The sequence below is a fragment of the Neomonachus schauinslandi genome, chromosome 11 (assembly GCF_002201575.2).
Source record: "Neomonachus schauinslandi chromosome 11, ASM220157v2, whole genome shotgun sequence".
Lineage (NCBI taxonomy): Eukaryota > Metazoa > Chordata > Mammalia > Carnivora > Phocidae > Neomonachus > Neomonachus schauinslandi.
In genome coordinates this window covers 76,763,133-76,907,311 of record NC_058413.1, presented here as the reverse complement: position 1 = coordinate 76,907,311, position 144,179 = coordinate 76,763,133, and positions in this window count along the sequence as shown.

Sequence of the window (144,179 nt, the reverse complement as noted above, 5' to 3'; positions counted from 1 at the left end):
GGTTAGGTTGTATACTTGAGACCTTTCTTGCTTCTTGAGAAAGGCTTGTATTGCTATATACTTTCCTCTTAGGACTGCCTTTGCTGCATCCCAAAGATTTTGAATAGTTGTGTTTTCATTTTCATTGGTTCCATGTATTTTTTTAATTCTTCTTTAATTTCCTGGTTGACCCATTCGTTCTTTAGTAGGATGCTCTTTAGCCTCCATGTATTTGAGTTCTTTCTGACTTTTGTCTTGTGATTGAGCTCTAGTTTCAAAGCATTGTGGTCTGAAAATAGGCAGGGAATGATTCCAATCTTTTGGTACCGGTTGAGACCTGATTTATGACCTAGGATGTGATCTATTCTGGAGAATGTTCCATGGGCACTAGAGAAGAATGTGTATTCCGTTGCTTTGGGGTGGAATGTTCTGAATATGTCTGTAAAGTCCATTTGGTCCAGTGTGTCATTTAAAGTCTTTATTTCCTTGTTGATCTTTTGCTTAGATGATCTGTCCATTTCAGTGAGGGGGGTGTTAAAGTCCCCCACTATTATTGTATTGTTGTCGATGTGTTTCTTTGCTTTTGTTATTAATTGGCTTATATAATTGGCTGCTCCCATGTTAGGGGCATAGATATTTACAATTGTTAGATCTTCTTGTTGGATAGATCCTTTAAGTATGATATAGTGTCCTTTCTCATCTCTTATTACAGTCTTTGGTTTAAAATCTAATTTGTCTGATATAAGGATTGCCACCCCAGCTTTCTTTTGGTGTCCATTAGCATGGTAAATGGTTTTCCACCCCCTCACTTTCAATCTGGGGCTGTCTTTGGGTCGAAAATGAGTCTCTTGCAGACAGCATATCGATGGGTCTTGTTTTTTAATCCAGTCTGATAGCCTGTGTCTTTTGATTGGGGCATTGAGCCCATTTACATTCAGGGTAACTATTGAAAGATAGGAATTTAGTGCCATTGTATTGCCTGTAAGGTGACTGTTACCGTATATTGTCTGTGTTCCTTTCTGGTCTATGTTGCTTTTGGGGTCTCTCTTTGCTTAGAGGACTCCTTTCAAGATTTCCTGTAGGGCTGGTTTTGTGTTTGCAAATTCCTTTAGTTTTTGTTTGTCCTGGAAGCTTTTTATCTCTCCTTCAATTTTCAATGACAGCCTAGCTGGATAGAGTATTCTTGGCTGCATATTTTTCTCGTTTAGTGCTCTGAATATATCCTGCCAGTCCTTTCTGGCCTGCCAGGTCTCTGTGGATAGGTCTGTTGCCAATCTAATGTTTCTACCCTTGTAGGTTACATATCTCTTCTCCCGAGCTGCTTTCAGGATTTTCTCTTTGTCTATGAGACTCGTAAGTTTTACTATTAGATGTCGGGGTGTTGACCTATTTTTATTGATTTTGAGAGGGGTTCTCTGTGCTTCCTGGATTTTCATGCCTGTTTCCTTCCCCAAATTAGGGAAGTTCTCTGCTATAATTTGCTCCATTATACCTTCTGCCCCTCTCTCTCTTTCTTCTTCTTCTGGGATCCCAATTATTCTAATGTTGTTTCGTCTTATGGTATCGCTTATCTCTCGAATTCTGCCCTCGTGATCCAGTAGTTGTTTATCTCTCTTTTTCTCAGCTTCTTTATTTTCCATCATTTCATCTTCTATGTTACTGATTCTCTCTTCTGCCTCATTTATTCTAGCAGTTAGCGCCCCCATTTTTGATTGCACCTCATTAATAGCCTTTTTGATTTCTACTTGGTTGGATTTTAGTTCTTTTACTTCTCCAGAAAGGGTTTCTCTAATAACTTCCATATTTTTTTCAAGCCCAGCTAGTATCTTTAAAGTGATGATTCTGAACTCTAGATCTGACATTGTACTAATGTCCGTATTGAGTAGGTCCCTGGCAGTCGGTACTACCTCTTGTTCTTTTTGTTGAGGTGATTTTTTCCGTCTTGTCATTTTGTGCACTGGAGAATAGATTAATGAGAGAACAAAATGCTAGCAGAGTAACAACGTCCCCAGAAAATATACTCTAAACAAATCAGAAAAAACCTGAAGCAGTGGGAAAAGAAAGGGAAAGAGAGAAAAAAGAAAAAGAAAAAAAAGAAAAAGATAAAGATAAAAACAAAAACAAACAAAACAAAACAACAACAAAAAAACCAGAATGTGATCAAATATGATCAGTGCCACACACTAGATTTGGGGTGTATTTTGGTCTTTTAGAAGAAAGTGCCTCCCAAAATTTTAAAGAAAGAAAAACTTATATATGTACAAAAATAAGGGTTGATATGATGAAGGGATGGAATATGACTGTAAAGATGGAAATTATAAAAAATTTTATAAAAGGAATTGATAAGAAGTTGTTTGAAAAAAGAAAGAAGAGGATTTAAAAAAAGAAAAAAAAAAGGGAGAGGATGTGATCAGGCAGGGGAACAGAAAACACCATATACTAGAGATTTAGGGTATATTTTGATCTGTTAGAAGAAACTATCTCAAAATTTTAAAGAGAGAACAACTTATATATATAAGCCAAAAATATGGGTAACTACTATGAAGGGATAGAATATGACTCTAAAAATGAAAAATAAAAATGTTTTTTTTTTTTAAAAAAAAAGGGATTGATAAGATGTTGGTTGAAAAAGGGAAAAAGAAAAATTCAAAAAGAATAAAAAAAGAAAAAAAGACAGTTAAAAAAAAATTAACTTTGAAAGACTACAGAATCATGGTAAAAAAGCCATGAATTCTATGTGCAGTAGTCCCCTAGAGCTGGAGTTCTGCCGTTCTCATTGATGGGTAAACTTGGTCTTGGCTGGCTGTTCTCGCTGATCTTCTGGGGAGGGGCCTGTTGCCGTGGTTTCCAAATGTCTTTGCTGGAGGCAGAATTGCCCCGCCCTTGCCCCCTCCCAGCTAAGTAATCTGCTGGGGTTTGCTCTCCGGGGCTTTTGTTCCCTGCGAGCTTTCCGTACAGCTTTGGAGGCGGAGAGTGAAAATGGCGGCCTCCCAATCTCCGCCCCGGAGGAGCCGAGAACTCGGGGCCCGCTTCTCAGTGAGCCCCCAGAGAAAAGCCGTCAGTCACTCCCGTCTCCCCGGTCTCCAGCCGCACTCCGTGCTCACCCGGCCTGTGACCGCGCGTTTCTATCTCTGGCACCCGACCCCGGGTGGAGTCTCCAAACCCAGCAGATCCCTGCGGTGCACTCCCGCGCGGCTCCTCCCGGGGGAGGAAGGTGAGTGTCCCCGGATCTGCCGCTTGTTGGGTCCCTGCTGGAGGAGCAGGGGCCCGACTGTGCCGCGGATCACGGTTTATGGCAACCCCGAGCTGAGAGCCCGCGCCTGGGCTCCGCCTCTGCAGCCGGCCTCCCTGCTCCGATACCTGGGAGCTCTGCCACACTCAGGCACCCCCAGTCTTTCTGTGACCCGTGGGTCCTGAGACCACACTGTCCCGGAGGGTTCCACCCCCGCTTAGCCACCAGAGTGACGTCCCTCGGCGGAGCAGACTTAAAAGTTCCGATTTTGTGCTCCGCGGCTCTATCACTTGCCAGAAGCGGCCGCCGGAGGCCCCTCCCCCGCCGTCTATCCTCCCGAATATCGCCTCGGATTCACTTCTCCGCACGTCCTACCTTCCAGAAAGTGGTCGCTTTTCTGATGAGAGAGTTGTTGCTCTTCTTTTCTTCGATCTCCTGTTGAGTTTGTAGGTGTTCAGAATGGTTTGATCCCTATCCAGCTGAATTCCTGAGAGGAGACGAAATCCAGGTCTCCTACTCCTCCGCCATCTTGCTCCTCCTCCGCTGAAATGGTTTTAAACAAGCATTGAATGAATTTCTTCCAAATTGATGGAAACCAAAATCTAAATTGTAGACAAGACTTACAACTCTAACTCTACATGACCTGAGGATGAATATTTATCCCCATCATAATGTGAATCTAGCCATCATTTTCACTAAGTCTTCATCCATGTCTTCAAAACAACTTAATTTTCCCTACTCTTTGTATTCAAGGAAACATTTTTATTATATAATAGAAGTCAGTCAGGAAAACTATTATAATTTTTAAAAATTTTATTGTTGAATGGGTTAGAGGATACAGGTTTTGTACAAAAAGATTATCTAATATGCATAAGATTTTTTCCCAAGACCATTTATGATACTATTGATTTTTATGAAAGCTTCAAATAAAGAAAGAAAGAAGCAAGGTCCATTTTCTTCATCACAAAATTGCAGCCATCACTGGGATAACATGTAGCAGCTGCTTAACAGCTCTGCAGACTGGAAACTACAGGGAGAAATTTGGCAGGTGGAAAGCAATTACCCAAACTGGACCTTATCCAGGTATGTAAGGCAAACACCCTCCTACTCATACAGATTGCTTTCAAATCTTTAATAATCATAAAAAGATTAGTGACTCACTTTTTTTGTCTCACTCAAAATATATCTAGCTTAGTCATATTGAAAGAAAATTAAAATTAGTTGTTTTGTGCTAAGAAATAAGACTAGTAATACTATTTTACTGTTGGAGTACACTTACATAATGAAGAGTACACATGTGTTATACCTCTAATTAATACTGATTCTCTCTATATATATATACATATATGACACATACACATATACACACACATATACACATACATATACATTTTCTGTGTATATAAATAGTATATATAGCATATAATGAATTACATATATGCTCTCCATATAAAGACATGATGAATTACAAAGAAAATTTCTTTTTTTTCAGGTTGTAATATGAGCTATTCAAAAAAGTCATTACTTGCAAGGGATATAGTTATTCACCTGAGATGAATATAAAATAATGTGTTTTAACGTATGTATTTTATAGTACAGTGGGATATTAATTTGTTTTTTTTTCTTTTTCTATTATGTTATGTTAATCACCGTACATTACATCATTAGTTTTTTTTAAATTTTTTTATTGTTATGTTAATCCCCATACATTACATCATTAGTTTTAGATGCAGTGTTCCATGATTCATTGTTTGCGTATAACACCCAGTGCTCCATTCAGTATGTGCCCTCTTTTTTCATAGCTTGATAGACTGTTCATGGCTTTATAATCAATTCTCCCCTTATGTACTGAGTATTAGTGTAATTCTAATTTAGGAAGCAAATCTCTGATGTCTGGATTTTGGAAGAAAATGTACTTTTAAAAAAAGATTTTATTTATTTATTTGAGAAAGAGAGAGAGCACAGAGGGAGAGTGAGAGAGAGAACCTGACTCCCCACTGAGCAGGGAGCCCAATGTGGGGCTCAATCCAAGGACCCTGGGATCATGACCTGAGCCGAAGGCAGATGCTTTATCAACTGAGCCACCCAGGTGCCCTGAAAATGCACTGATTTGATGCAGCTTCTGCCACAATGAGACAGGGATAGATTTTTCACATTTCCTTTCTTCTTTGCCATGCCACCTCCTACATGCACTTTCAGACTCTCATTTTATGTTCTAAATTTGATAACTTGCCTATTATCAGAGGAAGACAGTCAATATATTTTATTCATTTTGATTTTATGGGCAACAGTAAATAAGTATTTGTGTTCAGTAGATTTTTAAAGTATTCTTAGAAATTACAATAAGGAAAGATTTCATACAGATATTAGTTTCAGGATGGATTTAAAATCAAGTTGTTCTCTTTGTCTTTTTTTAAAAATTTTTTTCTCTTACATAATATCTTACTTGTCTGACCATACCTTATTTCTTCAGAGTGTCTTGTGCAGCTTTTTACCCCTTGTTTTATGCTCATTTAAATTTATGTTTCACATGCTTTATTAACTTGTACTTTCCCAATCTGAATTTCATTTTGTTCCTGTGATTGTATTTGCTATTTTTAGACATACTTACATCATATTTTTGTCCATGTCAGTGTTCTTATTTCTTCTTAATTTAATACTGTCTGAAATTTGAGACAGGCTTTTTATATTTCCAGTTTATTATAAGAGGCTGGAAGTAAGTGCAAATTTGATATTATCACATCAGCAACTTCCCAAAAACTTCCTAAATTGACTTCATTTATAGGCATTATTATTTCTTGTTTATATTTTAATTCTACTTCTATCTCTAAAGGTATAATTTTTAATGCGGAAGTTATTTTAATATCTAGAATGATAACTGTAATATTCAGAGTAAATGCATTACAATGTAAACACCATGAGAGTGGATGGGATGGTATTTACTCTGTTTAAATCTATTCTGCTTCTGTACCTGATACCTTTGTCCTATCTCATTCTTTTCTTTTTTTCAGTGATTTTATTTATTTATTTCAGAACAGAGAAAGAGAGCATGGTGAGGGAGGACAGGCAGAGGAGAAGGAGAAGCAGGCTCTTCATCAGGTGCCCCTTATCATATTCTTTTCTTTTTTTAAATTTATTTTATTATGTTATGTTAATCATCATACATTACATCATAAGTTTTTGATGTAGCATTCCATGATTCATTGTTTGCATATAACACCCAGTGCTCCATTCAATACATGCCCTCTTTAATACCCATCACCAGGCAAACCCATCTCCCAAACTCTAGAACCCTCAGTTTGTTCCTCAGAGTCCATAGTCTCTCATGGTTCGTCTCCCCCTCCAAATTCCCCGACTTCATTTTTCCCTTCCTACTATCTTCTATTTTATTTAAACATATAATGTATTATTTGTTTCAGAGGTAGAGGTCTGTGATTCAACAGTCTTACACAATTCACAGCATTCACCACAGCACATACGCTCCCCAATGTCTATAACCCAGACACCATCCCTCCCACCCTCCACCACTCCAACAACCCTCAGTTTGTTTCCTGAGATTAAGAAGTCCTCCTATCAGTGAGATCATATGATTCATGTCTTTCTCTGATTGACTTATTTCACTCAGCATAGTACACTCCAGGTCCATCCATGTCATTGTAAATGGCAAGATTTCATTTCTTTTGATGGCTGCATAATATTCCATGGTATATATAAGTATATATACCACATCTTCTTTATCCATTCATCTGTCGATGGACATCTTGGCTCTTTCCATAGTTTGGCTATTGTAGATATTGCTGTTATAAACATCAGGGTGCATATACCCCTTCAGATCCCTACATTTGTGTCTTTGGGGGAAATACCCAGTAGTGCAATTGCTGGGTCAGACAGTAGCTCTATTTTCAACTCTTTGAAGAACCCCCATACTGTTTTCCAGAGTGGCTGCATCTGCTTGCATTCCCACTAACAGTGTAGGAGGGTTCCCCTTTCTCTGCATCCCTGCCAACATCTCTTGTTTCCTGACTTGTTAATTTTAGCCATTCTGACTGGTGTGAGGTGGTATCTCATTGAGGTTTTGATATGGATTTCCCTGATGCTGAGTGACGTTGAGCACTTTTTCATGTGTCTGTTGGCCCTTTGGATGTCTTCTTTGGAAAAATGTCTGTTCATGTCTTCTGCCCATTTCTTGATTGGATCATTTGTTCTTTGGGTGTTGAGTTTAAGAACTTCTTTATAGATTTTGGATACTAGCCCTTTATCTGATATGTCATTTGCAAATATCTTCTCCCATTCTGTTGGTTGTCTTTTGGTTTTGTTGAATGTTTCTTTTGCTTTGCAAAAGCCTTTATTTTGATGAAGTCCCAAAAGTTCATTTTTGCCCTTGCTTCCCTTGCCTTTGGCGATGTTTCTAGGAAGAAGTTGCTGTGCTGAGTTCGAAGAGGTTGCTGCATGTGTTCTCCTTTAAGACTTTGATGGACTCCTGTCTCACATTTAGGTCTTTCAATCATTTGGAGTCTATTTTTGTGTGTGGTGTAAGGAAATGGTCCAGTTTCATTCTTCTGCCTGTGGCTGTCCAATTTTCCCAACACCATTTGTTGAAGAGACTGTCTTTTTTTCCACTGGACATTCTTCCCTGCTTTGTTGAAGATGAGTTGACCATAGAGTTGAGGGTCCATTTCTGGGCTCTCTATTCTGTTCCATTGATCTATGTGTCTGTTTTTGTGCCAGTACCATGCTGTCTTGATGATGACAGCTTTGTAATAGAGCTGGAAGTCCGGAATTGTGATGCCGCCAGCTTTGATTTTCTTTTTCAACATTCCTCTGCCTATGAGGATTCTTTTCTGGTTCCATACAAATTTTAGGATTATTTGTTCCATTTCTTTGAACAAAGTTGTTTTTTTTTAAGTTGATGGTATTTTGATAGGGATTGTATTAAATGTGTAGATTGCTCTAGGTAGCATTGACATCTTCACAATATTTGTTCTTCCAGTCCATGAGCATGGAATGTTTTTCCATTTCTTTGTGTCTTCCTCCATTTCTTTCATGAGTATTTTATAGTTTTTGGAGTACAGATTCTTTGACTCTTTGGTTAAATTTATTTCTAGGTATCTTATGGTTTTGGGTGCCATTGTAAATGGGATCAACTCCTTAATTTCTCTTTCTTCTGTCTTGTTGTTGGTGTATAGGAATGCCACTGATTTCTGTGCATTGATTTTATATCCTGCCACTTTACTGAATTCCTGTATGAGTTCTAGCAGTTTTGGGGAGGAGTCTTTTGGGTTTTCCACATAAAGTATCATATCATCTGCAAAGAGTGAGAGTTTGACTTCTTCTTTGCCGATTTGGAAGCCTTTTATTTCTTTTTGTTGTTTGATTCCTGTGGCTAGGACTTCTAGAACTATGTTGAATAGCTGTGGTGATAGTGGACATCCCTGCCATGCTCCTGACCTTAGGGGAAAGCTCTCAGTTTTTCCCCATTGAGAATGATATTTGCTGTGGGTTTTTCATAGATGGCTTTTGTGATATTGAGGTATGTACCCTCTGTGCCTATACTCTGAAGAGTTTTGATCAAGAAAGGATGCTGTACATTGTCAAATGCTTTTTCTGCATCTATTGAGAGGATCATATGATTCTTGTTCTTTCTTTGATTAATGTGTTGTATCACATTGATTTGCAGATGTTGAACCAACCTTGCAGCCCAGGAATAAATCCCACTTGGTTGTGGTGAATAATCCTTTAAATGTATTGTTGGATCCTATTGGCTAGTATTTTGGTGAGAATTTTTGCATCCGTGTTCATCAGGGATATTGGTCTGTAATTCTCCTTTTTGATGGGGTCTTTGTCTGGTTTGGGGATCAAGGTAATGGTGGCCTCATAAAATGAGTTTGGATGTTTTCCTTCCATTTCTATTTTTTGGAACAGTTTCAGAAAAATAAGTATTAATTCTTCTTTAATGTTTGGTAGAATTCCCCTGGGAAGCCATCTGGCCCTGGGCTCTTGTTTTTTGGGAGATTTTTGATGACTGTTTCAATTTCCTTAGTGGTTATAGGTCAGTTCAGGTTTTCTATTTCTTCCCGGTTCAGTTTTAGTAGTTGATACACGTCTAGGAATGCATCCATTTCTTCCAGATTATCTAATTTGCTGGCATATAGTTTCTCATAATAAGTTCTTATAATTGTATTTCTTTGGTGTTGGTTGTGATCGCTCCTATTTCATTCATGATTTTATTTATTTGGATCATTTCTCTTTTCTTTTGATAAGTCTGGCCAGGAGTTTATCAATCTTATTAATTCTTCCAAAGAACAAGCTCCTAGTTTCGTTAATCTGTTCTACTCTTCTTTCAGTTTCTCTTTAATTGATTTCTGCTCTGATCTTTATTATTTCTCTTCTTCTGCTAGGTTTAGGCTTTATTTGCCGTTCTTTCTCTAGTTCCTTTAGGTGTAAGGTTGTGTTTTGAACGGTTGTGTTTTCATTTTGATTTGTTTCCATGAATTTTTTAAATTCTTCTTTAATTTCCTGGTGGACCCATTCATTCTTCAGTAGGATGCTCTTTAACCTCCATGTATTTGAGTTCTTTCCAACTTTCCTCTTGTGTTGAGTTCTAGTTTCAAAGCACTGTGTTCTGAATATATGCAAGGAATGATCCCAATCTTTTGGTACTGGTTGAGACCTGATTTGTGACCTAGGATGTGATCTATTCTGGAGAATGTCTCATGGACACTAGAGAAAATGTGTATTCTGTTGCTTTGGGATGGAATGTTCTGATTATATCTGTGAAGTCCATTTGGTCCAGTGTGTCATTTAAAGTCTTATTTCCTTCTTGATCTTTTGTTTAGATGATCTGTCCATTTCAGTGAGAGGAGTTAAAAATCCCCTACTATTATTGTATTACTGTCGATGTTTCTTTGCTTTTGTTCAGAATTGGCTTATATTATTGGCTGCTCCCATGTTAGAGGCACAGATATTTACAATTGTTAGATCTTCTTGTTGGATAGACCCTTTAAGTAGATATAGTGTCCTTCGCATCTCTTAGTATAGTCTTTAGTTTAAAATCTAATTTGTCTGATAAAGGGATTGCCACCCCAGCTTTCTTTTGGTGTCCATTAGCATGGTAAATGGTTTTCCACCCCCTCACTTTAAATCTGGAGGTCTCTTTGGGTCTAAAATGAGTCTCTTGCAGTCAGTATATCGGTGGGTCTTGTTTTTTTATCCAATCTGATAGCCTGTGTCCTTTGATTGGGGCATTTAGCCCATTTACATTCAGGGTAACTACTGAAAGATATGAATTTAGTGCCATTGTATTGCTTGTAAGGTAACTGTTACTGTATATTGTCTGTGTCCCTTCTGGTCTATGTTGCTTTTAGGCTCTCATTGCTTAGAGGACCCCTTGCAATATTTCTTGTAGGGCTGGTTTCATGTTTGCAAATTCCTTTAGTTTGTGTTTGTCCTGGAAGCTTTTTATCTCTCCTTCTATTTTCACTAACAGCCTAGCTGGATATAGTATTCTTGGCTGCATATTTTTCTCATTTAGTGCTCCTAATATATCCTGCCAGTCTTTTCTGGCCTGCCAGGTCTCTGTGGATAGGTCTGTTGCCAGTCTAATGTTTCTACCATTGTAGGTTACAGATCTCTTATCCTGATCTGCTTTCAGGATTTTCTCATTGTCTCTGAGACTTGTATGTTTTACTATTGGATGTCAGGTTGTTGGCCTATTATTGATTTTGAGGGGGCTTCTCTGTGCCTCCTGGATTTTGATGCCTGTTTCCTTCCCCAAATTTGGGAAGTTCTCTGCTATAATTTGCTCCAATATACGTTCTGCCCCTCTCTCTCTTTCTTCTTCTTCTGGGATCCCAATTATTCTAATGTTGTTTTGTCTCAATTTATCACTTATATTTTGAATTCTGCCCTCGTGATCCAGTAGTTGTTTATCTCTCTTTTTCTCAGCTTCTTTAATTTCCATCATTTGGTCTTCTATATCACTAATTCTCTTCTGCCTCATTTATCCTAGCAGTTAGTGCCCCCATATTTGATTGCACCTCATTAATAGCCTTTTTGATTTTGACTTGGTTAGATTTTAGTTCTTTTATTTATCCAGAAAGGGTTTCTCTATCATCTTCCATGCTTGTTCAAGCCCAGCTAGTATCTTTAAAATTGTCATTCTGAACTCTAGTTCCAACCTCTTACTAATGTCCGTATTGATTAGGTCGTTGGCAGTCGGTACTGCCTCTTGTCCTTTTTGTTGAGGTGATTTTTTCCTTCCTGTTATTTTGTCCAGAGGAGAATAAATGAATGAGAGAACAAAATGCTAACAGGGTAACAACAACCCCAGAAAAATATATACTTAACAAATCAGAAGAGACCTGAAACTAGGGGAAAATAAAGGGAAAGAATGAAAAAAGAAAAAAAAAGGAAAAAGATAAAAAAAAGAATATGATCAAATATGATCAGGCTGGTGAATAGATCAGTGCCACATACTAGATTTTGGGTGTATTTTGATATGTTAGAAGAAACCCCTCCCAAAATTTTAAAGAAAGAAAAGCTTATATATGTACAAAAATAAGGGTAAATACAATGAAGTAATGGAGTATGACTGTAAAGATGAAAATTATAAAATACTTTATAAAAAGAATTGATAACAAGTTGGTTGAAAAAAAGAAAGAAGAGAAATTAAAAAAAAAAAAGAAGGAGAGAATGTGATCAGGCAGGAGACTTGATCAAAGCCATACACTAAAGGTTTAGGGTATATTTTGGTCTGTTAAAAGAAACTGTATCCCAAAATTTTAAAGAAAGAACAACTTATATATATATATACCAAAATAAGGTTAACTACTATGAAGGGATAGAATATGTCTCTAAAAATGAAAAATAAAAAAGATTTTTTAAAAAAAAGAGATTGATAAGATGTTGGTTGAACAAGGGAAAAAGAAAAATTCAAAAGAAAAGAAAAAAAGAAAATTAAAAAAATTAACTGTGAAAGTCTAAAGAATCATGGGAAAAAAGACATGAGTTCTATGTGCAGTATCCCCCTAGTGCTGGAGTTCTGCTGTTCTCATTGATGGGTAAACTTGGTCTTGGCTGTTCTTGCTGATCTTCTGGCAGAGTGGCCTGTTGCCATGGTTCCCAAATGTCTTTCTCGGAGGCGGAATTGCCCCACCCTTGCCGGGGCCTGGGCTAAGCAATCTGCTCTGGTTTTTTCCCTTCAAGCTTTCCGTACAGCTTTGGAGGATGAGAGTGAATATGGCAGCCTCCCAATCTCCACCCTGGAGGAGCCAAGAACTCAGGGCTCCACTCCTCAGTTAGCCCCTAGAGAAAAACAGGCAATCACTCCTGTCTCCCCGGTCTCTGGGTGCACTCCGTGCTCACCCAGCCTGTGACCACGCATTTCTGTCTCTGGCACATGACCCCATGTGGGGTCTCCAAACTCAGCAGATTCCTGTGGTGCCCTCCCACGCCACTCCTCCTGGGGGAGGAAGGGGAGTCTCTCCGGATCTGCTGCTTGTTGGGTCCCTGCCAGAAGAGCAGTGGCCCAACTGTGCCATGGATCACAGTTTATGGCAACCCTGAGCTGAGAGCCCACTCCTCAGCTCCATCTTTGCAGCCAGCTTCCCTGCTCCAATACCTGGGAGCTCTTCCTCACTCAGGCACCTCTGGTCTTTCTGTGACCCCGAAGGTCCTGAGATCACACTGTCCCAGCAAGGCTTCCACCTCCTACTTAGCCACTGGAGTAATGTCCCTCAGCAGAGCAGACTTCTAAAAGTTCCATTTTTGTGCTGTGTTGCTCTATCACTTGCCAGTAGCTGGCTGACGGAGGCTCCCTCCCCCTCTGTCTATATTCCAGAATATTGCCTCAGATTCACTTCTCCACATGCCCTACCTTCCAGAACATTGTCACTTTTCTGTTCAGAGAGTTGTTGCTATTCTTTTCTTCTATCTCCTGTTGGGTTCATAGGTGTTCAGAATGGTTTGTTCTCTATCTAGCTGAATTCCTGGTACCAGACAAAAGTTAGATCTACTCCTCCACCATCTTGTTCCTCCCCCTATTATTTTCTTATCTATTAATATCTGCATCACATAGACATTTTTTTCCCACTAAAAAATGAAACTGGTTGCAGTTTTGTTAATTGTCAACATTATGCTTATTTCTGAATTTTCAAATTTACCTCAGAATTATATTAAGTGGTTCAAGGTGTTTACTCATTCTCTTAATTTCCTAAAAATCTTGTCATCTGGACCTGGTGAATTGCATATGTTAAATTTCCCAAGTATTCCTTTACAGGATTTTTTGTCAAAGCTGTTTTGCAAAGTCTTCATTATTCTCTAATTGCTTTATTTTTTTCTTAGTTATTGTCACAAAATTGAATTGGCACAAAGTCATCATTTTTTCCAATCCTAACATCATCAAAATAGCTTTTATAATGCAAACTCATTTATGAATAATTGTAAATAACAATATTTTGTTTTTAAGTGACAACCTTTGAAAAATGATGAAGGTAAATGATTTTATATTATCATTATCTTATGAAATGTTTAGAAAATATTGACCAGACCACTTTGGAATGAACTTTTCATTTAATGAAATATGGAATTACATTGTATACAAAGAAAGATCTCTGTATCATAGAAATATTCATTTAAACACTTGAATTGGGGTAATTTAAAAATACACCAAGTTACCTGTTACATTCTGTAGATTGATGAAGATACTGTCATTTATTTAAAAAAAATCATTTTACTGTAGAGGGTCTTACAGGAGCTTTCTGCTTATGAATAATTAATAAGTTAAAGATTTATTATTATCTATTTAGTATATTACAAACTTTCTACTAGTAATAAAGACTCATCATTGAAGAAGGCAAACCATTTTTTTCTTTATCCTATAGCTTTCCTTCTCCTGGATAGAACAAATAATTAATAAATAAAAAAATGACAATATGAAGTTATATATGATTTATGTATGTATGTAACTATATCTATGTCATTATTAACATGTGACTGTTACACAAAATATCATTCTTTCAGATAGTGTATCAGGGAAGGTCTCCCTGAAAAGATGTTATTTGCCTTGATGTTTTAAGGGATAGATGGAGGTTTTGAGATAGTGGAAATATACTGAATGTTCCTGAAATAGGAAAGAGTTTGATGTGTTCTCAGAACAATGGAGATGTTGGATATTGCTGGAGCTTAAAGTGATTGAAAAAAACAAATTTTGGAGAAATAGGCAGGGACAGATCAATCGACTGATTTGTATTTTAAAGTTAATTTTAACTACTCTTAGAAGATAAATACTAGGGAACAATAATTGAAGAGAAAAAATAAATTAGAAAACAGTGTAATCCAGATGAAAGTTTACTGTAGCTTGGACTAGGGTAAAAAATAATATGGATATGAATTGGACTGGCAATTCTCTCTGGCAGTGGATAAGAGTACAGTGGCCACTACCATCACTTTTATTCATAAGTACTGGAAATTCTAGCTAGAGCAATCAGACAAGTTAAATAAATAAAAAGCATCCACATCAGAAAGGAAAAAATAAAACTCTCTTTATTTGCACATCATACAACCTTGTATGTAGAAAATCCTAAAGACTCAATTAAAAAAAACTGTTGAAACTAATAAATGAATTCAGTAAAGTCATAGGAGGTAAAATCAATATACAGAAATCTGTTGCACTTCTGTGCACTAATGATAAAATATCTGAAAAAGAAATAAAGAAAACAATTTCATTCACATTAGTTTTAAAAATAAAATACTTAGGAATAAAGTTAATAAAGGAAGTGAAAGATCTTTACAATGAAAACTACAAGACTTTGATGAAAGAAATTGAAGCAGACAAAAATAGAAATATATCTCATGTTTATGGACCAGAAGAATTAATATTATTAAACTGTCCAGACTACTCAAAGCCATTTTATAGACTTAATTCAATCTCTCAAAATTTCAATTGTTTTTCATAAAAATAGAAAAAAAAATCCTAAAATTTTTAGTAAACTACAAAGACTTCAAAGCAACTCTTAGAAAAAAGAAAAAAGCTGGAGACATACCACTTCCTGATTTCAAACTATACTACAAAGATATAGTAATTAAAACAGAATGGTATTTTTTTTTAACATATAATGTATTATTTGTTTCAGAGGTACAGGTCTGTGATTCAACAGTCTTACACAATTCACAGTGCTCACCATAGCACACACCCTCCCCAATGTCTATCACCCAGCTACCCCAAAAGAAGATAGTAGGAAGGGAAAAATGAAGGGGGGGATATTGGAGGGGGAGACGAACCATGAGAGACTATGGACTCTGAGAAACAAATTGAGGGTTCTAGAGGGGAGGGGGTTGGGGGGCATGGGTTAGTCTGGTGATGGGTATTAAAGAGGGCACGTATTGAATGGAGCACTGGGTGTTATACACAAACAATGAATCATGGAACACTACATGAAAAACTAATGATGTAATGTATGGTGATTAACATAACATAATAAAACAAACAAACAAACAAAAAACCAGAATGGTTATTGACATAAAAATAGACATATAGTCAAATAGATCAGAATAGAGAGTCCAGAAATAAGCCTACGCATATAAAGTCAACCAATATTTCATAAGAGAATCAAGAATACCCAACCTGGAAAAGATGGTCTGTTCAATAAAATGTATTGAGAAAATTGGATAATCACATGTAAAAAATTTAAACTGGCTTATCACCACTCACAAAAATTAACTCAAAAATGGATTAAAGACTTAAACATAAGAATTGATACTATTAAACTCCTAGAAAAAAGAAAAAAAAAAAACAGGGAAGCGTTTTCTTTACATTGGTTCTGGCAAAAAAAAAAAAAAAATGATTTGTCACCAAAGTACATGCTACAAAAGCATACACACAGAAACATAAAGCTTCTGCACACTAAAATAAACTACCTACAAAATGTAAAAGCAGTCTGTGGAATGGGAGAAAATATTTGCAAACCACATATCTCATAAGGGGTTAATATCCAAGATACAAAATACTCATTCAATTCAGTAACAAAGAACCGAAAAAATGTGATTTAAAAATGGGCAGAGAAAATGGATAGACATTTTTTTTTTCAAAGAAAGCATACAAATGGCCAACAGGTACATAAAAGGATGCTTAACCTCATTAATTATAGGGAAAATGTGAATCAGAACTTCACACCTGTTATTATGGTTATCATCAAAGACAAGAAATAGCAAGTGTTGGCAAGATTACCAAGAAAGGTAAACCCTTGTGCACTACTGGTAATAATGTGAATTGGGTCAGCTACTATGGAAAACAATATGGAGTTTCCTCAAAAAACAAAAAATTGAACTACCAAATGATCCAGCAATTCCACTTCTGGGTATATATCCAAAGGAAACGAAAACAGGGTATTAAAAATATATCTGCACTCCTATGTTTATTGAAGCCAAAATATGGAAACAATCTTAAAGTCCATCAGTGGATAAGAAGATGTGGTATACATATACAATGGAATATTATTAGCCATAAGAAAGAAGGGAATTCTTCCATTTTGGACAACATGGATGGATCTTGAGGGCATTATGCTAATTGAAACAAAGAAAGACAATTACTATATGACATCACTTATATATGGAATCTAAAAAAACACCCTCAGGGGCACCTGGGTGGCTCAGTCGCTAAGCGTCTGCCTTCGGCTCAGGTCATGATCCCAGGGTCCTGGGATCGGGTCCCACATCAGGCTCCCTGCTCCGCAGGAGGCCTGCTTCTCCCTCTCCCACTCCCCCTGCTTGTGTTCCCTCTCTCGCTATCTCTCTCTCTGTCAAATAAATAAAATCTTTAAAAATAAAATAAAATAAAATAAAAAATAAAAAAACACGCTCAGAAACAGAGTAGAATGGTAGGTAGAATAGGGATTAGGAGAATTGAAGAGATGTTCAAAAGATAAAAATTTGCAGTTAAGAAATGGATAAATTCTGGAGATCGGATGCATAGCATAGTCAACAATAGTGTATTCTATAATTCAAAGTTGCTAAGAGCCTGGATCATAAATATTCTCACTTCAAAAAAAATAATTTTATGATGTGATAGTAATGTTAGCTAACAGTATGGTGGTAATCCTATTGCAACAAAAAAGCATCAAATCAACATGTGTCCACCTTAAATTTACACAATGTTATATGTCAATTCTATCTTCAGCACACACACAGACACACAGACACACACACACACACACACACACACAACAGGGGTTAAATGGATTTGCCATCCAATAAATGAATCTCAATGAGAAAAGATGCCACATTTAGATGTGTTAGTTGAGGAGACTTTAACAAGCATTTAAAAGGGTGTGGACAGTGTTAAGACAAATAACAAGGATGCTGTGGGACTCCAAGGTTAGAAATGTTGGTGAAACTTTACCATCACTGGAGGGCCTACGGAAGCAGTAGAGGCAGTATACTATATACAGAGTTGTAGCTGTAGGAAGCAATTTCATGGGAAATGTAGCTTAGGTAGAGGAAAGTAGTCTTAAGTAGAAGACTGCATACTAGGGAGAGTCCGGGAGAAACACTTAGTCTGTCCTCTCTTCTCATATTCTGATCTTCTTTCTATCGTCTTCCAATGGCTAACCTCAGACACCAACACTGAAAATAGTTCCACAAATAATATGCATTTTTAAAACATTAAAAATTATAGCCTCGGGGTGCCTGGGTGGCTCGGTTAAGCGACTGCCTTCAGCTCAGGTCATGATCCCGGGGTGCTGGGATCAAGTCCCGCATCTGGCTCCTTACTCAGCGGGGAGTCTGCTTCTCCCTCTGCCTGCCACTTCCCCTGTTTGTGCTCTCTCTCTCTCTCCCCCTCTCTCAACTAAATAAATCAAATTTAAAAAAATAAATAAAAATTATAGCCTCACTCTACTTACTGGATTTTGCCCCTAGTTACTATATCTATCTTATTTCAGGTATCAACCCTAATTCCAAGAATGTTCTATAGGTTGTTGATTGACTTTATAAATTACCACAAATCTTGAGACTTTTAGCAGTGTTACCTTTTATTATATGTTCTCAACAGATAGAGCCATCCTTCCCTACCTTTTTTTCCTTTTATCTCTTCCTCTATCCTCTTTTCTCTCCTTCTTCTACCTCTACCTTTTCTTTTTTTTTTTTAAAGATTTTATTTATTTATTTGACAGAGAGAGAGACAACGAGAGAGGGAACACAAGCAGGGGGAGTGGGAGAGGGAGAAGCAGGCTTCCCGCTGAGCAGGGAGCCCAATGTGGGACTCAATCCCAGGACCCTGAGATCATGACCTGAGCCGAAGGCAGTTGCTTAACCAACTGAGCCACTCAGGTGCCCCTACCTCTACCTTTTCTATCTCTTTTTGTCTTATCTTTGTTTTTCAGTGTGAGGGAGTAATGTTAACCATAGGGAGTGATTGAAAAAATTTGAATATTATAGGACTCTGAGAAAAAAAAAAATGGGATTTTTTTTTTCCTGTAAGTCTGTCAAACTACAGCCATGGAAGTAATAGGCACCAAGCCTTCATATTTTTTACTGTACAACCATTTTCTGATTGAGCTAATGGAGACTTTAGAGTGATGGCTTCTTAGATGAGTATATTCTTGCTATGTGTCAAGTCATTTTTATTCTCTAAAAATGCTACAGATTAGTCATCCAGTTTCATTTGTAAAATCAGTGAGAGGAGGAATGGTGATAATTTTGATTCATACAAAGAAAAAAGGATATGAATATGTAATATAGCAAGCTGACTGTGATATCCTCCCTCCAAAAGAGAAATAATGTAAATATGAAGCAATCAAATTAAAGTTGAAACAAATTTATCTCAACCATATTAAATAAAAATTCAAAAATCAAATATGTATTTTTAAACATGATATCAAAGTTTCTCTGTGCCTAATGTTTTCCACAGGACTGAACCTTGGTTGGAATTCTCCCTCACTGTGTAATTTTTTGAGAATAGGGTCGTGGCTCAAGCAAGTGTAAATGATTATCTCATCTCATGAAGCATCATTTATAGAAAAGTCTTCTTAAGATATCTTAATATAAAAACTTAACATGTATATTTTGTGAGTTCAATCCAAATTATAAATTAGCATTTATTTGTGTTGTCTCTAATTCAAGCTAGTGTTCAATATATTATTACCAATCTGGGTAACTGAAGAGTCTGTATGGGTAAAAGCACAGGAAATAATTAGCAGTGTCAGTGCTCTGACTCCTTCTCCTACTCCCCATAAAACCTGCCTCAATACCTCTATGTTTTTACCTGCACTGAGAGCACACAAGATGTCTACTCACTTCACATTGTTCCTCCTGGTAAATAAATAACTAACCTGTTTTTGTTTTTCTAGGCTGGTTTCCTAATCTTTACCAAGTCTCCAAAATCACTTCCATATATGAAGAAATAAAATAAAATCACCAATAAACTTTAAAACACTCTCTTGAAAAATAAACAAGTAATTTTTATTCCATGTAATGTTATAATACGGCCTAACATTTATAGTTAACTGTTCACTTGCCTACTAGATTCATTCACTATATGTATACTATAAAAGAGACCTCATGTTAGGTACTGGTCAAATTTATAGACCAGAATATCCAATTGCATAAAAATGGAATCTTGATCTCTTCTTCTCTCCTTCTTTCATCTAATAAACTGAACTTGAAGGCTAACAAAAACCTTTGCTTGTACCTCTAGTTCCTAAAAATAAAGATAGGGCGCCTGGGTGGCTCAGTCGTTAGGCGTCTGCCTTTGGCTCAGGTCATGGTCCCAGGGTCCTGGGATCGAGCCCTGCATCGGGCTCCCTGCTCGGCGGGAAGCCTGCTTTCTCCCTCTCCCACTCCCCCTGCTTGTGTTCCTGCTCTCGCTATTTCTCTCTCTGTCAAATAAATAAATAAAATCTTTAAAAAAAAAGATAAATATAAAACTAAATTACTGAATTCATGTACAATATCACCTGAATTATCTACCATTTTTAAAGTTTTTATTTAAATTCCAGTTAATTAACATACAATGTAATAATAGTTTCAGGTATACAATAAAGTGATTCAACACTTCCATACAACACCCAGTGCTCATCACAGCAAAAGCACTCCTGAATTCCTGTTACAGATTTCATCCATCCCCCCACCCAACTTTCCTCCAGTAACCATCAGTTTATTTTCCATAGTTAAGAGTCCGTTTCTTGGTTTGTCTCTCTCTCTTTTTATTCTATTCTCATTTGTTCTGTTTCTTAAATTCCACATATGAGTGAAATCATATGGTATTTGTCTTTCTCTGACTTATTTTGCTTAGTGTAATACTCTCTAGCTCCATACATGTAATTGCAAATACCAAGATTTCATTCCTTTTTATGGCTGAGTAATATTCCATTGTACATACCACATCTTCTTTATGCATTCATAAGTTGATAGACATTTAAGGTTGTATCCATAATTTGGCAATTGTAGATAATGCTGCTATAGACATGGGGGTGCAAGTATCACTTTGAATTAGCATTTTTGTATTTTTTAGGTAAATACCTAGCAGTGCAATTGGGGTTATCTACTGTTTAATGCTTATACAAGGATGACTGGAATTCTGACTTCATGGTTTTGGGACATATTTTACTCTCCTGGTATCTCCTAAGTCTGGGGACAATTATCTTAGCTAATTCTGCAGTCTAAGTTCCAGCTTTCCTTAAATTAATTCTATTTATGAATCTTCCAATAATACCAGTTTTGCTGCCATTGCTCTGTTTTGAGTAGATCGATACCTTTCTTTAGTATCCCTATTTAATAAGCCTCAATCAAGACAAACTATTATATCTATGTGATAGCTTTACATTATAGAAATGAAAGAAACTTTATATTCAGGATCAGATATACCTGTTTCTAAATGATTGTTGGACTGTCCCATCAGCAAGTGTTCACTGGCTTCCCATTTCATGTTATTCCTCTGCTTTTCTGTATTAACCCTTCACCTTTTCACTATAACCATGCATCTTACTTTTCAGTAGCTTATCCTGACATATCCTAGAGAAAATTACTTCCATCTCACTCTAATTTGAAAGTTCATCCAGTTTTCTGTAGTCTCTAATCCAAAACACAGATTGAGGGACATATTTTTTTATAACTGAAATCTGCCAACATGCATATCTCATACGTAGCTAGCAACAAAAAGTAGCAGCAGAAACCCAGAAATTCCACTAACAGTATTTTTTGCATTACATGTAATAAGTAGCCATAAGAATTGTTAGACTCAGAATAATAGCTTTAAAGATTGATGCTGATTATCTGTCACCCAAATCTATTCTTTACACACTTTGCCTATTCCATGATTGAAATCCTATGAAATATGAATTATTCTCCTATTCATTCATTTAACAGATATTAAAGTGTGCCATGGCCAGACTATTAGGCCAGGAACTAGTGGAGTATAATACAGATGTAACACTATACAAATGCATTAAATCTAAAGAGAAAGAAGGTCATCAAACCAGTAATGAGAAGCTGGATGAGGTTTCAGAGACGAAAATAAAGTCCTAAGGGAGTGTGTACAGGCACTTAACCTACTCTAGAGGTCATGGAAATCAAGGGAGATAGACAGCAGGGTCTTTTTTTTTTTTAAAGATTTATTTATTTATTTGAGAGAGAGCGTGCACGCATGAGCACACAAACAGGGGAGGGGAGGAGGGAGAGGGAGAGAGAATCTCCAGCTGACTCCACACTGAGCATAGAGCTATGGAGCTCAATGCAAGGCTCAAACTCACTCATGACCCTGAGATTATGACCTGAGCCAAAATCAAGGGTTGGACACTTAACCAACTGAGCCACCCTGGTGCCCTGCACTGGTCTTTTTATTAGGTGGAAGAACATAGAAAATGGTGATAGCTGAGTTTTCCAAATGTCAATTATTTGAGCAGCATCTTCAAAATTATTATATAATTATAATTTTCCTTATTATTTAATATTTTATTTAAATTAATGGACTTTTAAATTTTGTTTTATAGAAAGCCATATTATCCGTTAAATCATGAGAAACAAACATTAATTTTTGCAATAAGATGATTATATAACCATTAAAATAGTTTATCTGTGAAACTACTGAAAGTATTTTTTTTTGAAGATTTTATGTATTTATTTGACAGAGAGAAAGTGGAGGAGAGAGAGCACAAGCAGGGGGAGCAGCAGGCAGAGGGAGAGGGAGAAGCAGACTCCCTCTGAGCAGGGAGCCCGATGTAGGACTTGATCCCAGGACACTGAGATCATGACCTGAGCTGAGGGCAGATGTTAAACTGACTGAGCCACCCACCCAGGCACCCCATAAGTACTAAAAGTATTTTAAAATCACAATTATTACTAGTGCAAGAGAGTAGTAGATTATATTGTAGGACAATATGGTTGGTGTCTGACTGGGCTTAATGCCCTCTTGCTCCTGAACCAAGAATCAGAAGACAAACAGAGGACAAGTCATTAAAGGAGCAGAATAAATAGTTTTGTCACTTCTCCACTTAATATTTCCCTACCTAACATTTATGGTCTGTACACCTCTGGTAGGCCATGAGATATCAGTCCTCCTTGATATAGAAAAAAATAGAGTTCTTTGCATGAATTCTATAATTACCTTTCCCTGGTAAACCTGTTAATAAGTTGAGTTCAGAAAACATCATGCCTGGGGCACCTGGGTAGTTCAGTCCGTTCAGAGTCTGGCTCTTGATTTCAGCTCAGTTCATGATCTCAGGGTCATAAGATCAAGCCCCCATCTGGCTCCATGTTCAGTGTGGTCTGCTTGAGATTCTCTCTCTCCCTCTGCCCCTTCCCTGATTTGCACTCTCTCTCTCTCAAAATAAATAAATAAAATCTTTAAAAAAAGAAGAAAAGAAAATATCATGCCTGAGGTATGTATCATTAGTACCCATAGGGTATAGTTCCTAAGCAAAGATCCATAAGACAATCTGAAAAGGCCAAAACACTAAATAATCATTACAAGTATTAACAGAAGAGACAAATTAAATTGCAGGCCATGAAACTTGACCAACAATCCAAGAATCAGATCAACCAAGGTGTCAATAGTGGAGCTGGAACTGGAGCAAACTTTAATTTAGAATATTGAACAGGGGAAGTCTGAACCTGTAGGGAAAGATTAAGGTACCAGTACATTAATGAATCATGCAAGTGCAAGATTTATGTTGCTACTACTGATTTATAGAGACTTTGGTATTCTAGACCTTAAGTTGGAAATTTACTTGTGAATAACTGAGTAGGGAGAGGGAAATTATTGCACAAATGAAGTCTTCAAGCAACTACAGGCTTTGAGATTGGAAACAGGATTGTGTTCTTCAAAGCAGACTAATGAGTTTCATGTGAAGTATGTGACTTGGAGCAGAGTTTCAGGAGCACTCAGTAGGCAGAGGAGGTTTAGTTTTGTTTTGTTTTGTTTTTAAGAATTTATTTATTTGAGAGAGAGAGAGATAGTGAGAAAGAGCACGAGGTGGGGGCAGAGGGAGAAGCAGGCTCCTGGCTGAGCAGGGAGCTTAATGCGGGCTCAATCCCAGGACCCCAGGACCACGACCGGAGTCGAAGGCAGAGGCCCAACTGAATGAGCCACCCAGGTGCCCCAGTGGAGGTTTAGTTCTAGGAACATTTCTGCATACTGAAATGTTTCTGTGAACTCTCAAGATTAACAGACTGGGAATAGATATAATAATACAAAACATATTGAGTAGCCTTGATGGTAATGGCTTTACCTGAACTTGCTTATCTTTCCATCATCCTTAAGTGGTTGACTATTACACATTTTGTTTATTGAGACTCTGATTGCTCATGTGCTATTTATCATGTATGCCAGTGCTAACTGCTCCTTGCCCCAATTGAGAATATGTTTCTTGAGGGACAGGGTACTCACATTTACATCCCTTTTGCTAGAGACAGTGCCTGCATTTATTAAAAATGGTAAATATTGAAAGAATGGTTTTGAATGCATGACAGAATTGAATGTTAATCCTACAACTGTTTCAATTAGGAACAGATCTGCCATTACATTTTGTAGGTATTTTTTTTTCTGAATTCAGAGGAAATAAATGGTATTTTAGGCATTTTAAGACAATTATTTTAATCTGTTTCATCTCAAGAAAAATGAGTTTAACATTTATTATGAAACATTGGATTTTATAAAATAAATACTGAAAAAAGCACTGTTCATGTGAATAATAAATTTTCATATTCATATACTACAGATATGATACTAATGTCAAATGGTAGGAGACTTTATTAGAATGGCTTAGGTAGTATTCTCAAGGTGATAATGGTGAAACCAGGACTCAGATGCAAGTGTGTCTGACTTCAAAGAGTATGGACTACTACGTTCCTGGTATGTTCAGACTGTTTTAGATATAGCAAACAACATTTGTATAAAAATAAAGAAATGGTTCTATGTAGATCTCCTCATTTATTGAATGATATTTGTTATAACTTGCCAGGACTTTGCTGTCTTCAGGAGGTCAGAAGCTCTCCTCTGAATATATTGTATCACTTTAGAACTATAGATTTCTGTAGCTAGTAGCTATATGAGAACTTGGATGAACAAATTATTTAATTTGTTAGTCTCTAGTTTCTTCATCCATAAACAAATATAACATTCATTAGAAGTGTAGTATATGTACATATCAATATAAATATATATACTCCTTTCTAATTCTTGCTCTTTCTCTTATATCACTTCTTTGTATTGAAATGAGTATTCTTTTTTCCTCCTATTTTCACTATTCTTTTGTCAATGTTATCCAGGAAATAGGAAAATAAGGAGACTAGTTATAATTATCAATGAAAAATTAGCATTTTGTGTGTGTGTGTTTATAGCAGCGATCAGTATGTAGCTAGCAGTTGAGTCTCAGACTTGTGATTCTTGGAATTGTATGTACCTCACTTAAATATGCTAATGGCTCATAATGCCATGAATCTGAGCAGAGTAAGTGATGTCAATAGGTAGAAAACATGGACAAAAATCAACATTATTCTACCTCTCAAGTATATTAATGAACAAAGAATACTTTTTTCACAATTTCCTGTTGCCATATAAACACACACACCCCTAAAAAATTGTGAGAAAAAAATAAATTATTTAATAAATATATATTTAATATATAGGATAATACTATGGAGTAGAAATTATGATCTTTCTAGTTCACTTTTTAAGATTATACCAGTATAGTTCTAGAAAAATTTAAGATCCTCATGCAAATTCTGTGCCATAATGTTGTTTGATCTGACGAAAGGAGATATGACTTAAAATATATTCATGATAAAAATTATATCCATGACCAATTATATTCCTTAAAAAAAGAAAAAATAAAGAGAAATTGAGTAGATAAAATAAAAATATGAGAGCAGTTAAGTCTTAATCTGGAAGTTGGATGAATTTTTATATGACTGAAGCTCAGGCTGATACAAAACTGGAAAAGAACATCCCATGGGACTGGAAAAATATATTTTTACCTTTCTAAACACATAAAATTGAAACAAATATAATCTGTTCTTTCCTTTCCCCAGGAGTGGTGAAAACTCTGAAAATGCTAAAGGGTAAAGAAAGTATATAATATATAAATAAATGATATATAATATATGGGAAATATATATATTTATAATATAATATATATATTCCCAAGGTAAGGAAAAATAAAACACAAAGGAGAGAAAATCACCAGAATATTTAGAGGTAGAAAATAGGTAATAACAGCTTGAACATCTCAGGAATAGGTAAAACTTATGCATCCAGTGAGGGATTCTAAAAGCTGATGGATTCACACCGTAAGACTTCAAATGGCTTTAGCAATTTAAGAAATCTAGAACTTCTGAAAATAGGAGTGATAAAACTGGGGAAGTGTATTTGTACGTCTATAAAGGAAGTATCAGAATTCAGGCAGATTCTTCCACACCCTCTGTACCTGCATGACTACTTCTTATCTTGGAAGAAACAAGGTGTTTGGTCTCTGGAGAAGTGGAACATGAAGGATTGGAGGAATATGAGAGGAAAAAACACATGAGTACATCTGAAGGCTATGTAATCTTCTGGAAATGAACACATCAATCAAACCAAAGGATGTAGTTTTGGCCTGTGTCCTTTCTCCCTTTGAGCCCACTCATCATACACCCATCTATGATCAACTGATGTGAACTGCCTACCAAAGCTATCAGGATATCTTTATATTTGAAATTTCTTTCAAGTTTTTTATCAAAAAGTTTTTACTATTGGATTTATTCACCTTACATTTATTGATCACCTATATAGGCAAAACTGGATAAAGAGATTTGTATTATAAAAAAATAAAAATCATAGGACATGATAGAATGTGATGTTTTGTCCTTGTGATTCTTAAGATATAAGTTAGAACTTAGGGAATACTAGTGTTACAAGTGTGGAGTGAATTTAAGAAGAAATTTCCTAACAGTATTTGATCTCTTCTAAAGAAGGTATTCAGGAATTCATCCTAAACATTCCATTTTAAAATTCCTTTTAAAAAGAACAGGATATGGTCAGTAGCTTAGAGCCCCACAAGCATCCAGAAGTCCAACCTTTCCAGCAGCAGTCACTGAAAGAGAACATGTCAGCATGGGAAATCACTACCTTCCTCTCAGTGTGGCTGTGAACCTAAAACATGTCTTAAAAAATAAAGTCTTTATTACAAAAAATTAACAAGTAAAGAGAAATTCTAGTGAACAGAATTCTATGAACAGAAAGAATAATGTACAGAGAAAAAAGGAATAATTACAGCATAATGAATTGATAGCAACAGAGTTTATATTAGGAAATACTGAGGGTTAATGGAGTCTTCTTTGCTGGAATGTTGCTTACTGTGGTAGAAAAACTGAAGTCTCAAGGTACCTGGGTGGCACAGTGGGTTCTGAGGGTCCCACTCTTGGTTTCAGTTCAGGTTGTGATCCCAGGGTCACAGGATCAAGCTCGCATTGGGCTCCACATGCAGCACGAAGTCTGCTTGAGACTTCCTCTCCCTCTGCCCACGCCTACCCCGAGCACTCTATCTTTCTCTCTCTAAAATAAATAAATAAACCTTAAAAAACAGAACTGATGCCTCACTAACAACTTTTTTCTCCAGAAAAACAAAAACAAAAGCAAAAAGTTAGCAAAGATTTGATGTGTCCACCAAAGTCCTACATATTTAATTTTACATCAGATAATAAGACAATGTACTCATAAAGTCAAATTGCAAATTTATAAAAAATAGTTGGAAACAACCCCTAAAAAATACTCTCAACAGGTTTTTGGTCCATGTATATATTGTTTATAGAACACATTTTTTAAATGTTATAATTATTTCCCCTCCAGCTAGAATACTATCTGGATAATAGGAAAAATGCTTAATGAGGGATGAAAAGAAAGTATTAACCATATAGCCACATGATTATCTGTCCATCCTGCTTTGGCAGCAAGTGAAAAATTTCAGTCCTCTGTATTCAACAACCTTAGTATGTCAATATGTGTATGTGAGTACTTTCAGAAACAAATCTCCTTCAGTTTGGGAAATGCATAGAACTTTAAGGTCATGCAGAAGACACTCTGATCTTTTAACTCTGAGTTTATAAGTTATATGATAGCACTTGAAGCCAAAAAAAAAAAAAAAGATGATTATTTTTAATCCCTTGTGTAGGAACAATGAATCTCAAGGGAGGAAAATATAGTCTTGTTCTGTTTCCATTGTTGAGGAAAAAATAAAATGGCCATGCTAATAATTCCCAAAAGAATATTGCAGTGTTCCACTATATAGAAGCTAATGAACTCAAGAAGAAAACCCACTGGGTGTTATACGCAAACAATGAATCATGGAACACTACATCAAAAACTAATGATGTAATGTATGGTGATTAACATAACATGATAAATAAATAAATAAAAATAAATAAATTACAACACATAGCTAAGGTCTACATCAACTTGGCTGTATCTCATAAAAAAACCCCTTAATATTAATAGTTGTTATTCCTTCAAGGAAATGGCTCAGCCACATCACAATACAGCACATGATAAACCTGATGTATTCACACAAAGCATTCATCCAAATATCACCAGCCATTTAAGAAATGGCATTAACATCAGAAAGAGAGTAAAAGAAACAAAAGTGGACAGGAAAAAGAAAAAAAATAAACTTGAAGGAAATTTGCACATTGAAACAGAAAAGGTTGAGGAAACATGCTCTCTCATTTAAGAAATGACAAAATGGAGATGCTGAAAATCTCTCTCTCCAAAACAAAACTAAATGTTTTAGATAAAGTGACCTTCAGTGACCTTTAGATAAGTGACCTTCAAGAAAATAAGGAATATTCTTTGAGGTTAAGAAAAGAGGAGAAGTAAAGAGTCCAGAAATGATAGTACTAAAGTTTTCAGATGTTTTAGGAGCAACTAAGAAATTTTAATGCCTAGAAGTTGATAAGAAATTCTATGTCTTTTGTTTCTTTGTGGTATATTCAGAGGAGAAAGCTTGTTTTAAGGAAAAAAAAAAAACCCTCCAAAAAAACAAGATACAGGATGGGATATGCTTTCCTGAAATACTTTGAAATAGATGGGGAATACTCCCTAGAGATGTGCTACAAAGAAAATGTCCTGTCTTGGGTTTGGCTCTGAGAGGAGTTACACAAATGTTTTTCATGATAATTCATGAACACTGTGGATTGTGTAGGTAGTTTTGAAATTGTCTACAAAAATTTAAGAAGAGGAAAAAGGGAATATTTGTTTGGACTAACATGTAAAAAATTAATAATTGATTATAAGAAGAGAAAAAGCCCTAGGACTTGACCAAGTGTGACATCTATTTTTAACAAAAAATCTTAGCAAGTGAGCAATAGAAGAAAACTTTCTTAATCTGATAAAAGCTTTCTCCTAATAGACCTTAACACTTAATGGTGAAATATCCAATTTTTCTCCCTGAGATCAGGATGAGGAAATCATGTCAGCTATCACAGTTTCTATTAGCAATGTATTTGAGATCTGAGTCAGGGAAATAAACCTTCATTATGCCTTTGAGGTAGTCAATATAACTTAAATGAGACACATAGAGACACATGTATTCCTATACACCTGCATAGATCTACTTAAAGACTAAAGAAGAGAAATAAAATCTAGCTATTCAAAGATGACATTATTTTATATGTTAAATGTCCAAAAAGAATATATGGGAGAGCTATTAGAATTAATAAATATATCTAACAAGGTCAATGAGTACAGGTAGTTTTCAAAAATAATTTGTAGTTTGGTATATCATTAACAAATGTTTATAAAACAACTTTGTACAGACTATATCATTTAAAATAACATCAAAATATTACATGCCTAGGAGTAAATTAAATACCTAGGGAAATATGCTGAAGGCCTCTGGGAAGGATTAAAATGGCCACAAATTATTTTGATACTTTTCCTATTAAGAGATGAGTTTATGTCTCCTCTCTTTCATTCTGAGCGTGACTGCTTTGACCAAATAAATTTGACAGAAGTGACATTTTATTAGTTTCCAGACTCGGGCCTTAAAAGACTGGCAGCTTCTAGTTCTTGTCTCATGGAACACTTGCTCTCAGAATCTAGCTGCCATGCGGGGAGAAAGACACAAAGCCCTACTCATTTAAAGCTGAAAGTAACCAGAATCATAATTTATAACATCTTAGGTTTGTGTTGAACAATTTTAATCACTAAATAATGGAATTGTGTGTCTTGATTTTTAACTGAAATTGTACTGAATTTATAGATCCATTTGGGAAGAATATTGTTATGATATTGAATCTTGAAATGTTATTTTTTCTAGTTATCTAGTGCTGCATAACAAATTACAATAATTTATTTTGCTATGAGTTTGCAACTAGAGTAGGGCTTTGTGAATACAACTTCCTTTTCCTCAGTGCAGCTTCAGTTGGAGCCACTTCCAAAATGGTTTGATCACATTGTTAACAAGTTGTTGATAACTATCAGCTGAGTACTTGGCTAAGGTTCTTGGCTCTGGGCCTCCGCATGGGGCTGCTTGGTCTTTCTCCTGAATAAGAGCTACACAAATGTTAATTTTATTATTTAGTGTAATTTTTCATAATATTAAAACATTTCATAGTTAAAAAAAAATGAGATGAACCTGGGAACTCAATGTTTGAATTGTCAAATAATTTCAACTAACAAACTTGGTGCATTCTCAACTCTAGCCCTGAATTTGAGTGCCCATTACTATATTACACACAAATCTTTATAAGTTAGACAGCTGGCAATACTATAGTAGATCTCATAGATCTTGAATTTCTTTATTTTACTGCTGTGACTGAAAAAGGAAGAAAAGACCAAGATGGAAGGTGTCTAGATAGCTTCATTCTCTCAATCAGCTTGACTAGAATCCTTCCACTGTCCTTTCTCTGTCGAAAATGAAAGAGAAGAGACTATCCAGACATACTTCTCAAAACAGGAAATTAGTAGCCTTGTGCTGTTTTTTTTTTTTTTTTTTTATGATCTGGAAGACAATGTTATTTTTTCTTTCTTTTTTTTTCAATTTTTTAAATTTAAATTCTAGTTAATTAACACTGTAATATTGGTTGCAGGAGTAGAATTTAGTGATTCATCACTTACATGTAACACTCAGTGCTCAACACAAGTGTTCTCCTTAATACCCATCACCCATTTTGCCCATCCCCCACCTACCTCCCCTTCAGCAACCCTCTGGTTGAGTTTCTTATGGTTTACTTTCCTCTTTTTTTTCCCCCTTACCCTATGGTCATCTGTTTTGTTTCTTAAATTCCACATGAGTGAAATCATTTGGTGTTTGTCTTTCTCTGACTGAGTTATTTCACTTAGCTCCAACCACATTGTTGGAAATGGCAAGATTGGTGGATTTATTCCTGGGCTGCAGGGGTGGTTCAATATTCTTAAATTGATACAACACATTAGTAAAAGAAAGGATAAGAACCATATGATCCTCTCAATAGATGCAGAGAAAGCCTTTGACAAAATACTGCACCCATTCTTTTTTTATCCATGCATTTTATTTATTTATTTATTTATTTATTATTATGTTAATCATTATAAATTACATTAGTTTTTGATGTAGTGTTCCATGATTCATTGTTTGCGTATAACACCCAGTGCTCCATGCAGAATGTGCCCTCTTTAATACCCATCACCAGCCCATCCCCCCACCCCCCTCCCCTCTAGAACCCTCAGTTTGTTTCTCAGAGTCCATAATCTCTCATGGTTCATCTCCCCCTCCGATTCCCCCCCTTCATTTTACCCTTCCTACTATCTTCTTTTTTTTTTTTTTTTAACATATAATGTATTATTTGTTTTAGAGGTACAGGTCTGTGATTCAACAGTCTTACACAATTCACAGTGCTCACCATAGCACATACCCCCCAATGTCTATCACCCAGCCACCACATCCCTCACACCCCCAACCACTCCAGCAACCCTCAGTTTTAAGCTGGATAGTGGTAGGATCAAGAGATCACATTGGTTACTATATGAAAATAGTGACAAGTCCTTTTTTTTTTTTTTTAAGGTTTTATTTATTGAGAGAGAGAATAAGACAGAGAGAGCATGAGGGGCTGAGGGTCAGAGGGAGAAGCAGACTCCCTGCCGAGCAGGGAGCCCGATGCGGGACTTGATCCCGGGACTGCAGGATCATGACCTGAGCTGAAGGCAGTCGCCCAACCAACTGAGCCACCCAGGTGCCCCGAAAATAGTGACAAGTCCTAAATGGTACAGAATGCTTGAGAGGTGATGTAAGTATCTAAGGGTGATCATATTCAGAAAGCAGATTTTTTTAATTGACTCCTGTTAAATTTACTTTTCTATTGTTCTCCTCTTATTTTTTTCTGTTATTATTTTTTTCTTTTCAGTTATCAACAGCTTGTCTCACTCCATACAAAATTACTATTAACACATAACTAAATATTAGCAGAAACAGTGTTGAAAGCCTAAGCATGCAAGTCCCCATTACTTTCAGCATGAGCCTAGTTTTTTTATAGATCCTTCTAAAATCTACCTTTTCAGCATATGTGGTTGTATATAATTCATACAATGTAATATAATGAAAATGTAAGCAATGCTTGTCATATCAGGTATTGAAATTCACATTAGTTTTTATTCTTTCCTAAACATAATGAGAATAACATTGGGAAGTCAAATCAAAAGAGACTGCTTTAAAAGTCATCCTATCATAGGTAGCCTACCAATCAGAGGTTTACTACACACTTGTCAGTGGTACTAAAAGGATTAGGTCAATGTAATTTGATTTTTCTCCAGGCTCTTGACCAGATATCTGCTCTAGATAAACCATCAACGAGAAAAGAGCTTCCTCCTAAGAAGTGTTCAATGCTCCAGTGGTTGGAAATGAGTATAATGAAAACTAGGTCAATTTGAGGGCTTTTGTTTGCATTTAAAGCATATTTAAGACTTACACAAAACAGCATTTTATATAAGAATTTAGCATCTCAGGATTATTTTACTAGAGCTCACTTGAAAAAAAGTGATTCACACAAAATATTTTTTTTTTTAAGATTTTATTTATTTGTGAGAGAGAGAATGAGAGACAGAGAACATGAGAGGGAGGAGGGTCAGAGGGAGAAGCAGACTCCCTGCCGAGCAGGGAGCCCGATGTGGGACCCGATCCTGGGACTCCAGGATCATGACCTGAGCCGAAGGCAGTCGCTTAACCAACTGAGCCACCCAGGCGCCCCCAAAATATTTTCTTGATACAAAATATGTAATTCAAATTACATACCCACATGTATCTTGTAATTGTTATAACTGGTTATGTATAGGGTTCCTTTCATTATCTAAAATATAAATATATATATATGTATTTATATATATAAAATATAAATAATTTATAATTTTAAATTATGTCATTGTTATAAAATTATTAAATGTATACTTTTATATTATGATAGTCATATAATTTTTAGTTTACTAAAATAAAATGCCCCACAAATCAAACTAGAAATGACTAAATGAGCAAGGCAGTAATGTTTTAACTTATATTAATTGTTCATCTCCCTCACCCAGCCACCCCATCCCTCCCACCCCCCACCACTCCAGCAACCCTCAGTTTGTTTCCTTAGATTAAGAATTCCTCATATCAGTGAGGTCATATGAGACATGTCTTTCTCTGACTGACTTATTTCACTCAGCATAGAAAAACAAACAGGGTTCTAGAGGGGACGGGGGGTGAGAGGATAGGTTAGCCTGGTGATGGGTATTAAAGAGGGCACGTTCTGCATGAAGCACTGGGTGTTATGCACAAACAATGAATCATGGAACACTACATCTAAAACTAATGATGTAATGTATGGGGATTAACATAACAGTAACAATAAAAAAATATTAATTGAATACAAAATAGTTTAAATATACTAAAATATTCAAATTAAACATTTCTCAAAGAAAGTTTTTATGTAGAAAATAGCACAGATGTTATTGTGAATATATTGTACATACCTGAAATTTCTAGGCTGTTCACACAACATAACTTTTTCTACTATTGAATTTGCCTTCAATTCAGACTTCTGCATTTTGCTGTTTATGACCAAATGATTTCCCTTTACTTCCACATACAGTTAAATGTGTGGTAATAAAATGTAATGAGGGAAGAGCATGGTAATTATGAATGAGTAGATGTAATAGACAAAGCAACTAATTGCATATGTATTTAAATGGATTATAACCAGACATGCAGTAATATAAACAGTTACAAAGCACTTCTAAAAAACTCTCTATAGATATTTGTATACTTCTCTGAATCAAAAACTATTCGATTTATTACATTTATCATGAATTTACGGAGATTGTCATATGTCTTCCTTTTCCTTTATTATGCTCAATTTGATAAAAGTTATAACTTCATTTACTCATAGTCTTAAACCAAGTTGATCTAAAGTGGTGAAATCTGAAGCATTTGTTTTAATCTTTTAAGCTGAATCACTCAATACTCTGTTTAAATATTTATGAGGTACATAAGAACAGTGTTTCATTAGTAAAATAATTTTTCCATTGATATCTCTATGGATTTACAACTTGGGAATGCTGTAGAAAAGGTAATTGGTTCTATGCTGAATCTCAGGTGATTAAATATCAAGATTTTGGTGACAGATAAATCCAGGTTCAAATTTCCATTTCTTCATTTTCTACTGTGTACTCTTTAGCAATTTACCTAAATTCCTTTCCTCATTTTTTCATCTGTATAAACAGTGTACATCCTAGATAAAGCAATAAGTGAGAAAAAAACATTAGGCATTCATATAGGAATGGAAGAAATGAAATTATTTCTTTTTTTTAAAGACTTTATTTACTTGAGAGAAAGAGAGAGAGCACAGAGGGAGAGGGAGAAGCAGACTCCCTTCTGAGCGGGGAGCCCAATGTGGGGCTTGATCCCAGGACTCTAGTATCATGACCTGAGGCGAAAGCAGATGCTTAACTGAGCCACCCAGGCGCCCTGAAATTATTTCTATTTGCAGACATGATTTTCTAAATAAAAAACCCCAAAGAATCTATAAAAAGTAAGTTTAGCACCAATAATGAAGTTTAGTAAGATTATAGATATCATAGTCAATATACTAAGCCCAAATTTATTTCTATACACTAGCAATGAGAAATGGAAACTAATATCACCAAAAGCATGAAATACTTATAAATATAACTTGATTTTTGTTTATTAAAACATCAACTTGAAGAAAAAATGCATGCCTATATGTGCATGAGTGTGTGTGTGTACATACACACACATAGATTATCAATACCCTCTTTACTTTCATAAATTAGGTCTTGGTGCTCTCATGTTTAGATATTTCTTATCCACTAAGTGAAATATACACAAGTCATTGGGGAAGATAAACTATTTTACTTTCCCTAAGATGCATCATAATTCATCCAGCTAGGGTAGTAAGATGTGAACAGAAAAGTCACTGATACATGGCATCAACATGTCATAATGAGATCCTCCACAACTCTAGACTCAAAACATCTGATGTGCTCAGGATTTACTTGCTTTGTCACTGTGTAAAAGTGTTCATATCTGTGGTATAACAGAGGTTATGCAATATTTACAGGACAAATAATCTCTTGGAAGAGTTTTGCATAAAGAGATTCCCTGCTCCTCCCATCTCAAATTCTGACCTAAGAGGAATGGGATGGGGAATCAGAGTCTGAATTTCACTGCTTGTGATTTTGATGAGGTATTCTTAAGACCACACTTTGGGAAACAATGAGCTAGTCCAAAAATGGATTTTGAATATGCATCTTTATCTCAATTATGAGCTATATAATAATCTATGAACCAATAGGTTTTATTTGCCATTTAAATATCTGACTTTCTGAGCAAGCATCAGCTAATTATTCATTTATTTTTCACAAGTACCTAGCATGTACCTTCCATATACTAGATATATAGCATATGTTTGCTAACCTATATTTTTAAAAAATTCAACTACACTGAAGAGCATTAATAAATATATAAAATATTTTAGTGGGAAAATATTAGTTATGATTAGAGGACTATGGAAAGATTTGTGGAAAATTTGAGAGAATGATACCTATAGGATAGTAGCTAGAAGAGTTACTTGGGGAGGGAATTTTAGTTGAAGTCAGAGGTTGTGAACAAAACAAATCAAAGTGGTAATCCATATTCAGAAAACAAAAACATAACATGGTTTGAAAGTAGCACATGAATGGAAAATAATGGTAGTTGGTTACAAAAGTATATGTCTATAACAGATGATAAATGACCTCAAATGCTAAGTAAAGGAATTTATGATCCACTCCATTAGACAATTAAAGATTTTTGAGCTGGAGAAGAATTTCAGCATTGACATCCTCTATTACAAAATCCTTGGTAATTTAGAATAGACTTCAGAGCATCTCATAGTGGGAAAAGAGGGTTAATAGGTGGAGCCTTAAAATGTTATAATTATAGCCATAAACAGCAACAAATAGGTTTGTCTTGCACTTATAATTTATAAAAGCATTTTACTGCAAATTGCCACACTGCAAATTCATACAGTAGATATTTTTTAAATGTATTTTGCAAAGAGATTAAGTGACTTGCTCAAGGTCAAAGAGAATGAAAATGTCAAAACAAGGATGGACGCCTGGTTTCTCATAAATTTTCCTCTAATGTGTTTCCCATATCCATGGACCTTTTCATCACTCCTATATTTTAAGATTTATTTATTTGTTTATTTGAGAGAAAGAGAGGGAGAGAGAGAGTGCATGAGTAAGGGGAGGGAGAGAGGGAGAAGGAGAGAATCTTAAACAGACTCCATGCAGAGCACAGAGCCCCATGTGGGGCTTGATCTCATGATCCTGAGATCGTGACCTGAGCTGAAATTAAGAGTGAGTCGCTTAACCAACTGAGCCACCCAGGAGCCCACCGTCACTCCTATTTTTTAAAGATAAGAGTATAATCAATCCTTGATTTTGTTTTGCCTTAAAATCTATATTTGCTTTTCTGATAAATGTTTCCAGAATGGAACTCTTGCTTCAGTCTTTGTGGTAGTACAAACATTTGTATTCTTCATACAGTATGGCTAGCTAAGTATTTCTGCCAAAAGTCCCACAAACCAGCTGCCTTTCACAGGCTGGAGTGTGGTAACATTTGTAGAAAGAAAAGTGTACAGATGGAATAATACAAACATTGTCAGAAATACTGTTGCAATCAGGATGGCAGTCAGCATTCTCCCACAGATAATTCCTGTACCCACTGAGTTTTTTTTTTTTTCTTGTAATATAATCTCAAAGTACAAGTATATTAATTTTTTAAGTTCTCTGTGGAGGAATGGAGAAAAGGGGGAACAACGTTTGTCTAAATTCATTGCTGACAGTGTTAAAAAAAAAACTATAAAGTACCTTTGGTACTGTTTCATTTGCTATTTGTGAATTTCAATGTAAATGCCAGTTGAATTTCAAAAGTATTTTTTTGAGAACTAATATCTGTTGAAAGCATTAGTCATAACTTTTCATTTACTTGGATTTCCTTCTGGAAAATATCACCTCATCATTTTATATTTCTTATGACAAATCTTTTGAAGGCATTTTCCCTAATCAATTGTGAAAAACATTGTAATTCAATATCTTGGCATAAATATATTCAAGAAAGGAAATTAAAGGACAGATTCAGAACACCTGCCAGATTGTGATAAAGATAGTAAAAATGATTTAGTCTGACTCATTACCTTCCACTCAGGCCTATATAACTCAGAGCTAGTCAGCCTACTTAAATATAATTTGAATAGTCAGCCAAATGGAGTCTGACACATTACTTCATTTTCTATCAAATATTATTTTTTCTTTCACTGTCATTCTGTAGACTTCTCAATTCTCAGATTCATCTTCATTACTAAAACACACCCATTTCACTGTTTTGTGTGATTATATAAAAACTTGCAATTAAAAAAAAACTTGCAATTAAATTGTCCAGTCACAATAATTAACATTAGACATTATTAATTTGGTATAGGTATTTTTTACTATTAAGCAGACGTCTTAAGTTCAGTAGTCTCTCCTCTCCAAGTATAGTTGGATATGTAAGTGATTGTTAGCAATATATGTGTGTCTATATATATATATGTCTATATATATATGTATATACACATGTACACAAGTGATTGTTAAAATATAGTGCTAAATATCTTACAAAACATTTTAAGGAATCATCTACAATTCATTATAATTACTAGAAGTAGGCTTGTTTTTCTCTCTTACAGCAGGTACTAGCTCTTTACCACAAGTAACAGAGTTATGCTATAGAACAACAGATTACAAATGTAGTGAAGGATAAGTAATAGTTTCAGTGTGTGTGTATGTGTGTGTTTGTTTATGCATATTTTGAAGCTTCAATAAAAACTGTATATCCATTGCCCAGTTCAGTGCTTTATAATTTCACAGACTCTTGATCAAAATAAGAGACACTAAAGGAGAGCAAAGTAAGTAAATAAATTTTAAGTCTCATGCAGAATATTTTTAGTGTCTTATCTGAAATGTTGATCATGTGTCTTATCTGAAATATGATCAATGCAAACAATATGACTGGGGTGGAAGTAAATGATCTGATTGAATATAATTTTTACTCCAGGAAAATTAGAACATTCATAGAATTCTTGGCTATTTGGGGAGAAAAGGGGACATTAATAGATCTATATGGTATAAACAAGAAGAAAATGTGGAGAACTTCTTCTTTCATTTACTGCCTATTGAAACTAAGCATAACTAAAAGAAATAAGGAGAATTTGTAACAAGATTTTCAGTGTGTCATAACTGTTTTGAATATGGTGTGACTGCAAGGGAACCATGGGGTTAAATATCTATTTCTTGAATTATAGCTTTCTTCCTCACATCGTGTTCCTTTAGACAAATACGATCTAATTTTAGTATGAGGCTTCTATTCTATTGTTTTCCTTCAGTTACAACTTGAGAAAGAGAAAGAGATGATGGTCTAGCTAAATGCCTAAAATAAGGGAAAAAAATGAATAAAATTATCTAAATAGAGATTTAACACTTCCTTAAAAATAGTTACAACAGCAAAGTGCTATAAATGTTCATATCAAAATAAAAAGACCAATAAAAATTTAAAAGAACAAATGCCATCCACTTCAAATTCTAATTTTCATCATTAGAACAATGAGATTTGAACAATATACTTTCTCCATTTACATATAGTTATTAGAATCTGAAGTTGCCAATCATAGAAAAGTAGATGGAAAATGTGTACACTAACAGACAATATGTCAATCATTTATTAGTTTTAATATTAGGGCCCAGAAAATTAGCAGACATTTTGAGATCTAGGAGAAATATTATTATTAGAGAGTAAATGCAGGTCCAAATTAAGTAGTTGACTCTCCACATAGGATGGTGAAAGTTCTGGAAATAATGACTACATTTCTCCCAGTATAAAGTACATATGGCCCCCAACTTAGGATGATTTGACTTAGGATTTTTCAACTCTGTGATGGTGCAAAAGTAACATTCATACAGTAGAAACCACACCTTCATTTTTGAATTTTTATGTTTTCTCAGGCCAGCGGCATGCAGTATCATACTCTTTCACGATGTTAGGGAGCAGCCACAAACTCCAACTCCCAGGCAGTCATGGGATCATGACGGGACACACTTATAACCATTCTGTTCCAATATAGCCATTCTGTTTTCACTTTCAGTACAGTATTCAATACATTACATGAAATAGTCAATACTTTATAGTCTGTTAGATGATTTTGCCCCAACTATAAGCTAATATAAGTGTTCTGAGAACATTTAAGGTAGGCTAAGCTATGAAGTTCAGTAGGTTAGGTATAGTAAATGCATTTTCGAATTCAGATATTTTTAACTTACAATGGGTTTATCAGGACATAAACATACATTTTACAAACATACACTTGCACAACACACAAACATGCACAGAGTGAAAAGTCTGAATATGGCATATCAATGTAGGTTAAATGGGAGTAGAAAGGGGTTCATTTAAGTTCCTGAGTCCCGTAGAATCTGCTAATTCAATTTCTCCTCTTAGAAGAATGAATTAGGGGGCGCCTGGGTGGCTCAGTTGGTTAAGCGACTGCCTTCAGCTTAGGTCATGATCCCAGGGTCCTGGGATCGAGTCCCGCATCGGGCTCCCTGCTCTGCGGGGAGCCTGCTTCTCCCTCTCCCACTCCCCCTGCTTGTGTTCCCTCTCTCGCTGTGTCTCTCTCTGTCAAATAAATCAATAAAATCTTAAAAAAAAACAAAACAAAAACAAAACAAAAAAAAGAAGAATGAATTAGGGGTGCATGGGTGGTTCATTTAAGCATCTGCCTTCATCTTGAATGATGATCTCCAGGTCCTAGGATTGAGTCCTGCATCAGGCTCTCTACTTAGCGGGGAGTCTTCTTCTCCCTCTCTCTCCGCCCCTCCCCCTGCCTTGTGCTCGCTCTCTCTTTTAAATAAATAAATAAAATATATTTTTTAAATGAATGAATTAGAATATCTTTAAAAATCTTAATTATAATACATACATATTACATATACAACAAATTAATATTTGTGATTTCTTCTTGTAAAGACTAAGACACAATAGTAAAGATAAAATCACCATTAAGTTTTTAAAGTACAATGAAAACATAAAATCATGTGGAATATTATGAAGCCTTTAGTAATGATGTTTACAAAAACAAGAAATACCATGGAGTTGCTTCTGAAAATTAAAAAAATACAAGATACTTAAGTAGATGTAAATATTTTTCATCCTTAAGAAATACTCATATAAATAAAATAATTTTGAGGCATTAATAAGTCAACAATAATTGTATTTCAGTGGTTGGATCATGACCAGGTATCTTTTCCTTTTTTTTTTCTTTTATGATATATTTTGTGATTTAAAGTTTATCTTCTAACTTTTAAATGTTTACATGTAATTTAATAAGAGACAAATTATTTTAAACAATTTAGGGTAAGATTTCTTTATATTTTCCTTTCCCTTCCCATTCCAGAGTCTAGTCTGTGTCAAATGCAAAAATTATTTCATGTGTGTATTACTTTTAATTATAATTTTTACTTTCTTAAGCAAATATATTTAGACCTGTCTTTAGGTCTTCAATATGCCACTGGATTCTGGGAAAGAACATTTTGCTATTTATTTGTTGTCTTGTTATCAGAATTAAATGGGCATTTTCTAGCTCTTTTTTATTTGATCTTTTATAGGTTTTTCATAACAGATAAATGGGTATTAATAATAAAAGAGAAGGAGGGAGACAAAAAATAATAAAGGACAAATGAAATTGAGACCTTCTGGAAGTAATGATTAGATGGATTATCTTTCTGACTTATGCCTTCCTGTTTATAAGCAGTTTGTTTGTACAAGGTTAAATGTTCTTTTAAATTGTTATGCTCATTGAGGCATAATCTTCCCTGCCATTGTTACTGAGACCAGCTCTCCAGAAGCAGGTCATGAATAGGAGTGAAATAAAATACCCAACATGGTATGCAATTACAAATTCAGAATCATTAATATCATTAGCTGTTCTAAAAATTCACCAGCTAAATTTCACTAAAGTATAATGGTCAATAGAGAAACAAAATTGAAATCTTAATTAGATTTTGATTCAATTGATTGTTCATCCCATGAAGGAAGTGAATTCTGAATTAGCTTTTTCCTAATAATAAAAGCAGAAGATAGTTATATCTCCTTTGTGAGTCATAAGGGTTAGTAAAAATACCTTTAGTAGTCAGAAAGAAGCTTATGTAGATTAATTCTTCTTAATATTAAAGAATAGTTTCCTTGAGGTTTTCAAAATATTGTACAAGATGCTTATTAATTCTAAAAGTCTAATATGTAGTTACTGCATTTCTAGTCTGTATTTTTATATGTTGAAATGATGAGCTATTATAAGGAGACTGTTTTGGCAAATAAAACCAGAAAAGAGATATATATATTTTCTGAGTATTTGCTGATGGTAGAATAATGGAGGTTGTTACACCATTTTATTTTCATAACTATCTGAAAAACACCATTCAGTTTCTCACTTCTGTGTCTTTCACTGGTCTTCTTAATGGAACACCATCTTCCTCCTTACCCTTGGCACTCTGTTCACTAATGTCTATTCATGTCTATTCAGTCAACAAGAAGCAATTTATAAATCAAGAGTACTAACATGGCTCCCACATCCCTCTTCCCTACTTTAGCTGATAGTTAAGAATATTTGCCCTGAATTCTCTATTGCTAGTGGAAGAGCATTTATCACTTGTATTAAATTAATCAAGAACCAGGGGCACCTGGGTGGCTCAGTTGGTTAAGCGTCTGCCTTCAGCTCAGGTCATGATCCCAGGGTCCTGGGATTGAGCCCCGCATCGGGATCCCTGCTCAGTGGGGAGCCTGCTTGTCCCTCTGCCTCTGCCTGCAGCTTTCTCTGCTTGTGCTCTCTCTCTGACAAATAAATAAATAAAACATTAAAAAAAAAGAAGAAGAACAATTACTTGTCCATCTCTGTATTTCATAATGTTTAATGGAGTATATGGCACACAGATGCTTATTTACAATCGTTGAATCACATTGTCCTTCTGAACTGACAATGGATATTTTATCACAGTCTTCCATCAGTGTTATGGTCTGAATTGTGTTCTCCCCGAATTCATATGTTGAAGACCTAACTCTCAGTAATTCAGAATGTGATTATTTGGAGATAAGGCCTTTAAAGAGGTAATTAATTTAAAATAGAGTCATAATACAATCCCTAATCCAAAATAATTAATGTCCTTATAAGATGAGATGATTCGGGCACAGAGAGATAGCCACGTAAAGATACAGTAAGAGTGTAGCCATCTACAACCCAAGGAGAGAGGCCTCAGAAGAAACAGAACCTGCCAACACCTTGACCTTGGAATTCTAGCCTCCAGCATTATAAGAAAATAAGTTCCTCTTGTTTAAGCCACTATTCTGTGCTATTTTGTTATGTCAGCCCTAGCAAATTAATGTAATCAGTTAGGTCTTCACAGTGTTTAAAATAGAATACATTATTCTGTCATAAAATTCCCACTTCCTGAAGCAGGATGATGCACTAAAACTGGTCTAAGTATCCACTTCCTCACTTATATCATTGCAATAATTAATTATAACATAGCATGGTTTTTCATATAAATAATGTAAATGTGCATAATGGAATTAGTTCATTGGTTGTCACCTAGTCATTTTTCAATAAATATGACCTGTTTCCTGTTATCACGTTCATATTTATTCACATGTAATTTATTTTGGTATGATTGATATGTTTTTGTTCTTTGCCCTCTTTGTATTGGGTATTGTTTTATTTTATTTTTTTGAATTATGAATGTTCTTTGCATATTAGAAAATAGAATAACATCATAATGTTTTAAATATTATCCCATTTTTCATCTTCTAAATTTAGTCATATTTTTACTTTTGTTTTTAAAATTTTTGGCAACTTATTCACTGATCAAAAATTGTGTGCTACTTTTAAATATTAGGTATCATTGTAGGCACTAGTGATATCACAATGTCGTCACCCATACAGTTTGTGCAAAATACAGAGAAATATCCCTTTGCAACACCATGTAATAAGCCTATTGTGATAGGCTGTGTAAGGAAGAGAACACAAAATGTGTAATACAACAAAGAATAAAACCTAAGAAACATTCCTTAAGAAAAGCAGGAATATATATTATTCCATAAAAATATTCCTGTCACTTCTGTCTTGTAAAACTGCATGACAGGAAGGAAACCTCTGGCTCAATGTTCCTCTGACATTGAGTATCTTTCTATCCTCATTTATCATAAGGTACAGTGATTGTCATCTGTCAGATGTTCCTTCATGAGGATATAGGAGAGTGCTGGTGATATGGCAGCTGCTTACTTATTTTTATCTGTATTTCATATATCATTTACCCTGTTTAAACAGATAGACATATCAATGCATGATGGAAAGATGAAAGGAAAGAATGGAAGGAAAGAAGAGAGGAAAGGGGGAAAAGAGAAAAAAAAATGGAAAATTGAGGAATATAAGGCATCTAAAATATCTCTGAGAGAACATCTACTCCTTTCTTGAGTAAATAATATTAAAGTTAGTATCCAAATTAAACACATTATCTAGAAATTTTAAAAGAAGAAAGTTCTTGACAAAATTCATAATTTTGTAAGGTCCAGAAGTGGTAGAAAGCTCATAAGATTTTTTAAAAATCAAAATGACTGAAGTATTTATTGTGAAGTAACAGGAGGCAAAATATGAGACTCTGATTAACATGATCCCCATTTACTTGCTCTCTTATTTTTGTTCCTTCTACCATAACAAACTCTTCAAGAAGGTAAAATTTTCAACTGTCTTGTTCACTATAATATACTTCTCTCATGGTAAAGTGCTAAGACATGGTTAGGTATTTCTAGGGACAGTGCTTATTTCTAACTCCTCTCTATATACTTACATATTTTTGTAACAGATCCTACAGGTACATATAAAATTTACTCAGGGGATAGAGTGAGGAAAAGTAGTAATGCCTTTGGGCTTAAGTAACTTCAAAATTTAACAGCTCTATAAAAAAAAAAAAATGACCAGAAAATGGGAAAAAGAAATTAGTGGATAAAAGTCTTGGAACAAACCAAGATTTATCATGGAAGCCAAAGAAGAATGTTTCAAGAAAGAAAAAAGCTGAGCAATCTTAGTACAGATAAAAGATAAAGTAAGAAAATTGTGAAAAGGAGGAGATGAACAGAGAATTAGAAATAAGAGATGAAATAAGATGAAATAAGAGATTGAATATATATGAAACTATTGAGGAATAATATTTTGAATATTCTCAACTTATAGTATAATCCACTGATTCTTTTGTATATAGATAAAGAAAAAAATTGGGTAGTTGAGATAATATAGGGTTGAAAATTTTGGCAAATGCACTTTAAACAATGAAAAGGAGTCTAATAACACTGAAACACCTGTATAAAAAGGCAAGTGAGAAAAATACCACAAATGGATTGGAAATAAGTAAGAATTGTCAATGAATTTAAGGTTTAAATAAGTAAAAATTGATTGAATGAGTTTAAAATGGTGTGGGAAGAAGCATCATTCACCAATAGGAAATTCATTATTTCAACTAGTGATTTTCCAATCGAAGGCATTATAAGTAATGACAAGGTCCAATATATGATCATGAGAATTAGGGACCAATGTGTAATGTAAGATAAGGTCAGTATAGATGAAAACACCAAGCAACTAGAAGTTCATAGGGAATGAACTATATGGATTTTGCAATGCCTCATGATTGTATTAAGGCTAGGGTGTAAAGGCCAAGTGAAGAGGAGTAAAAGAGATCAGCAGATAACAACAATGAAGTGTTTTGAAGATGGGATAACTCTACCTAAATTATATTAGCTGATATTAGCCTCAGAGGAATCTAAGGAATTATATATATAATAATTATATATATATGTGTGTATATATATATGACTTTTATGGAGACCTTTACTTCTGGAAATGGCAAAACAAAACTATCATCAGCTACACTTCCTAACATTGAGTTATATGTAGCATAAGAAAATGAATGCAGCATAAGATGACTAGAAATGAGCTTTTTTCTTTTTTTGATGCTAATATAAATAAGATCAATTTTTTTTAAAGATTTTATTTATTATTTGACAGAGAGAGAGATAGCGAGAGCAGGAACACAAGCAGGGAGAGTGGGAGAGCGAGAAGCAGGCTTCCTGCCGAGCAGGGAGCCCGATGTGGGACTTGATCCCAGGACCCTGGGATCATGACCTGAGCCGAAGGCAGATGCTTAACGACTGAGCCACCCAGGCGCCCTAAATAAGATCAATTTATTTGTTCCTTTTTCAGAAAATTTCTTCTTAATATATAGAAAAGTACTAAATTTTGTAAGTTAATTTTGTATCCTGCAACTTCACTGAATTCATTGATTACAGCTAACAGTTTTTTGGTTGAGTCTTTAGGATTTCTATATATAAAATTATGGCATCTGCAAATACAGATAATTTTCTTTTTTTTTAAAGATTTTATTTATTTATGTGAGAGAGAGAATGAGAGAGAGAGAGCATGAGAGGGGGGAGGGTCAGAGGGAGAAGCAGACTCCCTGCTGAGCAGGGAGCCTGATGCGGGACTCGATCCCAGGACTCCAGGATCATGACCTGAGCCTAAGGCAGTCGCTTAACCAACTGAGCCACCCAGGCGCCCAATACAGATAATTTTCATTCATTCTTTCCATTTTTGATAAATTTAATTTCTTTTTCTTGCTTGATTATTCTAGGTAGGACTTCCAGTAATATGCTGAATAGGAGTGGTGAGAGTGGGCTTTGTATGCTGCATACTTTTGGATCTTTTTTTTTAATTGGGCTATTCTATGTCTTTTAATTAGAAAATTTAGTCTGCTTACATTTAAAGTAATTATTGATAAGGACTTACTATTGCCATTTTGTAAACTGTTTTCATTGTTTTGCAGATGCACTGTTCCTTGTTTCTTATCCTGTTGTCTTTTTTCATGTTTTGATGTCCTTTGATATCAGAATGATTGAGTTCCTTAACATGTTCTTTTGGGTAATTATAAGAGAATTTTCCCTTGTGGTTACCATAAGGCTTGGATAAAATATCTTAAACTTATAACATCCTATTTTAAATTTATAACAACTTCAATAGAATTTGTGAACTTTACACTTTTACTTCTTCCTCTCTTCTATTAGATTGTTATAATTTACATGTTTTTTATATTGTGTAACTAATAATAGATTATTGTGGTTATGGTTATTTTTACTCTATTTGGTTCTTTTGGAACTTTTAAACTAGAGTTGTAAGTGAAATATGAACCATTATTACTATATTGCAGAATTTAACTATGACTATATATTTAACATTACCAGTGAGATGTTTTCATAACGTTAAAGTTCTTTTACTAGCATTTTAAGTAATGCCTTTAGCATTTCTTGTTAGGCAGATCCAGTGGTAAAGAATTTCCTCATCTGTGTTTGTTACAGAAAGTCTGTATCTCCCCCTCCCCTGCCTTTGCTTCTGAAGGACAGCTTTGCTGGGTATAGAAATCTTGCAATTATATATTTATTTTAATATTTTGAATACGTCATTCCATTCTCTCCTGGTTGTGAAGTTTCTGTTGAGAAATTTACCAATAGTATGGAACTTTGGTTTTTTTCTTGTGCTGCTTTTAAAATTATTCCTTTGTCTTTGACTTTTGACAATTTAATTAAAATGTGTCTTGATATAGCCCTATGTAAGTTTCAACCTCTTGGGGTCCTTTGGTTCTCATGAATCTGAATGACCATTTCTCTACCCAGGTTTGGGAAATTTCAAGACATTATTGCTTTAAATATACTTTCTATCTATTTCTCTTTCTGTTTGTTTTTGTTTTGATGGTTGCTATTTTCTTGTCAAATTTCTCATTTTGTTCATGTGCTGTTTTTCTAATTTTATCTAATGTCTACTTATGTTTTTCTTTTTGTTTTGTTTTGTTTTATTTTTTGGAGTTTACTAATCCTCCTTAAAAAGATTTTTCTGAATTTTTTGTCTGACAGTTCATAGATATTTATTCCTTTGGGGTTAGTTATTGGAGCTTTATTAAACAGTTTCTTTTGATGTTGTCATATTTACTTGATTTTTCATGATCATTGCATTTGAGTAATTGGGCTCCTCTTTCAGCCTTTATAGATTTGTTTTGGCAGAGACCATTTTCACCAGTCAGCTCAGTTTGGGTTTCCGGGTATGTGTGATGGTAATGTCCTTGGGCAGGTGGGATTTATTATTATGGTATATTTTTAGGTGAGACCACTGATTAAGCTTTGAGAACAGGGATGGGGTGTGTGCCTTGCCTTAAAACAGTTAGAATTACTGGCTTGGTCCCCTACACAAGTGAGGGTCTAGGATAAGCTCTGTGGTTGCTTGGATTCTCTTACAGATGGTAAAGGCTGAGTACTATATTCAATGATAGATAGGGCTATGGGTTAGCTTCCCTGCTATAGCAGGGCAGCAAGATGGCACCCCGGGCCTATACAGCTCATTGTTTGGGGACCTGTATCAGACCAGACTGTGCACTGAAATCCCCAGTGACGTGAGGCCACTGGTCTTGCTCTACAGATGGGGGCAGCCACAGGCTGTGCTCTCTGTTCAAGGGCCACTGTACCTCAGGCTATTGAATGGCCTATGAAGCTTCCCAAGTGCTCTGGTTAGGTTTCTTGGTTGAATAGGCTAAAACTTGTTTTTGGTAATGAGTATGATTTTGATTTAGATTCCCTGCCCAAACTCAATGGGAGAAGCATTTCTAAGGATGGTAAAGTCCTTTGTTTGTTGTTTTGACTCAAGCCAAACCATGCCCCAAGTTCCCTGGTTGAACACAACCCCACGCCATCTCTGTTTTGCAGATGATCACACCACCTGCTCTTCCCTAGGCTCAAGCACCACTGGGCTGCACAACTTTAAGAGCTGTCCCTAGCCCTTCTGGTTATATGGGGCCAGAAGACACTCTCCACTGTGGGTGTGACTGTGGCTCTATTCCTTATGTGGGCATAGGCAATCGAAGCCCTAGTGCCAGGTGGCTCTCTACTCAGCCATGTTTCCCAGTCAGAGCATGCCCCTGACTTGGCTCTGCAGGTGAACAAAACCACTGGTTGGGATTACTACTTGAACACTGCAGGTACGAATTCAGTCCATCAAGATCCATGTGCTGGTTGTTGCAAGTCCTCCCCCTCCATAGCTGCCACAGTCAGATTTCCCTGTGATCTCATTGTGTGGAATATAAGTAGAGGCTTCCACAAAGGGATCCCATGGCTTGGGGGGGGTGTTGACTGTCCCCCATGGGTTCTCTTTTTCCACTGGAGGAATCAGAGGCTCAGAGGAGACTTCCTTATGTGCCTGGGAGAGGCACAATGTGATCAATCTCTTACCCTTCTAATGCAGTCTGTCATGGACTCTTTGGTACTGGGGTGTGCTTCAGGATTCTCTCAGTAGTGTCTTGTTTTTGAATAGTTGTTTTTCTTGTGAGGAGGAGCAAAGTCAGGAATGACTTGTTTCACCACCTGGTGACATCACTACCTAAGATTAGTATTTTTAAGGCTGTGTCAAATACTTATAAAATGTTATATTTTCAAGAAATAGGGGAAATAAGAAAAAGAGAGGGCTTAAGGGAAAGATCATTTTGTCTTAGACAGTAAATTTGATATGATAGGAAGACATTTAAGTAGAGAGTCTGGGAGACAGACAGTGATAGGGACTAGACAGAAAAAAAGAGGACAGAAATGAGATTTTTTTCTATCAGTGTAGATAGAAAGCTGAGGAGGAAATGAGAGCTTTAACTGTATGATTATAGAGGGGTAAGAAACCTGAGAAAAGCCCATAAAATATAAAAGAAATTACCAGTGGCGCCCACCAAAGCAGACTTTTTGGTACTAATATCATTTGTATAGCTTTTTGCAATTTATGAAAAGCCTTCACATGCATTATATAATTGCAGTAATGTGTGTAAGAGTAATGCTTATCATTCTTTCATAGACACTAGTGGTCTGGTCTATTGATTTACCAGCTATATTTTTAATAGAGCATAAATGTCTCCAAAGAGTTTTTAGACTTATCCACTCAAGAAATATTATGATGGGGGAATACATTTGAATGAAGTTTCTACTACTTTTTTCTTTAATTTAGCATCTGCCTCACCCAGGAAAACAATATGTTGAATGTCCTCATGTTGTCTACCTCTTAGCCTAAGCTTCTCTGTCCACCTCCCCTATAAATACTGCCAAATTCCCCTAAATTTCTGAGCAAGCCTTATTTCCACTGATCCAAACCTGTCAATAATAATAATAATAATAATAATAATAATAGCAAACAATTATATAACAATTGAATGCCATAGGGCTATTTTATGTTTTGTTTTGTTTTTATAGAGAATGAATTATGTACATCTCACAGCAACATACGAGTAAGAATTATTATCATTGTCTTTTATTAGAAGATGAAACCATGGCATTGAGAGAATAGTGATTTTTTTTTCCCAGGACATATAGCTGGTAAATGTCAGAACTGGAATCTGAAACTAGGTTTTCTGTGTGCATGTATGTCATTGAGGGATGGTGGTTCTTTAAAAAATGGGCAGTGATTTATTGATCAATAATTTAAATTTTGCTTTCATAAAAAAACAGACTCATTTATTCTAGAAATAACTTGTAACCATCTATTATGTGATGGATATTCTTCTACACAGAGTAAATATAGTAGTTAGCAAGACAAAATCTTGTTTATTGTAGGTCTAATCTATTCTATAAAAAGACCCTGAGACCTTTTAACTAGTTGGTAACTAACTTTATTGCAGGGATCACTTAGCACATTTTAACATACAAATATAGAATAAATATGGTGTACACCTGAAACTAAAATAATTTTTATGCCAACTATACCCAATTAAAAAGGGGAATTCAAATAAAATCCCTAAAAGGATTTTTAGTACATGTACTAAAAAGGAGAAGAGCAAAAGAACTAACAGACACTTCACAAAAGATAACATAAAAATGATCAGTAATCACAGAAGAAAATGTACTCAACATCATTAGTTATTAGAAAAATTCAAATTAAAACCACAATGAGATGTCACTTCACATTCACTTAGAATGATAAAAAAAACAAAACAAAGCTGACAAAAGCAAATGTAGGTAAGGATGAAGAGCAATTGGGACCCTGATACCTTGATGGTGTGAGTGCAATAAATAATGACTTTAAATAATGGTTCATGAAGAGAAAGCAAAATGAATGATAAACGAACAAAACAAAATAACACTTGAACTGGAATCCATACAGCACATTTATTCATGGGATCCAAAAATTGGAAATGCTTGATATGTCCATCAGCAGATTAAATATATAAATTATAGTGTAGCCAATACAAGGCAAAATTCATCAGCAATTAAAAAAAAAACCATAAAACGGGGCGCCTGGATGGCTCAGTCGTTAAGCGTCTGCCTTCGGCTCAGGTCATGGTCCCAGGGTCCTGGGATCGAGCCCCACATCAGGCTCCCTGCTTGGCGGAAAGCCTGCTTCTCCCTCTCCCACTCCCCCCTGCTGGTGTTCCCCCTCTCGCTGTGTCTCTCTCTGTCAAATAAATAAAATCTTAAAAAAAAAAAACAAAACATAAAACATGCACAAAATCTCAAAAACATTATGTAAGCAAAGTAATTCAGAAAGATAAAAACAAATATAATATTATTCAGTTTACATGTAATAAAAATACAGGCAAAATTAAATCACTTTTGTGCTTATCAAAATCATATAGTTTCTGGGGAGTATAGAGATAGAATAGGGATGGGGGAAATAGAACACTAACAGGATAAGGAATTGCCTGTGGGAAGAGCAGAGAACCTTTGGAAAAGAGGAGATGGAAATATGTCACATTTTATTTTAGTAGCCATCACTCAAAATATAAGTATATGTAATTGCCAAGATATCAACTGAGCATTTAAGATCAATATATTTTGCTGCATATTGACAATATATGAACAAAGGACAACTCTTCATTCATATTACATGACTTCATAAATTTTAGTTTAATTCTGATTAATAGCCTGATTTTTCCTCTGTTACTGAGTTCCTTAGATTAATTTTTTTCACCATAGTTATGAAGTTAACTATACCACTACTTTCTACAGTTCAGAGTACTATGCTAGGGAAATTGGTAGAGCATGAGACATGTATTAAATTGACATTGATTATAAGCTACCAATAAAGTCAGAACTATAGAATAAGTAATAACACTGCCTATAGAATGCAGATTTTCCATTAAAATCCCAGTGCTTAGTAGTGTGTAATCTTTGGCAAGCTTCTGAACTTTCTATGCTTCAGATTTCCTTACATGTTAAATGGGCATAAATATATTTTTTCATAAGATTACTAAACATAAAGATTCCTAAACAAACAGCAGTTTGTGTAAATTGACACTGTTACATGATCAATCCAGCCTGGCTATCAAGGATTTTTGTACTTTTAGTTCATTCTGTATTGACAATTCTCTTTTTCTTCATTTATAGATGACATAATCTTAAACATATAAAACCCTGAAGAATCCACCAACAAATTATTAGAGCTAATAAACAAGTACAGCAAAGTTGTAGGATACAAGAATAATATATGAAAATAAGTTATAGGGGCACCTGTGTGGCTCAGTCATTAAGCGTCCTTCTTCAGCTCAGGTCATGATCCCAGGGTCCTGGGATTGCCCCACATCAGGCTCCCTGCTCTGTGGGGAGCCTACTTCTCCCTCTCCCACTCCGCCTGTTTGTGTTCCCTCTGTCACTGTGTCTCTCTCTGTCAAATAAATAAAATCTTAAAAAAAAAAAAGAAAAGAAGTTATATTCCTAAACATTAACAATGAATAATCCAGAAATAAAGCTAAGAAAATAATTGCATTTACAATAACATCAAAAATAAATTAAAATACTTAATAATAAATTTAACTAAACAATTGCAACACTTGTACATTGAGCATTATACAACATTATTGAATGGAATGTAAAAGGATATGAAAACATGGAAAAATATCTGTGTTCATGGATTGGAAGTCCTAATATTGTTGAAGAGCCAATATCCCCAAATTCATCTGCAGATTCAATACAATCCCTATCAAAATTTCAACTACCTTCTTTGCAGAAATGGGCAAGCAGACACAACAATACATAAGAAAATTAAATACTAAGTAGTTAAAAGAGTCTTGAAAAATGACAAATATGGAGGGTAAATATGGAGGATTCACACTAACCAATTTCAGGACATATTGTCAATTTACAGAAACCCACCCAGACAATGTGGTACTGACATAAGTTTAGACATGTAGATTGATGAAATAGAATTGAGAGTCTAGAAATCAACTCATACATAAATAAATACTTAGATTTATGTCAATTGATTATCAACAAGTGCCAAGACAACTCAATAAGGAAAGAACAGTCTATAACAAATGTTTCTGGGAAAACTGAATATCCTTATGCAAAAGATGACATTGGGCTACTATCTCAAACCATTTATAAAAGTTAACTCAAAATGGATCAAAGACTTAACACATGAAAGTATAAAATTCTTAATAGGAAACCCAGGTGTACATCTGTATAATCCTGGGTTAGGCAAAGATTTCTTAGATATGACACAAAAAGTACAAGCAATACAAAACAAAATAGATAAGTTGAACTTTATTAAAATTAAAAACTCAAAGTGAAACACTTTTTAGAAGGAGCACTATGGTCAATGGTTGGGTATATACTTAAGAGAAATAATTTTAAAATATCCACATGACCAAGCAGGAAGATGGTAGCAGAATAAGAGGATTCTAGGCTCATCCTTGTCCCATGAAAATAACTAGGTAATTATCAGATCATCCTAAATACCCTAGAAAATGACCTGAAGAATGACAGAATAAACTCCACAGTTAAAGGGAGTAAAGAAGCCACATCAAAGAAGATAGGAAGTGCAGATATGTGGTTTAGGGGTAGCCATGGTCACAGAGAAGGGTGAGAAAGGGAGAAGCACATGGAGGAATGCCCGAAGAGAACATTTCTCCTAAGCCACTGGCTTGGAAAATGAGAGGGGCTGAAAATCAGCAACACATGAAAGACAGAAAGACAAGCAAGGATCAGAGAAAATCTCCAGAAATAATCACAAAACATGTAATAAAATGGCAATGAATACATATCAATCAATAATTACTTTGAAGGTAAATGGACTAATGATCCAATCAAAAGACATAAAGTATCAGCATGGATAAAAAACAAGACCCATCTAATGCTGCCCATGAGACTCATTTGAGATATAAGGACACAGGTAGATTGAAAGTGTGGGGATGGAGAAACAAGTATCATTTAAATGGAGGTCAAAAGAAAACCACAGTACTAATACTTATCTTGGACAAAATAGACTTTAAAACAAAGACTGTAACAAGAGACAAAGGAAGGCAATATATAATAACAAAGGGGACATGCAAAAAGATATATAACAATTGTAAATATTTATGACCCCAACATAGGAGCACCCAAATATATAAAAAAAATTATTAACAAGCTTAAAGGAACTAATTGATAATAATACAATAATAGTAGGGGACTTTAACACCCCACTTGCATCAATGAACAAATTATCTAAACAGAAAATAAACCAGGAAATAATGGCTTTGAATGACACACTGGTCCTGATGGACTTAACAGATATATTCAGAACGTTCCATCATAAAGCAACAGAATACACATTGTTTTCAAGTGCACACATAACATTCTCCAGAACAGATCACATTAGGTCACAAATGCTGTGAAAGTAGAAGTCAACCACAAGAAAAAATCTGGAAAGACCACAAATACATGGAGGTTAAATAACATGCTACTAAACAATGAGTGGGTCAACCAGGAAATCAAAGGGAAAAAATGCATGGAAACAAATGAAAATGAAAACACAGCAGTCCAAAACCTTTGGGATGAAGCAAAAGTGGTCCTGAGAGGGAAGTAATTAGCAATACAGGCCTACCTTAAGAAGTAACAAAAATTCAAATAAAAAACCTAACCTTACACCTAATGGAGCTAGAAAAAGAAAAAAGTGAAGCCTAAAGATAGCAGAAGGAAGGAAATAATAAAGATTAGAGCAGAAATAAATAATATATAAACTAAAAAAGTAAAAACAATAGAAAAGATTAATAAAACCAGGAGCTGGTTCTTTGAAAAAAATTAATAAAATTGATAAACCCCTACTGAGACTTATTAAAAACAAAAAAAGAAAAGACCCAAGTAGATAAAATCACAAATGAGAGAGGAGAAATAACAACCAATGCCACAAAAATACAAATAATTATAAGAGAATATTATGAAAAACTATATGCTAATAAATTGGACAACCTAGAAGAAATGTGTAAATTCCTATAAACATATAAATTACCAAATCTGAAAGAGGAATAAGTAGAAAATTTGAACAGGTCAATAACAAGCAAAGAAACTGAATCAGTATTAAAAAACAAACAAACAAACAAACAAACAAAAAAACTCCAAGGAACAGATAGCTTCACAAGGGAATTCTACCAAACACTGAAAGAAGAGTTAATAACTATTCTTCTTAAACTATTCCAAAAAATAGAAGCAGAAGGTAAGCTTCCAAATTCATTCCATGAGGCCAGCATTGCCTTGGTACCAAAACCAGATAAAGGCACTCCATAAAAAGGTAACTATAGACCAATATCTAATGAACATTGATATAAAAATCCTCAACAAAATATTAGCAAACCAAATCCAACAATACATTAAGGAAACCATTCACCATGATCAATTGGGATTTATTCCTGGGATGCAAGTGTGGTTTACTATTCACAAGTCAATCAACATGATACATCACATTGAGAGAAAGGATAAAAAACATATGATTATTTCAATAGTTGCAGAAAAATCATTTGACAAAGTACAACATTCATTCGTGATAAAAATCCTCAACAAAGTAGATTTGGAGGGAATATAACATAATAAAGGCCACATAGGTAAAACCCACAACTAACATAATCAGTGGTAAAAAGCTGGCAGCTTTTCCCTTTAGGTCAGGAACAAGATAAGAATGTGCAGTCTCACCACTTTCATTCAATATAATACTGGAAGTCCTAACCACAGCAATCAGAAAAGAGAAGGAAATAAACAGCACCCAAATTGGTAAAGGAGCAGTAAAACTTTCACAATCTGCAGCTGACATGATACTATAAATAGCCCTAAAGACTTCACAAAGAAACCACTAGAACTCATATATACATTTAGCAAGGCTGCACGATACCAACTCAATATACAGAAATATGTTGCATTTCTATACACTATAATGAAGTAGCAGAAAGTGAAATTAAGAAAATTATCCCATTTACATTAGCACCAAAAATAATAAGATACCTAGGAATAACCTTTACCAAGGAGGTGAAAAATCTGTACTTTGAAAACTATAAAACATTGTTGAGAGAAATTGAAGATGACACAAAGGAAAGATATTCCAAACTCATAGATTGGAAGAAAAAATAAATAGTTTTAAAAATATTGTTAAAGGGCGCCTGGGTGGCTCAGTTGGTTAAGCAACTGCCTTCGGCTCAGGTCATGATCCTGGAGTCCCTGGATCGAGTCCCGCATCGGGCTCCCTGCTCGGCAGGGAATCTGCTTCTCCCTCTGACCCTCCCCCCTCTCATGTGCTTGCTCTCTCTCATTCTCTCTCTCTCAAATAAATAAATAAAATCTTTAAAATATATATATTGTTAAAGTATTCACACTACTCAGAGCAGTCTACAGATTCAATGCAATCCCTAACAAAATACCAATAAGATTTTTCACAGATCTAGAACAAATAATCCTAGTATTTGTATGGAACCATGAAAGACCTGGAATAGCCAAAGCAAACTTGAAAAAGAACAAAGCTGGAGGTATCACAATTCTAGATTGCAAGATATACTACAAAGTGATAGTAATCAAAACAGTATGGTACTGCACAAAAATAAACACAGAGATCAATAGAACTGAATACAGAGTTCAGGAAAAAAACCCACAATTATATAGTCAATTAATCATTGACAAAGGAAGCAAGAATATGCAATGGAAAAAAGACAGTCTCCTTACCAAATGGTGCTGGGAAAACTGGACAGCTACATGCAAAAGAATGAAACTGGACCAGTTTCTTACACCATACAAAAAGATAAACTCAAAATGGATTAATGACTCAAATGTGAGCCTAAAACCATAAATATCCTAAAATAGAGCAGTATTTTCTATGACAGCAGCTGTAGCAAAATATTTCTAGATATGTTTCCTAGGACAAGGGAAACAAAAGCAAAAATAAACTATTGGGACTACGTCAAAATAAAAAGCTTCTGCACAGCAAAGGAAACTATCAACAAAACTAAAAGACAACCTACTAAATGGAATATGATGTTTGTTTAATGAGATATCTGATAAAGGATTAGTATCCAAAATACATAAAGAACTTAGACAACTCAACACCAAACCAAACCAAACCAAACAAAACCAATAATCCAAATATAAAATGGACAAAAGACATGACTCCAAAGAAGATATACAGATGGGTCAACAGATGCTTACAACAGATGTAAAGATGCTCAACATCACTCAGCATAAAGAAAATGCAAATCAAAACTACAATGAGATATCACCTCATACCTGTCAGAATGGCTGAAATAAAAAACATAAGAAACAACACGTGTTGGTGGGGATGTGGAGAAAAACAAACCCTCATGCATTATTGGTGGGAATGCAAACTGGTGCAGGCACTGTGGAAAAAAGTATGGAGGTTCCTCAAAAATTTTAAAATAGAACTATCAAGTGATCCAGTATTTCCACTACTGGATATTTACCCAAGGAATAAAAAAACACTAATTTGAAAATATATATGCAGCCTTAGCATTTTTTAAATAGCCAAATAATGGTAGCAGCCCAAGTGTCCATTGTCAGATGAATGGATAAAGAAGAGGTGATATTCTGTGATGTATAATAATATATTATTATATTATTTTTATATATAATTATATGTAGTTATTATATATCACAGAATATTACTCAGACATAAAAAAGAATGAAATCTTGCCATTTGCAACATGGATGGATCTAGAAAGTATAATGTAAGTGAAATAAGTTATTCAAAGAAAGACAAATACTATATTATTTCACTCATATGTGATATTTAAGAACCAAAACAAACAAAGAAAAAAAGAGACAATCCATAAAACAGACTCTTAACTATAGAAACAAATTGATGGTTAGTAGAGGGGAAGTGGGTAGGAGGGTGGATGAAATTGGTGAAGGGGTTTAAGAGTACATTTACCATGATGAACACTAAGAACTGTTGAGTCACTATATTGTACACTTGAAACTAATAAACACTGGTTTTAAGTATTGTGAATAAAAAAAAAAAACTACTGACAGAGATTAGAGAAAATTGTATGCTTTGCTCCTGTCATGTTGTAGATACTTAATAAATAATTTATACATTATCATTGTCTTATATATTACAAATCATTCTGAAATGTTTTTCATATCATGAAAAATGTAGCAAAATGTAGCAAACTACATTTGTTAAGTATTTGTAGAAATTTAATAAGATATTGATATAAAAATAGATAATACAACAAATGCCATATGATTTCATTCCTATGTGGAATTTAAGAAACAAAACAGTTGGGCATGGGGGGGAAAGAGAGGCAAACCATAAAACAGACCCTTAACTACAGAGAACACACTGAGGATTGCTGGAGGGGAGGTGGGCAGGGTGCATGGGTCAAATGGCTGATAGGTATTAAGGAGGGCATTTGGGATGAGAGCTCTGTGTTGTATATAAGTGATGAATCCCTAAATTCTACACCTGAAACTAATATTACACTGTATCGTGACTGACCGGAATTAAAATAAAAACTTGAAAAAAATAGATACATTTTTTTCTGTAGAAAATTTAACTTTGATGTACAATAATTGAAACATAGAGTTATTTAGCAAAAATTTCAAATAAAAAATGAAATAAATTATGTGAAAGAGAGTTATGATGAAATTGTAAGTGGAGAGGAATTATAACCCCTGATTAGAATTTGGGAAGTTCTGGGATGTCTGGTTGGCTCAGTCAGTTAAACATCCGACTCAATTTCGGCTCAGGTCCTGATCTCAGTGTTGTGAGATTGAGCCCCACGTTGAGCTCATGCTGGGCATGGAGCCTGTTTAGGATTCTCTCTATCCCTCTCTCTCTGCCCTTTACCCCCATCCCCTCTCTCTCAAAAAAAAAAAAAAAAAGAAAAGAAAAGAAAAAAAGAAAATGTGGAGTTCTGAAAATAGTCAATATAATAAATAAAATTTTTTCTGCCAGAATATTTGTATTTGATTCCATTAGTTAAAAGTCTACCCTATGTCTTCGAAAGAAGCAACATTTATTTTTTAATTGAATGTTCAACTATCTATAGGTGGCATGATATATAAAGCACAATAAGCACTTATTGATTATCAGTAAAGACAATTTTAATTAGCTAGGACTAGGATCTGTGCAGAAGCTCCGTAGAAAGACTGTGTCAGCTGAGAATTCACTTAGTACCTGAAACAGGTGATAAGTTTACATTGTGGACATACCTTAATTTGACAGAATAAACACCTGCCATTAACAGGACTGTGGCACCAAAAACCTGTGCAGGTGGGTTGTGGCCTCAATTTGGCCTCTTAATGAAGCTAGAGATTTCAGTGTCAGAAACTGCTGATTTCTGTCCCTGACCCTGTGAACAATAACATTCTATAACTCACTTCCATCTCAAAAACACAGTCAATTAACTCTTAAGAAAAATGAGGGAGGTTTTGGACCTCAATTCCACAAGCACTTTCACCTTATTTCTGAAAGCATCCCACAATCACCAGGCTGGCCACATGTGTGGCAGCCGAATTCCCTAGCAGGTGCTTTATGGTGAGCTAAAGCCTGGCTGGTAAGTTGGAGAAGCAGTTTAAGGGCACTAAAGCAGAAATTAAAGTGGCACAGTACAGTGGCTTGTCTGCTGGGAAATAAGAGAGTAGCAGATGGAACAGACTAGAGAGAGGCAATCAAAGCTGTGTACTATCAGAAACCTGGAGAAGATATGATTCAGAGCAGGGAGAAAAGCAAATTTTGCCCAGCTCTGCAAAATGTGACTAGCATCAGTGGACAATTCTCATGGGTTCTTTTGAAACTTTATCCCATTGATTATGTTAGCATAGCATTACACAAATAGATGGGGAAAGACTGTTTGAGATCCTATTTGGTATTTTAAATGCAAAAGGCACTATGCTAGGTTTTGGAAAGAATCAAAATAAGCAATCTATATTCTTTTTTTTTTAAGATTTTATTTATTTATTTGAGAGAGAGAGAGAGAGCACAAGCAAGGGGAGGTATAGAGGGAGAAGCAGACTCTCTGCCAAGCAGGGAGCCCGACACAGGACTCAATCCCAGGACTCTGGGATTAGGGCCTGAACCGAAGGCAGACGCTCAACCAACTGAGTCACCCAGGCGCCCAAGAAGCAATCTATATTCTTAAGTACAACCCAGAAGAAAATGTATGGCTTCCACCAGACCATATTCAATAACTATATGGATTATTTCGTCATCTATATGCTTAGATCAGTACTCATAGGAAGGGCTAACATGGAACCATGTTTCAGAAAATCTGATATACCCTAGCCACCACACTGAACCATTGAAGGAGATCTGGCTTCCTGGGAATAATTATGGAGATAACTATGGCTATATAACTGGATATCTGTACTAAAAACATATCATACAAAACATAGGCAATAAAGATTACTCTTAAATATGTGCACAACCATTTTTAGGAACAAGGAGGATAAAATGAGGATAAATATATCAGGGTCTAGTTCTAAGTGAATACAACATTCAGTGATAAATATGGAAAGAATTAAAGAGAGCTATAGGTGAGATTTGCTCAATATAGTTAAAAAGTATAAAGCAAAATAAATTTGGAAAGCATAGAGATAATTTTTGAATAGACCTTAAATAATGAGCAGCAATTTGCCAGGCAGAAAAGAGAGGATAGCCTTCCTGGCATACCTAACTGTAAGTAGAAAGACACAAAATATGAAGTACACTGTCATTCAATTCTTTGATACGCTTCTAAAATACTGCACTTTCCTAACTTTTTTTTTTTTTGTAGTTCATGTTAAGTTTTTTAACTTATAAACTCTCTAAACTTTATAAACTCTCTAAGGCAAATGTTGTATCACTTGTATCTAGTACAATGCTTCTCATGCTTAGTAAATGTTTTAATTGATAAATAAGATAGCGCAATTTTTTGTATAGTTATTAATGTTTGCTTGTGTTATGATCCATATGACAAATGCTCGCTGCTCTAGTCGATAAATCTCTAGATATCAGTGGCTTCACACACACTTTGGTTCTACTCACATCACACATTCCAGAGCAGGTGCACCTTATCCCACAGCTCACCTCCAAGAGATGACATAGATTTCAGGCACGCTTCATTTTGTGGATATTTGCTAGCTTCTGCTCATGGTTGCCAAGGTTATCCTGAGGATTTAATTACATTTCTGCCAGCTAGAAGAGGGAAAGGGAATGGTGGGCTGTGTGAGATTTTTTGATTGAGAGGATTAAAATTAATGCATATTCAGTGGTGTGCTGAAGCCAGTGTATATAGGCTCATGGGCTGTAATTGGGGACGATATCAACATGCTTTTTATCCCCAGCTTCTGACTGAGCTCAGTGAATTGGAGGAAAAGGTGGGAAACTGAAAAATTAGTTCAGATCAGAATACTTACTCCTTGCCAGGCCTTCATTGTTTGGCTCCACCCCCTCATGGGGGGCCACGATCCTGCCTGGACATACTTTGCATAAAACTGTCATGAGATATTTATTTCTCCATTATACATAGATGAAAATGTTTAGGTCTCCTATTTTTATGACTGGTTTCATCTGCTCTGCTTATTTGTATGTGTAGTTTTTGAAAGTTTGATGAGATTTAGAATTGAGTGTCCACACATGCACTTCACACTGTGTGGCTACTTTGTGAGTAGCTTGCAAGTTCTATACAAATGTAGTCTTTTGCTTCTGATGTGTTCAAATATATTTTGGGTTTTGATGACAAAAATGGACTTTTAGTAAATTATAATGCTTGGCAAACTGCCATAATTTAGATGGTAATTTAATGGCTGTAAATAAAAAGATGAAATGGAGGTAAGTATGAACCCTAAGGATGTTACTTAACTTATTAGTGAAATTCTCTGTCTTGTTATTGAGTCAAAAAAAAACTTATTTTTTTTATCAATAACTGCTATAATTGTGCTTGAAAGTTTTAATAACTTGAGTTGGAAAACGAGTATCTTATTCTAAAATAACTATTGATATTTTAAGCAAGATGTACAATGGGTTGATATTATAACATGAAATTGTGATTTATTTATTTTATTTATTATTATTACTATTTTTAATTTTATTATGTTATGTTAGTCACCATACAATACATCATTAGTTTTTGATGTGGTGATCCACAATCCATAATGTGGCAGGAAACAAAATCAATGCACAGAAATCAGTTGCTTTCTTATACACTAACAATGCAACTGTAGAAAGAGAAATTAGAGAAACGATTCCATTTACAATAGCACCAAAAACCATAAGGTACCTCAGAATAAACCTAACCAAAGAGGTAAAAGATCTGTACTCTAGGAACTACAAAATACTCATGAAAGAGATTGAAGAAGACACAAAAAGATGGAAAATATTCCATGCTCATGGATAGGAAGAATAAACATTGTTAAATATTAAAATGTCGATGCTACCCAGAGCAATCTATACCTTCAATGCCATCCCGATCAAAATTCCAATGACATTTTTCAAGGTGCTGGAACAAACAATCCTAAAATTTGTATGGAATCAGAAAAGACCCCGAATCGCCAAGGAAATGTTGAAAAAGAAAAACAAAGCTGGGGGCATCACGTTGCCTGATTTCAAGCTATATTACAAAGACGTGATCACCAAGACAGCATGGTACTGGCACAAAAACAGACATATAGACCAATGGAACAGAATAGAGAACCCAGATATGGACCCTCAACTCTATGGTCAAATAATCTTTGACAAAGCATGTCTGCTCTAATCTTAACTATTTCTCTTCTAATGCATGGCTTAGGCATCGTTTGTTTCTTTTTCTCTAGTTCTTTTAGGTGTAGAGTTAGTTGGTGAATTCGGGATTTTTCTATTTTTTTGAGTGAGGCTTGGATGGCTATGTATTTCCCCCTTAGGACTGCTTTTGCAGTATCCCATAGGTTTTGGACTGATGTGTTTTCATTCTCATTGATTTCCATGAATTGTTTAAGTTCTTCTTTGATTTCCTGGTTGACCCAAACATTGTTGAGTAGAGTGGTCTTTAGCTTCCAAGTGTTTGAATTTCTGCCAAATTTTTTCTTGTGATTGAGTTCCAGTTTTAGAGCATTGTGGTCTGAGAATATGCAGGGAATAATCTCAATCTTTTGGTATCAGTTGAGACCTGATTTGTGACCCAGTATGTGGTCTATTCTGGAGAAAGTTCCATATGTGCTCGAGAAGAATGAGTATTCTGTTGTTTTAGGGTGGAATGTTCTGGAAATATCTATGAGGTCCATCTGGTCCAGTGTATCATTCAAAGCTCTTGTTTCCTTGTTGATTTTCTGCTTAGATGATCTGTCCATTGCTGAGAGTGGAATATTGAGGTCTCCTCCAATTAACGTATTATTATCAATATGACTCTTTATTTTGGTTAACAGTTGGCTTATGTAGATGGCTGCTCCCATGTTGGGGGCATAGATATTTACAGTTGTTAGATTTTCTTGTTGGATAGACCCTTTAAGAATTATATAGTGTCCTTCTGTGTCTCTAATTAAAGACTTTAGTTTAAAATCTAATTTGTCTGATATAAGAATTGCTACCCCAGCTTTCTTTTGAGGTCCGCTGGCCTGGAAGATGGATCTCCATCCCTTCACTTTCAGTCTGGATGTATCTTTAGGTTCAAAATGAGTCTCTTGTAGGCAGCATATGGATGAGTCCTGTCTTTTTATCCAATCTGCAACCCTGTGCCATTTTATGGGAGCATTTAGGCCATTCACGTTGAGAGTGATTATTGAAAGATATGAATTAATTGTCATCATGTTGCCTGTGAAGACATTGTTTTTATAGATTGTCCCTGTAAATTTCTGTTGTATATCACTCTTGGGGTCTTTCTCCTTTTATAGAACCCCCTTAATATTTCTTGCAGGGCTGGCTTAGTGGTCACATATTCTTTCAGTTTCTGCCAGTCGTGGAAGCTCTGCATCTCTCCATCCATTCTAATGACAGCCTTGCCAGACAAAGTATTCTTGGCTGTATGTTCTTCTCATTTAGTACACTGAATATGCCTTGCCAGGCCTTTCTGGCTTGCCAGGTCTCTCTGGAGAGGTCTGACGTTATTCTGACATTCCTCCCTCTGTACGTAAGGAATCTCTTCCCCTTAACTGCCCTTAAGATGGTTTCCTTGGTTTTAAGATTTGCAAGTTTTACTATTACATGCGGGGGTGTTGGCCTGTTTTCCTTGATCTTGGGAGGGGTCCTCTCTCCCTCTAGGATGTGAATGTTTGTTTAATTCCCCAGATTAGGGAAGTTCTCAGCTACGATTTGCTCAAATACACCTTCTAGTCCCCTCTCTCTCTCCACTCCCTCCAGGATTCCAATTATTCTGACATTGGAATGCTTCATGGTGTCACTTATTTCTCTGATTGTATTTTTATGGATTCTGAGTTGTTTTTCCCTGGCCTCCTCTTTTCCCTTTTTATCTATTAAATTGTCTTTCAGGTCACTAATTTGTTCTTCTGCCTCACTTACCCTAGCTGATAGATTATCTAGATTAGATTGGATCTCATTGATAGCATTTTTAAGTTCTGCCAATTCAGCTTTCATTTCTGCCCTCAGAGACTCTATGTTGCCATGAATTGATTTCTCCATTCTAGCCATTGTCTTCACAATTGCTAGCCTGAATTCCATCTCCTACATCTTGGTTATATCTGCATCCATTTGTAAATCTTCAGCATAACTCATAATCTCTGAGTCTTTTCTATTTTGGGGGTTCCTTCTCCTAGTCATTCTGTTGGTGGGTGTTTGAGGGAATTTATAGAGTCCAAATTATTGACCAGAACCCAAGCAAGATGCACCTGTTTTCTAGGGACCTTATGGTTGCTGGCCTCTTGTTTTCCCAGCCTGTCTTCTTGGGGAGGGGCCTGCGGCGATGTTACTCAGGCAACTCTGTTTGGGCAGAGTTGCCCTGCCCCCCTGTGGTGGGGGATGGGCTCAGTGGGAATCAGTTTTGGGGGCTTTTGTTCTCTGGTGGCTTTCCCTGGAGGCTTTCTGCGTCTCTTTCAAGAGTCAGAGCAGAAGAGACTGCTTCCAACCCTCTGCCTCAGAGCAGAGAGACCGCAGTCTGTTCTTCCGTGAGCTCTCCAGGCCACACTGTCTCCATTTCTGTCTGTGCTGCTATAAACTGCAGCGTCCTGGGTTGTGCGCCCCTCCGCAGGGCCCACAGTCCTGCCTCCAGGTGGGAGCACGTCTCTGCCCTTTGTGCTTCTAAAACTGCCAGCTGTTCCCAATTCACATGCATGATCCCACTGCTCTGGGTTTCCACCCCAGGGGCTGCCCCAAACTCCTTACCCTGCCACTACTGGTCTGCGAGTCTGTACCCTGTCCCCAGCACACAAGGCTGTCACTCACCGGTGGTGTAGGATCCCCCTGGCCAGGCTCCCTCCTGCTGCCGTTTATCCTCCAATATCTGCCCATGGAATCAGGTCTCCCCACTTCATACCTCAAAACCAACTTCCTGCGATATTCTGTTTGTAGAGATCCAGATCTTCTTACATCTCAGGCTGGTTTTGTGCATGCTCAGAGTCGTCTGGTAGATGTCCAGCTCAATTTGGGGGACCAGTTGAAATAGGGTCCCCTACTCCTCCGCCATCTTTCCTTATCCCCAATCCGATATTGTGATTTAAAGTAGTCCTCAGCTTCAATTAAAAAGCAATGTTTGCAGCCATATTTCTGACACTTCTTTTATTCAGAAAATAAAAACTTAATTGTTTATGAAAGTACTACATTGAAAGAAAATATTTGAAATTCCATATTAATAGTTAATCTAAAATATAATCAGAATGACTACACATCAAACTTTTATAATATAGGCAATCTATTCCTTATATCTGACTAGACTTGGATATATTTACATACTCTAAAATATTCTGAAATTTTTGCCAGAGACTTGAAATAAAATGGATTAGGTGGTCTCCAAAGAAAATAAGATTCTAATAACTGAGACTATTCAACCATAAGCCTGTGACCACTGTAGGGAAGATACTTCATGGACAGCCCAAATGTTAACCATTTTGTTGGTCTTAGCTATTTTTAAGTTTAAGCCATTAAATCTTGAATTTCTTGATCCCTACTTCCATGGCCCATACGTAAAATTTAACTGGCATTTGAGTTGACATTGCCAATCTTGTAAAGATTCATTCAAAGGCATTCAAATCTAACTTAGATGAAATTTATAAAGGCACAAAGAAAATATTAAATTACATGTTCTGATGATAAATTCACTGGAAGACAGTAAAATTTACCAAAAAAATATGTGAGAAAACATTAGGTTTATTTTTTTTCCAGTTAGGCTTAAAATACACATAACTTTTCCTATTTTGAATTTTGATTATCTGTGCTTATATATCCAGCTAGTCATTTAAACTGTATTTATTGAAACTATTGTGTATACAATACACTTTCTGAGTTCTGTGTATATTTTAAAAATAAACAGGTTACATACCTTCCTCAAAACATTCTTCCTCTATATAAAGGAAGGTTTAATAAATATAGCTCAAGAATATATTCACTAGTAAGGCCTCATATAATTTCTAGGATGGAGTAAGCAGCTTTATTTTGTGCTTCAAAATAGCTTACTCATAGTTCTGTGATAAATTTATCTATTATAAGGAATTATTTCTTTGTTCTACCAACTAACCTATTCGTTTCTAGAAGAGAGGGGATCTATTTTTTTTTATTCCAATTATCTAGAACAAATGACAAAATATAGCAGGATCTAAATAAATATTCATTTCTTTTTATTTTCAGGCTGATCTTTTGTATTAATCATGTTCAGGCAGAAAAAAAGATATATTTAAACTGGATAATGTCTAAGGTGCTTAATCATGGGACAATTTACAAAGCTGTGGGTAGACATAAGGAACCTAATAAGGGTTAGTGCAGCACCTCGGGACTGGCAACAACAGAGTTGTTGTACCCCTCACTACCCAACCCCCCAAAAATAACTCTGTGGTGAGATTTGCATCATAGGAGTTGTGAACTAAAAACCAGAGAAATATCTTTATGTGCCTACAACTCTCAGTTTCTCCCCAATTCCTTGCATTTGTTGTATCCAAATGAAAGCCAGAAAACAAGTCTGTTAGGTCAACATTTTGAGGAAAAGAGCAAAATGAACAATGGTAAAATGTGAATATATATAGACATTAGAAAATATCCATCACAATAATATGGTAAATATGCTATATAAATGTCAAGATAACCCAAGATTATTAGCAAAAGAGGAAAGAAATACTAATACAAAGTTAAGGATATTAAGACATGACAACAAAAACAAAAACCTATAACGTTCTTTAAAAAACTATCACTATAAGCAATTATTTTTTCTTAATAAAAAATCATGTTTGCTAGCTCTAAACCCTGAAAGGCTTAGAAGCCATGGCGACCTAGCATCAATGAAGACAAAACAATGATTTGAATGAACTTATTTAACAGAAAGAGGATAGTTTGAGCATCAAAAAAGAATCACACCTGCAGTTTCTAAGAATATATGAAAGCTCTATAAATCCAATGATTCATAATTGAGGCACCGATTAGAAAATTAATAAATAAATGAAAAATTCAAATATTTATACTACCCTCCTTGGTAAATTGTGTTTCAGTTAAGTAATTATATTGGGAAAATGTTTTCTCGATAAAGGAATTGGACCTAAAAATGGATTTTTTTATTATAATTTTGCAAACTATAGTGAGATAATTGATACATGCAATGATCAATGTGAACTAAAACTATTGGGAAATGGTTGTTGGGGAAATTTATTATAAATCAATCAGACTGAATATATGATACTATTAATAGGACATATGGCAAATAACACTGTAGGACTTCTGTTGTTATAAATAGAATGCAAACCCCCAACTTGTGGATTACTTGTCAAATAAAAGAAATCTAATCAAATAGCTACATCTAACTTCTTATTTAAAGAAGTAAGAGGTTAGTGGTGGAAAAAGTTAAGCAATTCTTTGAGGGAGTCAGTTACATTTTGTGGGAAATTTTGACACCAAAGGCCATTTTTGCCAGGACATGGATGGCATGAAAAAAGGGAGAGATTAAATTGCTAAAATATTAGAATAACATAAGATCCATATCAACACAGTAAAATGTATGAGCTTTTTAATATTCTGATTATAACTGTGCAAATGACTGTATTTGATTTCATTTGAACATTCTATAATAAAAAGTGGGAAAAATTAAGAAAAATAAAACACTTAAAATGTGATGTAAAGATGAATTGTAACATATTTCAAGCAAGGAAATTGGGAGTTACTGCAATCACCTCAAAAAACAAAAGAGAGAGGTTGGAAAAAAAGGGAAGGAAGAGAAGAAAGAGAAGAAATAAAAAGAGGAGGAGAAACCTAGCAGAAAAAAACTGTGTACCATATAACCAAAGTTCAGAGTTTAGATATATCCTTGACATTAAGGCAAAGACTTAATTCATTCAAGGTGAAGTGAATTTACTAGATGAAATAACTTTTAGTGACTTTGGAGAAAAGAAGCTTGCTCTTTACTATAACTTTTCTTGCTTTTGGATTTTGGAGCAGATAAAGAAAAAAAAAGTTTAATCTTTTTTTGTGAAACTGACCTTTGATATGTTTGGAGCCATTTTGTGTATTCCTCTTCAGGTTTTTGGGCTAATCCATAACTCCAAATATCTGTGGTGGTCAAAGTAAAGATTCTTACTTTATTATAAAATATTTTTTAGAAGTCTAAGAGTTGCAACATATCTTATCATGCCCCTTAAGAAACAGTTTGAACATTTTTGTATTAAGGAAGTGATCATAATCAGCCAATTTGCTGTAGCTTTTCTATTCCTACTCGATTTTGAAAATTTCTTTATACCACATTTAACTGAGGATCATTAACCTTCAAAGTGATTATTTCAATTCAGGTTTTGTTTGTCCTAACAATATTTAGAATAGTTGTTGTGATGACAGCATTTAAGAGCCTATGATTTTTAATAGGTAAATTATGAGCACATAAGATAAAAACTACCTACTATATAATCATTTTTTTCTTACATCTTGTTCTCTCAAAAATATAATTCCCCATTGGGGAAGGGAAGGAAAATAAAATAAGATGAAAACAGAGAGGGAGTCAAACCATAAGAGACTCTTAAATATAGGAAACAAACTGAGAGTTGCTGGAGGTAGGGTAGGTGGGGGGATGGGGTAACTGGGTGATGGTTATTAAGGAAAGCACTTAATGTAATGAACACTGGGTGTTATATGCTACTGATGAATCACTAAATTTTACCCTTGAAACTAATAATACAGTATATGTTAACTAAATTGAATTTAAATAAAAAATTATACATATATATATATATATACATATGTATGTATGTATATAAGTTCGCTGTTTGGCATGTATCTCCTTTTTCTGAATATCCTCAAAATTAAAAGTGCCACCATCTCTAAGGACATTTTTTACTTTTAAATTTAATGCCAGTGTTACTGAACCTGGACTGGATGTCCCGATGGAAGAACCAAGCAGCACTCAGAGATCTTGGAGGATAGGAGGTTTATTTAATGCCAGTGGGCTCAGAGGAGAGTGATCTCCAAAGGTCCGAGCTCTGAGCCAAAACAAAGGGGGTAATTTATACACTTCTACTTCCGCATACTGGGCACTCTTGGCACGTGCGCGAAGTGGGGCAGGGAGAGGAACCCAGATTGGCACATGCGGGAAGCAGAGCAGAGAGAAGAACCCAGAAGAGCCCTGGGACAGGGGCTGGGACTCCCTTGCTGGCTCCATCAGCCATCTTAGGACACAGATTTTCCTTATCACCAGTACAGTTAATGTAGAGTGTTATATTAGTTTTGGGTGTACAATATAGTGATTCAACAATTCTACACATTGCTCAGTGCTCATCATAATAACTATACTCTTAATCCCTTTCACCTATTTCACCCATCCCCCCACCTACCTCCCCTCTGGTAAGCATCAGTTTGTTTTCTATAAGTAAGAGTCTGTTTCTTAGTTGGTATCTTTTTTTTTTTGCTTTGTTGGTCTGTTTTCTTTCTTAAATTCCACATATGAGTGAAATCACATGGTATTTATCTTTCTCTGACTGACATTTCACTTAGCATTATACTCTTCCAGTTCCATTCATGTTGTTAAAAATGACAAGATTTCATTCTTTCATTCTTTTCTATGGCTGAGTAATATTCCACTGTATATAGATATACACCACATCTTCTTCTTCATCCATTCATCTATCGATGAGCACTCCGGTTGTTTCCATAATTTGGCTATTGTAAATAATGCTGCAATAAACAGAGGGGTGAAAAAGTCTATTTCAATTAGTATTTTTGTATCCTTTCAGTAAATACCCAGTAGTGAAATTACTGGATAGTATGGTAATTCTATTTTTAGCTTGTTGAGGAAACTCCATACCGTTTTCCACTGTGTAAAAGTTGGCATTCCTACCAATAATGCATGAAGATTCCTCTTTCTCCATATCCTCACCAACACGTGTTTCTTGTGTTTTTGATTTTAGCCATACTGACAGGTGTGAGGTAATATGGCATTGTAGTTTTTATTTGCATTTACCTGATGCTGAGTGATGTTGAACATCTTCACATGTGTCTGTGGCCATCTCAATGACTTCTTCGGAGAAATGTCTGCAGTGTCTTTTTTGCTGCATTCTGCCCATTTTTAATTGGAATATTTGGGTGTTTTTGGTGTTGTGTTGTATAAATTATTTATATATTTTGGATACTAACCCTTTATCAGATATGTCATTAGCAAACTTCTTCCATTCAGGAGGTTGTCTGTTAGTTTTGTTGATAATTTGTGTATGGTGTAAGAAAGCTGCCCAGTTTCATTCTTTTACAGTAGAGGGCCAGTTTTCCCAACACCATTTGTTGAAGACACTTTTTCCAATTTAATATTCTTAGCTCCTAGTTGAAGATTATTTAACCATATAATCTTGGATTGATTTTTGGGCTCCGAATTCAGTTTTATTGATTTAATGTGTCTATTTTTGTGCCAGTACAATACTGTTTTAATTACTACAATTTTGTAGTACATCTTGGATATCTGGGATTGTGATACCTCCAGTTTAGTTCTTCTCTCTCAAGATTGCTTTGACTATTTGGGGTCTTTTATGGTTCCATACAAATTTTAGGATTATTTGTTCTATTTCTGTGAAAAATGTTGTTGGTATTTGGGTAAGGATTACATTAAACCTGTAGATTGAATTGGGTTGAATATTAAACCTGTAGATTGGTTGAGTTGAATATTTAAACAATATTTGTTCTTCAAATCCATGATTTTGGAATGTCTTTCCATTTGTTTGTGTCATCTTCAATTTCTTTCATTAGTGTTTTGTAGTTTTCAGAGTAGAAGTCTTTCACCTCTTTGGTTAAGTTTATCTGTAGGTATTTTATTATTTGTGATGATGTTGTAAATGGGATGATTTTCTTAATTTCTCTTTCTGCTGCTTCTTTATTAGTGTTTAGAAATGCAACAGATTTCTGTATATTGATTTGTATCCTGCAATCTTACTGAATTCATTTATCAGTTGTAGTAGTCTTTTTGTTTGTTTGTTTGTTTTGTTTTGTTTTGTTTTTGGTGGAGTCTTTAGGATTTTCTACATAGAGTATCATTTCATCTACAAATAGTGAACATTTTACTTCTTTCTTACCAATTTGGATGCCCTGTATTTCTTTTTGTTGTCTGATTGCTGTGACTAGGACGTCCAGTACTATGATAAATAACAGTGGTAACAGTGCACATCCCTGTCTTGTTCCTGACCTTAGCGGAAAAACTATCAGTTTTTCACCACTGAATATGATATTTGCTGTGGGTTTTTCATATATAGCCTTTCTTATAATGGGGTGTGTTCTTTCTAGACCTACTTTGTCGAGGGTTTTTCTCATGAATGTTGTACTTTGTCAAATGATGTTTCTGCATCTATTGAAAAAAATATGTTTTTTTATCCTTTCTCTTGTTTATGTGATATATTGTGTTGACTGATTTGTGAATATTGAACCACCCTGGAATAATTTATACTTAATCTCTGGAATAAGTCACACTTAATCATGGTGAATGATTTTTTTGATGTATTGTTGGACTTGATTTGTTATTTTGTTGAGGATTTTTGCATTTATGTTTATCAGAGATATTGGTCTGTGGTTCTCTTTATTTGAAGTGTCTTTATCTGGTTTTAGTATGAAGGTAATGTTAGCCTCATAGAATGAGTTTGGAAGTTTTCCTTCTAATTTTTGGAGTAGTTTGAGGAAAATAGGTATTAACTCTTTTTTAAGTGATTGGTAGAATTTACCTGTGAAGTTATCTGGTCCTGGACTTTTGTTTGTTGGGAGTTTTTGATTACTGATTCAATTTCATTGCTAGTAATCAGTCTGTTCAAATTTTCTATTTCTTCCTGATTCAGCTTTAGGATGTTATGTGTTTCTAGGAATTTATTTCTTCTAGGTTGTCCAATTTGTTGGCATATAATTTTTCATAGTATTCTTTTACAATCCTTTGTATTTCTGTGGTGTCCATTATTATTTTTCTTCTTTTATTTGTGCTTTTGTTTATTTGAGCCTTCCCTCTTTGTTTGTTTGTTTGTTTGATGAGTCTTGCTAAAGGTTTATCAATTTTGTTGATCTTTTCAAAGAACGTGCTCCTGGTTTCATCAATCTGCTGTAGTGTTGTGGTTGTTGTTGTTTTAGTTTCAATTTCAGTTATTTCCACTCTAATCTTTATTATTTTCTTTCTTCTACTGGTTTTGTGTTTTCTTTGTTCTTTTTTTAGCTCCTTTAAATGTAAGGTTAGGTTGTTTATTTGAGATTTTTCTTGCTTCTTGAGGCAGGCCTGTGTTGCTATAAACTTTCCTCTTGGAACAGCTTTTGCTGCATTCCAAAGATTTTGGACCTTTGTTTTTTCATTTTCATTTGTCTCCATGGATTTTTGGTTTCTTCTTTGATTTCTTAATTGACCCATTCTCTGTTTAGTATCATGTTATTTAACCTCTATATATTGGTGGTCTTTCCAGATTTTTTTTTCCCTTGGGTTGATTTCTAGCTTCGTCGCTTTGTGGTTGGAAAACATGCATGGTAAGACTTCAGTCATTTTGAATTTGTTGAAGCTTGTTTTGTGGCCTAATATGTGATCTATTCTGGAGACTGTTCTATATGTAATTGAAAAGAATGTGTATTCTGCCATTTTAGGATGACATTTTCTGAATATATCCATTAGTCCATCTGGTCCAATGTGTCATTCGAAGCCACTTATTGATTTTCTTTTTGGATGATTTATCTGATGATGTAGTGGGGTTTTAAAGTCCCCTACAATTACTGTATTATTCTTGATTACTTTCCTGTATGGAATAACTTACTTTTATCTTTTATGTATTACTTACTTTACTTTAGTAGCATCGTGTATTTGGATGCTCCAATTTTTGGAGCATAAATATTTACAATCATTATATCTTTTTCTATGATTGTTCTCTTTGTGATAATATAGCGTCCTTCTTCCTCTTCTATTATAGTCTGTTTTAAAGTCCATTTTATCCCCTAAATGTATTGTCACCTCAGCTTGCTTTTCACTTATATTTGCATGATAAATGCTTTTCTGTCCCTTCACTTTCAGTCTGCATGTGTCTTTCGGTCTGAAATGAGTCTCTTGTAAGGCAGCATATAGATGGGTCTTTTTTTTTTTCCCCATGCTGTCACCCTATGTCTTTTGAGGGAGCATTTAGTCCATTTATATTCAATATAATTATTGATAGGTATGTACTTATTGCCATTTGTTATTTGTTTTATAGTTGTTTTCATAATTCTATTTTCTTTCTTACCCTGTTTACTTCTCTCACAATAAGCTGGCTTTCTTTAATGATATACTTGGATTGCTTTCACTTTATTTTTTGCATATCTATTGCTGGTATTTGATTCATGGTTACCATTAGATTTATATATAATATCGTATGCATATAGGAGTCTATATGAAGTTGATGATCACTTATGCTTGAACCCATTCTTTACTCCTCTCTTCTCACCTTTTAGGTATATAGTATCATACTTTACATCCTTTAACTTTGAGAATCCATTGACTGATTTTTATAATATATGTAAGTTTACTCCTTTTTTCTCTTGGAATTTTTCTACTTCTTATGATCTTTCCTTTCTACTCAAAGAGCCCCCTTTAACATTTCTTGTAGGGTTGGGATAGTGCTCATAAATCTTTTAATTTTTGTTTGTCTTGGAAACTATCTCCACTTCTATTCTGAATGACAGCCTTTCTGAATTGAGAATTCTTGACTGCAGCCTTGTTGTTGTTGTTGTTGTTGTTTCTTTCATTACTTCAAATATATCATGCCACACACTTCTGACCTGCAAAGTTTCTGCTACGAAATCAGCTGGCAGCCTGATGGGGTTTCCCTTGTAGGAAACTGTTTTCTTTTCTCTTGCTTCTTTTAAAATTCTCTTTTTATCACCATTTTTATTACTATGTGTCTTGGTGTGGACCTCCTTGGGTTGGTTTTCTTGGAGGCACTCTATGCCTCCTGGACCTAGATTTCCATTTCCTTTCCCAGATCTGGAAAGTTTTCAGATATTATTTCTCAAATAAATTTTCTGCTCCTTTTTTCTCTCTTCTCCTTCTGGGATCCCTATAATGCAAATGTTATTGCACTTGATGGTATTGCTGAGTTCCCTAAGTACTCTCCTTTTGCATATATATATATATATATATATATATATATATATTTTTTTTTTTTTTTTCCCTTCATCAGTGCAGCTTGCTTATTTTCCATTACTCTGTCCTCCAGGTCACTGATTCATTCTTCTGCTTATGCTAGTCTGCTATTTTTCCCCTATAGTGTATTTTGAATTTAATTTATTGTATTCTTCATCTCTAATTAGTTTTTTCTCTTTGTTGGGGTTTCATTGATGTCTTCTACTCTTTTCTCAAGTCCAGTGAGTATTTTAATGATTCTTAATTTAAATTCTCTAACAGGTATATCACTTATCTCCATATTTCTTAGGTTTCTGGCTGTGATTTTGTCATATTCTTTCATTTGGGACATACTCCTTTGTGTCCTCATTTTGTCTAAGTCTCTGCATTTGTTTCTATGTGTTAGGAAAGTCAGCCATGCCTCCTGCTCTTGAAAGTAATGGCTTTATGAAGAAGAGGTCCTGTAGTGCACTGCAGTGTCCCCTGTTTATCAGAACCTGGCACATCAAGGGTGTCTTCTATGTGTGTTTCCTTGCCTTGCTATTGTGCTTGAGCTGCACTTTCCTTGAGTCCAATCATCTGAAATGGCTCTCTTTGCCTATTGTGGGCAGTTTGATCCCTGTGTTGTTAGTAGGCCAGTCTGGGTCTATCTTGGATTTGAGTTGAGTCAGACCAGTCATTCACAAGAGATGTGATAGTATCAATCTGCAGGGTGCTTTTTCCATGCCGTGTTTTCCTGAGAAGCTTTTGATGATGGGCAAGGCCTGCAATCTGACTAGCTGTCTGCCCCAGCCGACTTCTGTGGCCACAATATAACTTCTGTGTGTGGTCACCTTTCCCTCTCCTTGGGGCAGGAGTCACTTTTCATTTTTCAGTGGTGCTGGCCCCTGTTGGGGCTGCTTGCATACTGCCAGGCTTGTATGTATGGGCTCTGGCAAAGAGTGTATTGAAGGGGGCAGATCCTCAATATGCACAGGGTGGGGCATTTTTAGGAAGGTTTATCATTGACCCCCTGGAAGAGGGGACTTGTCCCTCTTGCCACTGGAACCAAGGCCAGATTGTTTGGAGGGTGGGGATCTGAAAAAATGTGTGGGTCAGAAGATGTTATGTTAGTAAACTTTGCACTGATCTGGGCAGGGGACCTACAGCCCTGGGACTGAGGCAGGTCTGGCTGGAGGACACAGACTGCCAAAGCACAGGGGAGCAGAGGGCAGTGAAAGAAAGTTAGGTAGCAAATATGGGTGCTGCACTGGTTTCCACAGGTTGCCATTTGTTTATGCTTGGGGATGCTGGAGGGAAATGGGACTTGCCAGCTCTTTTGTTTCTGGAAGAGTCTCATGAGGATTTCTGACCCTCCATCTCATGCTCTGAGATTAGTAAATAACTCTCCCTTGTGTATTCCCCAGGCATTTTTCAAACTGTAGCTTCGTTGCTATATCTCTGAGGGCTGTTTGTTGTGGTGTCTCTTTAAAGGCAGGGACTCATTTCCTACACCCCTATCAGCTATCCCAAAGCAAAGCTTGCTGATTTTTAAAGTTCCAGATTTTAAGTCCAGATTGTTGTTAGAATTCACAAATTGTGCCCCTCGATTTTCAAAGCCAAATGTTATGGGGATTCATGTTCCCTGTGTGGACTCTCCAGTGTGAGAGAGATATAAATATCACACCAAATTTGATAATTTGTGGAGGACTAGGATATCACATTAAATACAAAATATTTTGAAAAAAGATAATTTTTAAAACACTATGGAAGTTTCAAAGGATACATTTGTTTTAAAATATGCCATCAAATAGAAAAGAATTTCCTTGTGTGAGTAATTTGATTATAATTAGGACAACATAATTGGTACATGCTATTATCAGAATATGAAATTACAGGATATAGAAGGGTAAAATTAAAATGAACTGTAATAATAAATAAAGATGTTATGGCAGAGTTGATGTGTGCTGAATCTTGAAATAGATATAGGATTTGAAATGATAGAGATGAGAAGAGGGAGCAATTTGAGACTGAGCTTATAAGCATAGCATGCAGGCAAATGAAAAAGATGCCTCTCTATGAGTCTAAAAGAATAAAATGTTAATAATGAATATTGTAAAAATGATTTTTTATACCCATAATAATTATGACCTCAAAGAAGTGACATAAATTGATTATAAATGACAAATTATAGAGGCAATATTAGTAGTAGTTGTTTTACTTGTAAGGCAATTATCAATCGTGATTAAGATTTAAGTAATTAAACCAAAGCTAAATTTCATTGATTTTATTAATACCAAGAACAACTGCTAATTTATTCTCAAACATATTTTATTGGGTGTCTAACATGGACCATAGAGTGGACCTAAATTAGGCTACTCAGAGTGCAAAGATGAGTAGGGCATATTACTCATGTTTAAACATAACTACATATTCTGTTACTCTATTACAAAAGGCACTTATACCCTTTCCTCAGCTGCTGCTAAGAGCTCCATCATTCTGAAGAAGCTATAAGGCCTTTCTTTGATCTGGGTGATCAAAATTAATGCAGGCATATCATGTGTCCCCAGCCATGGCATCTATAAAAGGAGACAATAACATCACTATGTAGTACTACAGTCTAAAGTATTAACCCCATATTAGAGAAGAAATAGAGAGAGACTGAATAAATGGGTCTCAGTGGGGAGTCTGCTTCTCCCTCTCCAGAATACATGGGTAGAAAGGAGCAAGACTAAAGTTATAACTCACATGAGTATCTCCAAATCTGTGTTCTTAACTTCCATTGGCATGAAAGAGAATAAAACTTCCTTTTGTTTAGAATTCTGTAGCATTTTTTGCCTCATTTTTTTCTTTTTTTTTTTACTTTTTAATTTCAAATTTCATAGTCTCCCTCACTTTTCATCTTTTAGTCAATTCAGATCAAGAGCAATCAGGGCCCCAGTATTCTTTTTTTTTTTTTAAAAGATTTTATTTATTTATTAGAGAGCGAGCGAAAGAGAAACAGCATGAGAGAGGAGAGGGTCAGAGGGAGAAGCAGGCTCCCCACTGAGCCGGGAGCCCAATGTGGGACTCGATCCCAGGACCCTGGGATCATGACCCGAGCTGAAGGCAGTCACTTAACCAACTGAGCCACCCAGCCGCCCAGGGCCCCAGTATTCTTTTTAAAAATTTTTATTATTGAAATATAGTCGATATACAATGCTATATTGGTTTCAAGTGTACAACATAGTGATTTAATAATTTTATACATTACACCATACTCACCATGAAAAGTTTAATTACCATCTGTCATTAAACTTTATTACAATATGATTGACTATATTTGCTATGCTGTAATTTTCTTGCTTGTGATTTATTTATAGCTGAAAGTTTGTATCTCTTAATCCGCTTCACTTATTATGCCCATCCCTCTGCCCTTCTCCCCTCTGGCAACATTAATTTATTCTCTGTATTTATGAGTTGGTTTCTGTTTTGTTTGTTCATTTGTTTGTTTTTCAATTCTACATATAAGTTACTTTCTATGGTATTTGTCTTTCTCTGACTTATTTCATTTAGCATAATATCTAAAATACATAAAAACTTAAACAACTCAACACCAAAACATGCTAAATAATCTGATTAAAAATGGGCATTGGACCTGAATAGACATTTTTCCAAAGAAGACATCAGATGGCCAGCAGACACATGAAAATATATTCAACATCACTAACCATTAGGGATAGCAAATTAAAACCAGGGCATATCACCTCACACCTGTCAGAATGGCTCAAATAAAAAAAATGCAAGAAATAACAATTGTTGGTGAAGATGTAGAGAAAAGAGGACCCTTGTGCATTGTTGGTGGAATGTAAATTGATGCAGCCACTGTAAAAACCAGTATGAAATTTCCTCTAAAAATTAAAAATAGAACTACAATATAATCCAGTCATTTCCCTGCTGGATACTTATCCAAAGAAAATGAAAACACTAATTCAAAAAGATGTGTACACCCCTATGTTTACTGCAACATTATTTACAATAGCCATAATACTGAAGCAACCTAAGGGCCCCCATATTCTTGACCTGTCATACCTGGGTGCTACATAGAAGAAGTAAATCCCCTATCATTTGGCTGCATTTATCTAGAATTTAACCTCTGCAAAATGGCCATCAGCATTTCTCACACCCCCTTTCCTGTTAATTCTGTGTTGCACAGATTAAATTCCAAGCAGGTATCTCATAACTTTTATTTTATGATCTGCTAGGGACCCTACATTTTCATCCTCACTAATTGTAGTGCTGGAAGAAAGCAATATTAGAAATTAATTTTGTCTTAATTATATACTAATTTTATTTTCCCTGAATAAGTCCTTCTTAGTTGAATACTAAACCTGATCTTAATACTATCTTTAGAATTATATGTATTGTATGGTGACTAACATAACATAATGCAATTAAATTAAAAAATTATAAACTAATATTTTAGTCAGACCAAAATACCTGACTAATGTTTCTTTCTTTCTTTCTTTTTTAGATTTTATTTATTTATTTGACAGAGAGAGAACAGCAGAAGGAGAGGGAGAAGCAGACTCCCCAGTGAGCAGGGAGCCCAATGTGGGACTTGATCCCAGGACCCTGGGATGAGTCAAAGGCAGATACTTAACCAACTGAGCTACCCAGGTGCCCCTGACTAATGTTTCTAAGAAATCTATGATCTATGAATTCACCTAATTACTTTTCTATATTCCCTATTTCCAATTTCCAAAACCAACCTGTTATCTCCTTATCCACTATTCTTATGTTGATGAATGTCCATTGTATTCATTCATCCACTTACCTAACATGGAACTGTAGGTTTTATGACCCTTAAAGACTCTTCCCACTCAATCATCCCTGAAATTTTACCAAGCACCAAGTTCTGTGAGTTCTACCTTTACATAAATTTTTCTTTATCCTAGTGGTCAATACCTAATTTAGATCACCATCTTCTGTATCCATATTTTATATTAGGGCTAGAATGAGGTGTATAATTGGAAGAAAAGAGGTTACAGCTAGTTCTGAATGTGGCCTTTCCTGTAACTTCAGCAGCTCTTGAATATAAGACCCTTGGTCAATCCTCCTACAACAAAAATTCAAATTATTTATAAGAGTATATATTTAAAGGATTCAAGACAAATGAGAATATGCTCCCCTGCACCATAGTTCACTATTGGTTTTTCATTAATCACATAGTCAGCAGCAAGAATTGAGAACATGCAGTTACTCTAGAGAATCGGAGTTAATTAATTACAAAATTGCAAGTTCTAAAAGTTTAGGCAATCTTAGAGATGATGGTTTCCTTAACTCAGATGTTTTATTTACTTATGGTTATTTTTGATCATTTTATTCCAAGTACAGAGTGACTGGGACATCAACCCCTGCTGGGCTATTGCCATGAAATCTGTATTGTTACATATCTTGTATTCTTTATTAAAGATAAGGGATCTTGGTAATAAGTGAAGTTTTCTGCTTGTTAATTTAATTAACAAATTGACAAAAGACCACTGTTGCTAGTCAACTGGAGAGGGTGATATACTAACATTTAAATTTGATTTGATTTTTCCCCTAATACCTGCCTAATGTTATCATGATAAACTCTAAACTCTCTAAAATATTGCTTGTAAGAATATTCATGATTTGGCCTACACTGATTGCTCCAACATTACCTCTTGTAACAACAGCATATTGGTTTAAATTCATAAATTCCTTCCTTACAGAAAGAATTTTGGAAAGAATCCGTGTCTTTTCTGAAGTATAATATCACTTTATAACATTATGATGTAACTTCCTGTGTATGTGTGTGTATGTGTGTGTGTGTGTGTGAGTGTGGGTGTGTGTGGGGGTGTGTGTATTATCATATTTGGTTTATCCTTTAACATGTTATAAGGTCCTTAGAAAGAGAAAAGTTTCATTCTTTATACATTATGGTATACCTACCTTGCACAGTATAGAAATCAATTAAGGAAGTATAAAGTAAGTAAAATATAAGTGAAGAAATATGCAGTATTTTAAATTCATTTTAAATTACTTTTATTTATTACCACACTATTCAATAGATAGAATACTAAGGAGGAGAGAATCAAATAAGTAAGTTACAAATAAAATTAATACAGAATTTCCACAAAAGAAAAAAGTGAAAGAGAATTAAGTCCAGATTCGGTGGACTTTTTCTAAATACAAGTTTAGTTGTCAAAATGAGATATAGACTTAATGCATTTAGTTTCCTATACTGTTAGTTCACCAAATCCCATAATTCCAGGAGTATAGCCAACAAAAATTGAGGAAACAGATTTTTTTCATCTCAGCTGTTTAGAAGAGATTTAAGGTGCACTATTCAGCTTTTAATTCTGCTTCAGTGCAATCACTCAGACCAGACTTATGTGTACAGTTGCCTGTTATCGATAGGGTTCACCACAGATGACCCAGTATATTTATTTTTCAATTGACACAGAGAATTTAGATCACACTTTAGATTTACCGTTTTTCGGTTATGACTAAAACATTGAATGAAAGCCGTTCTTCCTTTTCTTTCAAAAGTTTGGTGGTATACCATCTGTCATTTTATCCATGAAATAAGAGAAGTATACAGTTTTATTAAATACTCTGCTATAAAAATAAATAAACAAACAAATAAATAAATAAATAAATACTTTGCTGCTAGTCAGGAAGAATACAGAATGCTAAATATCCTAAAAGTTATTTATATCAGTGGAATCTGCAAAATACATCTTAGTAAGGTTTGAAACTTATTGCAACCACTAACACTACCTCCAAGTTGCACTATTTATATAATGTGATGTATAAAAATGATTGTATCTCCAGTCTGTTCTCACATTAGTGTGTTTAGTGCAACAGTTCAGGTGGCCATTAAAATAATAATTTAAATTGCACATTCTCAAATTATGGTGTCACCCAAATATATACTGTACTTCAACCATTCAATTGAATTAATGAAATGAGTTCCATTATATATAGTGTAGTTTATTGCTGTGCATTGGAAAATTAATATTTTTTATATCACTCCTCTGAAAATATTTCTGTCAATGTCACCAACATTCCACGTGTTGCCAAATGCAATTGTCAAATCTTAATTGTGAATTTATTTGATTTATCAGAAACTTTTCACATAGTAATTATGCTTCTTTTGTTTTGTTCCTCTATTTTTACCGCTCTCTGTTTTTCTCTTTGATTTCTTAAGTGTTTGCATGGCTTAGTCTTTCTCTTGAATATCTCCTACAGTCCCATGACTTTTCATTAAATCTATACATCAAGCACTTGTGTGTGTTTTCAGAACTCTTTGTAATATCTAGGGTATTTAGCATTTTGATATCAAACCTTCAGTGAGTTAACATAACTATAGTTTATTCCTTGCTCATGCAAAGCCTACTACTGATTTGGGTGAATCAATAAGGCAGCTTTCCTCCATAAGTAGGCTTAGAATCCCAAATTGCTTTGATCTTAAGGCACCTCCAGAATATCACATGATCCTACAGTTCCCATAAGAAGCCTGGGGAGTTGAACTCAGACAATTAGGTAATCCTACCTTCAAGTAAAATAAATCATTTCCACTCACATTTAATTTACCAAGGTAAGTCATATGAGCATGTCTAACTTCTAGTTGATGGAGAAGTGAAACCTTCTGCATGCCTGCAACTATAGAGCTAGGTATTGATGAACAAATGGAATATCTCTCAAAGATGACTCTGTTATAGGGATTTCTTTATTAAGGTTTAACATGTTTTCTATGTAAAATGCTTAAAACAGGGCCCAACCCAAATTAAATACATGTATTTGTTAGTAATTATTATGATTTAGGACAATGATGTTTCTTAGCTGAAGAGTTAAGGAAAGGATCAGGATAATATTCCAGACAGTGAGTCCATAATATAGAATAAAAAGCTGTCAGTCAAGAAAGGAAAGCAGTAGGTTAATATCTGTAAGGGAAAAAGACTTAGAAGAACCAATTTCTAAGAGAGAGGACATGTCTGAAGTAGTGGAGAGAGAGGAAAGAACATTCTAAAACAAACAAACAAAAAAGATATTAGCCCCAAAACATAATGGAATAAAGATTTTTCTTGTCAATCTAGGTACTGTAACTAAATATATTAAAATTAGATATTGTAAAGAATTATATTTTTGTATTCTGCACATATAAGGTATCATGAAGTAACAGAGAAGAATAAAAAACATCTATTGAGTATTACAAAATCTTTATTATTGATATATAATTATGCAATAATTTGAAAAGAGATCAGAGACAGAGACTCAAGCTACTAGATTTATGTAATGAAAGACTGAATTTTTAGTTGCCATCTTGGTTTTCTATTCTACAGACAGGTGAGACTTGTATCTTCATTCAAAGTTATCTCTAATAAATATTTGTTGATGAATGTATGAAAATAAATTACAAGGGAGATGGATAATAAAATTTGGTTAAAATCTATAAAAATTAATAGTAAAGCAATTAAGATAATATGATATAAGATTACTGGATGATTACATTAATGAAGAAGGATCTTATGTTTACTGTTTTTAATTCTATTTGTATAGATATTATGAGACATATATCCTTAGAGAGTAAAATGCTCAAGCCCAAACATATAATAAAGATATCCTTAGAGGACTTCTAGGGAAGATAAGGGAGTACGAGGATCCTAAGCTCACCTTGTCCCATATATACAACTAAATAACACCCACATCAGTGTAAATAACCCAGAAAATCACTCAAAGCCTGGCAGAACAGATCCTCTGCAGCTAATGTAGAGAAGAGGCCATGTTGAAGAGGGTAGGAAGGGCAGAGACACTGCTGGGAGCCAAAGAAACCACAAGACTGTTCACAGGATAAAAGGGACACCACGGGTGCTGAGAGGGAAGAGAAACAGATCCTCACACCAGAAAACCCAGGCATAGGGCCCTTACATAGTGAAGATGAATCCCCATACATTTGGCTTCGAAAAATGGAGGGACATAATCTAGCCAGTTCTAATAATCAGCAAGGCTCAACACCTGAACTTTAAAAATAAGTGCTCAGCTCTGGCAAGAGGAAGGAAGGCCATAGGAAACTGAATCCCTACCCTTTAAGAGAAAACACAACAAACAGTGTCCTTGAGATACATCATAGAAGCAGCAGTTTGAAAAATGTCTAGGGTATACTGGAGGGAGATTTATTTACTAATCTCAGAGTCTGTGCTGGATGGGCAGGGATCATTGGAAACTTATCCAGGAATAAAGCAGCTGGTAGGTGCCATTTCCCTTCCCTGTCTTCCAGCCTAGACACAAAGACACCTGTAGGAACAGCACAGCCCCAATAATGTCCACCTAACTTGCTAACAGTGTGCACTAACCCCAATTTTCTCCTGCAGACCTGCCCTGCAGCCAGGCCTCTGCTCCAGTTCTTTTCCCACAGCAGAACAGTACTAACTTTATTAACACCATGCACTTTAGCCCTACACAGTGCACCAGCAAAGACCTTGTCATCATGTACCTCACACCACACTCTCCTGTGGACTCACTCATTCCAGCCCCAGGCAGGTGTTTTCTAAAGTCACCCTAGGTCCCTCTTGAGAGCAGACCTACACAAACCTTGCTAATACCACACTCCCCATCCCAGCATTCTCCTGCAGACATGTCCCTCAAGTTAACCCTTGGGTAGAGTCCATTTGAAGCAGTGACACAAGATTAGCAAGGTATAAGTAGCCCCAAGAGGGGACAAAACCACTCCAAAGTGACTTTTGCCCTGGGGAGAGGGGAAGTTAACCACACATACCTGTCTCACTGCAGCCCCAGCAATGAACTAAAGGCAAACATCTGGTCAGATTGCAGGCCCCACCCACCAACAAAAGCTTCTCAGAGGAAAACAGAGGGAAAGCACCTTGCCATTCAGTACTACTGCATCTCTGACAAATGCCTGGTTTCACTCAACTCAAATCCAAGATAGACCCAGACTGGCCTACTAACAATACAGGGATCAAACCCTGTCCATAATAGGCAAAGAGAGCCATTGCAGACAACTGGATGTAAGGCAAAAGTGGCTCAGCCACAACAGTGGTGTGCATGCAACAGATATAAGAAACACCCCTGCAGAGCCAGTTCTGGTGAACAGGGGACACTGCACTGTGAGGCACTACAAGACCTCTTCTTCATAAGTCCATTACTTTCAAGAGCAGAAGACATAGCTGGATTTCCTAAGAAACAGAAATATAGATAGTTAGACAAAATGAAGACATATTCATGTCCCAAATGAAAGAACTGAACAAAGTCACACAAGACAGCTAAATTAAACAGAGATAAGTAAGATGCATGATAGAGAATTTAAAGTAATGGTTATAAAGATGCTAACTGAACTTGAGAAAAGAGTAGAGGAACTCAGTGATCCCTCAACAGAGAGATAGAAAACATAAAGACCCAATCAAAGATGAAGAACTCAATAACTGAAATTAAAAATACACTAGATGGAGGACACCTGGGTCATCAGTCAATTAAGCATCCAACTCTTGATTTTGGCTCGGGTCATAATCAGGTCATGGGATCCAGCCCCATGTCAGGCACCACACTCAATGAGAAGTCTGCTTAAGATTCTCTCCTTCTGCTCCCCTTACTTTCTTTCTCTCTCTCAAATAAATAACTTTTAAAAATACAGTAGATGGAATAAATAGTAGATAGAGAAACCAGACAAATGAATCAGTGACCTGGAAGACAGATTAATGGAGAGCAATCAAAATGAACAGAATAATACAATACAATACAATAAAATAATAAAATAAAAATAAATAAAATAAAATAAATTAAGGAAACTCAGAGACACCATCATTATAACATTCACATTAATGGGATCCCAGGAGAAGAAAAGGAAAAGCGGGCAGAAAATTCATTTGAAGAAATGATAATTTAAAACTTCCCAAATCTAAGGAAGCAAACAGAAACCCAGATTCAGGAGGCACAGAATGCCCCCAAGAAAATCAACCCAAGGAGGTCCACACCAAGACACATAGTAATAAAAATGGCAAAAAGTAGTAATAAAAAGAGAATTTTAAAAGAATCAAAGGAAAAGAAGACAGTTTCATATAAGAGAAACCCTGTTAGGCTGCCAGCTGATTTCTCAGCAGAAACCTTGCAGGTCAGAAGTGTGTGGCATGATACATTGAAAGTTCTGAAAAGAAAAACAACAACAACAACAAAACAACAAAAAACAAAACACTGCAGCCAAAAATACTGTATTCTGTCATTCAGAATAGAAATGCAGATAGCTTCCCAGACAAACATGAGTTAAAAGATTTATGATGACTATATCAACCCTACAAGAAATATTCCCCTTTTTCCACATCCTCACCAACACCTGCTGTTTCCTGTGTTGTTAATTTTAGCCATTCTGACTTGTGTGAGTTAATACCTCAGTGTAGTTTAATTTGTATTTCCCTGTTGATGAATGATGAACATCTTTTCATGTGTCTGTTGGCCATCTCTATGTCCTCGTTGGAAAAATGTCTATTCATGTCTTCTGCCCATTTCTTAACAGGATTATTTGTTTTTTGGGTGTTGAGTTTGATAAGTTCTTTATAGATTTTGGATACTAACCTTTTATCAGATGTGTCATTCACAAATATCTTCTCCCATTCTGTAGGTTTCCTTTTAGTTTTGTTGATTGTTTCCTTTGCTGTGCAGAAGCTTTTTATTTTGATTAAGTCCTACTAGTTTATTTTTGCTTGTGTTTCCCTTGCCTCAGAAGACGTATCTAGTAAGAAGTTTCTGCCATCCATGTGAAAGAGGTTACTGCCTATGTTTTCCTTTAGGATTTTTATGGTTTTATGTTTCACACTTAGGTCTTTCATCCATTTTGAATTTATTTTTGTGTATGGTTTAAGAAAGTGGTTCAGTTTCATTCTTTTGCATGTGACTATCCAGTTTTCCCAATGCTATTTGTTGAAGAGACTGTTGTTGTTTTTCATTGGATTCATTTCTGGGTTTTCTATTCTGTTCTAGTGATCTATGTGTCTGTTTTTGTGCCTTTACCATACTGTTTTGATCACTATAGCTTTGTAATATAACTTGAAGTCCAGAATTGTGATGCCTCCAGCTTAGCTTTTCCTTTTCAAGGTTGCTTTGGCTATTTGACATCTTTTGTGGCTTCATACAAACTTTAGGATTGTTTGATCTAGCTCTGAAAAATGCTGGAGGTATTTTGATAGCGATTTACTAAAGGTGTAGATTGCTTTGGGTATTATAGACATTTTAACAATATTCTTCCAATCCATGAGGTTGGAATGTGCTTCTATTTTACGTCATCTTTAATTCTCTCATTGGTGTTCTATAGTGTTCAAAGTACAAGTATTTCACCTCTTTGGTTAGATTTATTCCTAGGTATTTTATAGTTTTTGGTGCAGTTGTAAATGGGATTGATTCCTTCATTTCTTTTTCTGCTGCTTCATTATTTGTGTATAGATATGCAACAGATTTCTTTACATTGATTTTGTATTGTGTGACTTTACTGAATTCATGTATCAATTCTAGCAAATTTCGGTGGAGTTTTCATCTGCAAGTATAAATTGTTATTTTTTCCTTATTGATTTAAATGTCTTTTCTTTTTGCTGTCTGACTGCTGTGTGTAGGACTTCCAGTACTATGTTAAATAACAGTGTTGAGAATCAACATCCCTCTCTTGTTCCTGACCATAAAGGAAAAGCTCTCAGTTTTACTCAATTGGGGATGATATTAGCTGTGGGTTTTTTTATATGGCCTTTATTATGTTGAGGTATGTTCCCTTTAACCCTACTTTGCTAAGGGTTTTTATAATGAATAGTTGTTGCACTTAGTCAAATGTAGATGCAGGTTTAATTAGCAGATAAATGTACGTACAAGATTTGTCTTTGGTGGCCATAAGATGAGTAGACCTCTGCACCCATCCACCAGAATATCAAAAATTTATATAGAGAACTTAAGGAGGTTTAATCATATATACAGTTCAGTTTGTCCCAACAGTATATTACTCTCTCATTGTTGCATACTTGAAATGGTTCTGACTATAGAGCCTGTTGACAGAGTGTACATTCCAAGGACAGGGGAGCAGTTAAGGGGTCTCTGCCTGGGTACAGCTTTGTCCAGCTTGCAGGTCAATTGACAATCACATACTCTCAATGACCTCCCCAACACTTTACCCCCCTTGCTTGTCTCTTACAATCCTACATGTCCCCTATCCATAATATGCCCTGAGTGGTCATCAAGGAGTATTATTAGCATGAAGGTCATTCATTTGGTGGCTAGCTGACTACATTGGAGACAGAGGCCACAGAAACAATATAAACACATGCAAGGAAAAGCACAGATTAAGATGATGATTCCCAAAACAAGTAACATTTTTTTTATCCACCAAGAACCCCTTGATCCAACCTGTGGTTATGTCCTCTTGATGACTTCTTCCAACAATAAGGAGATAGAAAGGAAGAGAGAGAGAGAGAAAGAGAGAGATTCTGATTTTCAAATATGAAAATATTTAACTTCACTAAATATTTCCAAATTGGTTATATGTTGATCTCTCACTTACAGTTTTTGAGAGCCTATTGTTCCCCATACCATCACTGATATTTGACATTTTTAGTGAAGTCACACTTTTCTCAGACCTCTCATTTTTCCATGTGAAGGTATTTCAGTTACATTAACTATCATTTTCATTGGGGAATCTGAATAGTGGAGAAGGAACTGAGCAGTGATCTTTCCATTTGTCAGATCTGTGTGCTTGCAGAGAAAGTAAATTCTAATCTCTAATACAAGATGTGGTGGGAAAGGCTCTGCCCATTTGCATGTGGCCTGTCTTTGATCAGAGCTGCCTCTGACTGGGTGGGCAAGATTATTTAATTTACAGTGTGTTATTAAGTCCATTTGCCTGCACACTCAAGCCATGTCTTTCATTAAAGCCTTCAGCAGTCATTTACTTTATTACTTGAAATCTATTACTTGATTTCCTGTTTCGACTTTAGGTAAGGAATAAAAAATAAATAAATAAATCTCTTAAAACTCCAACAAGCATTATAACAATTTTAAAATTTAGTTAAGTTCATTTATTTTAATTTGCATCCCTGATTGTTGGTATGATTCAGTACAGCTTTGTATTTATTTGTATTTGTTTTGTTTTTCCAAAAATAGTCTGGTCAGATGTTTTATCCAGTGAAAACAAAATTTGCAGATACAGACAGCACAGTTTCAGGAATTTTCTCATTTTTATAATGTTCAAACTAAGACAAATCTGAGTTAAGTTATTGAATATTGAGGCAAGGGAATTCTTTTTTTCTGCAATCAAAGCAGACTAAAGAAATTATCTACAAAAGGTAAAAATGAGCTATTTCCAAAGTTTCACAATAGTACTCAATATCAGAAAATAATATTTATAGATTTCAAAGAGGAAGGAAAGATATACTAATGATATTATATCCAACTAAGATGTTATTTTAGTATAACTGCAATAGGCAAAAATTCTCAAACTTGAAAGAATTTAGATATATAATACATTAGATATTGTTGAAAAATTTAAGATGTGAATCAAAATATTTTAAGAATAGCAATGCCACAGTACAAGGACTAGTGATTAGCACAAACATTATTTAAGTCAATGAAAACTAAACAATTTCACTAATTATGGTTGCAGAATAACCTACATAATAATTAAAATAGCAATTAACTGTCTCATAGGGCTTACTTCATGAGGCAGATATACCACTATTATTCCCATTCAATGGATAGAGAACTTGAAGAAAAGTTAGATGAATTGATGGCATTAACACAGTTCTATGTGGCAAACTTGTAATTGGATCTGGGAAGTCTGCCTCCAGATTCTATGCTATTAATTATGTTATATGGAACACAAAATAAAATATAAACCTTAGAGAGAGAAATAATTTAACTATTAAAACAATACTCAGGAAGAGAAAAGATGAGAGAAAAAATTTAGATTATCTATCTTAATCCATTATAATCAATAACAATAAATGCTGATTTTTTTTAAAGTTTAACTAAACGAATTGCATTTGTAGGTGTGTTTTTCATAATCTTTTTTTCCTAATTTTTCTGTAATCTCTTCAGAAATCATCTTTCATGGTGAAAATTATCTGAAGTTCAAAAATTTATTCAATTTTAATTCAGTTGTTTTTTTCTTCTTTTACATACATAAAAATAATTTTACTTAATAGTTTTTAATAAAACATTATCCCTAGTGCACTTTATTTTTATATGCAATATATATCTTTTTTGCCTGGCATATGCATAGTAAGATACCAGGAAATGAATAATATTACACTAAGTTTAATGATGGTCTGTGTGGAGAAATCTAAGGTATTTAGTTTCCATTTTTTTGACTTTTATATGATAAATTACTTTTGATGAATTTGTGATATCTTTAATCTGTTCAAATTTTCTAAATTATATTTATTATTGGTGCTTTGTATCAATAATTTTACATATGTATTCATCTATATCTTTAGCCTGTGTGGCTATGTTTAAAAATCTTTTCTTGTTTAGTTACCCATTGCTTCCACATACACTTTGCCCTTAACCACTCTGTAAAGGGTATGTGCACTTGAATTTTTGTTTCAAAGTTTATATTCTTCACTATACGCTTTTAGTTTCCTCAACTGGTTTGCATATTTACCAAAACTATTCAAATGTTCTGCTTTGAAGTGTACAACTTTGAAAAACATAAAAAAATAAAAATTTTCTCATAATAATCAATGAAAATTTACAAATAGAGTTTTCTTCACAGTAAAAATGTTTAAAAAGGTTTATTTTTAAGATATCACAATCTTGTTTGTTACCTTCTGTCAGCCTCTCAAATGGTAACCAAGAATGCTGATAAAGTTCTTTAAATATTTTTATTAGGATCATAAACATCTTGAAACAGAGTATTAAGCTGTCTTCTCCAAATTAGCTAAGATTTATTAAGCACTGATTATGTACCAAACACCATGTCAAGTATTTTATATATATCATTCAATTTATTCCTCATAGCAATTATATTAAGTAAACATGTTGGCTCCATTTTATAGGGAGACTAATGGATAATTACTAAGTAAGTTGCCTAAATTTATATAGTTAGTAATTAGACACTAGATATCAGAATCCACATCTGACTCCAGAGTATGTACTTTTAACCAGGGTAATATATTGCTTCATAAATTTTGATGTTTACCCATGTTTTGGCCTCACATAAACATTAATGAAAGACAGCTGGGGAAGCCTTTAATCCCTTAAGAGGTATTTGGAGCTCCTGGAGAATTCTCAGTTATGGTAGACTGCATGTTTGTGGCTATGACAAAGAGGAATGGGAATGAATGTAAAAGTATGCTATGTTAGAATTGACTGAAATGCTTATAAAATATGGTTTTCTGGGTATGAGGTTATGGCTGCTCTTGAAAGTAAAGATAAAACTGAAAAATTTAATCTTAAGAATACTAAAAAATTCATTGAATAGTTTCATAAAATAAGACAAGTAGTATATTTTGAAAATAAAAATGGTTTTTAAAAAATTTTATACTTTCTTGTTTTCTTAGCATTGGTTATAGCCTGAATGAGTGTGATGAATGAGAGAAGAGAGCACATGGTGAGTGACATCACACACAACTATTGTGAAGATCAATTCTGAAAGCTATAATTAATCTACTGCTATTTTGCATCATCAATGACAAATTTAACCAGGAGGAATATGCTAACTGATAGGCAATAATGAAATTAAAAAACAGTGCATTGTAGAATAATTACCCTTTATGCCTTAGATGGCATAATGAGCCATTAATCTAAAAAACATTGTTATTACCTAAGAATTGCATGAACGTTTGTGCAAATGATTTTGATGATACCTAATTGGATTATGATATCAAATTTGTAAATAAACATATGGGAATTAGTCAGCTTTTTCATGTTCATAATTGACATGGGTAGAATATTTTCACAGTCAATTAAAAAAACATTGAAAATTCACTGTTCCTATTTTGTTCTCTGGATAGTTTCTGTTTGTATAACATAAATCAACCATCAATATTGTGGAGAATATATTTAAATATATTTGCCTATTTAACAGGCATTTGGTAAAATATGCTTTCTATTTAATTATTTCCTGGTGTCTTGTATTTGTAATGAAAGTTACATAGAAAGCTGGCTCTAATATTGAACTCATAGAGAAATTTCTGAAATTTTGCCAACTTAATTTGAATTCTGTGTATTTCAAAATGTTCCCTTATTTGATTATATCTAATTAAGGAGATATATTAAATTACAGACATTAATGTAGTACTATCTGTTACTAACTCAACTTTTATGGTAGCTATCAGAAAGTTTTCTAACAGGGTTGCATATATAAATCACTGATAATGAGTCCTACTTTTTATCACTCTTAGCAAGTCTAAAGTTAAGAATTGCATTAGAAAATGCAACTTCTGCACCAACTGTCCTTATGGCTATCCATAACATTTTAGACTTATGTAAAAGTTATCTAATAATCAGATGGAAATAATGCTTGCATAAAAGATAGTGTGATGATATGAGTTTACTATAAAAAATGTATTCCTCACACTTTAGTTTGGTCTTATAAGTAAAATGTGAATACTATATAATTTCCATTCTTTCTAATATTCAAGTACATGAAATATGTGTAGAGGGAATGTGTAAGAGGTTATACATAAAGTAGGATAAACAAAAACCAAATACACACATAGTACTATATATATTTACCTTAAAAGTGTAAGGTACTTACACCTAAGGACTTACAGTATCACATTGATTGATTTGCAAATATTGAACCATTCTTGCAACCCTGAAATAAAACTCTTGACTGTGGAGAATAATCCTTTTTATGTTTTGTTGAATTTAGTTTCCTAATATTTTATTGAGGATTTTTGCATTAATGTTCATCAGGGCTATTGGTCTATAGTTCTCTTTTTTTTTTGTGCTGTCTGTCTGGTTTTGTTTAATGTATTTGGAAGCTTTCCTTTTTTTTGGAAATAGTTTGAGAAGAATAGGTATTAACTCTGCTTTAAATGTTTGGTAAAATTCGCCTGTGAATCTGTCTGGTCCTGGACTTTTATTTATCAGTAGTTGTTTGATTAACTTTGCCATTCAATTTTGTTACTAGTAATTGGTCTGCTCAGATTCTCTATTTCTTCCTGATTCAGTTTTGGAAGACTGTACGATTCTAAGAATTCATCTGTTTGTTGTAGGTTGTCCAATTTGTTGACATAATTTTTCACAATATGCTCATAATCCTTTATATTTATGTGGTGTCATTTGTTACACTTTCTCTCGTTTCTGATTTTATTTATTTGGGTAGTTTCCCTATATTCTTCATGAGTCTAGCTAAGAGTTTATCAATTTTATCTTTTCAAAGAACCAGTTCTTCCGTTCTTTGATTTTTTCTTTTTCTAATTTATTTACTTATTTATTTATTTATTTATTAATTATCTCCATGCCATTTATTTCTTTTCTGATCTTTATTATTTCCTTCCTTCTACTCACCCTGGACTTTGTTTATATTCTTTTTCTAGCTCCTTTAGGTGTAAGGTTCTATTGTTTATTTGAGCTTTATCTTGTTTCCTGAGGTAGGCTTGCATTGTTATATATTTTCCTCTTACAATTGCCTTCACTACATCCCAAAGATTTTGGAATATTGTATTTTTATTTTCATTTGCCTCCATATATTTCTTGATTTCTTCCTTGATTTCTTAGTTGACCAATTGATTGGTTAGTAGTTTAGCCTCCATGTGTTTGCATGTGGGGATTTTTTTCTCATGATTGATTTCTAGTTTCATACCACTGTGGTTGGAAATGATGAATGATTTCTAAAAATAAAATTATTTCTGCTTAAATTTCAATAATTTGGACACTTATCTTAAATGAAGGCTATTAACATCTATAAAATCAATAAATATAGTGTCTTTTTATCCATGCAGTGATTAAAAATATGTATTTAGTTTTTTTAAGATTTTATTTATTTATTTGACAGAGAGAGAGATAACAAGAGAGAGAACACAAGCAGGGGGAGTGGGAGAGGGAGAAGCAGACTTCCAGCCGAGCAGGGAGCCTGATGTGGGGCTCGATCCCAGGACCCTGGGATCATGACCTGAGCCGAAGGCAGATGCTTAACGACTGAGCCTTCCAGGCACCCCATGTATTTAGTTTTTATTATTAATAGGCATTCTTATGTTTTAATAAGAATAAATAATAAAACTTATTTATAAATAATAAAAGTTCTTTACTAATCACATCCAAGTTCATGAAGTGAGGCAGAAAAATTAAAGAACAATTACTATATAGGTCTTTCAAAAAGGAAACCAAGAGTGATTTTGGATAATTCAAGAAGTGGTTCCAACTCAACCTGGTGAATTTGGTAAGGTCTCAAGAGTGAGACCTGAATTTCAATATCTTTTGCTTTAATAATTATATACATTCAGACAAATTACTTACTAAATATCTCTTGATTTCTATCTAAAGTGGAAATAATTATGATGATTACTTAATATAATTGCTACCAGAAATAATAAATAAATAAATAAATAAATAAATAAATAAATAAATAAATAAATAAATAAATAAATAAAATATATAAAGTACCTGTCATGGTCCTAAGCACATAATCAGTGCTTAATAAATTTTATTTATTTCCTATTATTAGTCATTATCAATTTTATATCATCATCTCTCCTTCTCTTCCTTTTTCCCTCCCTTCTAGAAAGAAGAGCCTTTGTTAATCTTACACACATAGACAGGCACACAGAAAATCTATCATACAACATCTGTTCCCCATCCTAAGTTTTGACTGCCCTATTCCTTAAACTAGTTTACTCTTTAGATTATTTTAACAAAGGCTTATTTAACAAAATGTTCACTTGTATAGCCTGGTATACTAGGGTTGACATCAGAATAAAAACAGACACTAGATCACTAAACCTAGCTTTGGATGAAAGTAGACGATGTTAGAAAAGTTAACAGTAGAGAAATGGAATGCGAAGAACTGGAAGGATCCAGTTTTGAAATATTCAATGTAGAATGTCAAGAATTCTATAATCTTTTTTTCCCCCAGTAGTCTTTAGAAAATAAATCATTACTCAAGTCATTGCCTGAGCCAAAAGGGATAATTCAAAAGAGGTAAATGAGAGCCTGCTTCCATCCAATATCACCTATTCCCTTCTCCTCCTATAAAGCAGTAACAGAGTACTGCAGTGCCAGTGTCAAGTGTAATGTAGGATTTTTGATAACAGAAATGCTCCTTGGACCCTTAAATATTCTCCTTTTCTTTCTTTTTTTTTTTTAAAGATTTATTTATTTATTTATTTTTATTTATTTGAGAGAGAGAATAGAGGGAGGAGAGAAATCCTCAGGTAGACTCCCCACTGAGCACAGAGCCCATGGGGCTCAATCTCAGGACCCCAAGCTCATGACCTGAGCTGAAATCAAGAGTTTGACACTCAATTGACTGAGACACCCAGGCACCTCTATGGTCCTTTTCTTAAAAGGTATTTATGGGCACACAGCCTCTAGAGCTTCTATTTTTGAAAGATTAAAACTCAAATGTTTTCTTCCAAATGTATCAAAAATTTCTAAGATATCAGATGCTTACTTTTTTTTTAATTTAGAATAATATTAAAAATAAAAAAATTGCATCAAAAATATGGGGGAAAGGATTAACTAAATGGAAAATGTAAGAATAATCAATGTTTTAAGACTTCAAAATTTTACCTTGGACAAATCCTGTTGATGTTTAGAAATCTTGCTGGGGTTTATGTGTCTACTGACAGCCAAAGGTAAAATATGTATAGAAAAATATTCCATGTCTTGATGAATGTGAATAAAATATTTAACAGGAACCTCAAAAGTGACTAAGCCACTTCATCCAAAGCTAGGGATTACATAGTATCCTTGATTAATTCAAAAAAGAAAAAGTGAGAGAGATCAGTAATTACATACTGAGTATAATCAATGAAGAAAACTATTCAGGTTAATTTAGTTCCCCAATTCTTTTTTCCCTTAACAATGTTAGTTTGTTTTTCTCTCTGGAAAGCAGGGACATATATATTTATCTAGATGAAAACATCTATTTATCATTTTTTTTCTTTACCACTATACATATAGCTCTTCTTAATCCACCTACAGAGACAACATCTAAATCCCTGAAATAATCTATTTTTAAATTCTTTGATCAAGTCAATAAAAAAAATCTTAGAGGACTATAGATTCCATCAAATATTCCAAACACCATACCAAATTATTCTAAGCTTTAATTTATACACTAGAAGGGTATGACTAGACAGATATTTATTTTGCTTATTTAGCTGATTTATAACAACACCACAGATAAAATCATATCATCCACGGTAGTCACAGCATTTTTATCTATGGCATTAAAAAACTACTTTATTTTAAATTAGTATTTATAACATTTAGAGAGAACAGCAAAAGGTAAATTGGAGAAATCACTGGAGGTGGGAAGGGGTATATACCACAGTCAAATTGAGTATTAAAGAGCTGAGAAAATATCTGCTAAATTCTTGTAGGGGGCAAACCTGGAAAATTACAATCAGTAAAATGAGAGACTATGATTTCTAAATTATGATGGTTTATTCTGGCAACTACTAGGCTGTATGTTTCTTATCTAAAGTGTTAACATTAGTGTTAGTGACTTTTTTTCCCCTGTATAATTATTTAACAACAAATATTCTTGGAAGAAAACCTTTTCCCTACTCCAATTCTGTTAACTCCGAATTTACTAGATCACTTAACTGTTTTTCACCTTTCTTTGCAGAGGCATAAATTAACAATTTTTCATTTGCAAGTAACTATATGTAAGGAAAGAGCAACTTGTAAAATATCTTTGCTACCATTTAGATACCAGTGTAATTCAATAATATATCTATTTAGAATGTAGAAAAGCAAACATTAAAGAAGGAAGCATTGCTAAAAATGTCAAGTATTCAGAAAAAATTCCAGATGAATCAATTGCATAATCCTCTCTGTAAGAGTCTGAATAATCAGTCACACTTATTTTCTTCAATATTGGCTAAACTCTAATGGAAAATTTATTACTGACTGCAAAAAAAAGGGGTATATGTTGTGTAAAATATTCCTTAAAAAATAAAGGAACTGTGCTTTATTATTTATCATTTGAAAATTGTTTCACTTATCTTTCAGATTCTGAAAACAAACAAAACAAAACATTTTAACAACATGTCTTAAGATATAAAATATCTTTGTGTGGAAGGAAACTACTAAAAATAAATGCAAAACTAAATATTAACTATCATTTTCTTCATCTACTCTTCAAGGAATAGGCTTTTAAACTCTAATTTTTCTCATAGTCAAGAAAGATATTTTTGGCTTTTGGGGAAGATGGTTGAGTAGGAAGATCCTAAACTCACCTTGTCCCATGGATACAACTTGATAACACCCTAATGAATGTAAATAACCCAGAAAATGACTCAATGACTGGAAGGGTAAAGACATGATACAGAGCTAAATGGACCCATGGGATAGTCCATGGGAGGGAGGGACACTGCAAGTGTGGAGAGGGGAGAAAAACAAACCCTCACACCAGGAAGCCCACACAGGGGAAATGAATCCCCATAACATTTTGCTTTTAAAACCAGAGGGGCTGAATTTATAAGGTCTTACAGTCAGTGGGACTTAAAATCTGGAACTTTAAAAATCAGCAGACTCAGTTCTTTGAGACCCTGGAAGGCCAGAAGAAACTGAGCCCCCATACTTAAAGAGACAGGAAAATAGCCTCCCAGAGATACAGCATAGAAGCAGCAGTTTTAAAAATGTCTGCGGTATATGAGAAAGGGATTATTTACTAATCTCAGAACATGTGAAGGGGCAGTGATCCTCAGAAGGCTTCTCCAGGAGCAAAAGAGTTTGTGGGTGTAATTTCCCTCCCATGCCCCCCAGCATAAGCCCAGGGATAGCTGTGGGAACAAGCTCAGGGCCAACATTGGCTACCTAAATTTCTAACAGCACATCCTGCCCACACTTCTCCTATGGACATGACCCCTCCAGCCAGGTCTTGACTCCATGTCCCCTCCCACCACAGACCCTTACAAACATTGTTAACACTGGGCTTCCTGCCCATGCACGCTCCTATAGATCCATCCCATAAAACCCAACCTGCCTTGGACCCAGAGATTGCAGGTCCCTCCCTCAGAGCACTGGAGCAAACCTTGCTAACACCACACATCTCACCCCATGCCCTTCTCTGGATCTGCCACCTCCAACACTGTCTGTTTAGGTCCCTAGCAGCTGTAGGTCCCCTCCCATTGTCAAGGACTGTGCTAGCACTGCTCAACCCAGACCTGTGTTCTCCTGCAAGTCAGTGTTACTGCATCTCTGGCAAATGACTGGTCTGACTCAACTGAAGCCCAAGGCAGCCCCATACTGGCCAACCAACACATAGGGATCAAACCCTGACCACAACAGGCAAAGAGAAACATTGTTGATCACTGGACTGAAGGCAAAGGTGGCTCAGGGGGATCAGCAGTGTGCACACAACACATATAGGAGAAACCCTGAAGCATCAGGTTCTGGTGAGCAGGTGACATGACATTGCAGGGCATTGCAGAATCTCTTCTTCATAAAGCACTACTTTCATGAGTGGGTGATGTAAGCTGTCTTTCCTAACACAAAGAAGCAAACACAGAGAGTTAGAAAAAATGAGAACACAGAGGAATATTTCCCAATGAAAGAATGGACAAAATCACAGAAAGAGAGCTAAACAAAACAGAAATAGGTAATATACCTGATAGAGAATTTAAATTAATGGTCAAAAAGATACTCACTGGACTTGAGACTTGAGGACCTCAGTGAGACCCTCAACAAAGAGATAGAAAACGTAATAAATAATCAATCAGAAATGAAGAACTCAATAAATAAAATTAAAAATACATTATATGAAATAAATATTAGACTGAAGGAAGTAGAAGAATGATCAGTGACTTGGAAGACAGAGTAATGGAGAGCTATCAAACTGAACAGTAGAGAGAAAAATAATAATAAAATATAAAAATAGACTTATGGAACTCAGTTACACAATTAACCATAATAACATTCACATTATAGGCATCCCAGAAAGAGAAGAGAAAGAAAAGGGGACACAAAATGTATTTGAAAAAAATAGTAGCTGAAAACTTCCTGAATCTGGGGAAGGAAACAGACAACCAGACCCAAGAAGCATAGAGATACCACAACAAAAGCAACACAAGGAGTCCATCCCAAGATACATAGTAATAAAAATGGCAAAAAGTAGTGATAAAGAAGGAATTTTAAAAGAAACAAGAGAAAAGAAAACAGTTACATACAAAGGAAACCCCATTAGGCTGTCAGCTGATTTTTTAGGAGAAACTTTGTAGGCCTGAAGAGAGTGGCATGATATATTCAAAGTGATGAAAGGAAAAAAACCCACAGCCAAAAATACGCAATCCAGCAAAGCTATCATTCAGAATAGAAGGAGAGATAAAGAGTTTCTCAAACAAGTAAAAGATGAAGTAATTCATCATCTCTAAACCAGCCCTACAAGAAAATTAAAGGAAACTCTTTGAGGGGAAAGGAAAGACCATAAGTAGGAGCAAGAGAAGTAGAAAATACAAAAGCAGTAAAAATAAACATCAGTGAAAATAAGTATATCTCTAAAAATACGTCAAGGGATTTGCAAAATAAAAGGATGTGAAGTATGACACTATATACATAAAACATGGTGGGGAGAGAAGTAAAGATTGGGTCCAAACTTAAGCAAATGTCAACTTAATATAGACAGCTATGTGCATAAGATGTTATGTACTAACCTAATGGCAACCCACAAATCAAAAACCAGTAATAGATATACAAAAAATAAAGAAAAAGGAATTCAAGAATATCACAAAAGAGGGGCGCCTGGGTGGCTCAGTCGTTAAGCATCTGCCTTCGGCTCAGGTCATGATCCCAGGGTCCTGGGATCGAGCCCCGCATCGGGCTCCCTGCTCCACGGGAAGCCTGTTTCTCCCTCTCCCTCTCCCCCTGATTGTGATCCTGCTCTCACTGTGTCTCTCTCTGTCAAATAAATAAATAAATAAAATCTTTAAAAAAAAAAAAAAGAATATCACAAAAGAAAGCCAGCAAACAATGAGAGAAGACAGCAAGAGAATAACTACAAAAGAAGAACTACAAAAGCAATCATAAACCAAGTAACAAAATGATAATAAGTATATACTTATCAATAATTATGTTGAATGCAAATGCACTAAATGCTCCAATCAGAAGATATGGAGTAGGCAGAATGGGAAAAAAAAAAAAAAAAGGACTCATCTTTATCCTGCCTACAAGAGACTCATCTCAGAACCTAAGATACATGCAGATTGAAAGAGAAGGGGCAGAAAAAGATTTATAATGCAAATGTAAGTGAAAAGAAAGTCAGAGTAACAGTACTTATAATGGACAAATAAACTTTAAAACAAAGTAACAAGAAACAAAGAGGGGCGCCTGGGTGGCTCAGTCGTTAAGCGTCTGCCTTCGGCTCAGGTCATGATCCTGGAGTCCTGGGATCGAGTCCCGCATCGGGCTCCCTGCTCCGTGGGAAGCCTGCTTCTCCCTCTCCCACTCCCCCTGCTTGTGTTCCCTCTCTCGCTGTGTCTCTGTCAAATAAATAAATAAAATCTTTAAAAAAAAAAAAAAAAAAAAAAAGAAACAAAGAAAGTCACTATATAATCATAAAGGGAACAATCCAACAAGAATTGTAAATATTTATGCATCCAGCATAAGGGAGAACCCAAATATGTAAAAGCAGTTAATAACAAACATGAAGGAAGTAATTAAATAAGAATACAGTAAGAGTAAGGGTCTTTAGGGGGGTGAAGCAAGATGGAGGAGGAGTAGGAGACCTGGATGTCATCTGATCCCAGGAATTCAGCTGGATAGGGATCAAACCATTCTGAACACCTATGAACTCAACAGATCAAAGAAAAGAATAGCAACAACTCTCTGAATAGAAAAGTGACCACTTTCTGGAAGGTAGGACGTGTGGAGAAGTGAATCGAGGCAATATTCGGGAAGATAGATGGCGGGGGAGGGGGAATCCATCGACCACTTCTGGCAAGTGATAGAGCTGCAGAGCACAAAGTTGGAACTTTTAGAAATCTGCTCCGCTGAGGGACGTTGCTCCAGTGGCTAAGGGGGGTGTGGAACCCTAGCTGGGACAGTGTGGTCTCAGGACCCTTGCGGTCGCAGGAAGACCGGGGGGGTGCCTGAATGTGGCAGAGCTCTTAAGTATTGGAGCAGGGAAGCAGGCTGCAGAGACAGAGCCAAGGAGTGGGCTCTTAGCTCGGGATTGCCATAAACCATGATCCGCAGCACAGTCGGGCCACTGCTCTTCCAGCAGGGACCCAACAAACAGCAGATCCAGGGAGACTCCCTTTCCTCCCCTGGGAGGAGGGTGCAGGAGCACACCACAGGGATCTGCTGGGTTTGGAGACTCCACATGGGGTCGTGTGCCAGAGATAAAAGTGCTCGGTCACAGGCCAGGTGAGCACGGAGTGCGGCCAGAGACCAGGGAGACAGGAGTGACTGACTGCTTTGCTCTGGGGGAGCACTGAGGAGTGGGGCCCTGAGTTCTCGGTTCCTCCAGGGTGGAGATTGGGAGCCTGCCATATTCACTCTCATCCTCCAAAGCTGTACGGAAAGCCTGCAGGGAACAAACCAGAGCAGATTGCATATCCCGGCCCCCAGCAAGGGTGGGGCAATTCCGCCTCCAGCAAAGACATTTCGGAACCACGGCAACAGGCCCCTCTGCCAGAAGATCAGCAAGAAGAGCCAGCCAAGGAAAAGTTTACCCATCAATGAGAACGGCAGAACTCCAGCACTAGGGGAATACTGCATATAGAATTCATGGCTTTTCCCCCATGATTCTTTAGTCTTTCAAAGTTATTTTTTAACTGTCTTTTTTTTTTTTGAATTTTTCTTTTTCCCTTTTTCAACCAACATCTTATCAATCCTTTTTTTAAAAAATATTTTTTTATTTTTCATTTTTAGAGTCATATTTTATCCCTTCGTAGTAGTTACCCTTATTTTTGGTATATATATATATATATATATAAGTTGTTCTCTCTTTAAAATTTTGAGATATAGTTTCTACTAACAGATCAAATGATACCTTAAATCTCTAGTGTGTGGCTTTGTTCTAGTCCCTGCCTGATCACATTCTCCCCTTTTTTTTTATCCTCTTCTTTCTTTTTTCAACAACTACTTATCTTATCAATTCTTTTCAAAAAATCTTTTATAATTTTCATCTTTACAGTCATATTCCATCCCTTCATTGTATTAAACCTTATTATTGTACATATATAAGTTTTTCTTTCCTTAAAATTTTGAGAGGCACTTTCTTCTAACAGACCAAAATACACTCAAAATCTAGTGTGTGGCACTGATCTATGCACCAGACTGATCATATTTGATCATATGCTGTTTTTTGTTTTCTTTTGTTTTGTTTTTGTTTGTTTTTATCATTTTTTTTCCTTTTTTTTTTTTCTTTCCTTTTTTCTTTCTTTCCCTTTCTTTTCCCCCAGTTTCAGGTCTTTTCTGATTTGTTTAGTGTATATTTTCTGGGGACATTGTTACCCTGTTAGCATTTTGTTCTCTCATTCATCTATTCTCCTCTGAGCAAAAAGACAAGATGGAAAAAAATCACCTCAACAAAAAGAATAAGAGACAGTACTGACTGCCAGGGACCTAATCAATACGGACATTAGAACGATGTCAGAACTAGAGTTCAGAAAGATGATTTTAAATATACTAGCTGGGTTTGAAGAAAGCATGGAAGTTATTAGAGAAACGCTTTCTGGAGAAGGAAAAGAACTAAAATCTAGCCAAGTCAAAATCAAAAAGGCTATTAATGAGGTGCAATAAAAAATGGAGGCTCTAACTGCGAGGATAAATGAGGCAGAAGAGAGAATCAGTAATATAGAAGACCAAATGATGGAAAATAAAGAAGCTGAGAAAAAGAGAGATAAACAACTACTGGATCACGAGGGCAGAATTCGAGAGATAAGCGATACCATAAGACGAAACAACATTAGAATAATTGGGATCCCAGAAGAAGAAGAAAGAGAGAGAGAGGGGGGCAGAAGGTATATTGGAGCAAATTATAGCAGAGAACTTCCCTAATTTGGGGAAGGAAACAGGCATCAAAATTGGGAGGCACAGAGAACCCCTCTAAAAATCAATAAAAATAGGTCAACACCAAAACATCTAATAGTAAAACTTACGGGTGTCAGAGACAAAGAGAAATCCTGAAAGCAGCTCAGAAGAGATCTGTAACCTACAATGGTAGAAACATTAGATTGGCAAGAGACCTATCCACAGAGACCTGGCAGGCCAGAAAGGACTGGCAGGATATATTAGGAGCAATAAATGAGAAAGATATGCAGCCAAGAATACTATATCCAGCTAGGCTATCATTGAAAATAGAAGGAGAAATAAAAAGCTTCCAGGACAAACAAAAACTAAAGGAATTTGCAAACACGAAACCAGCCCTACAAGAAATCTTGAAAGGGGTCCTCTAAGCAAAGAGAGACCCTAAAAGCAACATAGACCAGAAAGGAACACAGACAATATACAGTAACAGTCCCCTTACAGGCAATACAATGGCACTAAAATCATATCTTTCAATAGTTACCCTGAATGTAAATGGGCTAAATGCCCCAATCAAAGGACACAGGCTATCAGATTGGATTTAAAAAAACAAGATCCATTGATATGCTATCTGCAAGAGACTCATTTTAGACCCAAAGACACGCCCAGATTGAAAGTGAAGGGGTGGAAAAATATTTACCATGCTAATGGACACCAAAAGAAAGCTGGGGTGGCAAACTTTATGTCAGACAAATTAGATTTTAAAGCAAAGACTGTAATAAGAGATGAGGAAGGACACTATATCCTACTTAAAGGGTCTATCCAACAAGATCTAAAATTGTAAATATCTATGCCCCTACATGGGAGCAGCGAATTATATAAGGCAATCATAACAAAAGCAAAGAAATACATCGACAACAATATAGTGGGGGACTTTAACACCCCCCTCACTGAAATGCACAGATCATCTAAGCAAAAGATCAACGTGGTAATAAAGACTTTAAATGACACACTGGACCAAATGGACTTCACAGACATATTCAGAACATTCCATCCCAAAGCAACAGAATACACATTCTTCTCTAGTGCCCATAGAATATTCTTCAGAATAGATCACATCCTGGGTCACAAATGAGGTCTCAACCAGTACCAAAAGACTGGGTTCATTCCCTGCATATTTTTGGACCACAATGCTTTGAAACTAGAACTCAATCACAAGAGGAAAGTCAGAAAGAACTCAAATACATGGAGGCTAAAGAGCATCCTACTAAAGAATGAATGGGTCAACCAGGAAATTAAAGAAGAATTTTAAAAATTCATGGAAACCAATGAAAATGAAAACACAACTGTTCAAAATCTTTGGGATGCAGCAAAGGCAGTCCTAAGAAGAAAGTATACAGCAACACAAGCCTTTCTCAAGAAACAAGAAAGGTCTCAAATACACAACCTAACCCTACACCTAAAGGAGCTGGAGAAAGAACAGCAAATAAAGCCTAAACCCAGCAGGAGAAGAGAAATAATAAAGATCAGAGCAGAAATCAATGAAATAGAGACCAAAAGAACAGTAGAACAGATCAACGAGACTATGAGCTGGTTCTTTGAAAGAATTAACAAGATTGATAAACCCCTGGCCAGACTTATCAAAAAGAAAAGAGAAATGACCCAAATCAACAAAATCATGAATGAAAGAGGAGAGATCCCAACCAACACCAAAGAAATACAAACAATTATAAGAACATATTATGAGCAACTCTATGCCAGCAAATAGATAACCTGGAAGAAATGGATGCATTCCTAGAGATGTATCAACAACCAAAACTGAACCAGGAAGAAGTAGAAAACATGAACAGACCTATAACCACTAAGAAAATTGAAGGAGTATTCAAAAATCTCCCAAGAAACAAAAGCCCAGGGCCAGATGGCTTCCCAGGGGAATTCTACCAAACATTTAAGGAAGAATTAATATGTATTCTTCTGAAACTGTTCCAAAAAATAGAAATGGAAGGAAAACTTCCAAACTCATTTTATGAAGCCAGCATTACCTTGATCCCAAAACCAAAGACCCCATCAAAAAGGAGAATTACAGATGAATATCCTTGATGGACATGAATGCAAAAATTCTCACCAAAATACTAGCCAATAGGATCCAACAGTACATTAAAAGGATTATTCACCATGACCAAGGAGGATTTATCCCTGGACTGCAAGGTTGGTTCAACATCCACAAATCAATCAATGTGATACAATACATTAATCAAAGAAAGAACAAGAACCATATGATCCTCTCAATAGATGCAGAAAAACCTTTTGACAAAGTACAGCATCCTTTCTTGATCAAAACTCTTCAGAGTATAGGAATAGAGGGTATATACCTGTTTGTCATAAAAGCCATCAATGAAAAACCCACAGTGGATATCATTCTTAATGGGGAAAAACTGAGAGCTTTCTCACTAAGGTCAGGAACACAAGAGGGATGTCCACTATCACTACTGCTATTCAACATAGTATTAGAAGTCCTAGCCTCAGCAATCTGACAACAAAAAAATAAAAGGCATCCAAATCAGCAAAGAAGTAGTCAAACTCTCACTCTTTGCAGATGATATGATATTTTTTGTGGAAAACACCAAAGACTCCACCCCAAAACTGCTAGAACTCATACAGGAATTCAGTAAAGTGGCAGGATATAAAATCAATGCACAGAAATCAGTGGCATTCCTATACACCAACTACAAGACAGAAGAAAGAGAAATTAAGGAGTCGATCCCATTTACAATTGCACCCAAAACCATAAGATACCTAGGAATGAATCTAACCAAAGAGGCAAAGGTTCTGTACTCAGAAAACTATAAAATACTCATGAAAGAAATTGAGGAAGACACAAAGAAATGGAAAAACATTCCAGGCTCATGGATTGGAAGAACAAATATTGTGAAGATGTCAGTGCTACCTAGAGCAATCTACACATTCAATGCAATCCCCGTGAAAATACCATCCACTTTTTTCAAAGAAATGGAACAAATAATCCTAAAATTTGTATGGAACAAGAAAAGACCCCAAGTAGCCAGAGGAATATTGAAAAAGAAAATCAAAGCTGGTGGCATCACAATTCTGGACTTCCAGCTGTATTACAAAGCTGTCATCATCAAGACAGCATGGCACTGGCACAAAAACAGACACATAGATCAATGGAACAGAATAGAGAGCCCAGAAATGGACCCTCAACTCTATGGTCAACTCATCTTTGACAAGGCAGGAAAGAATGTCCAATGGGAAAAAGAGAGTCTCTTCAACAAATGGTGTTGGGAAAATTGGATAGCCACAGGCAGAAGAATGAAGCTGGACCATTTCCTTACACCACACACAAAAATAGACTCCAAATGGTTGAAAGACCTCAATGTGAGATAGGAGTCCATCAAAATCCTAAAGGAGAACACAGGCAGCATCCTCTTTGACCTCAGCCATAGCAACTTCTTCCTAGAAACATCACCAAAGGCAAGGGAATCAATGGCAAAAATGAATTATTGGGACTTCATCAAGATAAAAAGCTTTTGCACAGCAAAAGAAACAGTCAACAAAACCGAAAGACAACTGACAGAATGGGAGAAAATATTTGCAATTGACATATCAGATAAAGGGCTAGCATCCAAAATCTATAAAGAACTTCTTAAACTCAACACCCAAAGAACAAGTGATCCAATCAAGAAATGGGAAGAAGACATGAACAGACATTTTTCCAATGAAGACATCCAAATGGCCAACACACACATGAAAAAGTGTTCAACATTGCTCGGTATCAGGGAAATCCAAATCAAAACCTCAATGAGATACCACCTCACACCAGTCAGAATGGCTAAAATTAACAAGTCAGGAAGCGACAGAGTTGGCGACAATGTGGAAAAAGGGGAACCCTCCTACACTGTTGGTGGGAATGCAAGCTGGTGCAGCCACTCTGGAATACAGTACGGAGTTCTTCAAAAAGTTGAAAATAGAGCTACCGTATGATCCAGCAATTGCACTACTGGGTATTTACCCCAAAGATACAAATGTAGGGATCCGAAGGGGTACGTGCAACCAGATGTTTATAGCAGCAATGTCCACAAGAGCCAACCTGTAGAAAGAGCCAAGATGTGTATTGAGGGAAGAATGGATAAAGAAGAAGTGGTATATATATATACAATGGAATATTATGCAGCCATCAGAAGGAATGAAATTTTGCCATTTACAATGACTTGGATGGGACTGGAGAGTGTTATGCTGAGCAAAATAAGTCAATCAGAGAAAGACATGTATCATATGACCTCACTGATATGAGGCATTCTTAATCTTGGGAAACAAACTGAGGGTTGCTGGAGTGCTGGGGGGTGAGGGATGGGGTGGCTGGGTGATAGACATTGGGGAAGGTATGTGTTATGGTGAGCGCTGTGAATTGTGCAAGACTGTTGAATCACAGATTTGTACCTCTGAAACAAATAATACATTATATGTAAAAAAAAGAAAAAAAAAGAAGATAGCAGGAGGGAAAGAATGAAGAGGGGGAAATCAGAGGGGAGATGAACCATGAGAGTTGATGGACTCTGAGAAACAAACTGAGGGTTTTAGAGGGGAGGGGGTTGGGGGGATGGGTTAGCCTGGTGATGGGTATTAAATAGGGCACGTTCTGCATGGAGCACTGGGTGTTATACGCAAATAATGAATCATGGAACACTACATCAAAAACTAATGATGTAATGTATGGTGATTAACATAGCATAATAATAATAAAAAAAAGAGTAAGGGTCTTTAAGAGCCCACTTATGTAAGTCATCCAGAAAATCAAAAAGGAATAAATGGCCGTGTATAACAGACTGGACCAGATGGATCTAACAGATATATTCATAACATTATATCCTAAAACAGTAGAATACACATTTTTTTTCAAGTGCACGTGCAACATTTTCCAGAACAGATCGCATATTGAGCCACAAAATAAGTCACAAAATTCAAATTGATTTAATCATACCAGGCATCTTTTCTGACCACCATGCTATGAAACTAGAAATCAATCACAAGAAAAAATTGGAAAGGATACAAACACGAGAAGGTTAAATAACATGCTACCAAACAATGAGTGGATCAACCAAGAAATCACAGAGGAAATAAAAAATTCATGGAGATCAATGAAAATGGAAACACAATGGTACAAAATCTTTGTGATGTAGCAAAAGCTGTTCTAAGAGGGAAGTTTGGGGGCACCTAGGTAGCTCAGTTAGTAAAGCATCTGACTCTTCGTTTTAGCTCAGGTCATGATCAGGTTCCTAGGATCCAGCCCTCCACTGGGCTCTCTGCTCAGCAGGAAGTCCCCCCCACCCCTCCCCCTGCTCATGCACAATCTCTCTCTATAATATAAATAAATAAATCTTTAAAAAAAAAGAAGGAAAGTATGCAGGCATACTTCAAGAAGCAAGGAAAATCACAAATAAACAACCCAACATTAAACCTAAAGGAGCTAGAAAAAGAAAGACACACAAAACAAAACTAACAGTAGGAAGGAAATAATAATGATTAGAGCAGAAATAAACAAAACAGAAACTAAAAAAAATGCCACCAGAACAGATCAGTAAAACCAGGAGCTTGTTCTTTGAGAAGATGGACAAAAATTATAAACCTTTAGAGAACCTCAACAAAAGAGAGAGAGACAGGACTCAAAATCAAGAATAGAAGAGGAAAAATAACAGATACAACAGAAATACCAAGATTGTAGAGGAATGTTATGAAAAATTATATGCTAACAAGAAGAAATGCATAAATTACTAGAAACATATAACCTTCTAAAAGTGAATCAGAAAGAAATAGAAAATTTGAAGAGACCAATTACCAGCAATGAAATTGAATCAGTAATCAAAAAATTCCAACAAACAAAAGTCCAGGACCAGACAACTTCACAGGTAAATTCCACCAATCATTTAAAGAAGAGTTGATACCTATTCTTGTCAAACTATTACAAAAAAATAGAAGAGAAAGGAAAACTTCTGTATTCATTATATGAGGGCAGAATTACCCTGACACCAAAACCAAATAAAGGAACTCCAAAAACAAGAGAACTACAAGCCAATATCTCTGATGAACACAGATGCAAAAATCCTCAACAAAATACTAGCAAACCAAATCCAAAACCATACATTAAAAAAATCATTCACCATGATCCAGTCGGATTTATTCCTGGGATATAAGTGTGGTTCAATTAAAAAAAAAAAAGGCAGAATACATGAACAGCCATTCCTCCAGAGAAGACATATAGATGGCTATTAGACATGTGAACAAATGCTCAACATGACTAATCATCTGGGAAACAATGAGATATCACCTCACAACTCTCAGAATGGCTAAAGTCCAAAACACAAGAAACAACAAGTGTTGGCAAGGATGCAGAGGAAAAGGAACCCTCATAAATTGTTGGTGGGAAAGCAAACTGGTGCAACCACTATGGAAAATAGTATGGAGAGTCCTTAAAAAAATGAAATAAGACTACCATTTGATCCAGTAATTCCCCTACTGGGTATTTATGCAAAGAATATGAAAACACTAAATTGAAAATATATGTGCCCTTCTATGTTCATTGCAGCATTATTTACTATAGCCAAATTATGGAAGCAGCTCAATGCCCATCAATAGATGAATGGATAAAAACATGCTATATATAAACACACACACAACAGAATATTACTCAGCCACAAAAAGAATAAAATCTTGACATTTGCAACAACATGAATAAAGCTAGCAAGTATAATGTTAAGTGAAATAAGTCAGTCAGAGAAAGACCATGTGATTTCACTCATGTGGAATTTAAGAAACAAAACAAAGAAAAAAAAGAGACAAACCAAAAAACTGTCTCTTAAAAAGAACAAACTGATGGTTACCAGAGGTGAGGTGGACAGTGGGATCGGTGAACTAGGTGAAGGGTTTAAGAATACATTTATCATGATGAACATAAGTAATATACATAATTGTTGACTCACTATATTGGATGCCTGAAATTAATATAACACTGTATGTTAACTATACTGGAATTAAAGTAAGAAAAAGAAAAATATTTTTGAGAGATTCAGAGGCAATACAAGCTCTAAAGTTTTCAAATACATTAACGAGGTCCGTCCATTTGTTATATGCGATGGTATAAACAAGCTTACATCAGGGGATATTTTTTTCCCAAGTATTTCCCTAGTTAAACACTTAAAAGAGTTGCCAAGATTTTGACCATAACAAAATGTAAAAGTAATTGGTGTAGTGCTTCCAAAAATGTCCCTCAAGTGTTTTTTGGAATGGTAGCATTACAGCTACTTTTCAACTCTGAATTGGATAAGCTTATACAAATATTACCACAAGCTGCTCTTTTAATATAATTTTCTTGGAGTCACAGAGTTCTGTAATTTCTGGTCATGCACATTGTAAGCTTTTAATAACATCCTGATATTCCATTAGTGGTTTTGATTGTTAGTGGAACTATACCAAGATGTATGGTCTAATCACATGCAATTTAAGTTACAGTGTAATTTTGCCATGACAATATATCAATACCCTGTAATTTTGATGTGTTGATTTATCTGGAATTTTTCATGAGAAGAAAATGTAGAAAAATAGGAGAAGAACTAAACAGTGACAGTCTTGGTATTGCTGATCACATATATATAATTTTACTTTTAAACAAGTGAATCCACTTGGAGATTGAGTGTCCAAGATTTAGTTTTTATGATGCCATTTAATATCATTAATTTGTATATGGAAATTATTATCTATAGGTTTGAGCTAAAATATGAAAAAAGGAATAAGGTCCACTGTGACTCAAAGTCCTTTATTAACCACATAAAAAGATTATTAGTAATATATTAATAAATATGTATTAAATAACACAGCCATAAAGTTTATTCTTTTTATAATTGTAGGCTTTGTGCAAACAATATTTTGGAAATGACATTTATGCATCTTATTAAAACTCACTCATAAAACCTTATTTTTCCCAATTGACTTGAAGAACCCAACAACAGAGATTTTTGAATTTCAATTAACTGTTTCAAATTAATCTTGAACTTTATCAAATTAGAGATATTGGGAAAATACAAGATAGAAAAAAATGAATAGGAGAGAAAAACCTTAGTGCTTCAGATTTCTTCACGTACCAGAATTATTTCTCAGCTTTTGTTCTCTGCAAATTTATTTCCAACTCACTAAAACAAGCTGAATCAACAAATTTTGCTCTGGGCATATTTTGGAAATTTTTTTTTAATGAACTCAAAATATGGTTAAGGAAAGATATTTTATATACTGAGTAAATATAAAGTGAAATGACATGTGCTAAATAAATTTTATATACAAATAAAAATCTGTATACACAAATCTTGTGTGTGTGTGTGATATAGTTGAGAAGTTCAAATGAAGATAAGATCAAATCCATTTTAGTTACGTAAGCTTTAAGCTAGGTTGTGAAAATACCATCTAATTTAGTTATTTCTATCTCTACACTTTTCCCAATGTGGTTTTTAGTGCCTGTAGTGCCTTCCTTATTTTCTATCAAATAATGTCTCTGTTATCTTTCCCAGAAATATACAGTGTCACTTCTTTCATGAGATTTTTCTAGTCTATACATTTAACATTACTTGATCCTCATGCCAGCTTACATCAATATCAGCCAATTTCAGGATTTAATGTATGTTCTAGTGGAAGGATTACTTTTATATTTGGTTTTGACTTAGTTGAAATGAACTTTTCTCTATTTAATTCATCAAACATTTTTATTGAGACTTTGATTATGTATGTTTTTAAAATGTATGTTTTTATATTTTTATTGTGAATTAGCTGAAAAACATAGAGACATATAAAAACATAGTTTTTATATTTTTATATTTTTATTGTGAATTAGCTGAAAAACATAGAGACATGTAATTTATATATCATGCTAGATAATTTGCATAAAGAACATTTTTCCACTCTAAAATAGGATTAATAATTTCTACTTCATAAATGCCAGGATAAAAATGAAATTTTTAGCACTTTTAGCACAAGACTTGGATATAATAAATGATAACATTAAATTAAAAAGATATTAACAAAATCCAGTTTTGTGTAAATAATTCAGTTGAGTTCTAAAGAAAAAAAAATTAGACAATATGAAAAAGCAAGTTTTAAAATACCATAAACCAAAACCAAATATTAATATAGGAAAAAGTCCTATTGTTTTCTTGCAATAAGTTAAGACCACAATTTTGAATAAAATTGAATTTTTGAATAAAATCTAGCAAAAATTAAAAGTGGGCATAGTATTTCTTGTTGTAAAATATGCAATGAAATGAGTACTTTTTATAAACACTGTTGCTGGAAAGATGTACATAAATGACTTTCTGGAAGGGAAATGTGGTGGTAATTTTTTTCAGAAATTGAAGTGGGCATAATTTTGGCTCAGAAAAGCAAATCCACTCTTATGAATCTATTGTGCTAAATCACATGCTCAAAGAAATAAGTACATGCCTTTTCACATCAACATTTTTGATAATTAATTTTTCTCTTATCTTGGGGTCAATAGCAAGAAATAAATGAGTAAAATATGATTCATTTAGAATATTCAGTCATTTGAAAAGAAAACAGGTTTTTACTAATAATATGTGATCTCCAACATATATACTTATACAGATCCCTTTTAGACTCATAATTTACCACTTATTTTTCCTTTTATCATTGACTTTTTAAAATTTTGATACAGAATTCAACTCTTGTTGTGTACATTAAAAAAACATAGAACTAATATGATAACCAAAATTTCAGGATCCATAATTATTTCAAACACATTCATTGGTTAAATATTTGTGATTCTTTTTTTTTAGATTTATTTATTTATTTATTTATTTGAGAGAACGAGAATGAGAGAGAGAGAGTACATGAGAGGGGGAAGGGTCAGAGGGAGAAGCAGGCTCCTTGCCAAGCAGGGAGCCTGATGCGGGACTCGATTCTGGGACTCCAGGATCATGAACTGAGCCAAAGACAGTCGCTTAACCAACTGAGCCACCCAGGCGCCCCTGTGATTCTATTTTTAATACGTCCAAATGTATGCATTGTCAAACACTTTAAATTTTGATTTATTCAAAACAATCTCCATGAATTGAAATATGCATCTATGCCATTACTGTACATATATAGAAATATAAATATAACTACTCTCTTGCTGATCACTTAAATATATACCATAATATTTCAGATTCAGTCATTGAGCAACTGTAAGTATACTCTGTAGAAATACAGACATGGTTTTAAATATTAATTGCACTTTGCTTCTTTATCTAATGCATTGAATGAAACTTTCTTTTCCCCTAGGTTCTTACCTCAAGGCACATTCTGATGTATGAATGGATTATAGATAATAATATAGAGCAAGTATTTTTAAATATTTTAAAATTTGTATAGAAGTAGATACAAGTATTTTTTGTGGGTGTGCTAAAGAACAGTCCTATGTGTGTTTTTACCTGCCCTTGGAATTATATATATTACTATATATCACATATATAGATTATCAGTTTAGCTTAATGTAGAGTTAACACCAATTGATATATAAATATCAAAATATATATTTGAAAACATGTTGGGTAGTAATATTTACAAAATACCATTTTTATTTACAAAGATTTTATATGGTACTGCTCTTATTGAAATCAGAAGTGCTTATACAATATGATTTGAGTGTTAAAAATTATTCACCTTTTATATAAATATACAATATTTATAGTAAGACAACTGACAAGTCTGTATTTTAGCAAGCAATAAATCAGACAGTTGCTCTATCAACAACTGGTCTGACAAAAGTCATTTCTACAAGATACATTGAACGCATGAATGTGTTACCTTTGTGAGAGGTATTAAAATCAGAGGATTTTCTTTCATTTTTATAATTCATTTTTACCTTTCACCTCCTTCTAAAATTCAGTTGACTAATGGTTTATCAGAGCATGTTAACAATTCTTGTTTGAAACCATTAGACTTCATGCTCAAAAGTACAATGGTTGATGAAATTTTTCCCACAATCTGGATTAAATGTTAACAGGTTTGCAGACTTTATTAAGATCTCTATTTAAACTATCCTCTTTCCCAGTCAAAAGAATTTTTCTTATGTGACATTGAAACTTTTTCCATTGTAAAATCAGGCAAGAATAAAATCATGCAATATAAATGATCTCATACTTCAGAATTTTTGAAGTATAAGGATTTCTATTAAAGAAAAAGAGAGAAAAACTCTTTTTACAATTACTGAAGTTCAGATGCCAAGATAAGAGTGTGAGCATATAACTCATAACACATAATATTAATTTCACGATAATATTCATTTGAAATTAACTTAATGTCAATATATACAATATTTTATCTTTTGAGCTATAAAGATTAAACCAAATAATTTGGAAAGATTTAAAATAGAGGAAAAACCTATTGCATATATATAATGTATTCCATGTTTTTATTAAAATATCATTAAATTTAGTTTTAGGCATGTATATATATTCACATCTTTTTAAAAAATAGAAATCATCTTAGCATATGATAGCTCTTGGTGTTATATTTCATAGAATTTCTAAATGGTTCATTGATTTTCTTGAGTTAATTACAATGTTATTTGCCTATATTTCAATTATATCCCTATTTAATCATTGTCTGCTTATCTTTTGTATTGGAATTACAGAAATCATTTTAACATTATTGTTGTATGGTGAACATCAAAGCTTTATTTAATCATTTAGGTTTACTATCACTATTTCATCTGGATAAAATCTTTCAAATTGTAAACCTTTGAACTACTCAAGTACTTTATTCTTTTTTAAGGTTTTATTTATTTATTTGAGTGAGAGAGATCACAGAGGGAGAGGGAGAAGCAGACTCTCCTCCAAACTACTCAAGTACTTTTTTAAAAAAATCTGTTCTGCTAAAAAAATAGTATGTGTAAAATGAGACAAAAAAATTATTTGTGAAAATAGCAGAGTAGATGACTTTTGCAATAACTCTTCTGTTGTGGACAATGAAAATAATAGACAAAAGCAAAAACAAATTTTTTTTTGGCATCAGATGTTTGTCAAATGAGTGAAAAATTGATTCATGAGAAACAAGGGGATACATTTAGAACAATAGCCAGCATCAGAGACTGCTTTAACCTTTAAGGAGTTTTGTAATTCCTAAAACAGTAATACATAACATGAGAGGAAAACAGAATGCTTTGCAGATTCATGAGATAGAGTTCAGGGCCTACTGAAGTTGAGTGATCTTATGATCTTGTGGGAGCATAAGGTAGGGATAAGAATAAAATCCAAATAAGCTAAGTCTGTCTGGGAATAGACACATATATTCAAATTTTTTTTTCTTAAGTGTATTTAACGTGATTGGATACTTTAATTAAAAACAGGAGATATATCCATATTTTATATGGACCATCCAAAACTCAATAGAAATAAGCCAACTAGGAAGACAAGATAAAACTAAAAATTAGTAAGCAAAGAAACCACAGGAATGACCTATTATCAGATAATAATTTTAGAATAACTTTTTCATAACATAAGTAGAAAATTTTAATGTCCTCATAACTATTAAAGAAAAATGAAAACTGTAAAAAAATAATAGAAATTCTAGAGTTAAAACATACAATGCAAAATAACTGAATTTAAGAATTTGATCACAGGTTTAACAGAAGATTAAGCAAACTGTAGAAAAAATTAAGAAAAAAAGATGTACTTGAAGAAATATTTAGAATAAGTTTCAGAGTAATAAGATGTTAGAAAATATAGAAAAAGTTCAAGATTGATATGGAATATAGCCACAAATTTATGTGTCATATGATTTCCAGAATGATAGGAGAAAAAATGGTGCTTCCAGGAAGAAATACACCCAAAATATGATGATATGGGGAATATAGCCTGCTAATATCATATAAACTTGTATGAGGATTCAGTTGGAAATTTTTAATGACTTGTTAAAATATAAGTGTTGCCTACTATATGAGTATGAAGCGTATGTAGACCTCAGATATAGGGAGATTGGCATACATTTTCAAGCCAGTCCTCCAGGAAACCCATGAGAAACTTACAGGGAAGATAGGGGAAAAGGTAGAGCTTAACTACTTTCCCTTTGAAAGTGGGGTGTACATAGTGACTTGCTTCTAGTGAACAGAATATAGGATTGTAAGAATAGTAATCTTAGAAATCTGGAGAAATCTGGCAGGTACTGCCATAACCAAATAATCAAAGTGAACATCATGATGAGTTATGTTTATACCATGTGCCACTGAAGGGCTGCCATGAGATCATATACTCTTTGATATTCTTCCAAAAATAAATATCCCTAACCATAGTATAATCATGAGAAAACATCAGAAAAATTCAGTTTTAGGACATTCTATGAAAGACTTCTCCATTACTCTTCAAAAGTGTCAAAAAGGGAAATTTTTTTAGGAAAAATATCAATTTTTAGCGACAGAAGCCCAGTCTAGTGGTTATCATGGGAGTGGAACATGATGTTGATTGTGAAGGAACATGACTAAACCATGTAGAGTGATACAAATGTTTTTTTCTTGATGGAAGTGGTTGTGGTGGGTGCATTGATCTATACCATATATATTTATAAAAATTCAGTAAGCTATGCAATTGAGATTTGTTTACTTTATACACCTTACTGCATATTTTTACATGAGTTATTTTATACTTCAATAAGAATGTTATATATAAAAGTAAGAAAATATTAATAAAATGAATTACTCCTAAAAGATACACAGATACATCTGGATAAATGAGACTTCTTCCTTTCTTGGAGAGGATGGTCTAGTGGTGTAAAATGTTAATTTCTTCCACATAAATATACAAACTTGGTGTAATTCACATACAAATACAAACAAGTATTTCTCTCTCCTAGAAATGGCATGATAATTTTAGAGTTTGTATAAAAAACAAATATTTACACATAATAAAGGACATCTAATAAAAAGGCTAATGAGAGGCCAAATATTCCCTTCATATTAAAATATTTATAAGGCCTCTATAATTAAAACAGTGTACTGGTACATAAATAGATCAAGGGAACAAAATATGAAGTCTAGAAATAGAAATAAGTACATCAGGAAATGCAGTATCTGTTAAAAAGTTTATGGAAAATATTAATATGCTAAGTTGGGATATTTTGATAGCCATTTGCAAATGACACTTGATTCATAACTCATATTGAACACCAAAAAATTTTAGTATTGGTAAAAGATTTAAATATTAAAAACATAAATATCTTCATTAAAAACATCAGTTAGTTGACATATCTGAGTATAAGGAAAGGCTTCCAACTATGACTCAGCATTGAAATTTAAAAAATGAAAAATTGACAAATATAATTATAACTTAAAAAAAATTTCATAATGAGAGAAAACCATAAACCATGTCAAAACTGAAATGTTCAATGAGCTGGGAAAAATATTTGTAATATTTATCACAAATTTTTTTAAAAGCCTATGTTCCATGTATATGTGTCTCTTACATATATGCATATATATGATTATATATTATATATACATGTACATACATATATATGATTATATGTATTATATGCATATATATGATTATTATATATGTGTGTGTGTGTGCATGATTCTCAAAACTTGAGGAGAACAAAGGACAAAAGAAATGAACAGCAGTTCATATCACAGTATACAAATGATTCCTACACCGATGAAAAATAAACTCCACATTATTCACAATAAGAGAAAAGCAAACTTAATTACATTGAGGTGCCACTTCTGAACTGTTTCTTTGGAAATTTTCGAACACTGGACACAAAACTATTTTAGTGAGAGAGTAAAGGAAACTAGTATTCTCATACACTGTAGGTAACAGTGAATAATAGTAAAACACCTATGGAAAAAATGGCAATATTTACTACATATGCATTTATTAATGTTAATCTACTGGTTGTGATATAAAACTGTAGGTTTTCAAGATGTTACCATTGGGAGAAACTAAGTACAGTGTACCATTATCTCTGTAATATTTCTTACAGCTACATGTGAATATTCAATTTTCTCAAAGTAATAAGTTTAATTAAAACAAAACAAAACATTAGCTTAGACTAATGGCTACCTTTGAGGGAGGGAAAGATTTTAGTAAGGGGGGATAATGGATATTGTTGATTGATATTATTTGTTGGTAATTTTCTATTTCTTAACAACCTGAATTGTTGTTAAACAAGAGTATCATTTTGTGATATGTCATTAAGGTGAATAATTGTTAGATTTGGAAATCTCTGTATGAACATTATATTCCAATTTGTAATTTTTTTTAAAGTCAAGGTAGAAAAATTAATCTTAACTTGCTAGTTATTTTGGCTAATTGATAAAACTTTCATAACAAAGTAGGCATCATGAGTGGACTCTGTAGAAACACTGATATTTAGGGAGCAGGTAAGGAGTGACTTTCTCTTTTAAGCTTGTACACACAGAAAGAATTTTCTAAATTAGTTCTGGGGTTTTTTGAACTGGGTCTTTGATTAGATTTTAAAACACTAACCATTCTGTTTGTAGTTGTAAAGAGACCACTGATAGGCCATGGCATGATCTGACAATAAAAATCTATAAAATTTCACCATTGGATACTTGCAATCAAACATTTATAAGAAGAAAAAAATCTTGGTGACCAATATTTTTAAATATATTTGTCAAGCTAATAAGTACAATGAAATTGTCTGGTTGTTCCTAATGTCACTGGACAAAATGGGGAAAGAAAAGGATGAGTTCCAGGATTTAAATTCCCAGAGAACCACATAAATGACCTGAAAGTTTCTACATCTGCCTTAGAAGAGACCTTCATCTCCAATAGACACAGGGCTGAGATTGACAAACTTCAAACTCAGAATCTTATCTGGCAAGTTGCTGAATTACCACACAAATTAAATTCCCAGGCTTTAAGGTAGCTACTGTTAAAAAGGGGACAATGATTGGGAAGGAATAAGATCCCCAGTGTTGGAATGGGATGTATGAAAGACACGATAGTACTGGAAAATTGAGCCCTTAAATTCTGATGAGACTTCCTTGCCAGTAGAAGCAGCTACTCTATCCTCAGTAGAAGCAAGCAACCCACTCCTCATACAAATCCCTTCTCCTCCCCCATCTGAGGGGATTAAACCGCTATTACCTGAACAAACTCTAATGACTTTCCCTAGAGCAGTTGCTTTATATGACAATTCTGTTTCTCTTCAGGACCCATCCTACCACCCCTCTTTTTCTTCTAAACATGTTACTAGACTGAATTCCCATCAAGGCCCTAAAAGATGAGGTACAAAATATGATCCATGAGGAGGTACACTACATTCCAAAATAAATAGTTGTTTTCTAATTTATATAGACAGAAATCTGGGGAATATTGTCACTGACATGACCCATTGAACTCAGGACAGACTTCTGAACTCAGAATCTCCTAGTAGCTTTTACCTGTCAGTCACAGAAAGACCGGGCATGCCTGAGTGTGGCAGAGCTCCCAGGTAACGGAGCAGGGAAGCCGGCTGCACAGGCGGAGCCCAGGCGTGGGCTCTCAGCTCAGGGTTGCCATAATCATGATCTGTGGCACAGTCGGGCCCCTGCTCCTCCAGCAGGGACCCAACAAGCGGCAGATCTGGGGAGACTCACCTTCCTCCCCCTGGAGGAGCCACACGGGAGTGGACTGCAGGGATCTGCTGGGTTTGGAGACTCAATCCGGGGTTGGGTGCCAGAGATAGAAACGCGCGGTCACAGGCCGGGTGAGCGCAGAGTGCAGCAGGAGACCGGGGAGATGGGAGTGACTGACGGCTTTTCTCTGGGGGCTCACTGAGGAGCGGGGCCCAGAGTTCTCGGCTCTGCCGGGGTGGAGATTGGGAGGCCGCCATTTTCACTCTCCAACTCCAAAGGTGTACCGAAAGCTCGCAAGGAACAAAAGCTCTGGAGAGCAACCGGGGCAGATTATGTAGTCCATACTGGGCAAGGGCGGGGCACTTCCGCCTCCAGCAAAGACATTTGGGAACCACGGCAACAGGCCCCTCCCCCAGAAGATCAGCAAGAACAGCCAGCCAAGACCAAGTTTACTGATCAATGAGAACGGCAGAACTCCAACGCTAGGGGAATACTACACATAGAAGTCATGGCTTTTTTACCATGATTCTTTAGTCTTTGAAAGTTAAGTTTGTTTTTTTTTAACTGTCTTTTTTTCTTTTTTCTTTTTTTTTTTGAATTTTTCTTTCTCCCTTTTTCAACCAACATCTTATCAATCCCTTTTTTAAAAAACATTTTTATTTTTAATTTTTAGAGTCATATTCTATCCCTTCATAGTAGTTACCCATATTTTTGACATATTTATATAAGTTGTTTTCTCTTTAAAATTTTGAGATAGTTTCTTCTAACAGATCAAAATATACCCTAAATCTCTAGTATATGTTTTTTTCTACTCCCTTCCTGATCACATTCTCTCCCTTTTTTTCTTTTTTCTTTTTTTAAATCCTCTTCTTTCTTTTTTCAAACAACTTTTTATCAATTCCTTTTATAAAATTTTTTATACTTTTCATCTTTACAGTCATATTCCAGCCCTTCATTGTATCAACCCTTATTTTTGTACATATATAAGTTTCTCTTTCTTTAAAATTTTGGGCGGCACTTTCTTCTAACAGACCAAAATACACCCAAAATCTAGTGTGTGGCACTGATCTATATACCAGCCTGATCATATTTGATCACATTCTGGGTTTTTTTGTTGTTGTTGTTTTGTTTTGTTTGTTTTTGTTTGTTTTTATCTTTATCTTTTTCTTTTTCTTTTTTCTCTCTTTCCCTTTCTTTTCCCACTGCTTCAGGTCTTTTCTGATTTGTTTAGAGTATATATTCTGGGGACGTTGTTACTCTGCTAGCATTTTGTTCTCTCATTAATCTATTCTCCTCCGCACAAAATGACAAAACAGAAAAAATCACCTCAACAAAAAGAACAAGAGGTAGTACCGACTGCCAGGGACCTACTCAATACGGACATTAGAACGATGTCGGATCTAGAGTTCAGAATCATCACTTTAAAGATACTAGCTCAGCTTAAAAAAAGCATGGAAGTTATTAGAGAAACCCTTTCTGGAGAAGTAAAAGAACTAAAATCTAACCAAGTAGAAATCAAAAAGGCTATTAATGAGGTGCAATCAAAACTGGGGGCGCTAACTGCTAGGATAAATGAGGCAGAAAAAAGAATCAGTGATATAGAAGACCAAATGATGGAAAATAAAGAAGCTGAGAAAAAGAGAGATAAACAACTACAGGATCACGAGGGCAGAATTCGAGAGATAAGCGATACCATAAGATGAAACAACATTAGAATAATTGGGATCCCAAAAGAAGAAGAAAGAGAGAGAGGGGCAGAACGTATATTGGAGCAAATTTTAGCAGAGAACTTCCCTAATTTGGGGAAGGAAACCAGCATCAAAATCCAGGAAGCACAGAGAACCCCTCTCAAAATCAATAAAAATAAGTCAACACCCCAACATCTAATAGTAAAACTTATGAGTCTCATAGACAAAGAGAAAATCCTGAAAGCAGCTCGGGAGAAGAGATATGTAACCTACAATGGTAGAAACATTAGATTGGCAACAGACCTATCGACAGAGACCTGGCAGGCCAGAAAGGACTGGCAGGATATATTCAGAGCAATAAACGAGAAAAATATGCAGCCAAGAATACTATATCCAGCTAGGCTGTCATTGAAAATAGAAGGAGAGATAAAAAGCTTCCAGGACAAACAAAAACGAAAGGAATTTGCAAACACAAAACCAGCCCTACAAGAAATCCTGAAAGGGGTCCTCTAAGCAAAGAGAGACCCTAAAAGCAACATAGACCAGAAAGGAATACAGACAATATACAGTAACATTCACCTTACAGGCAAGACAATGGCACTAAATTCCTATCTTTCAATAGTTACCCTGAATGTAAATGAGCTAAATGCCCCAATCAAAAGACACAGGCTATCAGACTGGATTAAAAAACAAGACCCATCGATATGCTGTCTGCAAGAGACTCATTTTAGAACCAAAGACACCCCCAGATTGAAAGTGAGGGGGTGGAAAACCATTTACCATGCTAATGGACACCAAAAGAAAGCTGGGGTGGCAATCCTTATATCAGACAAATTAGATTTTAAACCAAAGCCTGTAATAAGAGATGAGGAAGGACATTATATCCTACTTAAAGGATCTATCCAACAAGAAGATCTAACAATTGTAAATATCTATGCCCCTAACATGGGAGCAGCCAATTATATACGGCAATTAATAACAAAAGCAAAGAAAGACATCGACAACAATACAATAATAGTGGGGGACTTTAACACCCCCCTCACTGAAATGGACAGATCGTCTAAACAAAAGATTAACAAGGAAATAAAGACTTTAAATGACACACTGGACCAAATGGACTTCACAGACATATTCAGAACATTCCATCCCAAAGCAACGGAATACACATTCTTCTCTAGTGCCCATGGAACATTCTCCAGAGTAGATCACTTCCTAGGTCATAAATCAGGTCTCAACCGGTACCAAAAGATTGGGATCATTCCCTGCCTCTTTTCAGACCGCAATGCTTTGAAACTAGAACTCAATCACAAGAGGAAAGTTGGAAAGAACTCAAATACATGGAGGCTAAAGAGCATCCTTCTGAAGAATGAATGGGTCCACCAGGAAATTAAAGAAGAATTAAAAAAATACATGGAAACCAATGAAAATGAAAACACAACTGTTCAAAATCTTTGGGATGCAGCAAAGGTAGTCCTAAGAGGCAAGTATATAGCAATACAAGCCTTTCTCAAGAAACAAGAAAGGTCTCAAGTACACAACCTAACCCTACACCTAAAGGAGCTGGAGAAAGAACAGCAAATAAAGCCTAAACCCAGCAGGAGAAGAGAAATCATAAAGATCAGAACAGAAATCAATGAAATAGAAACTAAAAGAACAGTAGAACAGATCAATGAAACTAGGAGCTGGTTCTTTGAAAGAATTAACAAGATTGATAAACCCCTGGCCAGACTTATCAAAAAGAAAAGAGAAATGACCCAAATCAACAAAATCATGAATGAAAGAGGAGACATCACAACCAACACTAAAGAAATACAAACAATTATAAGAACATATTATGAGCAACTCTATGCCAGCAAATTCGATAACCTGGAAGAAATGGATGCATTCCTAGAGATGTATCAACTATCAAAACTGAACCAGGAAGAAATAGAAAACCTGAACAGACCTATAACCACTAAGGAAATTGAAGCAGTCATCAAAAATCTCCCAAGAAACAAAAGCCCAGGGCCAGATGGCTTCCCAGGGGAATTCTACCAAACATTTCAAGAAGAATTAATACCTATTCTTCTGAAACTGTTCCAAAAAATAGAAATGGAAGGAAAACTTCCCAACTCATTTTATGAGGCCAGCATTACCTTGATCCCAAATCCAGACAAAGACCCCATCAAAAAGGAGAACTACAGACCAATATCCCTGATGAACATGGATGCAAAAATTCTCACCAAAATACTAGCCAATAGGATCCAACAGTACATTAAAAGGATTATTCACCACGACCAAGTGAGATTTATCCCTGGGCTGCAAGGTTGGTTCAACATCCGCAAATCAATCAATGTGATACAATACATTAGCAAAAGAAAGAACAAGAATCATATGATCCTCTCAGTAGATGCAGAAAAAGCTTTTGACAAAGTACAGCATCCTTTCTTGATCAAAACTCTTCAGAGTATAGGCATAGAGGGTACATACTTCAATATCATAAAAGCCATCTATGAAAAACCTACAGCGAATATCATTCTCAATGGGGAAAAACTGAGAGCTTTGCCCCTAAGGTCAGGAACGCGGCAGGGATGTCCACTATCACCACTGCTATTCAACATAGTACTAGAAGTCCTAGCCACAGCAATCAGACAACAAAAAGAAATTAAAGACATCCAAATTGACAAAGAAGACAGTAAAACTCTCACTCTTTGCTGATGATATGATACTTTATGTGGAAAACCCCAAAGACTCCACCCCAAAACTGCTAGAACTCATACAGGAATTCAGTAAAGTGGCAGGATATAAAATCAATGCACAGAAGTCAGTGGCATTCCTATACACCAACTACAAGACAGAAGAAAGAGAAATTAAGGAGTCGATCCCATTTATAATTGCACCTCAAACCATAAGATACCTAGGCATAAATCTAACCAAAGAGACAAAGGATCTGCACTCAGAAAACTATAAAATACTCATGAAAGAAATGGAGGAAGACACAAAGAAATGGAAAAACGTTCCATGCTCATGGATTGGAAGAACAAATATTGTCAAGATGTCAATGCTACCTAGAGCAATCTACACATTCAATGCAATCCCCATCAAAATACCATCCACTTTTTTCAAAGAAATGGAACAAATAATCCTAAAATTTGTATGGAACCAGAAAAGAATCCTCATAGCCAGAGGAATGTTGAAAAAGAAAATCAAAGCCGGTGGCATCACAATTCCGGACTTCCAGCTCTATTACAAAGCTGTCATCATCAAGACAGCATGGTACTGGCACAAAAACAGACAGATAGATCAATGGAACAGAATAGAGATCCCAGAAATGGACCCTCAACTCTATGGTCAACTCATCTTTGACAAGCAGGAAAGAATGTCCAATGGAAAAAAGACAGTCTCTTCAACAAATGGTGTTGGGAAAATTGGATAGTCACATGCAGAAGAATGAAACTGGACCATTTCCGTACACCACACACAAAGAGACTCCAAATGGTTGAAAGACCTAACTGTGAGACAGGAGTCCATCAAAATCCTATAGGAGAACACAGGCAGCAACCTCTTTGACCTCAGCTGCAGCAACTTCTTCCAAGAAACATTGCTAAAGGCAAGGGAAGCAAGGGCAAAAAATGAACTATTGGGACTTCATCAAGATAAAAAGCTTTTGCAAAGCAAAGGAAACAGTCAACAAAACCAAAAGACAACTGACAGAATGGGAGAAGATATTTGCAAATGACATATCAGATAAAGGACTGGTATCCAAAATCTATAAAGAACTCATCAAACTCAACAGCCAAAGAACAAAGAATCCAATCAAGAAATGGGTAGAAGACATGAACAGACATTTTTCCAAAGAAGACATCCAAATGGCCAACAGACACATGAAAAAGTGCTCAATATCGCTTGGCATCAGGGAAATCCAAATCAAAACCTCCATGAGATACCACCTCACACCAGTCAGAATGGCTAAAATTAACAAGTCAGGAAATGACAGATGTTGGCGGGGATGCGGAGAAAGGGGAACCCTCCTACACTGTTGGTGGGAATGCAAGCTGGTCAGCCACTCTGGAAAACAGTATGGAGGTTCCTCAAAACGTTGAAAATAGAGCTACCCTATGATCCAGCAATTGCACTACTGGGTATTTACCCCAAAGATACAAAAGTAGGGATCCAAAAGGGTATGGGCACCCCGATGTTTATAGCAGCAATGTCCACAATAGCCAAACTGTGGAAAGAGCCAAGATGTCCATTGACAGATGAATGGATAAAGAAAAGGTGGTATATATATACAATGGAATAATATGCAGCCATCAAAAGGAATGAGATCTTGCCATTTGCAACGACGTGGATGGAACTGGAGGGTATTATGTTGAGCGAAATAAGAGGCTTTGACAGGCCCCTATAGGTGAATTTCAGTTCAAGCTCTTAGGATTTTGGTAGCAAAGTCCTCTGATCCTCTACAGAAGATCTCTCTTTTTGAGAAGCAGCTCTTGGCTTACTAGTAGAGACTGAATGCTTAACCATGGATTACCAAATTGCCTTGCAACTGGACTACCCAAACAGAGAAAGACATGTATCATATGACCTCACTGATATGAGGAATTCTTAATCGCAGGAAACAAACTGAGGGTTGCTGGAGTGGGGGGTGGGGTGGGAGGGAGGGGGTGACTGGGTGATAGACACTAGGGAGGGTATGTGCTCTGGTAAGCACTGTGAATTGTGCAAGACTATTGAATCTCAGATCTGTACCTCTGAAACAAATAATGCAATATATGTTAAGAAAAAAAAGAAGAAGGTAGCAGGAGGGGATGAATGAAGGGGGGGAAATTGGAGGGGTAGACGAACCATGAGATACGATGGACTCTGAAAAACAAACTGAGGGTTCTAGAGAGGAGGGGGGTGGGATGATAGGTTAGCCTGGTGATGGGTATTGAGGAGGGCACGTTCTGCATGGAGCACTGGGTGTTATGCACAAACAATGAATCATGGAACACTACATCTAAAACTAATGATGTAATGTATGGGGATTAACATAAGAATAAAAAAATGTAAAAATAATAATAAAAAAATAAAAAAATTTGTGAAGGGAGCCCCAGCATTCTTGAAATCCTCTGTGAACTCTTTTCTCTGTAGCGCAGGTCTTAGAGTGGAAACTGCAGTCACTGAATTGGAAAAACCTAAATACAATGGTACCAATTATACCCTAGGGCTGCAGGGGCTATGTGGTGGATCTCAACCACCAAAATCAACATGGTTATGGTTATGATTACCCTGATGGACAGTAGAATCATAGCAGCAATTAGAATAGCCTGACTTGCACAGACCTTTGGCATTGGCTAGTTGATTATGGCATTCCTAGAAGTAAAATTGATAGGAAGCCTTCTCTGCTTATGCAGAGAAGTTTTGAGTCAAGCAAACAAAAGTCTAAGTTGAATCATAAAATCAGAGTCTTGGTTCCTGACTCAATTTCCAGTTGTAAGCCAGTTTATAGACCCAAACTCCTTGAATGAAAGCAGGCTAGGATAGCCTTGAGGAAGGACCCCAGTATGGTATAAAAATTTTATACTGTTAATCTTTATCCCAGCTATCTCCAAAGGGATCTTTGACTTATTACCAGAGTAACTGGTATTGGGACAGAGGAAATGATTAGACCTTTGGAGGACTATAGAACACTGGCTTTGAAATACCACTAATTCCAGGAGAACCAAAATAACACTGTGGTCTACCAATAGCAGTAGCAGCTTATGAAGATCAGGTGATCAATAAAGTTTTAGCTCAGACCTATTGCAGAGCAAGCCCGGTGAGTTCCCAGACGTATCCTGTGGTCTTTTCCCCAGTTGAAGAATGTGTGATTGGAACAGACCTATTGAATAGCTAGAGGAATCCCCACATTGGTTTCCTGACCTGTAGAGTGAGAGCCATTATAAGAGAAGAGGCCAAGTGGAAGCCAATAGAACTGTCTCAGCCTAGGGAAATAGTAAACCAAAAACAACACTGCATTCCTTGAGGGATTGCAGAGATTAGTGCCACCACGAAGGATTTAAAAGATGCAAGGGTGATTCTATCACATTCCTGTTCAAATGGCCTATTTGTCCTGTATGGAAGACAGATGGATCTTGGATAATTACACTGGATCATTGGAAATTTTAACCAGGTGGTGACTCCAGGTGCAGTTGCTGTACCAGATGTATTTTCATTACTTGAGCAAATTAACACATCCTTTGGTAAATGCTATGCAGCTATTGTTCTTGCAAATGCTTTTTGATCTATCCCTGTTAATAAAGACCACCAGAAGCAGTTTGCTTTCAGCTGGTAAAACCAACAATACACCTTCATTGTCCTTCCTCAGGAGTATATCAACTCTCTGTCCCTATGTCATAAATTAGTTTGCAAGGATCTTGATTGCCTTTCCCTTCTACAAGTTATCACACTGATCTATTATATTGATGACATTAAGCTGACTGGACCTAGTAAGCAAGAAGTAGCAACTATTTAGACTTATCAACAAAACATTCACATGCAAAGAAATAAGAAATGAATCTAACAATAATTCAAGAGCCTTCTACCTTAGTGAAATTTCTAGGGGTTCAGCGATGTGGGTCAAGTTGGAATGGCCCTTCTTAGGTGAAGGATATGTTATTGCATCTGGCCCCTCCTATAACTACATTGTATATATTGGAGACCACATATTCCTCAGTGGAGTGTGTTACTCTGGCCCATTTACTGAGTGATCTAAAAATCTGATAGTTTTCAGGGATACTCAGAACAAGAGAAAGCTCTACAATATAGGTCCTGGCTGTCATGCAAGCTGCTCTGCTGTTTGGACTACATTATCCAAAAGATCCAATGCTGTTTGAAGAGTGTCAGTGGCAGATAGGAATGTTGTTTGCAGGCTTTGACAGGCCCCTATAGGTGAATTTCAGTTCAAGCTCTTAGGATTTTGGTAGCAAAGTCCTCTGATCCTCTACAGAAGATCTCTCTTTTTGAGAAGCAGCTCTTGGCTTACTAGTAGAGACTGAATGCTTAACCATGGATTACCAAATTGCCTTGCAACTGGACTACCCATCATGAACTGGGTATTATCTGACATACCAAGTAAAGTTGAGTATGTACTTCACTATAAAATAGAGTGGTATCTATGAAATTGGACCTGAAAAGGCTCTGATGGCATAAGTAAGCTATATGAAAAGTTGCCCAAATGCCCATGGTCCTTTCTCATACCACACTTCCCCTATGGTCTTCTGTGGAGTTTCCTATAATCAGTTGACAGAGGAAGAGAAAACCCAAGTAAGTTGTTACATATTTAAGAACAAGTAAATAATTTATTAACTGTGTGACTTAAAGTATGTCATTCAAATCTTTCTTGTCTCTGTTTTCTCATCTATAAAGTGATAATTTTAATCATTTCTGTGTCATAGGAAAATTGTGAGAAATAGATGATTAATAAAGCATATGTAAAGAAATTAGAACACAGTCTGAAATATTTTGTATAAGCATACTTATTATCAAATTAGATTTGATTAAAAATTAAACAATTTAATTAAAAATTAAACAATTAGATTTGATTAAAATTAGATTAGATTAAAAATTAGATTTCTATTTTTATCAGAAATTTAGATAGCATTAAAAGATATGTGGGATCTTTGTCATTTAAAGTCCCTTCCAACAGTGAAATCTATGATTCTAAAAATAAATGCTGAATTATTTTGCCAATAAATTTGCCTAAATCAAATTCAATTATTTGGATGAGTATATAGACTTTATAGAAGAATGGCTTCCTAAATATATTCTTTTTAGAATAGTAGACATTATTCTAAATTGATTTTTCCTGGCTTTATAGGGTCTAAAAACAATTCTGCATATTCAGCCAAATTTGAGCTGACTTTTTAATATCCCTCATTATTTTATTTCAGCATGAATGGCCATTCATACATTTCTCTGTTACCAAATATAGCACTCATGGGTCATGAAGATATTAACAGCTCACACTTTTTCCAAACACTGAAGCATTTCAAGTGTAAATAAAATATACTGGTTAAAATGAAGACTCTGACACCACACCATATGCCACAGTGCTATTTTTATACTGTGATAACAAACTCTGAACCCTAAAAAAGAAAAACAAACAAAAAAACCTGATCTTTCTCATTAATTTTTGCCAACTTCCTGAATAAGCCCTGCAATTTTTTGCTTTGTCTTGCCTTTTCTCAGCTCATTACTTTATTCAACAAACATCGATTGAACAACTACTATATATCAGGAAATTTCCCATGCACTGTAAAAAACAAGCAAAAGACAAAAATTGTCTCAAGAGAATTTTATATATCTATGGGAGAAAGACATTGAAAAAAATGTTACACATACACACAGTGTTGGATAATGATAAGGATTTAGGAAAAAACAAAGCAGAGAAAAGGTGTTTAAAGTCTGGAGAGAATGGACACTGACCTTTTATTTAAGTGATCAGGAAAGAACAAACTAGTCAGAGGGACTATGACATATTATACTCAGGTATAAACCCAACAAAGTACGTACAAGATCTGTTGTTGAAAACTATAAAACGGTGATTAAAACAGTGATGAAAGAACAAAACAAAACAAAACTAAAAATGTACAGATATGCTGAATATATATATATCGTCTAAAATTCTTCGAGGCAATAGGAGCTAAATCATTGACCTAGTAATGTTTCCATTTACAATCCTGCATTGGCTAATACCATAGAGCTAGTGAGGACTGTTCGAGGACTGCTCTCAGACAAAACATGCAGTTAGCTTATTGCTGGACAGCTGTATTAATCTGGCTTTGAGAACACTTATAGTTTGTTATGATGCTACTATGCTGACACTGAGGAAAAAAATCCATCATTGATCTTCCACCATTTTTTAAGTTTTAATATTTTCCTGTGTTATAATGAAAATGTTTAACATTGCCAAGTGGATTGACAACCAAACTTTCTCCAAAAAATGGGCAGGCTTGTAACCATTCCTTTAAGTTTCTCTACCAGTATTTTCCACTCTTTTGGGTTTTTTTTTTGGGGGGGGACCCTGAAGTTCAGCTGGCTTAGGGGTGGTAAGGATCTCTGTTTTTATCTGCTTATTTCCTGCAGATCTACATAATATTTTGAAGAAAAATAATTATTTAAAAAATACTACATTAAGAAGAACAAAACTGAAATTCTAAACAGTGATCAAGATCTAAATATAAAGCTACCTTATTCAAGGGAATGTAGTTGAAAGGACCTATAGATAAAGTAGAGCCCTGAAAACAAAAATTGCCCATTCATGTAATTATACCAATGTGATGTGGACTAGAGAAATAATGATTTTATACATTGTTCTGAGGCAACTTGTACTGTTTTTATGTTTAATTTATTTATAATCCTAATTAATCCATAATTTATTATTTCTTAGAATAAGCTTACAAATGTGTTAAAGGGAGTTTATACAAGTCCTTTCAGTAGCATTAATATGTAATCATATCTATCTTCAATTAGCCACAAAACTAAATATAAATAAAGTGGTATAACTATACATGGATTGATTCAGTTAGCATGTACTGAACTCTTACCTTGAGCAATAATCAATCTAGAAAAACAATGCATAGTACTGACTCCCTGCCCTTACTGTGTACTGGGGTATTGATACACATCACTGAAAAATTCATTGCCCTAAAATTTATAGAGAGCAGAGAAAAGAATGGCATTTACTAAGTTCTCAGCATTTCAATTTATGGTATATCATTAATTTCAAAAGTTACATTTAGAAACGTCTTTGATCTTGGCTGTAGCAACTTCTTACTAGACACATCACCACAGGCAAATGAAACAAAAGCAAAAGTGAACTATTGGGACTTTATCAAGATATAAAACTTCTGCACAGCAAAAGGAAACAATCAACAAAACTAAAAGGCAGCCTACAGAATGGGAGAAGATATTTGCAAAGACATATCTGATGAAGGGTTAGTATCCAAAATCTACAAAGAACTTATCAAACTCAACAGCCAAAAAAACCAAATAACCCAGTTAAGAAATGGGCAGAAGACATGAATAGACACTATTCCAAAAAAAGACATCTGGATGGCTCACAGACATGTGAAAATATGCTCAACATCACTTATCATCCAGGAAATACAAATCAAAACTACGATGAGATACCACCTCACACTTGTCAGTATGGCTAAAATTAAGAACACAAGAAACAACAGGTGTCAGTGAGGATGCGGAGAAAGGGGAACACTCTTACACTCTTGATGGGAATGAAAACTGGTGCAGCCACTCTGGAAAACAGTATGGAGGTTCCTCAAAAAGTTAAAAATAGAACTACCCTATGGATCCAGCAATTGCACTACTAGGTATTTACCCAAAGGATACAAAAATACAGTTTTGAAGGGATATATGCACCCTGATGTTTATAGCTACATTATCAGCAATTGCATATATATATATGTATATATATATATATGGCTTATGTATACATACACATACATACATACACAATGGAATATTTACTCAGCCATCAAAAAGAATTAAATATTGCCATTTGCAACACTATAGAGAGAGCTAGAGTGTATTATTCTACAGGCTAAGTGAAATAAGTCAGTCAGAGAAAGACAAATACTATATGACCTCACACATATATGAAATATAAGAAAGAAAACATATGAACATATAGGAAGGAGGAAAAGAAAAAAAAAAGAGAGAGAAACAAGCCATAAAAGATTCTTAACTATATAGAGAACAGACTGAGGGTTGATGAGGGACGTGGGTGGGGGATGTGCTAGATAGGTAATGGGTATTATGGAGGGCACTTGTTATGATGAGCACTGGATGTTGTATGTAAGTGATGAATCACTGAATTCTACTCCAGAAAGCAATATTGCACTGTGTGTTAACACAGTTAACACACAGTTAAAATTTAAAGTAAAAAAATAATAATAAAAAAATTACAAAAGATCTTAAGATGTCTTGAAACAATGATATTTTTGGCAACTTCATTACAATAATACCATGTAGAAATATACCTAGCCATGAGTACAAAGCAAGTTTTGCTTAGGAATGGTTTGCCTTTTAGTTTGGAAGCTATCAGCATTAATTCTTTATATGTAGCAACACAAGACTCACTGTGCTGCCCCTGCTGTAAAAACACCTCTTGCTGCAATCCTACTCCTTTCTTCTATTCATTTTTGAGCTATCTGAGTGATCTTCTCATAAATGACACTAGATAAAGTAAGGTATCTAATTTATACTGTTTTTTATTTAAACTACTGAATTTAATCCCCTATATTGCTCAAGGGAAAAAATGAGAGGGTAGCTGTCATAGCATTCTTTGGTTGAAATAGTTAGATTGCTAATTACTCTTATGTTTTTCTTTGTTCTTAAATAAATTCTGTTATATGTGCACTGAAATATGTTTCCAGTGACACATACAGATTGATTTATTCCTTGGTGATAGAAAGTTTACTTTGAAGAATTCTGAAAATAAATGTGATTGCTTTGAAATCTTGAGGAAATGGACAGTATTTGAGGATCAGATCCCTTCTAAAATCTTTTCCATTTTATTTTCATAATTTCAACTTTTCATATAAAAAATAATCAAAATTAATCTTTATTTCAGGTTCTTTGTAAATCAAATGTGGATATCACCTAGAGTGAAATTTTCTACACTTTGATTTCTCAGTTCAGTTCCTAATACCAACTATATATGCAGCCATTGTCAGATCACCCTACACTATGTTTTCTACTCTTACTGACTCCAATAACTTTCATTCAGTGTTAATTTACAGACCTTAAGAGATAGTACAACAGTTGTGACAGAATGCATTTAATGGCTCTTGTAATTTTTTTCTAAGCACATTTATATGCAGAAAATTAAAATTAGTTTAGCAAATCTTGCCTGTAAGTGCAAAAAGTATTTTTTTAATAGGGCTCTGATAGGAGTGTGTGTGTGTGTGTGTGTGTGTAATCAATAAAGCAGGCACCATTTTATTTTAACTTAACAACAAATGATTTTAATAATAGTTTAGGAAAAATTAATATACTTTTCAAAATTTTATTAAATGATTGTGAACCTCAAAGGAAAAGTTTGAGGAAGATGAGCAATAAAATAAACACATTGTGTATTAATGAATATACGCATTAGGAAAGTGTAATTTAGTAGAGAATAGTAGAGGAAAAAACAAGAGAAGAAACTCTAAAAGAATATCAAAAAGGGCTTGTCAATTTAATTTTCATGAAATTAAAAACAACAACAACATCAACAACTCCAACATATTGAACCACTGCTCTGATTAAGCATCTGAAACAAAGTAGTTTGAACGTCTAGTACATGATGTTTGGAAAGCCTGCAGTAGCCTGCAGCTACAACTTTCATTTCTAAAGAAATTGTCAGCAGGGAAGGGAAACCAGTTAAGATAAAGTAAGAAATGGAAGAATCTTGACTCAGGTCTCTAAGCAATACATTTTAGACATTGGGGGAAAATGCTGCATACATCTATCTTTAGAAAGAGACCCAGGAGTCTAGCTTATTAAAGGGATAGACTTTTTTTTTTGAAGTTTCTCCAATATTTGGATGAGATTGTCCTAATATCCAACTATTTTTAATGATTCCACATCTACAATTTTAAATCTTAGTTTTCATATCTGTAAAATTGACTCAATAATTTAACACATCTTATAGTTTTGAGAATTATGTAAGACGATGTGGCTCAGTTGTTAAGCGTCTGTCTTCGGCTCAGGTCATGATCCCAGGGTCCTGGGATTGAGCCCCACATCGGGCTCCCTGCTCAGCAGGAAGCCTGCTTCTCCCTCTCCCACTCCCCCTGCTTGTGTTCCCTCTCTCGCTGTGTCTCTCTCTGTCAAATAAATAAATAAAATCTTAAAAAAAAAAAAAGACGATGCATGTAAAAGCCTTAGCACAGGGTCTGACAAGTAACAAACAATAAATGGTAGGAATGTAGTCATAACATGCTAAAAAGAATTTACTATCTATTTAGTAGTCGTGGTAGTAGTAGCAGTGGTAATATAGTATTAGTACTATAAATAATATGAAATCTGAATGCAGTATCTCATTTGTTATACACAACAAATATATAGGATGCATATCTCTATTTTACAAATATAGAAAAACATATTAATCCAAACCTGGCTCAATCTAGAATTCCTAAAATTAACTCATATTGCCTGATATTTAGTAGAGAGTGCTCTGAATAACAGATAAGAATATTACAAGTATTAGATAGCCATATCCACTCCTCACTTTAAAAATGTGTGAGGTTTTTGTGGGGTTTTTTTAAATTTTTAGCCATTTATGTTCAGAAGTAATTTTTTAGAACAAATTCAAACATCACATGAGCTCTTTTACATAAAAGCTTTAGAGCCTCTCCCAATCCTGATATTAAATAAGTATACAGTTTGTGGTCCACAGAATTTTCCTGTGTGGATATAAACCTCTGGAAGATATTAACCAAGGAGATGGTCCAGGCATGATATGCTGTTATACAGACTTTGTTTAGTGCTGAAGATGGACCAGGCAGGAAAAGAAAAGAAAAGAAATTAATTTCTTGTTTGTATGTGCCAGACACTAAGCTGGGTTTAGTAATTTCAAGAAGCAGTTTTCATGAATCTCATTTTACTAAGAAGAGAACCAACTCAGGGAGGTAAGTAAAATTCCCAAAGACATAGAATTTCTGCCAAGGAATTTCATGATCTATTTTCAAATTATCTCCAAAGAGTAGGCACTCACCTTTTTAGTGATGTATGCTTTATAAAAAAATCAAAGAATATTGAACTTGAATTTTATTTTGTATAATGGCAACATGTCTACCATAACTCAATTATCAACTTCATAATTTTCAATCGTATTTAAGACTTAAAAAGTGAGATACTTTCCATTTTTCTGTGAAATATTTTAAGTTATACCCAGCAGACTTTTTATGGGTTTCCTCATTTTAACCTGCTTGGCAGAAAGCTGGTAAAATATATGTTAACATACCACAAACAAAATTACATCCTCAAAGCTCTATCAATAATTGTATCCAAGCATTTGGGATAGCTTCAAAAATAATTTGTTAACACAGAAACTGAAATTTTTATGCATGTGTCATTATTGCTTTCATAAAAGATACCACAGCTAATGGCAAGTTAGAAAGCCAGAGCTAGAAAATATTTACTTAATTGCATAATTTAACATATTTTTATACTAAGTATAACTGTTGACATATGTGATATTGCATTAATGTAATGATTTACATTTACAAAGTAACTTTTAAATGTAAATGTATTTTATGCTCCCTGTAGTGAAATGTAGATAGCATTTTTCTTTTGAACTAAAAGTCAAAAGTAAAGAAAATTAAAAGAATCCATTGTCTATATCTCAAAGACATGCAGAATATTTGTGTTGCTTTTCATTGCTCTATTTTTACTTATCCTATATTCTCAGTATGGTTAGAATAATTGCTACTATTTAAGTAGCCATCAGAAATTTCCCTAGGAAAAACTGATTAAAGTGAAGCCAGAATAAAAAATTTCAGATACTCAAATCTTTATGAACTAGGCTCATTATGTATCATAGTTAAGTACCAGTTCAAAGGCCTTTGGGGTTTATAATCATTATTATTCATCTTTTATTTATTTATTTATTTATTTATTTATTTATTTATTTATTTATTTTTAAAGATTTTATTTATTTATTTGAGAGAGAGAGAATGAGAGACAGAGAGCATGAGAGGGAGGAGGGTCAGAGGGAGATACAGACTCCCTGTCGAGCAGGGAGCCCGATGCGGGACTCGATCCTGGGATTCCAGGATCATGACCTGAGCTGAAGGCAGTCACTTAACCAACTGAGCCACCCAGGCGCCCCATTATTCATCTTTTAGACATGCTATTTTATCTATACTGATTACAAAGTAGAAACTATTTGATTTAATATTTCATACAGAGGACAAATTAGTATGTCCCTTAAAGTGGGGTTAATGTTAGTAGATGGACCAAATACAGTCCATCTCTTCCTCTCCTTTTTGTTACTTAAACATATGATGGCCCATTGTTTCTGGAGGTTAGAGAGTTTCCTATAAATCTAGAAACAAAAATTACATTTCCATAATAATTACTAGCAGTCTTTCAGTCTCTTCCCTTTTAAGAATTAATCTGTCTGCAGGATATATTTTGTTTCATTTAGATATAATAGTAAATTAGATTATTTTTATCTCAGATACTTTATTTGAAATAGTGAAATAATAATTGGGAGCTTCTTTTTTTTTTTAAAGATTTTATTTCTTTATTTGAGAGAGAGAGAATGAGAGACAGAGAGCATGAGAGGGAGGAGGGTCAGAGGGAGAAGGAGACTCCCTGCCAAGCAGGGAGCCCGATGCGGGACTCGATCCAGGGACTCCAGGATCATGACCTGAGCCGAAGGCAGTCCCTTAACCAACTGAGCCACCCAGGCGCCCCTGGAGCTTCTTTAATTCCAGTAGACTTCTAAATAGATTTTTAAAGATATTGACATATTTTGATTTATTACCAATCCTAGTCTTTTATTGGTACGCTTTCAGTCAGATATATTTCCAATTGAGAAGTTTTCAGATTTTGCAAGTGTAATAGTTTGTATGATGATGCATACCATTTTCAGCATGGGATTCAAGAGCAGTTCCTAACTAAGCATATTTCATTTCTCAATAAAATGTTAATTAAAGTATTAATTCTGGATGAAATGTAAATAGGGTTATATCATTTCAAATTATTTTCCACAAAATGAGTTCCAGCAAGTCAGATTTTGTAGTTAAAGGCTATTTTTAAAAAATTTCTACTTTATAAAAGAGAATTTTAGATATTGAAGAAAACAGATTTTAAAATTTGTATAAATATTTCTTTTCTTTTATATTTTTTATGGTTATGTTAATCCCCATACATTACATCATTAGTTTTTGATGTAGTGTTCCATGATTCATTGTTTGTGCATAACACCCAGTGCTCCAAGCAGAACGTGCCCTCTTTAATACCCATCACCAGGCTAAGCACATCCTGCCACCTCCCTCCCCTCTAGAACCCTCAGTTTGTTTTTCAGAGTCCATTGTCTCTCATGGTCCGTCTCCTCCTCCAATTTCCCCCCTTCATTCTTCCCCTCCTGCTATCTTCTTTTTTTTTCCTTAACATATATTGCATTATTTGTTTCAGAGGTACAGATCTGAGATTCAACAGTCTTGCACAATTCACAGCACTCACCATAGCACATACCCTCCCCAGTGTCTATCACCCAGTCACCCCATCCCTCCCACCCCAACCCCCACTCCAGCAACCCTCAGTTTGTTTCCTGAGATTAAGAATTCCTCATATCAGTGAGGTCATATGATACATGTCTTTCTCTGATTGACTTGTTTTGCTTAGCATAACACCCTCCAGTTACATCCACATCGTTGCAAATGGAAGATCTCATTCCTTTTGATGGCTGCATAATATTCCATTGTATATATATACCACCTTTTCTTTATCCATTCATCTGTCAATGGACATCTTGGCTCTTCCACAGTTTGGCTATTGTGGACATTGCTGCTTTAAACATCAGGGTGCACATACCCCTTCGGAACCCTACATTTGTATCTTTGGGGTAAATACCCAGTAGTGCAATTGCTGGATCATATGGTAGCTCTATTTTCAACTTTTTGAGGAACCTCCATACTGTTTTCCAGAGTGGTTGCACCAGCTTGCATTCCCATCAACACTGTAGGAGGGTTCCCCTTTCTCCACATCCCCACCAACATCTGTGATTTCCTGACTTGTTAATTTTAGCCATTTTGACTGGTATGAGGTGGTATCTCATGGAGGTTTTGATTTGGATTTCCCTGATGCCGTGTGATGTTGAGCACTTTTTCATATGTCTTTGGCCGTTTGGATATCTTCTTTGGAAAAATGTCTGTTCATGTCTTCTTCCCATTTCTTGATTGGATTCTTTGTTCTTTGGGTGTTGAGTTTGATAAGTTCTTTATAGATTTTGGATACTAGCCCTTTATCTGATATGTCATTTGCAAATATCTTCTCCCATTCTGTTGGTTGTCTTTTGGTTTTGTTGACTGTTTCTTTTGCTGTGTAAAAGCTTTTTATCTTGATGAGGTCCCAATAGTTCATTTTTGCCCTTGATTCCCTTGCCTTTGGTGATGTTTCTAGGAAGAAGTCTCTGTGGCTGAGGTTGAAGAGGTTGCTGCCTGTGTTCTCCTTTAGGATTTTGATGGACTCCTGGCTCACAGTGAATGTTACTGTATATTGTCTGTGTTCCTTTCTGGTCTATGTTTCTTTTAGGCTCTCTCTTTGCTTAGAGGACCCATTACAATATTTCTTATAGGGCGGGTTTCGTGTTTGCAAATTCCTTTAGTTACCGTTTTTCATGGAAGCTTTTTATCTCTCCTTCAATTTTCAATGACAGCCTAGCTGGATATAGTATTCTTGGCTGCATATTTTTCTCATTTAGTGCTCTGAATATATCATGGCAGTCCTTTCTGGCTGGCCAGGTCTCTGTGGATAGGTCTCTTACCAATCTAATGTTTCTACCATTGTAGGTTACATATCTCTTCTCCCGAGCTGCTTTCAGGATTTTCTCTTTGTCTCTGAGACTTGAAAGTTTTACTATTAGATGTCGGGGTGTTGACCTATTTTGATTTTGAGAGGGGTTCTCTGCCTCCTGGATTTTGATGCCGGTTTCCTTCCCCAAATTAGGGAAGTTCTCTGCTATAATTTGCTCCAGTATACCTTCTGCCCCTCTCTCTCTTTCTTCTTCTTCTGGGGTCCCAGTTATTCTAATGTTTCATGTTATGGTATCACTTATCTCTTGAATTCTGCCTTCATGATCCAGTAGTTTATCTCTCTTTTTCTCAGCTTCTTTATTTTCCATCATTTGGTCTTCTATATCACTGATTCTCTCTTCTGCCTCATTTATCCTAGCAGTTAGCGCCCCCATTTTTGATTGCACCTCGTTAATAGCCTTTTTGATTTCGACTTGGTTAGATTTCAGTTCTTTTATTTCTCCAGAAAGGGTTTCTCTAATAACTTCCATGCTTTTTTCAAGCCCAGCTAGTATCTTTAAAATCATGATTCTGAACTCTAAGTCTGACATTGTACTAATGTCCATATTGAGTACGTCCCTGGCAGTTGGTACTACCTCTTGTTCTTTTTGTTGAGGTGATTTTTTCTGTCTTGTCATTTTGTCCAGAGGAGAATAGATGAATGAGAGAACAAAATGCTAACAGGGTAACAACGCTCCCAGAAAATATACTCTAAACAAATCAGAAAAGACCTGAAGCCAGTGGAAAGAAAGGGAAAGAAAGAAAAAAGAAAAAGAAAAAAGATAAAGATAAAAACAAAGAAAAACAGAACAAAACAAAACAAAAAAACAGCATATGATCAAATATGATCAGGCTGGTGCATAGATCAGTGTCACACACTAGATTTGGGGTGTATTTTGGTCTGTTAGAAGAAAGTGCCTCCCAAAATTATAAAGAAAGAAAAACTTATATATGTACAAAAATAATGGTTGATATGAGGAAGGGATGGAATATGACTGTAAAGATGAAAAGTATAAAAATTTTTCTAAAAGGAATTGATAAGAGAAGTTGTTTGGAAAAAGAAAGAAGAGGATTTAAAAAAAAAAAAGGAGAGAATGTGATCAGGAAGGAGACTAGAACAAAGCCATACACTAGAGATTAGGGTATATTTTGGTCTGTTAGAAGAAACTGTATCTCAAAGTTTTAAAGAGAGAACAACTTATATATATATGCCAAAATAAGGGTAACTACTATGAAGGGATAGAATATGACTCTAAAAATGAAAAATAAAAATGTTTTTAAAAAAGGGATTGATAAGATGTTGGTTGAAAAAGGGAAAAAGAAAAATTAAAAAAAAAAGACAGTTAAAAAAAAATTAACTTGAAAGACTACAGAATCATGGTAAAAAAGCCATGGATTCTATGTGCAGTATTCCCCTAGCGCTGGAGTCCTGCCATTCTCATTGATGGGTAAACTTGGTCTTGGCTGGCTGTTCTCACTGATCTTCTGAGGGAGGGGCCTCTTGCCGTGGTTCTCAAATCTTTGCCGGAGGCAGAATTGCCCTGCACTTGCTGTGGTCCAGGATAAGCAATCTGCTCTGGTTTCCTCTCAGGAGCTTTCGTTCCCTGCAAACTTTCCGCACAGCTTTGGAGGACGAGAGTGAAAATGGCAGCTTCCTGATCTCCACCCTGGAGGAGCTGAGAACTTGGGGCCCCACTCCTCAGTAAGCCCCCAGGGAAAATCAGTCAGTCACTCCCGTCTCCCAGGTCTCTGGCCACACTCTGTGCTCACCCAGCCTGTGACCAAGCATTTCTATCTCTGGCACAGAGCCCCGTGTGGAGTCTCCAAACCCAGTGGATCCCTGCAGTGCACTCCTGTGCAGTTCCTCCCAGGGGAGGAAGGGGAGTCTCCCCGGATCTGCCACTTGTTGGGTCCCTGCTGGAGGAGCAGTGGCCCCACTGTGCTGCAGATCACTGTTTATGGCTACCCCGAGCTGAGAGCCTACACCTCGGCTCTGTCTCTGCAGGCAGCTACCCCTCTCCAATACCTGGGAGCTCTGCTGCACTCAGGCATCCCCATTCTTCCTGTGATCCCAAGGGTCCTGAGACCACACCGTCCCAGTGAGTGTTCCACCCCCCTGCTTAGCCACTGGAGCGATGTCTCTCAGCGGAGCCAACTTCTAAAAGTTCTGATTTTGTGCTCCGTGGCTCTATCACTTGCCAGAAGTGGCCAACGGAGGCCCCCTCCCCCGTCGTCTATGTTCCCGAATATCACCTCGGATTCACTTCTCCGCACGTCCTACCTTCCAGAAAGTGGTTGCTTTTCTGTTCAGAGAGTTGTTGCTATTCTTTTCTTTGATCTCCTGTTGAGTTTGTAGGTGTTCAGAATGGTTTGATCCCTATCCAGCTGAATTCCTGAGACCAGAGGAAATCCAGGTCTCCTACTCCTCTGCCATCTTGCTCCACCCCCTCCCCGTATAAATATTTCATATCTTGTCACAAGGTCTAATACTTAATTGCTTTTTTAGTGCCAATAACAGCATCTAAACAACTAAATTACCAGTCAATCCTTCAATCCCTCACCACACACACACAGCCAACCCCTGTATCTAGGATTTCCAATGTGCAATTCCTCTGCAATATAAGGAAAATGCTGATTCATTACCAAAAGAAAAAAAAAAGAAACACATTTTACAAGAATTCCTCTTAGATCTACATTTTATCCAGATCTTTTTAATTGAATATATGCCTCTGTCATAAAACAATTGAGTGTTGTCTTGTTGTTACTGTTTTGGTGAATTCAAAGTATATTTTTATACTCACTGTATTATTCATTTTCCTTTTTGCCCTATTTGGCAGGTAATACAAATTATGGGTCTTAGTCCTAGAAATTCTATAACCTCCCCAAGCCTATTTAGTCAGTACATGGCAGAGACAGATTTAGAAGTATGATAGAATTTAATGTCTTATTGAGTCTTATGCTTCAGACAAATAGTACTAAGATAGAGGAAGCAAGGTAATATGAATTAAAATAAAAAATAAAAAAAAGAAGAGGAGGCTGTGGAGTCATTATCTGAAGCTGAATTAAATCTATCTCTCTGAAACTGTGTAACATTGGAAAAATTATACATGCTCACTTAATCTTACTCTACTTCTTCCTTTTACTCTTTGAACATTTTAACCACAGCCTATTTTAAAATCTCTTTCATATGCTTTTATTATCTGTGGCTCCTTACCTTTTAATTTTCTCATTTCTTTTAACTTTTGAATTCATTTCATATCTGTGGGTTTCCTGATGTGCTTTGTCATTTTATCTGTGAGATCACTTTTAATGGAAGTTCCTCTCTGATGAAGAAATCAGCCCCTCTATTAGACATCACTGCAACTCAGTAGTTAGAAAAAGAAATGATCGGCTCTTAATGTTTTATGGGACAAAGTTGAAATCTTTACATTATGCCATTCAAATTCCTTTCAAGTGGCTTTTTACAATTTTGCTCAGTTAGGCTACAAAGTTTACCCTCTCCTTACTTGGTGACGGTCCCTAAATCTTCTTCACATTACTGAAGTTCCATAATGTTCTTTCTTCTTTGCTAACCCCTAGGCAATGTTAGGAGACATTTGAGGTTGTACCTATATATAAAAGAAAAGCTCCAAATATACTATTTATTTATGTGAAATGTGGAAGGGAAATTTTCTCAGTTACTGTCTTGTAAACATGTTTATCCTTTTCTTATGAAATGCATTTTTAAAGTAAATAGTAAAGCATATATTAAATTTGGTACCTGTGGGTTTTTTTCTACAATACTTTCATGGAAATCAACTATATGACATGAAATGTAAAAGTTTTAGTATACAGATGTTGCACATTTTGTATTTATTTTGCTAGAGCCTAAGAGTTTCATAAGTTCCAGATCTCTGTCTCTCTTTCATTTTGCTTTTTTGTGTTTTAATTTTGAGTCAGAATTTCTGTGGTGGCAAGTGATAATCAGTGTCCAAAACTTATTCCAGGAGCAACATTGTGTTTTTTTTTTTTTTAACTTTCTTTCCTTCTTTTCTTTCTCTTTTTTTTCTTTCTTCCTTCCTCTTTATTCTTTTCTTTTTTCTTTTCTTTCTTTTCTTCCCCTTCCTTCCTTCCCTCCTTCCTTCCTCTCTTTCTTTCTTTCCTCTTTACTTTGAAACAAAATCCAGTTTACAAAAATTTTTGCAAAGCAGCCCAAAGAACACTTTTTTCCTCATAATTTCAGAGAAAGTTGCCAACATGGTACTACATCAATTTCAATTATGTTTTAGTGTGTATTTCCCATGCACAAGGAAAGTGTACTACATGATTACAATTTAACCATCAAAACTGCCAAAAATAATATTGATACAATAAAGCCAAGAAAATTTCACAAAATTCCCTATTAATATCTTTATAACAAAAATGTTCAGGCCAGAATCATTTTTATACTTAGTTTTCATGTCTTTAAGTCTTCTTCAATTTGGAATAGTTGCTCAGATTTCCCCCCACACACACAATTTTGACCTTTTTAATCATTTTTGGCCATTTGTAGAATATCTCTGTTTGGGCCTGTCTGATATCCCTTCACAATTAGATAAAGATTATGCACCTTTGGTAGTAACATTACAAAATGATGCTGTATTTTTCTCATTGCATCCTATAAAGTAGCATGGGATTGTAGATTTGTTTTTAATCTTATTATTGGTGTTAATTGTGATGATTTGCTTGACTAATTTGTTCACATAGTTCAAATAAAAAAATATATTACAGGAAAAAATTTGTGCAGCAAATATCATCCTTTGCTTACTCAACAGGCTTTGTTTCCAATCACCTTTTTCCTATATATAATACCCCTCCAGCAACTGGATCCTTCTGTTAATCTGGGGAAAGATTTGTGATGGATATTACCCATTTTGGTAATACATCTATCTAGGCATGAATATGTAATTTGATTCTGGCCAATGAGAAGTCAGAAAAGTCTTCTTGGCAGGTATTTTGGGAAAGTTTTTTGTTTTTGTTTTTCCCTGACAAATGAAAGAAAAGGAACACAGCATGTTGATCCCCCCTCCCCCTGCCTTTTGTTTTCTTTATGCTTGAAATGTCTATCTATTTTGATTAGAGGTGCAATAGACATCTTGAAAACTTAACCAAGGAAGCAATTTAGGATTGTGGAGCAGAAAGACTGAAGGAGCTTGAGACCTCTCTGAAATCATTAAGCTATCATAATTACCTTTGGCAGCTCTAAACTTGTTTTTACATGAGACAAACACTCTAAAACCATTCACAAATAATTATTGAAAATTTTAAAATAAGTTAATCCACTTAAGTTGAATTTTCACAGTATTTGACCAATGCTACATAATCAATATATATTAACTGTTTTGTTATTGTTATTCTAGTCTATGAGTTATCATAACAGAATTAATAGCTTAAAAGACTAACATGGAATAGAAAAATCAGAAATGAAATGAAATGCATGAAAATATACCCTTAAGGATCCTACATTTTAATGAATATTGATTGGAACACTAAGACAATCATGGATGGTTTCCTTTCTATCAGCTATGCTTCAGTTTGAGGCCACAATTTCTATTGGTATTGTGGTCGGTTCATAGGTCCCTGAACATTTTGTCTAAAGCCTTTTCTCATAGAAACATGATTTTGTTCAACTATACAACAGGATAAAAATTCCTGTCTTTATACTTCCTGAATTTGCTGTAGAGTGGGTTGTTAATATTTCAATATACATATCACATTTGCTTTAATTTTTAAAATCTTACACTTGAACTGAACACACCAAAGAAATTAATAGTACTCCCAAAGCTCCTTTAGTGGGGGTTTTCCAGGGAACTCACCAATATCATCTGGACTTCTAACAGAATAAATTAGTTTTAACTATTTTTCCACTAGATATAAACAGAATTACAGAGTTTGTATTTGTTTATCTCTGACTTTTCTCAATATCCTGTTTACGAAA